This window comes from Notechis scutatus, chromosome Z (genome assembly GCF_049901735.1).
Source record: "Notechis scutatus isolate UNSWTSFEM ecotype Mainland chromosome Z, rNotScu1.2, whole genome shotgun sequence".
Taxonomy (NCBI): Eukaryota; Metazoa; Chordata; class Lepidosauria; order Squamata; family Elapidae; genus Notechis; species Notechis scutatus.
In genome coordinates, this window is record NC_142025.1 from 118,936,711 (window position 1) to 119,078,251 (window position 141,541).

Genomic DNA, 141,541 nt, shown 5'->3' on the forward strand with positions numbered 1-141,541 from the left:
CAAGCCTGGGACCCAGGACAGCCTACAAGGTTGCTCCTGCATGGCCCCATGGGAGTCTGGCAACCAATCAGAACACAAGCTCAAATTCAAATCCCAACAGTGGGCATAAAACCATGGCACTCTCAGCATTTCTTCCTTTTTTTTTCTTCTTCACCCAAGGCATGTGATCCTGTCCACCATTAAACAATCACCATGTTTCCATTCTTCCCCACTTGGAACTGAGTATCTAGAAGGATATTTCTTCCAACAGTTGCTTTTAAAAATTCTTTCAATTTAAAGCACTTAATTGTGTTACATAATTCAACACCAGAGTTTCACTTACCAACTGTGGCAAAAAAGGTCATAAAACGGTGCAAAATTCACGTCACTGTCTCGCTTAGCAACAAGTGTTGGGCTCAATTATGGTTGTAAGTCGAGGACTTGAGCAAGGGGGTTGGACTAGAAGACCTCCAAGGTCCCTTCCAACTCTATACAGGTAAGTCCTTAAATTTAGGATACAATTGAGCCCAGAATTTACATTAAGTGAGACATTTATTAAATGTGGCAAGAAAAGTTGTCATGGGGCAGTTGGAAGAAATATCCTTCCGAGTTCAGTTCCAAGTGGGGGAAAAGACGCTGGAAACATGGAGGCTGTTTGGTTTAATGGTGGACAGGACCACGTGCCTTGGAGCTCCGAAGTGAAAAGGACAGTCACGTGCTTCAAGGTGTTGGGTGAAGGAAAAGAAGGCCCAAGATGCTGAGAGACCCTTAGTTGTATACCCTTCTTTGGTGTTTCCTGTTCCTTGTAAGAAACGTATCCCATTGGCTGTCAGGCTTCCAGGGCCAGGGGCTCTTAGCTAACTTTGTAGGCTTTGTCTGGACCACCTGGCTTCACCTGAGTGCTGGCTGATGCAATCTTCCCAGGCCAGGTGATGAGATGGGGTAGAGGCCTTTGTTATGTAGAATACTCTGGCCCAGGCCTTAATGGCCCATCCATTGACGAAGGTGAGCTTCTGAGGTGACTTTCTGCTTCTGAGTTTCTACTTCTCTTTTTAGGGAAAATATTCTGCCTTTTTAGTATATCCTAAAATATTTCATTTTTCTAGGAGAAGTGTGGATTTTAACTTTCAACAGGGCAAAATTCACTTAAGTCAATCATCGCAGTTGTTAAATGAATAAGGTTACTTGAATCTAGCTTTCTCATTGACTTTGTTTGTCAGAGAGTCACAAAAGTAACTCTTGGATATTGCAACTGTCATAAATGTTGAGTCAGATACAATCCGAATGTGAACCATGTGAGCAGGGGGACGGTAAAACGGTCGTAAGTGTGAAAAACGGTCATAAATCACTATTTTCCGTCATGTAACTTTAAACGAACTGTCGTAAGTTGAGGACTACCTGTATTCTGTTATTAGCTGTATGTCAGAAAACCAAGTGATGGTCAATAATAAAAGATACTGGTTACATGTGAGAATTGAACAATAAAAAATATTGATCCCAGATAACATTCCAGCACAAGTGGCAAATTAAGGAGTTACTCCCACAATTGATGGCTGGGGAAGTTTGGGCATTGAAGTCCATACTTTTTTTTTTCTGTATCATTTTATTAAATGTTCAGTGCATTTGATAATATTGGAGCAAAGAAGTCAGAAGCACACAATCCTGCAAGGGGGGAAGAGAGGAGCAGAGGGAAAGAAAGAAGAAAGCACATTTTCAAGTTGTTTTAGGATTCTAAAATTGTAGTTCAAGACAAAGGAGGGTTTTTTTTTGCATTGGGTTCCATCGTATAATAGAAGCGTTTGTGTACGATAAAAGCAAACATTTGATGAATCTTCCACTCTTCCTATTTTTCAGTTATCCTTTCTCACAATTACTAGCCAAAAATGCAAGTATTTAAAAAAAATTCCCACAAAGAAAGCCGTATTTGCATGCAGCACCCAGTGAAAACAGAAGGAGTTGCAGACTTGATTCACACCCCAAACACTGAATTTAGAGCACAGGTTCTTCCATCTAGCCTTGATCAAGTTGGCAGCCAGTGCAGAGTTTTCAGGAAACTGCCAGGTATCAGGCAACATTTCAGCAGCTTCGGTCATCGAGTGATTTGCCAAGATGATGAACAAAACCAATTGCATTTTGAGCTGCTAGCTCCCGCCTCAAAAAAATCACAAAATCAAAAAAATCAAGACATAATCGGATTATCTAGCTCACCACATGGCACAATCAAGCAAGCCCCTTCATTACATCATCTAGCAAGGTTCAACCAAATTCGATTCGGACAAACATGACTCCACATGGGAGTCTAGCAACCAATAGGACACATGCCCTCGCCACAGGAACAGGAAGCTCAAGATCAAAGCCCAAGGTGAGGGTATAAATAACACTCACTCTCCACTCCACGTGGTCAACTGCCCAAGACTTCAAACCCCTGTTCACCATTAAAACATCCTTCCAAGCAGCCTCCATGTTTCCAGTGTCTTTCTCTCCACTTGGAACTGAACCCAGATGGACATTTCTTCCCACAAGCCACTACTGTGAGAGACCCAAAAGTGTGCTTTTTTCATCCAGGTCATGGTTGTCCCAAAGGTGCTTTTTTCAGGAGACAACTGGACTTTTTGGTTTTTCTTTGAAGACGTTTCGCTTCTCATCCAAGAAGCTTCTTCAGCTCTGACTAGAGGGTGGGGAATGGAAAGATTTATCTTCCGTGCAGACAGCTGGTCCTTTGCATCCTTTTACAGAGTCCCTGAGGCCACTTGAAGGTTTGTCTATGTCCTCAGGGTCACCTAAGTGGTGCAAATGACTCTAGTCTTATTTATATATATATATACAAAAAAATTTATTTCAATTTTCCACATTTTAAAAACATCTTTTTTTTTTAGTGAACAACATAATTCCAGGTTTTCACAACTCCATATAAATATGACTTTGATTACATATTCATCTTTCATATTTAGTTTCATATCTTACCATTACTTGACATATTTTCTATTATTTTTCTCAGATACTTTCCGCAAGCTTATTTTATAAATTTTCAATTCATTTCTTAACCTATTTCTTTTAACTTTAAATAATTCTCATATCTTCATATTCATTGTACTTTGTACTGTCATCTGTCAGGTTTGCAATTTCATCGCAAATTCTTGATTCACCATTTCAAAACTTTCATCTCAATTCAAATATTTCAAAAAAGTTTCCCCCACAATTACCAATTAGAGTGTGCCACCCCCTAGCCTTATATATCATTTAATTAGTTCCCCTTTAAATCTCAGTAATCATTTAACTTTTTAAGTATCACCTTAAAAAGTAATAACAATAATCTCCTAGCAACTACAAAACATATATACCTCTTACGTCAGATTCCGCATGGTACTTTCACCTTCAAATACATCAAAAATATTTATAGTTTTGAAAAGAAAAATTAATCTATTCAATTCATCATAAAAACTGATATTAATCTCATTACAACAGTCATAATTCATTTCAACTATATTCTATAAATTCATTAAACATAGTTAATAAACTTATCACAATTTCTCTTTTTTCACATTTGTTCCATTTATCTCTGTATATAGTGTAACAAAAAACATGTATTCCAATAACAAAACAGTATCAGTTCCGATCTTCAATTTTAATAATCTACATTTTCCTACTTTCCAAATAATTTGTTATTTCTAATACATCTATACTCATCACCTTGCAGAATCCCAAATGAGTATAGTCTTGATTGTAGTGTTTTCTGCCCTGTTTGACATAAATTTGTACATCATAGTGGGGTTCTTCGTCTTTTGCTGGGAAGCAGGAAGTAAATATCATTGTATCTGAATTTGTAGAAGCTGAATTTCTGTTCCATCCCCTTTTCCACTTCCAAGTTTGCTCTCCTCAAGAGGACATTTGATTTGTCACCTGAAACAAGACACTAATGAACCTCAGTCTCTTCTTGTCAGTTTGCCAATCCAGCTCATATTCCCAGATACGTTCAGCAATGACCCCACATTTTGGCCCTGACCCAAAATATGTCCACGGGGTATTTGTTACTGGACTACAGGTAGTCCTCGGCTTACAACAGTTCATGTAGTGACTGTTCAAAGTTACAACGGCCCCCTAAAAGAGGGGCTTAGGACTATTTTTCACAATTAGGACCGTTGCAGCTTCCCTCTGGTCACGTGATCAAAATTGTTTGGCAACTGGTTCACACTTATAATGGTTGCTGTGTCCCAAGATCATGTGGTCTCCTTTTGTAACCGTCTGAGAAATAGTCAATGGGGAAGCCTGTTCTGACCTTGGCTTCCCCCAAAAGCACTAAGCAGAATTTTTGTCCCAGCAAAACCACTTTTATTAAACAAAGGTGAATTTCTTGCATTCACCTTCAGCCAAAAGGCCTGGCAAACAGCCTTTCAAGGGTCTTAATGAGCAGCACAGACCTTATCTAGCTTGGAGAGCTGCCAAGCAAATATTTCCAAACGCAGTGCTGACAAGGAAGGGCTCGGCACGGAGGCCCTGAGACGCACAGGCAGATCTTCCCACTGCGGCAATGAACAAACGAATTGTTTCCTGCAAAAGCCCCCTCCCCTTTTGCTCCTCTTTTAATCCCTATGGGAGGGGCAATTCACTGTCCACCTGTGGCTTTATTCCCACGTCAACCCTGAGTTCTTAATTGTGCCTTCCTTTTGGCAGCTCTGCGCATGTGCAGCAATGGTGGGATTCAAATTTTTTTTACTACCGGTTCTGTGGGCGGGGTTTGGTGGGTGTGGCAGGGGAAGGGTACTCTAAAATCTCCAGTCAGAGGTGGTATCTGCCGGTTCTCTGAACTACTCAAAATTTTCGCTACCAGTTCTCCAGAACTGGTCACAACCTGCTGAATACACCGCTGATGTGCAGGCTGGGAACCGGTTCCAGAAGCTTCCCCGCCTCACTGCTGTCCGAACCTGAAGGCAGCTGATAACTGCCAGCCTGCCCTGGCCCCATCTCTGCCTCCGACGCAGAGCCCTCGTCCGAGCCTTCCTCAGCCTCCAGGAGTGGCCCATGTTCTTCCCCAACCTCCTCACTATTGTGCAACTCTGCTGCCAGCTCTGCTAGCTGCCAGCGGGCCATAACAAAGCTAGATGATTCATCGTTTAACTGTGACAAGAAATGTCATAAATGGGGCAAAACTCACTGAACAAATGCTTCACTTAACAACATTAATTTTGGGCTCAATTGTGCTCGTAAGTCAAAGACTACCTGTATTAGCTTTTGTGGGAAGCCCCCCCCCTTCCTAAAAGAATGAAATATTTTGAGAAATATTAAAAAGGTAGAACATTATATTTCCCTAAATGAGAAATGGAGAAACATGTTTTTTTAGGGGAAGGAAGCAGACTCCATCTCCCTGCCCCCAAGTAGAAGCTGAGGAGGCCACGCTTTAGAAATGCATATAAGTAAAGTGAAGAAGAAAATGTATATTTGATTATTCATGTATTAACTGCAGCTAGAATTGTGTTTGCACAGAATTGGAAAAGCAAAGTGATCCCTACGGATGAAAACATGATTAGGAAAATATTAGAATGTGCAGAAATGAATAGGTTAACACTTGCAGTTAAAGAAAGGGAACAAACCTTATATATTATATTATATTGTACCGATGGCTAAAGAGTAAATATGAAAGTCAGAAATAAAAGTAGATGAGCAAAATATAGAAAATATATTAATAGAATGAAATAAGTTAAGATGAAGATTGTTACAGTATTAGACGTATTATGTATATCAGCCTTAGGAGTAAATGTTAATTGTTATTGCAGAAGACACACTGTTTAATGGAAGATGGATTGTCTGGATTAAAATAAAATGAAAAATGAAAAAAAGAAAAAGAAATGCAGATTTGATAATCCATTCAAGACAGCATTAAAACCCCAAGGCAGCCAGCCTCTAGGACTAATTACATTTGTTGAACAAGAGGAAAAAATCCAAGGAAGCAAGGACTTTAGACTCATTGCCGGCCTTCTTCACCAGACAAACTACTTAAAATCAAATAACAAAATACACAAAACAAGCCTGCAAATTACAAAATGCTGTTCAACCCTCTTTCCAATCAGCCTCCATGTTGTTTCCAGGCTCTTTCTCTCAGCTTGGAACTTTGTACCACATGGATTTTCCTTCCAACCCTTTTTTTATGCACCAGCTCCTAGTGTAGGCAATGCCTTTTCTCTTCACCAACATGCTTAATCCCAGTGAAAGTAACTTTCAGAACAATTTAAAAGGCTAATTTGAGCTTAAATGAACTACCAGTAAATGAATTAAAAGTAATATAGTTAATTAAAAGTTAAATTAAGTGAAGTACCATTAAATGAAGCACCCTAATGCATTGAAGTAGCAGCCAGAAAACTTGTTTATTTGCTTATTTATTTTAAGGCGATCTTCATTTATTTGTTTACTTTCCTCTTTCCTTTCTTTCCTTCTTTTTCTTTCTTTCCTTCTTTCTTTCTCTCTCCCTCTTTGTTCCCTCCCTCCCTTCTTTTTCTCTTTCTTTCTTCTTTCTTTTTCTCCCCCTCCCTTCTTTCCTTTTTTCTCTTTCTTTCTTTCTCTCTCCCTCTCCTTTCTTTTTCTTTCCCTCCCTCCCTTCTTTTTTTTCCCTTTCTTTCTTTTTCTTCCTTTCTCTTTTTTCTTTCTTTCTGTCCCTCTCTCCCTCTTTCTATCTCCCTTTTTTCCTTTCCTTTCCTTTCTTTTTTTTTCTTCTTCTCTGGACCAAACCCCCCAAAACCAGCCTCAAAAATTATCAGACAAGTCACTCAAACGAGGCTTCCGATTGGAGGGAATAAAAACATACCGCGCGCCTGAACAAGTTCCCATTGGCTGAAACAACCACGGTTTTATTGGACGACCAACGCTCCCACGCGACCGCCACCCAATCAAAAAGGACCTCTGGAAACCCGAGGAGTAAATAAATAGGCGGGTTGGCGCTCTTGCTTGCCAGCATTTTGTTGAGTGCTTAAGAGTTGAACGATCATGTCTGGACGCGGCAAGCAAGGTGGCAAGACTCGGGCGAAGGCTAAGACTCGCTCTTCTCGCGCCGGATTGCAGTTCCCGGTGGGCCGCGTGCATCGGTTGCTTCGGAAGGGGAACTATGCGGAGCGGGTGGGCGCCGGCGCTCCGGTCTACCTGGCCGCCGTGCTGGAGTACCTGACGGCCGAGATCCTGGAGCTGGCGGGCAACGCGGCGCGGGACAACAAGAAGACGCGCATCATCCCGCGTCATTTGCAGCTGGCCGTCCGCAACGACGAGGAGCTGAACAAGCTGTTGGGCCGGGTCACTATCGCCCAGGGCGGCGTCCTGCCCAACATCCAGGCCGTCTTGCTGCCCAAGAAGACCGAGAGTCACAAAGTCAAGGCGAAATAATTTCCCGTCTCGGCTACAGATAATACGTTGGAAAGGCTCTTTTAAGAGCCACCCACAGCCTCACAAAAGAAGCTGATCTTTTTCTCTCAAGTCTTCTATTATTAGCTCGTTAGAGAAATATGGGGTGAAGCAATTGGGGGTGGTGATGTGAGATGATATTCCATGGGATGTGAAAATGTTGGGTTTAGAAGTTTCAAAATTATGCATATTCTGTAAATATCACAAGCATCTACGGGTGTGGGGTATGGAAAAGATTGGGGAAACTCGTGCATCCATCAAAGGTTGGGAAGTCGGAGGGGCTGCCTGTAAATTCAAAAGACACCCAAAATTTGGTATGGGGGCTAATAAATTGGTTCCCGGATCAGACAAATTTGCAAGAGGCTTTCACGCCTAAAATGATTAAGGATTTGGGGCAGAGGGTTGGACTAGAAGACCTCCAAAGGTTCCTTCTAGCCTTAGGCATTCTATAACTACATGTGAGTCTCAAATAATAGAAAATATTTGATTGTAGGTAACGTTCCATAAATGTATTGAGTTATACAGTATTAACTCTTTGCTGGCTGGGTTTGTGTTAAAACCTGTGTGTTCCAAGGATTTTCAGAATACACATAATAAATTCACACGTATTAAAGGTGTTATGTCATCCTATGGCTATCAAGGGACTCTTTGCCCACCAAGGTGACGGGCATCTTGGTTTAAATTTAGATTTTTAACTGAAAATTTAATGTATTTTTAAGGTTTGTGTTAAAACCTGTGTGTTCCAAGGATTTTCAGTTAGTTAGTTTGTTAGTTCCAAGGATTTTCAGTTAGTTTGTTTTTTTATCGTAAGCCACTAAATAAAAAATTTAAAAAGCTGTTACCATGAAAAGGCTCTCAACGCTGTCAGGTTAAAAATGCTACTATTATATAACTACATGTGAGTCTCAAATAATAGAAAATATTTGATTGTAGGTAACATTCCATAAATGTATTGAGTTATACAGTATTAACTCTTTGCTGGCTGGGTTTGTGTTAAAACCTGTGTGTTCCAAGGATTTTCAGTTAGTTAGTTAGTTCCAAGGATTTTCAGTTAGTTTGTTTTTTTTATCATAAGCCACTAAATAAACAATTTAAAAAGCTGTTACCATGAAAAGGCTCTCAACGCTGTCAGGTTAAAAATGCTAGTATTATAGCACTCAAATCCTAACTGTCAATGAATACTTCAGCTTCAACCATAACAACACAAGAGCACACAATAGATACAAACTCAAGGTTAACCGCACCAAACTTGATTGCATGAAATACGACTTCAGCAATAGAGTGGTCAATGTCTGGAATACTCTACCCGACTCTGTAGTTTCTTCCCCAAAGCCCAAAAACTTTAACCTTAGACTGTCTACTATTGACCTCACCCCTTTCCTAAGAGGTCTGTAGGGGGCATGCATAAGCGCACCAACGTGCCTACCGTCCCTGTCCTATTGTTTCTCTTATTCTTTTATTTTTCTTATATATACCCATTTCATGTATTCACAACTATGTATACACTTATACTTATTATCTTGTAAACAATTGGCAAATCAAATAAATAAATAAAATAAATAAATAAATAATATAAAAATGCTATAGTTATAGCAAGGGTGTTTTTTCAAAATACATCTGGATTGTTTTTCTTCTAGATTGAAGAATCACCATTTAGCTATAAAATGTTAAAGCCTACAAATTCCAGACAAGTCTCTAGAAAAAAGATCCAAGGAGAGAATATAAACCTTACTTACATAGCCATTACTCGACCACGTAGCTTTTTACCAAATATTGAGTTATTCCCATGAGGTAAAAATTATCTAGTAAGTTTTTATATACTACAACTCTTTTTCAGGAGTTGTGAGTGGCCCTGAAAAGGACCGTTTAGGTAACCAAACATGGTTACTAATATGAAATTGGCCAGCCCTTATTGCTTATCACCAGGCAGCATTGCTTCGGCATAGACTATATAAGCCTTTGCACATGATCTTTGGTGACAGTGTGGTGCCAGGCTGCAATAATGGACTCAATCAGCTCCTGCTTGGTCTTCGGATGCTTCTTGCTTATTTTGTAAACAATCTTGGCCCACAAGTTCTCAATGGGGTTCAAATCTGGTCTCTGAGCTGGCCAATCCAGGAGTCGAACACCATGCTTCTTCATCCTCTGCTGGACAGACTTGGCTAGATGACAAGGAGCCTTGTCTTCCTGGAAGTAAAAGTCATTCCCTACTTATGTATTTATTTGTCAATTGTTTACAAGATAATAAGTATAAGTGTATACATAGTTATGAATACATGAAATGGGTACATATAAGAAAAATATAAGAAAAATAAAAGAAACAATAGGACAGAGACGGTAGGCACATTGGTGCGCTTATGCACGCCCCCTACAGACCTCTTAGGAAAGGGGTGAGGTCAATAGTAGACAGTCTAAGGTTAAAGTTTTTGGGGTTTGGGGAAGAAACCAGAGTCAGGTGGAGTATTCCAGACTTTCCAAGTTGCTGAGCTGAAGGAAGCATGGTCTTTTCCAGGATTTCAACATACTGCTTGGAATTCATGATTCCCTGCGCAATTTGTATCTGACCAATACCAGAAGCAGCCCCAGATCTTCACATGCAATGGATGCTTCAGATAAGATTCAGACAGCATGGCCTAAATTCTTCAGCTGGAAATCTTCTGACCTACTTATTGCACTGATTCCCAGTCAAGTAGAAATTGATCTTGTCACTGAAGATGATCTTGGCCCGCTGTTCATTGGTCCACTTGGTATACTTATTGGCCCACGCATGTCGACAAGAGCGGTGAGCGTCTGTGAGCAAAGGTTTATTTTAAGCCCTGCAGCCTTTGAGGCCTCTGGCAAGCAGTCTGCTATGCACTGTGCTTGTGCACACTTTTACATCACGTTTCACCCCAAATTCTTGTAATCTGAGTTGAGGTGAGCTTCCTGTCAGCCATTGTAATGCATTGCAGAGCCCAATCTTGCCATTTTGTCAACTTTCTTGGTCTTCCAGAGCAGAGCCTGTCATCAACTGAACCAGTTATTTGGTATTTTTCAACCACTCTGCTCACTGTGGTGCGATGGCATTTCACTCTCTTGGCTATTTCTGTACAGGAGTAACCCTCTTCATGAAGCACAATGATGTGATGCTGCTGCTCAGCACTGGTAAAAGCAAAGGCCTTCATTCTTGCCTGCAGCCAGAGCTAAATTTCTGGATGCTTTTCATGCCTAGTCAGAGTATGACAACATTGATTGGCTCATAGATTTAGCCTCTGTGCATTTTCATTGGTCAGTCAAAGTTTGCTGCTGATTGGCTACTTTTGATCCTAACATTGTCGAAAATGCAAGTTGTGCTTGTTTTAGCACATAAACTCACTCAAAACATTAAAAAGACTGGTTATATTAATAAAAATTATGCATCTCAATCCAACTACAGAAATTTTCCTCAAGGTACTTATTTTGCATGGTTTCTACGAGTGAAAATTGATTAAACATGTAAATACAGCTTAAAACTGAAAACGTGCAGGACTTTTTCACACAGCTGTAGGTAACATTCCATAAATGTATTGAGTTATACAGTATTAACTCTTTGCTGGCACGGTTTGTGTTAAAACCTGTGTGTTCCAAGGATTTTCACAATACACATAATAAATTCACGCGTATTAAAGGTGTTATGTCATCCTATGGCTATCAAGGGACTCTGCCCACCAAGGTGACGGGCATTTTGGTTTAAATTTAGATTTTTAACTGAAAATTTAATGTATTTTTAAGGCTTTAGTTTATCGTAAGCCACTAAATAAAAAATCTAAATAAAAAGCTGTTACCATGAAAAGGCTCTCAAGGCTGTCAGGTTAAAAATGCTAGTATAGCACTCAATATATAAAAATGCTAGTTATAGCAAGGGCGCTTTTTCAAAATACATCTGGACTGTTTTTCTCCTAGAAAAACATTTAGTTATAAAATGTCAACAAAGCCTACAAATTCCAGACAAAACTGTAGAAAAAAAGATCCGAGGGAAGAGTATAAACTTTACTTACATAAGCATCGTATTCCCATGAGACAAAAATTACCTAATAAAGGTTTTTATATGCTACAACTCTTTTTCAGGAATTGTGGGTGGCCCTTAAAAGGGCCGTTGTTCTTTTTGTCTAGAAATTAGCCTCCAAAGCCGTACAAAGTGCGACCTTGGCGCTTCAGCGCGTACACCACGTCCATGGCTGTCACTGTCTTCCTCTTAGCATGCTCGGTGTAAGTCACAGCATCGCGGATCACGTTTTCCAGGAAAACCTTCAACACTCCACGCGTCTCTTCGTAGATCAAGCCAGAAATTCGCTTCACGCCACCGCGGCGAGCCAAACGGCGGATAGCTGGCTTCGTGATGCCTTGGATGTTATCCCGGAGCACCTTCCGATGTCTTTTCGCTCCCCCTTTTCCCAAGCCTTTTCCGCCTTTCCCGCGACCAGACATCCTCAACAACAAACAGCAAAAATTAACCTCGAGGGTCTGCTTAAGGATGGCTTATAAAGAAGAAGGGCCGACCAGAAAGAAAACTTAGCTACTAAGCACTTTCGTTCGCCTCTCAGGTTATGTCACCATTGTCCAATCAAATGCAACTTGTTTGAAATAGCTCAATCAAAGCCGAATCTAACAGAAGTTTAACCTGACCGCTCCTCCAGCCAATTGCAGCTCAGCCCTCGAAATTCAAACGTGCTAACGGATGTTTTTTTATGCTTCAGCCAATCAGGCTCTGTGAACTGCCTATAAATACCCTGAAGCGGAACGCCACAGTTTATTGCTTCTGTTGTGGTTTCGAAGATGGCTCGTACTAAGCAGACCGCTCGCAAGTCCACCGGCGGGAAAGCGCCTCGCAAGCAGCTGGCCACCAAGGCGGCGCGGAAGAGCGCTCCAGCCACCGGCGGCGTGAAGAAGCCTCACCGCTACCGCCCCGGCACCGTCGCCCTGAGGGAGATCCGCCGCTACCAGAAGTCGACGGAGCTGCTGATCCGCAAACTGCCCTTCCAGCGGCTGGTGCGCGAGATCGCGCAGGACTTCAAGACCGACCTGCGCTTCCAGAGCTCGGCCGTCATGGCTCTGCAAGAGGCGAGCGAGGCTTACCTGGTGGGGCTCTTCGAGGACACCAACCTGTGCGCCATCCACGCCAAGCGCGTCACCATCATGCCCAAGGACATCCAGCTGGCCCGCCGCATCCGTGGAGAGCGGGCGTAAAAAGTACTCCAGACAACGCCGCTGTTTCAGAAACCCAAAGGCTCTTTTAAGAGCCACCAAATTCTCCACATAAAGTGCTGGTCACGCATACTCTTTATTTACAATTATAGTCCAAATTACATATATATAAACATTCGAGAGACTGAATTGGCAGCAGATTGCCAGTAATTTCGGTCCACTTAAAATTGAAGATTAGAGTCATAATTAAGTATAGGTTGAACTAAATTTGGACACTTTACGTAGCAATATGAATTAACATTTTAACTACATTAGCAGCACTCAATAAAATATATTAAATATGACGATTCCCCAAAAGACAAAATGTATTTTATTGCTGGTTCGGCTTTTTTAGGCTTGTTAGCAAGGCATCCCTGCCTCTGAAAATGAAGAAATGACATTTTCTTTTTAGCCAAATTCCACTTTTTAAAAATATGCAAAAGTAGCCTTTTCAGCAACTAAACATATTCTTAAAAGGCCTCTCATTTGCAAAGTTGCAAGATTAAAACCCAGGAAGGAGAAATGTAACCGATACATTTTGAATTTATTCAACTGTCTAGTTTGATCGTTTTCTGACGTATGTGAATCGTTAGTAAAATACTCCACACTCTCCAATGTATTCATATACCACCTTTTATTTTTCTTTATAATGGGAGTTAGGCCGAGAATTATCGGCTCAAAGTGATCCAGGTTTTGGTAAGTGTTAAAACGTTTTCGTAAATGCTTTTTGCTTTTGCCCGAATTAAACAGCTCTTATTTACCCAGAGATTAAAATGGCGGCCGCGGCCCTTCCCTTCCAAACAGCAGCCCTGCAAGGTAGATTGCTATTGTTTTTAGTGGAAAACAGCACCTTTTAACGTTTTTGTGAGTGGCTCTTAAAAGAGCCTTTGGGGTTTTTGCAAGCAATGAGACTCGCACACGTGAGCAACAACTCACTTCTTCACGGCTTTCTTGGGCTTCGCCACTTTCGCTTTGGGAGTCTTGGGCTTCGCTTTCGGCTTCGCCGCCCTGGCCTTAGCAGGGCTTTTGACCGCTTTTTTAGCTTTAGCTGCCGCTGCTTTGGGCTTCTTGACAGCCTTGGGGGCTCTCTTGACCACCTTCTTGGCGGGTTTCTTCGCCCCGGCAGCCTTTTTCGCCTTCTTGGTGGCACCGGTGGGCTTCCTGGCGCTCTTGGTTCCCGCCGGCTGCTGCTTTTTGCGGGCCGCCTTGTCCTTGGCGTCGGCCTGCTTCTTGTTGAGCTTGAAGGAGCCCGAGGCGCCCGTGCCCTTCGTCTGGAGCAGCGTCCCCTTGGTCACCAGGCTCTTCAGGCCCAACTTGATGCGGCTGTTATTCTTCTCCACATCGTAGCCCGAAGCCGCCAAGGACTTCTTCAGCGCTGCCAAGGAGATGCCGCCACGCTCCTTGGACGCCGCCACTGCCTGCATCAGCAGCTCCGTCACACTGGGGCCGGCCGGCTTCCGCGCCTTCGCAGCGCCCGCCGCTCTCCTCGCCGCCGCTGCTGTCGCCTTCGAAGCTGGAGCCGCCGCCACGGGCGCTGCCGGTGCGACTTCTGCCATCCTTAACCACAATACTTCACTACTCCAACGCCGACCCTTAAATTGGCCGGAGGCGCGGCGGGCGCTGGTATTTATAGGAGAGGAGCTGAGCGCTGATTGGTCCGTTGCCAGCACGGTGCTTTGCTGGTCCAACTCTGTTCTTGATCGTTGCAATTTTTGTGTTTCTGAATCTGCACAAAATAGCCGATTAATAACAATCCCTCGGGTGGATCCCTTCCCTTCCCAGCGGGATCGAGAGGGGAGGATGTCTTGTTTCGGGCTCCCAGCCTCCCTTGGCTGGGGCAGCATAGAAATTGAGGGGAGAAGGTGGGGAGCACATCTTCTCCCGGCTTTTTCTGCCTTGACATGTGTAAACTTGTGGCTTTGTCCGAAGATGCTGAAGGGGTCTCTTAGGAAATCCCCGTGTAAACCCTTGGAAACAGCTCCCTGGCGGGTCTGTATCTTGACCCGCCTGCCAGGCAAGGATCTCGGCTGATGATTTCCCCGCAATCGCTTCTTTAATCCAGCTAAGTAACACATCGAATAGCCTACCGCGGATAAGACGTTCATTTTAGGTGGGGGCTTGAAAATGACAGACGCAAAAAAGTTGGGGAATTGGGTTGTAATTAAGGCCGGGGACAACTGAAGAGTGAAAAAAATTAGGGGGGTGATTTGATTTTTTTTTTTAAGCAGTCTGATTTATATGTATATTTTTTTTCCGGAAACTCAGTAACCTAGATTTAAAATACCTTTAGATATCTCTGTATAATAATCCATACATAATATTACTTCATAGCAGGAAGGGAACAAAAAAAAAGTGTTATGCGCAGCAAAGAAAGGGGAAAAGATATAATTTTGAAAAAGAAACCTAGCTAAACCCGCTTTGCACTGCTCACTAGATTAGGAATAGAATGGAATGGAATTAGAATAGGATATAGAATAGAACAGAATATAGAACAGAAATGAATATAGAACGCAAGGAAATATTGGCGACTGATACAGACATGGGTGGAGCAAATGGTGGGAGAACATATTCAATTTAAGCCAGAACTATTTCTCTTAGGAATAATGGCAGAAAGCTACAGCAAAGGTATAACATATCTAATAATACATGTATTATGGTGGCGAGATTGGTATATGCACAATACTGGACAAATGAAAATATACCACCAGAAAGAGAAATAATAAGGAAAATAATGGCTTGTGCAGAATCTGATAGACTAGAACTGAAAAATAAGGGGAAATCAGAATATTATGATATTTGGAATAAGTTTTATCACTGGTTGCAAAAAAGAAGAGAAAGTTGGAACAAAAATAACTAGGATGAATAGATGTAGAATATAAATACTGTATCAATAATATGAATGTTAATGGTTTGGTAATATTTTTGTATGTATGGCAGAGTAATGCCAAAATGGTTGCATAGTGTTTGATACTTATAGTTGTAAACAATAAAAAAATATTTTAAAAAAGAAATGAATGTAGAACAGAATATAGAATAGAATAAAAAATAGAATAGAATGGAATAGGAATAGAATAGGAATGGAATTAGAATTGAGTTAGAATAGAATATAGAACAATTAGAATAGAATATAGAATAGATTATAGAACAGAAATATAGAATAATAGCAGAGTTGAAAGGGACCTTGGAGGTCATCTAGTCCAATCCCCTGCTCAGGGAGGAAACCCTACACCATTTCAGACAAATGGCTGTCTAATCTCTTCTTAAAAACTTTTAGTTTTGCAGAATTCACAACTTCTGGAGACAAACTTAGTGCCATAGCCACGGAGGGCTTTATACCAGGGGTCACCAACTTTTTGGACTTCAGGGACCACCAAACTTGTAATTTTAAATTCCGCAGACCAGAGACCCTGGGAAAATCCCCACAAAATTCTGCAGGAAAATTCCCCATCCCGTTTTCCTACCGATCGATCATTCTTTATTTGGGATCGCAGGATACCGTCTCCAGTGATTCTGCGAGCAACTTAATCTGCCTGCCTGCTTTGCCTGCTTTTGGGTAAAAGTTGCTCTTTTTTTAAATAAAAAAATTCAATATTTACATACATGGTGTGTTGTGAGTTAATTTCGTGAGTTTGTGTGCTAGCAAATTTTATGAGTTTGCATACAAGTTGACATACAATATTTACATACAAGCCACACCCAGCCAGTCACGTGACCACCAAGCCACGTCCAGTCAGCAAGCCACACCCATAGAACCGGTTGTTAAGGAATTTGAATCCCACCCCTGATCCCATGGTCACATGATCAAACTTCAGACCCTTGGCAACCGACTCATATTTACGACGGTTGCAGTGTCCTGAGCCCCTTTTGCGACCTGGCAAAGTCCACGGGGGAGCCAAATTCATTTAACCACTGTGTTGCTCACTTAATGCCTTCAATGATCCACTTAACAGCTATGACAAAAAGGATTGTAACATCGGTCAAAACTCACTTAACAAATGTCTCGCTTAGCAGCAGAAACTTGTGGTCCTAAGTCGAGGACTACCTGTATTCATTGCCTTCCTAAAATCATTTGCCTTAGAATTTCTCCATCGTTATCCCTTCTTCTAATCCCTCATTCTAGTGAGGTATAAAATTTAAACTTCCTGCTCAATTTTTGTTCACCATTTTAAGGTAGTTTTGGACTCCGTCCCTCCCTCCCAATTTCCCTGTCAAACCCAGTTTTGACAGGCCAATTTTCAGACTCTTGCCATCCTTCGATATAATATCCCAAAAGTGCTTTTTTTTTTTTCCAAGAGTAAACTGGGCTTTCTTGTTTTTTTCTCTTCTCATCCAAGGAGCTTATTCTGCTCTGATAGGATAGTGGATAAATGATAGGATATATAAATCCTTCTGTTCCCGGTCCTCCAGTCAGAGCTGAAGAAGCTTCTTGGACGAGAAGAGAAACGTCTTCAGAGGGGAAAAAAACAGAAGTTTCCTCTTGAAAAAAAAAGACACCTTTTGGGGGGGGAGAGAGAGACAGAGAGAGGAAGCGGAAGAAGAAGGAGGAGGAAGGAAGGAAGGAAGGAAGGAAGGAAGGAAGGAAGGAGAAAAAAAGTCATAAAATGGAGCAAAATTGACTTCAGATCTGACTTGCTCAGCAACCGAAATATCAGGCTCAAATTATGTAAATCGAGGATTTGAGCAGGGGGGTGGACTAGAAGACCTCCAAGGTCCCTTCCAATTCTGTTGCACTGGAAAAGCAGACTAGGATAATAATCGTCTTGAAGCAAATGGAATATTCTTGGATCAAACTGGTAGGATCCAGCTGTCACTTCCCCCCCGCCACTCCCCAAAAATATGCCAGAGAAAGAAAAAAAAATCAAAACTTCATTTATTGGGTGACAGAATCCGTTTCACAGAAATTGCACCACAAGATCCAACCTGGTTCCTGCACATTCGCAAACACACACACACACACACACACACCAACACACACTCCCTCCACAACAGAGAAATGAAGAAAACAAACTTGTGGTTTTATACAAAAATAAAATAAAGAGTTTGATCCACGGAGGAAAATGTAGCAAAACCAGTTTTGCCTCACACACCCTTGTCGCCCACCCCCCATTATCCTGCAAAACATGGTGGCCTGAGGTATTTCTTCTCCCCTTTAACTAGACGGCTGGGGGCGAAAGAGACATTTTCAACCGGTTGCAAAAATGAAGATCCGAGGCTGCCACAGTTCGTCCTCGATTTACAGCCATGAGTTTGGTGCCCATTCAGAGTTGAAAAATTCAACTTACGGCCTGTTTTTCACACTGGCGACCGTCGCAGCATTTCCTGGGGGAGTGTCACATGATCCAAACTCAGACACTTGCCAATGGACTCGTATTTATGACGGTCGCAGGGTCCCCAGGTGTGTGTCAATTTTACGAACTTCTGACAGGGGAAGTCCACGAGGAAGCCAGATTCACTTAACAACCAGGTAACTATCAACGGCAGGGATTTACTTAACAACCATGGCAAGAAATGATGTAAAATGGAACCAAGCTCACTTAATAAACGTCTCGCTTAGCAGCAGAGATTTGGGGATCAGTTGTGGTCGTGAGTGGAAGACTATCCATATTTATTTTCCATCTTGATCCAAAAATGAGAATTGGGGTGGGGGGAGGCATGGTGGCTTATGAGAGAAGGAGAAAGAGACAGACAGACAGACAGACAGACAGACAGACAGACAGACAGACAGAGACAGAGAAAGGAGAGAGACAGAGAGAGAGAAGGAGAGAAAGAGAGACAGAGAGACAGAGAGAGAGGTGTGAGGGACAGACAGACAGAGGAGAGAGAGAGAGAGAGGAGAGACAGGAGAGGAGACACAGAGAAAGAGAGGAAAGAGACAGAAAGAGAAAGGGAGGAGAGACAGAAAGGAGAGATAGAGAGAGGAGAAAGACAGAGACAGAGTAAGAGGAGAAAGAGGAGAGAGACAGAAAGAGATGAGAAAGAGGAGAGACAGGAGAGGAGACACAGAGAAAGAGGAAAGAACAGAAAGAGAAAGGGAGGAGAGACAGAAAGGAGAAAGAGAGAGGAGAAAGACAGAGACAGAGAAAGAGGAGAGAGATGAGAGAGACAGAGAAAGAGGAGATGAGAAACAGGAGAGACAGGAGAGGAGAGACAGAGAAAGAGAGGAAAGAGACAAAGAGAAAGGGAGGAGAGACAGAAAGGAGAGATAGAGGAGAAAGAGGGAGAGGAGAGAGAGGAGAAAGACAGAGACAGAGAAAGAGGAGAGAGATGAGAGAGACAGAAAGAGGAGATGAGAAAGAGGAGAGACAGGAGAGGAGACACAGAGAAAGAGGAAAGAGACAAAGAGAAAGGGAGGAGAGACAGAAAGGAGAGATAGAGGAGAAAGAGGGAGAGGAGAGAGAGGAGAAAGACAGAGACAGAGAAAGAGGAGAGAGATGAGAGACACAGAGGTGAGAAAGAGATGAAAGAGATTAAAAAAGAGAGATGAGAGGGAAAAAAGAGAAAGGAGTAAAAATTAAAATAAATTCAAAATAAAATGCTCCAAATTATGAAAAGTCAGCTTTAAAAATAAAATGCATGAGCTGAAAGTGAAGTTTATGGGCATCCCTCCACTTTGGGTATTACATGCCAAATTTGCAGATAGTTTTCATTTATGACCATCACTGGACATGGAATTTTGGTCGTAAGCCAGCCAGGTGGAAGGCGTTAAATAGGTCCCTAAGTAAGCCGACTTGTTTTTACAACTGTTTTTAAGATGGTCGTCAAGGAAGCCATTACGGTCATTAAGTGAATCACATGATTTTTAAGCAAATCCAGCATATCCAATGGGTGGGTTTTTTGTTTTTTTCTGTTTTCTGGAAAACACCAAAAAACATCTTAAATTATCGTAAGTGTGAGAGCCAGTTGGCAATCACCAGAAATGCGGTCACAGGATGAAGACCGAACATTATTTTACAAAGGTCAGAAGTGATTTTACAGGCCATTGAGCACCCTTTCATGAGTCCCTCCATCCTAACTGCGAACCGTCCTTCAAGCGAACCGTCGTTAAGCGAAGCGCTACATGTCAATGCTCCCTCCCAAAGAAAGTGACAAAACCCAGCAGCTGATAAATGAATGTTATTTTGGAGGAAGTGTAGGAGTGCGATCGTTCCTCAACCGGCATTGAGATTCGATCGTACATTTGCAAGCGGTGTTTTAAAAAAAAAAAGTTTGTTAAAAGTTGGTGATTTGCAAGTCTGAAGCTCAGCCAGCTACTTCATCATCCTCACCGTGACACCCACAGCTCAAGGAAAAAAATAATTTATTTTCCCTAGTGACAGGAGTCGGCAACCTGCGGCTCTAGAGCCACATGTGGCTCTTTCATCCCACTGCTGCGGCTCCATTGCTCAAAATGTCACAACCGCCAATTTGCAACACCCCTCCAGCACACAATTTATGGAGCTTTTCACCCCACCTCCCCACCACCATCCCACCCACCCCTGTAGGTTTTCTGGCTCCTGGTGTTTTCTTTTATTTGGGAAATGGATTCAAATGGCTCTTTGAGTGTTTAAGGTTGCTGACCCCTGCTGTCATGCCCCTGTCAAGAGTCTGAATCTGAGGAAGAAGTCAGACAGCTGACAGGGAGTGGAAGTGTGGCTCCATTGGCCGTGGAGGAAACTGGGGAAGGGCAAAGTCCAGCTGGGCAGAGCAGGGGAGAGGTAGAACAAGGGAGAGGGAATTCAGAGGAGCTCTAACCAAGGAATCTCCCCCCACCCCACCCGCCCCAGGGAAAGATTTCTCTTTGGCACTTTGGGTCCCCAGTTCTGTTTTTAAGAAAAAGATGACTAGATCTGAAAAATGTCGCTTCTAAGTTAGGAAAAGCATTTGCAACAGGAATGTACGACATAGATCAACAGCAGTCATACATGAGCGGAGGAGCTGGGGGAGGAAAAATAGTAAAGTTGATTTGTTAGGCAAAAATAAACTAGATGGGAGAATATTTATAGCTCAGGGTTGCAATGCGGTTGTCCATAGTGGTCTCTGAGATCGGTTGTTTTCTTGCAGACGTTTCATTACCCAGCTAGGCAATATCATCAGTTCTACTAGAGAAGGGGGTTTACAAAGAGGACTGTGCGGTCCTTGCTGGCCCCTGAGCTTGGTGGTTTTCTTGCAGACGCTTCGTGATCTAACTAGGCCAGTGGTTCCCAAACTTTTTCAGTCCACCGTCCCCTTGGTGCTACGAACTCATCCTCGGTACCCCCCGCTCAGGGATGGGATTCAAATTTCTGTGGGTGTGGCCTAATTTGAGGGTGTGGCTTGCTGGTAACGTGACTGGATGGGCATGGCTTGCTGGTCACGTGGCTGGCTGGGCGTGGCTTTGTGGTCACATGACTGGGTAGGTGTGGTTTCGTGGGCATGTGACTGGGTGGGAGTGGCCAGGTGACTGGCAAACGAAATACAAGTGGTCCTCACTTAATGGCCGGTTGTTTAGCAAGTGTTCTAATTTATGACCTGTGAGCTACTTGACCTGTTTCTGGAGTTTTGACAGCCATGCACACACATACACACACACTCCCTTTTAACCCTGCTGGAGCAGGTCACTGGACTAGAATCGGCAAAGCATCTCTGATTAGATTCTAGTAGTGAATAGAATCTAATCAGAGATGCTTTGCCTATTCTTGATTTGTTTTATTTGTATCTCTTTATTTTATGTTGCTGTATTGCATTGACATGGGTGTCCCTTCTTGTGCACAGCCCAGAAGCTTTTGTGATTCTTTGCAGCAAATATTACTGACCTCCGGCTTTGCTCTACTTTTCAAACGCTCTGCCACTGCCACGTTCTCAGTGCCGGCCCCGCAGGTCCACCCCATTGAGCCCGCTTCACTGGAGGGACCTGCCCAAGAAAGTCCAAGCGGAGCAGTGCACCAAGTCAATGGGGTGAGCCTGAGAGAGGGAAAGAGAGAGAGAGAAAAGAGAAAGAGAGAAGGAAGAAAAGAAAGAGAAAAGGGAAAGAAAGAAAAAGGGACAAAGGGGGGGATGGAAGGAAAGGGACAGAAAGAAAAATAAATGAGGGAGGGAGGGAGGAGAAAGATAATGAGATATCTATTCTAGTCCAATCACCTGCTCCAGTAGGGTTAGAAGGGTCTGTGTGTGTGTGTGTGTGTGTGTGTTGTCCTAGTACTTTACCAATACATTTTGGTTTTGCCTTCTTCAGAATTGCCACTGTAATACATTAGGGAAAATTCATTTTTTAGGGTGGAGGTCTGGTCCAATGGATCCAGTTTAAAGCCTCAACAAAATGTGAGAGCTTCCTGATAGTCTTGACCATGTTTCGTCCACAAAACCTTTAACAGAAGCCAAAGATGTTTCAATGTGCTGGCAAAGATGCTGGCAAAGGTGTTTCAATGTGGAAAAGGGCCTCAGTCTAAACTAGGCCTCATTTCAATCTGATGCATCAGCTCTCTCTCTCTCTCTCTCTCTCTCTCTCTCTCACACACACACACACACACACACACACTCCCTCCCTCCCTCCCAGACTGGCTTTGCTCAACTTTCTTCATGTGCCTGTGGAGCTGGCGCCTCAAACATGGATGGATAGATGGATAGAGACAGAGGCAGAGACAGATAGGTAGGTAGGTAGATAGATATATTGATAGGTAGGTAGGTAGGCAGGCAAGCAGGCAGGAAGAGACAGACAGACCTTTTGGCTGGATGGATGGATGGATAGGTAGGTAGGTAGCTAGCTAGCTTGATGTATGTATGTACGGATGGATAGGTAGGTAGGTAGACAGACAGAAAGATCTTTTGGATGGATGGATGGATAGATTGGTAGATAGGTAGGAAGGCTTTGACCACGCGCCCAATATCCAGGATCCCTCTCAACCAAGCCCACCCCTCTTTGCAGTTTCCAAGTTCACAGGCTGCCCCTCCCACCAGGGATCAGCTTCCCAAGCACACACACACACACACACACACACACACACGGGGCACTCACGTCGTAGAGGGCGGTGCTGTTCCCTGCTTCCTAGAACCAGTACAGGGCAGGGTTGAGGAAGCCCAGGGCAGGCAGCAGTGTAGCGTTGGAAAAGCAGAGCAAAGCCGTGCCGACGCTGCTGTATTTGAAGCGCCGCCCCCGCAGGCACGTCGGGAAACATCCATTCCGGAGCCGGAGCCTCAATGGGTGAACCTGCAGGGCCAGCCGGCGCCTCGAATGCACCGCTGCCACCTCTTAGCGCCCCTCTGCCGGCCCCCTTAAGGCCGTTAAGAGGTGGCAGGGGGGGCACCGCGTAGAACGCAGCTGTGGCAGCACATAACATGCCACTGCTTCCGCATTGGAGGCGCCGGCTCCGGAGCGGTGCTAGTCAATGGGTGAACCTGCAAGGTCGGTACTTGAACACCCCCCTGCCACCTCTTAGCACCCCCCTGCCAGCCCCCTTGCCTCTTAGTGCCCCCCTAAGGCATCCCACTGCCCCCCCAGGGTGCGGTACGACCCACTTTGGGAACCACTAAACTAGGTAATATCATCAGTGCTGGAAGGGAAGGAGGTTTGAAGAAGAGGAGGAAGAGGACGGTGGTGGGGTACTTGGTGATCTGAGTTTGGTGGTTTTCTTGCAGACGTTTCATGATCCAACTAGGCCAGGGGTCCCCAACCACCAGTCCGCAGACTGGTACCGGTCCGCGGAACAACTCCTACCAGGCCGCTGGCTTGCTGGGCGCCGCCATCTTTTTGATGAAAAAGTGCTTCCGGTGAGCTTTTCCGGGTAGAAAGCTCACCGGAAGCACGTTTTCATCAAAAGAAGCGCCAGCGCTTCGGTGAGCTTTTCCGGGTAGAAAGCCATTTCTACCCGGAAAAGCTCACCGAGCATAGCGCCGCATCTTTTTGATGAAAAAGTGCTTCCGGTGAGGTCACCGGAAGCACTTTTCATCAAAAAAATGGCGGCGCCAGCTGATCCGTGCCGGGCCTGGCGTAAAAAGGTTGGGGATCACTGAACTAGGCAGTATCATTGGTGCCAGAATGGAGTGGAGTTTGCTGTTTATATACAAGTGGTTTGCCACCACCAACTCAGACAATAATCCACAGTAAACAAAAGCCCAATCAAGGAACCAACAAGAGGAAAACAACACTCCCATGGACTGGGCAGGCCGCTTCTACATAGAGAGCAAACTCCCTTCTAGCACTGATGACGTTACCTAGTTGGGTCACGAAACGTCTGCCAGGAAGCTGCCAAGCTCAGAAAGCATCAAGGACCCCCCTCCAAGAAAAGCTCTTCGGGAGGAAAACACTCCCTCCCCCAAGCGCATCTCAGATCTCAAGTTACGGCAAAGGGACACAAAAGGGGTGCGCGAACATCTTGGTCTGCAATTCAATTTTTCAAAAAAATTTTTTTAATTATCATCACCACTATTTTTAGCGCTGCGCACCGGCCCCTTTCTGGGACACGGCTGCAGATCAATTTTAAAAAAAAACACCAGTAAAACCAATGACAAAATTGTCAAAAAAAATACATAAAAACTCACCCTGCTCACCCAATCCCTACCCCACACCCCTGCCACCTCCAAAACGCCCGGGCTCTCGGAAGTCCACAACGCCGTCGAGAACGCCATGAGGATTAAAGCGGCCAGGTCCCGTCAAAGGAGAGGAAGGCATCAGCGAAAAGCGAGGGGAGGGGTGTACCCCTGCCTGGAGACCTGCCAGTCCGGAAGTTCCTGGTTAAACAAGGCCGACACAAGGCCTTGCATGGGGACGACGCCCGCCAGCTGCCTTGGTATCCGAGTCCTGCTGCTCAGCAGCTTGGCTCCTTGTCCGAGCGCCGTCTGAGGTGATTTGAAATCCCATCCAGGGTTTAGCTGGTCTGTTGAGCTTCTGCCCGGCGCAGCTGGTCCCGACTCTCTCCGGCCTCCTCATCCTCCATGGCCATTTCCAGCGGTAAGGAAGGCAACAAGACCACCTGTGCCCCAGTACCCTCCTCCATCGGCTCCAACATGCCGTTCAGGTCCATATCCTGGATCTCCACGTCGTAAAGGGGGCAGCCCGCGAGGCCGCGTTACTCTCGCACTCGACGCAAGCCTGAAGCGGGAAAGGAAGACATTGATAAGTTTAGGGTGGGTTTACCTCACGGTCCTCTCCAAATGGGGCAGCCCATATTCTACAGCAAGGGTGGTCAAACTCGATTTCATTGAGGGCATTGTGGTTGTCCTCCGGGGGTGGGGGCACGAGAGGGGCGTGGCCAGGGTGGCCGAATGGGAGTGGCCAGCTTGACACGTAGGTGATCACACCTGAAAGGCCGGTACGTGCGGCCATCTTGGAAACGGTAAGAGGCCGGCCTGCGTCACTTTGCTGTTTCCAAGATGGCCACGCAGGCCGGATCTCACCACATCGCAGGCTGGATCCGGCCCGCAGGCCTTGAGTTTGACAACCCTGTTCAACAGGAGTCATTGACTTACAACCGTTCATTTGGTAACCAAAGTTACAACGGCACTGAAAAAAAGGACCATATTTCACACTTAACGACCCTTGTGGCATCCCCTTTTGGTCACGAGATCAAAATTCAGATGCTCGGCAACTGGTTCGTCGTGCCCGAGTCATGCGATCCTTTTTTTGCGACCTTCGGACAAGCAAAGCCAACGGGGGAATCCGGATTCCCTTAACGAATGGGTGAGGGATGCAGGGATCCACTTACTAACGGCAGTAAGAAAGGTCGTAAAATGAGGCCAAACTCGCTTAACTGTCTCACTTAGCAGTGGAAATTCGGGGGTCAATTACAGTCATAAATGGAAGGCTACGGATTATGTCCCTAAAGACTCATAAACAGACAGTGGGAGAAACGTCGCCCCCTTACTCCAAGCAAATAAATCTCTTTGCTTGGAGTAAGGGCTAACAATGAGAAAAATGAAAGTAAATGAACACTTGTGCACTAAAGCAGGGGTCCCCAACCACCGGTCCGTGGACCGGTACCGGTCCGCGGGACAACTCCTACCAGGCGCGGCTTGCTGGCGCCGCCATCTTTTTCATGAAAAAGTGCTTCCGGTGAGCTTTTCGGGTAGAAAGCTCACCGGAAGCATGTTTTCAACAAAAAGATGGCGCGCATGCTTCGTGAGCTTTTCCGGGTAGAAAGCCATTTCTACCCGGAAAAGCTCATCGAACGCAAGCGCCGCCATCTTTTTGATGAAAACGTGCTTCGGTGAGTCACCGGGCACGTTTTCATCAAAAAGATGGCGGCGCCAGCTGATGCCGGTACCGGGCAGCGGCGTCAAAAGGTTGGGGATCACTGCACTAAAGGACAGGCAGGGGCGATTCTCCAAGATATAAAAATAGATTCTGAGACTCTGGAAAGGGTGCAGAGAAGAGAAACAAAGATGATTAGGGGATTGGAGGCTAAAACATAGGAAGAGCATTTGCTGGAACTGGGTATGTCTAGTTTAATGAAAAGAAGGACCAGGGGTGACATGTTGCAGTCTTCGAATTATTTGGAGGGGCTGCCCCAAAGAAGAGGGGGTGGTCCACCTGTTCTCCAAAGCCCCTGAAGGCAGGACAAGAAGCAATGGGTGGAAACTAACCAAAGAGAAAAACAACTTAGAAGCTTCCTAACAGTGAGAACAAATAACCAGTGGAGCAGCTCCATCGTTGAAGGTTTTTAAAGAGATGTCTGGACAGCCCTTTGTCAGGAATGGAATAGAACAGGGTGTCAAACTCAAGGCCTGAGGGACGGACCTGCCCTGCGAGGTGCTTAAATCCGGTCCATGGGGCCGGCCTAAAACTATCAAAGGACTGGCCCGCAGTGCCTCTGGCGGCTAAAACAGGCTACGTGCACACACACGCCTCATTTTCACCCTCCATGGCCTCCCGCAGCACTCTGCTGGCTGAAACTAGGCAAAAACAGGTTGAAAATGAACTGAAAAACAGACCAAAAACAAGCTGATAATGGGCCGAAAAAATGGACCGAAAGTAGGCCGAAAACAGCCAAAAACGGGCCTAAAAATGGACCCAAAACGGGCCACGTAGTCCATTTTCGGCCGGCAGTGTGCTGCGGGAGGCCACGAGGCGCAGGGGGGGGGAGGCTGTGCAGATTTCCCCATGCCCCGTTTTGGCCCGCAGGATGAAACAGGAGGCATCCGCCCTGCCCTAACACACACACCCTGCCACCGTCCATCCGCTGAGAACTACAATACCGATCCGGCCCTCAAAGAAATCCAGTTTGACACGCCTGGTATAGAATCCCCTGCTCAAACAGGGGGTTGGACTAGAAGGCCTTCAAGGTCCCTTTTCCAACCCTGCGGTTGTTTTTCCGGTGGCCCCTTGTTGCTCTCGACATCCCTCCCTCCCTCCCTCTCCCCCCCCCGGGCGCCGCCAGTGGCCTCCTCACCGTGATGTTAATGGCTCTGGGCAAGATCCCCTTCTGGACCCAGGAATGGACCTCGGCCAGCTCCTTCTTCTGCTCTTCTGTGAATCTGGGCTGTTGCTTCTGCAGCTGCTTCAGTTTCTCGCGATCGTCTTGCAGGACAGTCTCCATGTCCCTGAAGAAGACAAGTGGGTCAGAAATGCCAGTCAATCTCTCTCTCTTATGGGGCCAGAAGCGGCCCCGTGGCATTCGTTCCCCAAACTCCGACCAAAATTAAAGCCCAGCATCCCAGCATCCCCTTAACGATAACGAGAAAAGCAGTGTTGGTTTTCTTCTCTCTTGGGGAATCCTAAAAACCTCGATCCCAGGAGAATCGAGCGGGTCCAAAATCCCGACGTGGGAAAGGACTCACCTGGTGGGCAGCTGATAGGTCATCATGACCTTATCGTCGGTGTTGGCCATCAGCAACCAGATGGGATCCTGGAGGACGTATTTCATGAAGTGTTCGTTATCCTGTGCGGATCGCTTCTTGGCCCGTAAATCATTCTCGGACGAGTCAATGCTGCCGAAGTATTTGCTGGTGTTGCTACTCTTGCTGCTGGCTGCGGGAGAGGAAAAGAGGAAGCTGGTTGGATGCAGGAAAGTCCTCCCCGTACCGTGAACTGGACAAAGGCATCCAGTAAGCGAGGAACTGCTGGTGAAAATCTCCCGAAAGCGACCACAAAGCCATGATCTTCATGGCTTTCCTGCTAGGGCAAGGGTCGGCAACCTGTGGCTCTGGAGCCGCATGTGGCTCTTTCATCCATCTGTGTGGCTCCCTGTCGCCAGTCGGTTCTGCAACTAGGGGTTTCAGTTAGGACAAGTAGAGGAAAAGGGACGCCGGGCTAGGAGACTCTATGGTGAGGGAACCAGATTTCCCGTCGGCTCCAGGATTGAACGGGAGGGAGCGGGGTTCCAGTTAGGACCTTTGTGGCTCTTTTGAGTGTTTAAAGTTGCCGACCCCTGTGCTAATAACTGATAACAAAGTGTCGGCCACCTACCCAGATCCTCTCCCATGAAACCCAGTTGCTAGACTTACTGGTCCCGCTGGCAGACGTGCTCTCCCCGTTGGAGCCCGAGGCCATGGAGCCCGAGGCGGCTGACCCCGTGCCGGAGCGCGAATCTTCTTGAAGGAGGAGATCCAAGAGGTCACTGGAGCTGGACAAAGCGTCGTTGTTGGAGGAATCATGAGCTTCCACCTGGAAGGGGATGATGGCCCAAGGTTAGGACCAGGAAGGAGTATCCGCTCCAAGAACAAGCTCCTCTCTAGCAAACCCCGATGTCGCCCCTGTTCCTATGGCTGCTGTACCCCCTTCCCTGCGGCTCTCATCGCAACCTCGATCTCCTTGTCCAGCTCACATCGGAGGAAAACTCTCCTGTGAAGAACCTCACAAGGTTAAGTCCTGGATTTGAACGATGCAACTCCAAGAACAAAGGTGTCAAATTCAAGGGCCGCGGGCTGGATCCGGTCCGTTTTGAGGGCTTAGATCTGGCTCTCAGGCCGCTCTGGAAACCACAAGGACCGGCCGCAGTGCCTCTGCCAGTGAAAAAGGAGCCCGGGGGGCCTCTCCAAGCTCCGTTTCAAGTTCCGTTTCGGCTGGCAGAGGGCTGCAAGAGGATGTCGTGGGTGAATGTCGAGCTGGCCACGCCCACCCCGCGAGGCCAAACGCAACCCTAACGCGGCCCTCAATGAAATCGGGTCTGACACCCCTGTCCAAGGATTGGAGGCATCTTGGTCGCCGAAGGAAGGACAGGACACCCTACAGCTGCCAATTGCTGCCTTCCCTCCGGGTGATCAAAAATCTGAACTCATTCCCAGGAGGAGGACTCTGTCCAGAGAGCCCTTTAGCCCAGGGGCCGCTTACCATGCAGGCTTCCTTTGGCGGGCCGAGTTCATTCCCAGGCCCTGCCCGCCGGACACTCCAACCCAATCTGCTGAGGTGCCGGCTGGTCCCGCTTGACCGCTCAGGGCGGCTTCTTGGCGGTCACTCAGCTTGGGCAGCTCTTCCATCTGGAGCAGGTCCAGCTGCAAGGGGGAGCTGCAGCGCGACTCGAAGAGGGGGGATTCGGCCCGCTCGGGCTGGCTCATCGAGTGCGGGGTGGAAGAGCGGGAGGGGACCTGCAGGACGGCTTCGGGCCCAGGAGCCAGCGTGCCGCCAACCGGCGGCGGAGGCCCGAAGGGGAAAACGGGACTCCCAGGAAAGTATGCCTGGGGGAGGGGGTTGTTCATCTGGGGAAGACATAATTGGGCAGGACGAGGGCCACCATGGGGCCGACGAGAGGGGCGGGGAACTGAGGGGCCGGCAAGGGGTTGTGCGAAGCCTCGGTGGCCGGGGCGCGGTGGGGCGAGGGGAAAGACAGGGATGGGGTAGGTGGGCATAACGGTGGGGTAGGACATGTTTGGGAGGGAGGGCGGGGAAGGGCCGGAGGGGGCCCAAGAGGAGGCGGCTGGGGACAGGGCAGCTGTGGTGGGGAGCCAACGGAGGTCTGGGGGGAGCTGGTGCTGTCTGACGATTTGTTCTGCCGGATGCGTTTGGCCTTGGACTTCCGGCTGCGTCCCCGTCTGCCTGACCCGCGAGGGCCCTGGCACCGGCCTCTGGGTCCTGGGGAAGCAAAAGAAGAGAGGGTGAAGAGGGGGGAGGAAGAGGAGGAAAAAGCAAGAAAGATGATGAAGAGGAGGGAGAAGGAAGAGGGAGGAAGTGGAAGAGGGAGAAGGTGGAAGGAAGGTAGAGAAGGAGGAAAGAGAAGAGAAGCAGGGAGGAAGGAGAGGAGAATGAGGAAGGAATGAGACTAAAAGAAGATTCATTTAACCAGACCAATCTTAAAAGGCCTAAATTTATTTTATTTATTTATTTATTTTATTTATTTGATTTGCCAATTGTTTACAAGATAATAAGTATAAATGTATACATAGTTGTGAATACATGAAATGGTTACATATAAGAAAAATAAAAGAATAAGAGAAACAATAGGACAGGGACGGTAGGCACGTTGGTGCGCTTATGCACGCCCCTACAGACCTCTTAGGAAAGGGGTGAGGTCAATAGTAGACAGTCTAAGGTTAAAGTTTTTGGGGTTTGGGGAAGAAACTACAGAGTCGGGTAGAGTATTCCAGACATTGACCACTCTATTGCTGAAGTCGTATTTCCTGCAATCAAGTTTGGTGCGGTTTACTTTGAGTTTGTATCTATTGTGTGCTCTTGTGTTGTTATGGTTGAAGCTGAAGTATTCATTGACAGGACATTGCAATGCATGATTTTATATACCATGCTTAAGTCAGACCGAAGACGGCGTAGTTCAAGGTTTTCTAGTTCTAGAATTTCAAGTCTGGTGGCATAAGGTATTCTACAACGAGTAGAGGAGTGGAAAACTCTTCTTGTGAAATATTTCTGGACTTTCTCAATTGTGCTAATATCAGATATGTAATGTGGGTTCCAGACTGATGAACTGTATTCGAGTATTGGTCTAGCAAATGTTTTGTATGCTCTGGTTAGTAGTGTGATATTACCAGAGAAAACTTTACCCATAAACTTTAGTCCAGTGGCCATAATTTAGCCTTTTAAGAACAAGAAGAAGGGGGGAGTGCAGAGGAAGGAGGAAGCGGGAGGTAACATCGTCAGTGCCAGAAAGGTATAGGATTTTCAGAGAGGAGGAAGAAGAGAATTAGAAGGAAGAGGAAGAAAAAGATGAGAGAGAGGAGAAGGAGGAGGAGGAAAGAGAGGAGGAAGAAAGGAGGAAAAAGAAGAAAGGAGAAGAGGAAAAAGAGGAGGAGGAAGAAGAAAAGAGGAGGAAAAGTAGAGGAGAAAGAAAGGAGGAAAAAGAAGAAAGGAGAGGAAAAAGAGAGAGAGAGAGGAGGGAGGAGGAAGAGGAGGAGGAGGAGAAAGAAGAAGAAAGGAGGAGGAAGACTGTGGTGTCCTTGTTCTATGGGTTTAGGTCATTTTCTTGCAGATGTTTCGTGACCCAACTAGGGAACCTCATCAAAGCCAGGAGGGAGTGGGGCTTGGGAAGAGGAGGAGGAGGAAAAGAAGGAAGGAGGAAGAGAAGGGGAAAAAAATAGGGAGATCCACCCCATGCCTTCTCCCCTCCCTACTCACCTCGCTGGTTCTGGGCCCGGGGGTGGTGCAGCTCCTGCCAGCTGTGCCTGGAGGGGGAGTTGAAGACGTGCAGCTGGCTGAGGTCCTTGAAGCGGGTGAGGAAGGAGTGCTCCTCCTTCTGGGTGTGGATGGAGAGCACTTCCTTGCTCAGGCCCACCCGGCGGTACTGCGGCTCCCGTCCGGGAGTCCCGTTGAGTGCTGGGGCGGGCGGGGTGGTGCTGGGCACTGTCTCTTCCATCATGACGATGTCTGCGGGGGGAGTTTGTGGGGGAGGAGGAAGAGGAGAGGAGGAGGAGACACCAAAACAAGGGGAAGACAAAGACGTCAGCCTTTCCATCCTCCAGGAGGGGGAAATAAATCCTCCTGTTTACTGCTGGAAATAAGCGACTCCTTGATTTAACCCCAATTAAATCCTGAGTCTCGAGCCAGACTTCCAAAACTTCCAAAAATGGATTTACTGGGAGTTAACATGTCCAGCAGGTTTTTTTTTTTTCCCCTGCAGGTTTTTCACCAAGGAAGGAAAATCAGGGAGTCCGGTTAAACAGGAAATTTTCTCGACTTATAACAGCTCGCTTTGCGACCATTTGAAGTTGTGACAGACAACACACACACAACCCACCCACCCACCCCAAAAAAAGTTGCTTATGACACAACTCTGAACTTCCAAAAGTTAGCTCCTCCCGGTAGTCATGTGACCTGCATTTTGGGTGTTCCCCAATCTGCCCTCATTTATGTCCGTTTGAAACATCCCGGTGACTTCAATTTATGACGGTGTCCCGTCCCCCGTCCCCCGAAAAATCGGCATTTTATTTCTGGTTTCTGGCCCAAACCCGTACCCCCATAGCAAACGATGAGCTCTCCTCACAACCGTCACAAATAAAGAAACGGTCATAAAATAAAGTCGTTGGGATAAAGTCCACACCCATCTTAAATGTTGCCAAGAACGTTTAAGAAAACACCGAATTAGATGATTGTAGCATGTATGAGTTGGTCATCTAGACCAACCCCCCCTCCCCCTTCATTACAGGACCAATCATTTCCAATAGCTTCTAGTATTTTTATTTTAATATTTTTTATATTTTACTTTATCTAATATTTTTTATACTTTATTTTATCTTAATTGTTTTATCTAAAAAAATTTTTAATGATCTTTTTAACCTGTTTAAGCCACCCAGAGTCATTGGCAGGAAATAAAACACCAGAAATAAATAAAATAAATGGCCAACACACTGTACGTACAGTGGCAATGAGTCCCCAAAGCCAAACAGAGTAGGGGTACAGGTAAGAGACCACATAAAGAAAGGGCACTGTGGAAGGCCAAACAACTGACTGATCTTAATTCTTCCCAATATTAATATTTATAACATATTTATATCATATTGCAATTTTATACAACCATTATAATATAATAAATTATATTATTTATATAATATTTATTTATAAAAAGCAGCAGATGGTACACTTTTTTAGGATGAGCTGCTACAGGCAAAGAATACAGTTAGTCCTCGATTTACGACCACAACAGAGCCCACAATTTATGATGCTAAGCGAGACCAAGTGAGCTTTACTCCATTTTATGACCTTTCTTGCCACCGTGACAAATGGAATCTCTCTGCAGTTAAGTGAGCCACTGTGGTCGTTAAGTAAATCCGGCTCCCCCGTTGAAGGTCGCAAAAGGGAGTCGCGTGACCCCGGGGGCTGGGGGCAGGGACACGGACACCATCCTAAATGCGAGTCAGGCATCAAAAGCATTTACCAAGAAGGTAAATCCCGTCGCAAGCAAGTCGTTTAAAGTGTTTAAAAAATGATCCTAAGATCCCTTTTTGCCGTCGTAAGTTTGAATGGTCACTAAGGAACTGTTGCACGTCGGGGACTATCCCGCGTTGACTTAGCAACGGCAGTGCTTCACTTAACAACAGCAGCGAGGAAGGTCATACGATGGGACAAAGCCCGCTTCAACGGTCCTGGCTTAGAGCAGCGGAAAATTTGGGTGTCAACTCGTAAAACATTCCTATGCCTGTTTTTGAGTTGCCGTAAACCGGGGGAGGCAGTCATGAAATTCATTTATTGGAGAACGTGATTGTTGACACCCAGCCCGTGAACAGTGCTTCATTGGAGAATCTGATTTATGACACACCCAGAGGGGGAACAGGGTCACAGGTTATTTGTGAATTTCGTATGCCAGAGTTGGCTTCATTTAGGTTAATGCCGGCCTGTTGCTCCTAATAAACCTTTTGAGGTGTTTTTTTTAAAGCTTGGCCCGAGGCTCATGATTTAATGAGGGCGATCGCCGGAACCCTGACATCGGGGCTCAATTGTGCTCGTAAGCCGAGATTATCTGTACAGGTAATTATTGATATTTCATTTCTAATTTCCAATTTACCTCCCCGGGGCCGGACAGAGAAGTCCAAAGGGCCCGATGTGGCCCCCACAAAATACCGTCTCTCGTGAAGGTTCTTCCTCCCCCCTCCAGCTCCGTGTCCCCTACCTTCACAGCACGTCTCCCCCCTTCCTCGACCCCTCCCAGCTGTCCCGTCCTCCCCTTCTCCCTCCCTCCCACCCCGCCCCGCCCGCCCCGGCCTGGATGTTCTCAAAAATGGTGGGTGATCCACCTCCCCTACCCGACTCCAGGGGTTTCTTGTCTCCCACGTGGACGATGGTACTGCTGAAGCTGCAATGACTGGTCACGGACACCACGCTCTCAGCTGTGCTAGTGGGCAAGGCCAGCGGAGTGAGAGGGCTTCCCACCACGGCGGCGGCAGCAGCTGCCGCCGCCGCCCCAGTTTCTTCCCTCTGGCTCTCTGTGGCCGGCAGCCTCTCCTCGGGCACATCTGTCCAAAGAGAGGGCTGGATTAGAACTCAAGGCAGGGGGTGGGGGTGTCCCAGTACTCCTGAGACGTGCTGAACGGTAGGATGGACAGAGAGAGACCTGGCGATGCCCAAATTCCTCAGCCGAGGCAGCCGCAGCCAACACCATGGGGAGACCTCTTCCGAGGAAGCCACCAGCAACTCCGAGGGACCCGGGAAGGAGGAGAAGCAAAACCATGCATAAAGGAACGGGAGAGAATAGCGGAGAAGAGTGGGAGGAGTCGGATGGCAGAGAAGCCCGGGGGAATGAGGGGGCAGCAGCGGAGGATTTGGGGAGGGAGGTAGGGGGTCGGGGAGGGAAGGAAACCCACCTTTGTTCCGCGCGGCCACCTGTTGGCGCACTTTCCGCTTGTCGTCGTCTGAATTGGAGGAGGTGGTGTAGGAGGACGAACCACACTTGCGTTTCACGCGGCTGGGGATGTTACAGCTTTCCAGATATCTGTGGGGAGGGAAAGAGGGGAGAAGATTTGAAAAAGCAGGGCGTCAGGTGCAGAAGATTAGGTACGCACGTGACGGACGTGATTCAACTACTTTACTGCTGATAGCCTTTAAACAGGAATCTTCTAACTAAACTGCTTTGTTGGTGAAAGTATGTGCGGGAATCTTCTAACCAAATTGCTTTGTTGCTAAAAGCCTAAGTGGAGGAATCTTCTAACTAAGCTGCTTTATTGTTGAAAGACTACGTGCAGGAATCTTCACAAAAAAACTGCTTTGTTGATGAAAGAATGTGTGGGAATCTTCTAAGCAAATTGCTTTGTTGCTGAAAGCCTCTGCACAGGAATCTTCTAACTAAACTGCTTTATTGCTGAAAGCCTCTGCGCGGGAATCTTCTAACTAAATTGCTTTATTGATGAAAGAATGTGTGGGAATCTTCTAACCAAATTGCTTTGTTGCTGAAAGCCTCTGTGCAGGAATCTTCTAACTAAGCTGCTTTGTTGCTGAAAGCAAATGCGCAGGAATCTTCTAACTAAACTGCTTTATTGCTGAAAGCCTCTGTGCAGGAATCTTCTAACTAAATTGCTTTGTTGCTGAAAGCCTCTGCACAGGAATCTTCTAACTAAATTGCTTTGTTGCTGAAAGCCTCTGCACAGGAATCTTCTAACTAAACTGCTTTATTGCTGAAAGCCTCTGTGCAGGAATCTTCTAACTAAACTGCTTTATTGTTGAAAGCCTCCGTGCGGGAATCTTCTAACTAAACTGCTTTATTGCTGAAAGCCTCTGTGCAGGAATCTTCTAACTAAACTGCTTTATTGTTGAAAGCCTCTGTGCAGGAATCTTCTAACTAAACTGGCTTTATTGCTGAAAGCCTCTGCACAGGAATCTTCTAACTAAATTGCTTTGTTGCTGAAAGCCTCTGCACAGGAATCTTCTAACTAAACTGCTTTATTGCTGAAAGCCTCTGTGCAGGAATCTTCTAACTAAACTGCTTTATTGTTGAAAGCCTCTGTGCAGGAATCTTCTAACTAAACTGCTTTATTGCTGAAAGCCTCTGCACAGGAATCTTCTAACTAAACTGCTTTATTGCTGAAAGCCAACGTACAGGAATCTTCTAACTAAATTGCTTTATTGATGAAAGAATGTGTGGGAATCTTCTAACTAAATTGCTTTATTGATGAAAGAATGTGTGGGAATCTTCTAACCAAATTGCTTTGTTGCTGAAAGCCTCTGCACAGGAATCTTCTAACTAAACTGCTTTGTTGCTGAAAGCCTCTGTGCAGGAATCTTCTAACTAAACTGCTTTATTGCTGAAAGCCTCTGCACAGGAATCTTCTAACTAAACTGCTTTATTGCTGAAAGCCTCTGTGCAGGAATCTTCTAACTAAACTGCTTTATTGTTGAAAGCCTCTGCACAGGAATCTTCTAACTAAATTGCTTTGTTGCTGAAAGCCTCTGCACAGGAATCTTCTAACTAAACTGCTTTATTGCTGAAAGCCTCTGTGCAGGAATCTTCTAACTAAACTGCTTTATTGCTGAAAGCCTCTGTGCAGGAATCTTCTAACTAAACTGCTTTATTGTTGAAAGCCTCTGTGCAGGAATCTTCTAACTAAACTGCTTTATTGCTGAAAGCCTCTGCACAGGAATCTTCTAACTAAACTGCTTTATTGCTGAAAGCCAACGTACAGGAATCTTCTAACTAAATTGCTTTATTGATGAAAGAATGTGTGGGAATCTTCTAACCAAATTGCTTTGTTGCTGAAAGCCTCTGCACAGGAATCTTCTAACTAAACTGCTTTGTTGCTGAAAGCCTCTGCACAGGAATCTTCTAACTAAATTGCTTTATTGCTGAAAGCCTCTGTGCAGGAATCTTCTAACTAAACTGCTTTATTGCTGAAAGCCTCTGCGCGGGAATCTTCTAACTAAATTGCTTTATTGATGAAAGAATGTGTGGGAATCTTCTAACCAAATTGCTTTGTTGCTGAAAGCCTCTGCACAGGAATCTTCTAACTAAACTGCTTTATTGATGAAAGCCTCTGTGCAGGAATCTTCTAACTAAACTGCTTTATTGCTGAAAGCCAGTGAGCAGGAATCTTCTAACTAAGCTGCTTTATTGCTGAAAGCCAACATACAGGAATCTTCTAACTAAACTGCTTTATTGTTGAAAGCCTCTGTGCAGGAATCTTCTAACTAAACTGCTTTATTGCTGAAAGCCTCTGCACAGGAATCTTCTAACTAAACTGCTTTATTGCTGAAAGCCAGTGAGCAGGAATCTTCTAACTAAGCTGCTTTATTGCTGAAAGCCAACATACAGGAATCTTCTAACTAAACTGCTTTATTGCTGAAAGCCTCTGCACAGGAAGGGGCAGGTGGGGAAGAAAAGATCTCAGGCAGATCTCTCCAAAGATTGACTGCAAAACATCTGGCTGAAAATGAGAGCACCGGCCAAAGCCTTACCGGATAATGCCATCCAGGCAGTTGATCTGCTGGTAGGAGTAGTTGGAAGGCTCCTTCCGCACCGAGTCCTCGGAGGGGGCTGCCTTGCCCGACCACGTCTCCATGCCCCTCCTCAAGGTCTCCCTCGATTGCCCTGGGCGACTGACGGGTGGATCCAGAGCTAGGAAGGGAAAAGGCAGAGAGGAAGAACGACCATGAGCAGGGAAGGGAAGAGGCTTTTGCAAAAAAAAACAAAAAACGGCCAGGATGAAGGCACCGCAGTGGCTCATGGGTTTGTGTGTACAATGGGAGGAGGAGGGAGGGGAGGAAAAAGGAGGAGGAGGGATGGTGAAGCAGGAGGAGAAAGGAAAAACAATGGTGAGGAGGAGGAAGGGAAGGAGAAGAAGGGATGGAGAAAGGGGAAAGAGAAGGAGGGATGGAGGAGGAGGAAGGGGAAGGAGAAAAGGGAAAAGGGCAAGAAGGAGGCATGGAGGAGGAAGAGGAGGAGGATTAGTGGCTCCCTCTTACCTGGCCGAGAAGGCTTGATGGACAGAGGTTTGACCCGGGAATCGATGAAGACCTGCTGGCCCTGGTTCTTCACCATGTTGACATCCTTGCAGATTTCCTGGAAGGTCACCTGGGATCCAGAGAGAGGCGGAGTCAGAAGAGCCCCCTCCATTGGGAGAGGCTACACCCCAAAACCACTTTTCATATTTCGCAGAAGACTTTCCTCGACTCTCCCCAGGATGGGCCCTTCGGAGTCCCCCGAGGGAGGGGGCTGGGACTCAAGAGGAGCCGTCTTTAGGGGCTCCTTGGGCCAGGCCTCCCGCCACCCGGATAGAGGACCCCGCCCTGCCCTCCCCACGCTTACCGGCCGGAGGGCCTGGGCCTCCTCTGAGGGGAAGCCGTTGCTGTTGCTGGAAGAGGCGATGCTCGGGAACTGTTCGTGGGAGGCCGAGTTGCTGCAAAGGCCCGGGGCTCCACTGCTGTGCACCGGCTGCCCGGGGAGAGGAGGAGCAGCGTTAGAGCTGGGTGGAGGGAGGAAAGTGGGGGAAAGGAGGAAGGAAGAAAAGAGGCAAGGGTGGAAAAGGAAGGAAGGAAGGAAGGCAAGAAAGGAGGGAAGAAAGGAAGGGGGAGGAAGAAAGGTGGAAGAAAAAGGGAGGAGGAAGGGTGGCAGAGGAAGGAAGGAAAAGGAGAGAGGGAGTGAAGAAAGAAATAAAGGGAACAGAAGAGGAAGGAAGAAGGGAAGGAAGGAAGGAGGGAGGGGAGAAGGAAGGAAAGAAGGAATGGAGGGAGGAAAGAAAAGAGAAAGAGAAGAGAAAGAGAGAAGGGAAGAAAGAGAGAAGGGAAGAAAGAAAAAGAAAAAGAAAGAAAGAAAGAAAGAAAGAAAGAAAGAAAGAAAGAAAGAAAGAAAGAAAGAAAGAAAGAAAGAAAGAAAGAAGAGGCAGGCAGGCAGGAAGCAGGCAGAAGGAAGGAGGAGGGAAGGAAGAAGGAAGGAAGGAAGGAAGGAAGGAAGGAAGGAAGGAAGGAAGGAAGGAAGGAAGGAAGGGCTTACCTGCAGCAACAGCCGGTGAATCTGCTCGGACAGCTCCTGAATTTCCACCTCCAGGGCCTTGGACTTCAAGACTTTGGGGGCGGTGAAGACATCCTCGTTGAGGGGACCCCTGAGGTCAACCAGAGAGAGGAGATGAGAAGGAGCCCATCTCACACACACGCACGCACACACCCTTCCTGAAGCCCCACCCAATTCCGCTTCCTGTTCGGACACTAGGCACATTTCCAGCCACTCTTCTCTTCTCCTTCCTCTCTCTCATCCCCCCTTTCCCCCTCCCTCCCTTGGTCCTTGGCTCCCCAGCCAGCCTACTTGAAGGCGGCTGGACTTCAACTCCCAGGATTCCCCGGCCAGCATTGCAACTCTGCCTAGGGAATCCTGGGAATTGAAGTCCCCCTCGGTCTTCAAACCCGCCCAAGGTTGAGAAAGGCGGGCTCCGGCAGCCATTTTGGCCATCCAAATGACCTTCTCTGGCCCCATCTTGGAAGTCAACTAACCTCCCTCCCCGCCCCGCATGATAGGCTCCGCCCCTCACCCCCTCCCCAGCCAAGCTCCTCCCACTCTCCCAGAGGCAGAGCCATGCCCTCCCTCTCCTGCCGATCGGATCTCTAATCTCCCCAATGAAGATCACCCAGCCACACACCAGTGCGAATTCCCCCTCCCCCAGAGTGTGTTTCACACTTACGTCCGCACTTTGTGCCTGCCCATGATAAAGCGAGACTTTGCGACTCCAGGGGTTGACGAAGCTGGACCAGCTGGTGTCAATGGTGACATATTCCCCGTTGCGGGCACAGAAACGGATGGGCAAGTGGTCGAACGGCTGGCCGGCGTATTGCAGGACTGGAAAAGGGGAGGAGAGAGGAGGAAGAAGTGGGGGGGGGGGTCAGGTCAGCGACCACTTAGGCCAAACATCCTTGGTACGGATGGTCCTCGAATTACAACCCTTAATTGTATCCGAAATTTCCACTGCTGAACAAGGCGATCATTAAGTGAATCGCGCCTGATCTTCCAACCTTTTTCTTTTGGGGGGGGGGGGGCTGGTCATTAAACAGATCACTGCGTCTGGTAAGTGAACCAAGTGGTCATTAAGTGAATCCAGCTATCCTTATAATGTTGCAGGATGGGAAGGTTAGAAATGGCCATCCAAGGTGGCTACCGTTGTAACCTACCACGAGCCGTAATAGCTGTGGAGATGGCGCAATGGCTGCAACGGCGAGGACTGGCCGTAAACACATCCCCCCCGTATACTTACTTTTCTTGTGTATGGCCAGCATAAGAGGCCGGTCCTCAGGGTGCAAGTAGAAAAGGACAGGGTCCCAACCAGATCCTGGGGGAGGTAGCCAAGCAGGGGGCAGCTCTGAGGAGGAGACAAGAGGCCACTGTCAAGAGGGCTGGTCGGTATGCGAGTGATTGGCCCAAAGTTCACCCAGCTGGCTTTCCTGCCTAAGGCGAGATTAGAACTCCCCGTCTCCTAGTGATTGGCCCAAAGTTCACCCAGCTGGCTTTCCTGCCTAAGGCGAGATTAGAACTCCCCGTCTCCTAGTGATTGGCCCAAAGTTCACCCAGCTGGCTTTCCTGCCTAAGGCGAGACTAGAACTCCCCGTCTCTAGTGATTGGCCCAAAGTTCACCCAGCTGGCTTTCCTGCCTAAGGCGAGACTAGAACTCCCCGTCTCCTAGTGATTGGCCCAAAGTTCACCCAGCTGGCTTTCCTGCCTAAGGCGAGACTAGAACTCCCCGTCTCCTAGTGATTGGCCCAAAGTTCACCCAGCTGGCTTTCCTGCCTAAGGCGAGACTAGAACTCCCCGTCTCCTAGTAATTGGCCCAAAGTTCACCCAGCTGGCTTTCCTGCCTAAGGCGAGACTAGAACTCCCCGTCTCCTAGTGATTGGCCCAAAGTTCACCCAGCTGGCTTTCCTGCCTAAGGCGAGACTAGAACTCCCGTCTCCTAGTAATTGGCCCAAAGTTCACCCAGCTGGCTTTCCTGCCTAAGGCGAGACTAGAACTCCCCGTCTCCTAGTGATTGGCCCAAAGTTCACCCAGCTGGCTTTCCTGCCTAAGGCGAGATTAGAACTCCCCGTCTCCTAGTGATTGGCCCAAAGTTCACCCAGCTGGCTTTCCTGCCTAAGGCGAGATTAGAACTCCCCGTCTCCTAGTGATTGGCCCAAAGTTCACCCAGCTGGCTTTCCTGCCTAAGGCGAGACTAGAACTCCCCGTCTCCTAGTGATTGGCCCAAAGTTCACCCAGCTGGCTTTCCTGCCTAAGGTGAGATTAGAACTCCCCGTCTCCTAGTGATTGGCCCAAAGTTCACCCAGCTGGCTTTCCTGCCTAAGGCGAGACTAGAACTCCCCGTCTCCTAGTGATTGGCCCAAAGTTCACCCAGCTGGCTTTCCTGCCTAAGGCGAGACTAGAACTCACTGTCTCCTAGTGATTGGCCCAAAGTGACCCAGCTGGCTTTCCTGCCTAAGGCGAGACTAGAACTCCCCGTCTCCTAGTGATTGGCCCAAAGTGACCCAGCTGGCTTTCCTGCCTAAGGTGAGACTAGAACTCCCTGTCTCCTAGTTATTGGCCCAAAGTGACCCAGCTGGCTTTCCTGCCTAAGGCGAGACTAGAACTCCCCGTCTCCTAGTGATTGGCCCAAAGTGACCCAGCTGGCTTTCCTGCCTAAGGTGAGACTAGAACTCCCTGTCTCCTAGTTATTGGCCCAAAGTGACCCAGCTGGCTTTCCTGCCTAAGGTGAGACTAGAACTCCTGTCTCCTAGTTATTGGCCCAAAGTGACCCAGCTGGCTTTCCTGCCTAAGGCGAGACTAGAACTCCCCGTCTCCTAGTGATTGGCCCAAAGTGACCCAGCTGGCTTTCCTGCCTAAGGCGAGACTAGAACTCCCCGTCTCCTAGTGATTGGCCCAAAGTTCACCCAGCTGGCTTTCCTGCCTAAGGTGAGATTAGAACTCCCCGTCTCCTAGTGATTGGCCCAAAGTTCACCCAGCTGGCTTTCCTGCCTAAGGCGAGATTAGAACTCCCGTCTCTAGTGATTGGCCCAAAGTTCACCCAGCTGGCTTTCCTGCCTAAGGCGAGACTAGAACTCACTGTCTCCTAGTGATTGGCCCAAAGTGACCCAGCTGGCTTTCCTGCCTAAGGCGAGACTAGAACTCCCGTCTCCTAGTGATTGGCCCAAAGTGACCCAGCTGGCTTTCCTGCCTAAGGTGAGACTAGAACTCCCTGTCTCCTAGTTATTGGCCCAAAGTGACCCAGCTGGCTTTCCTGCCTAAGGCGAGACTAGAACTCACTGTCTCCTAGTGATTGGCCCAAAGTGACCCAGCTGGCTTTCCTGCCTAAGGCGAGACTAGAACTCCCTGTCTCCTAGTTATTGGCCCAAAGTGACCCAGCTGGCTTTCCCGCCTAAGGCGACACTAGAACTCACTGTCTCCTAGTGATTGGTCAAAGTTCACCCAGCTGGCTTTCCTGCCTAAGGTGAGATTAGAACTCCCCGTCTCCTAGTGATTGGCCCAAAGTTCACCCAGCTGGCTTTCCTGCCTAAGGCGACACTAGAACTCCCCGTCTCCTAGTGATTGGCCCAAAGTTCACCCAGCTGGCTTTCCTGCCTAAAGGCGAGACTAGAACTCACCGTCTCCTAGTGATTGGTCAAAGTTCACCTAGCTGGCTTTCCTGCCTAAGGCGAGACTAGAACTCCCTGTCTCCTAGTGATTGGCCCAAAGTGACCCAGCTGGCTTTCCTGCCTAAGGCAAGACTAGAACTCACCGTCTCCTAGTGATTGGTCAAAGTTCACCTAGCTGGCTTTCCTGCCTAAGGCGAGACTAGAACTCCCTGTCTCCTAGTGATTGGCCCAAAGTGACCCAGCTGGCTTTCCTGCCTAAGGCAAGACTAGAACTCACCGTCTCCTAGTGATTGGTCAAAGTTCACCTAGCTGGCTTTCCTGCCTAAGGCGAGACTAGAACTCCCTGTCTCCTAGTGATTGGCCCAAAGTGACCCAGCTGGCTTTCCTGCCTAAGGCGAGACTAGAACTCACTGTCTCCTAGTGATTGGCCCAAAGTGACCCAGCTGGCTTTCCTGCCTAAGGCGAGACTAGAACTCCCGTCTCCTAGTGATTGGCCCAAAGTGACCCAGTTGGCTTTCCTGCCTAAGGCGAGATTAGAACTCCCGTCTCCTAGTGATTGGCCCAAAGTTCACCCAGCTGGCTTTCCTGCCTAAGGCGAGATTAGAACTCCCGTCTCCTAGTGATTGGCCCAAAGTGACCCAGTTGGCTTTCCTGCCTAAGGCGAGACTAGAACTCCCCGTCTCCTAGTGATTGGCCCAAAGTGACCCAGTTGGCTTTCCTGCCTAAGGCGAGACTAGAACTCCCCGTCTCCTAGTGATTGGCCCAAAGTGACCCAGTTGGCTTTCCTGCCTAAGGCGAGATTAGAACTCCCGTCTCCTAGTGATTGGCCCAAAGTGACCCAGCTGGCTTTCCTGCCTAAGGCGAGACTAGAACTCCCCGTCTCCTAGTGATTGGCCCAAAGTGACCCAGTTGGCTTTCCTGCCTAAGGCGAGACTAGAACTCCCCGTCTCCTAGTGATTGGCCCAAAGTTCACCCAGCTGGCTTTCCTGCCTAAGGCGAGATTAGAACTCCCCGTCTCCTAGTGATTGGCCCAAAGTGACCCAGTTGGCTTTCCTGCCTAAGGCGAGACTAGAACTCCCCGTCTCCTAGTGATTGGCCCAAAGTGACCCAGCTGGCTTTCCTGCCTAAGGTGAGACTAGAACTCACTGTCTCCTAGTGATTGGTCAAAGTTCACCTAGCTGGCTTTCCTGCCTAAGGCGAGACTAGAACTCACAGTCTCCTAGTTATTGGCCCAAAGTGACCCAGCTGGCTTTCCTGCCTAAGGCGAGACTAGAACTCACAGTCTCCTAGTTATTGGCCCAAAGTGACCCAGCTGGCTTTCCTGCCTAAGGTGAGACTAGAACTCCCCGTCTCCTAGTGATTGGTCAAAGTTCACCTAGCTGGCTTTCCTGCCTAAGGCGAGACTAGAACTCACTGTCTCCTAGTTATTGGCCCAAAGTGACCCAGCTGGCTTTCCTGCCTAAGGCGAGACTAGAACTCACTGTCTCCTAGTGATTGGCCCAAAGTGACCCAGCTGGCTTTCCTGCCTAAGGCGACACTAGAACTCCCCGTCTCCTAGTGATTGGCCCAAAGTTCACCCAGCTGGCTTTCCTGTCTAAGGCGAGATTAGAACTCCCGTCTCTAGTGATTGGCCCAAAGTGACCCAGCTGGCTTTCCTGCCTAAGGCGAGACTAGAACTCCCCGTCTCCTAGTGATTGGTCAAAGTTCACCTAGCTGGCTTTCCTGCCTAAGGTGAGACTAGAACTCACTGTCTCCTAGTTATTGGCCCAAAGTGACCCAGCTGGCTTTCCTGCCTAAGGCGAGACTAGAACTCACCGTCTCCTAGTGATTGGTCAAAGTTCACCTAGCTGGCTTTCCTGCCTAAAGCGAGACTAGAACTCCCCGTCTCCCTAGTGATTGGTCCAAAGTGACCCAGCTGGCTTTCCTGCCTAAGGCGAGACTAGAACTCACCGTCTCCTAGTGATTGGTCAAAGTTCACCTAGCTGGCTTTCCTGCCTAAGGCGAGACTAGAACTCACAGTCTCCTAGTTATTGGCCCAAAGTGACCCAGCTGGCTTTCCTGCCTAAGGCGAGACTAGAACTCACAGTCTCCTAGTTATTGGCCCAAAGTGACCCAGCTGGCTTTCCTGCCTAAGGCGAGACTAGAACTCACTGTCTCCTAGTGATTGGCCCAAAGTGACCCAGCTGGCTTTCCTGCCTAAGGCGACACTAGAACTCCCGTCTCCTAGTGATTGGCCCAAAGTTCACCCAGCTGGCTTTCCTGCCTAAGGTGAGACTAGAACTCCCCGTCTCCTAGTGATTGGTCAAAGTTCACCTAGCTGGCTTTCCTGCCTAAGGCGAGACTAGAACTCACTGTCTCCTAGTTATTGGCCCAAAGTGACACAGCTGGCTTTTCTGCCTAAGGTGAGAGTAGAACTCCCGTCTCCTAGTGATTGGCCCAAAGTTCACCTAGCTGGCTTTCCTGCCTAAGGTGAGACTAGAACTCACTGTCTCCTAGTTATTGGCCCAAAGTGACCCAGCTGGCTTTCCTGCCTAAGGCGAAACTAGAACTCCCTGTCTCCTAGTTATTGGCCCAAAGTGACCCAGCTGGCTTTCCTGCCTAAGGCGAGACTAGAACTCCCTGTCTCCTAGTTATTGGCCCAAAGTGACCCAGCTGGCTTTCCTGCCTAAGGTGAGACTAGAACTCCCTGTCTCCTAGTTATTGGCCCAAAGTGACCCAGCTGGCTTTCCTGCCTAAGGTGAGACTAGAACTCACTGTCTCCTAGTTATTGGCCCAAAGTGACCCAGCTGGCTTTCCTGCCTAAGGCGAAACTAGAACTCCCTGTCTCCTAGTTATTGGCCCAAAGTGACCCAGCTGGCTTTCCTGCCTAAGGTGAGACTAGAACTCACTGTCTCCTAGTTATTGGCCCAAAGTGACCCAGCTGGCTTTCCTGCCTAAGGTGAGACTAGAACTCCCTGTCTCCTAGTTATTGGCCCAAAGTGACCCAGCTGGCTTTCCTGCCTAAGGTGAGACTAGAACTCACAGTCTCCTAGTGATTGGCCCAAAGTGACCCAGCTGGCTTTCCTGCCTAAGGCGAGATTAGAACTCCCGTCTCCCAGTGATTGGCCCAAAGTGACCCAGCTGGCTTTCCTGCCTAAGGCGAGACTAGAACTCCCCGTCTCCTAGTGATTGGTCAAAGTTCACCTAGCTGGCTTTCCTGCCTAAGGCGAGACTAGAACTCACAGTCTCCTAGTGATTGGCCCAAAGTTCACCCAGCTGGCTTTCCTGCCTAAGGTGAGACTAGAACTCACAGTCTCCTAGTGATTGGCCCAAAGTTCACCCAGTTGGCTTTCCTGCCTAAGGCGAGACTAGAACTCACTGTCTCCTAGTGATTGGCCCAAAGTTCACCCAGCTGGCTTTCCTGCCTAAGGCGAGACTAGAACTCCCCGTCTCCTAGTGATTGGTCAAAGTTCACCCAGCTGGCTTTCCTGCCTAAGGCGAGACTAGAACTCCCCGTCTCCTAGTGATTGGTCAAAGTTCACCCAGCTGGCTTTCCTGCCTAAGGCGAGACTAGAATTCCCCGTCTCCTAGTTATTGGCCAAAGTGACCCAGCTGGCTTTCCTGCCTAAGGCGAGACTAGAACTCACTGTCTCCTAGTGATTGGCCCAAAGTTCACCCAGCTGGCTTTCCTGCCTAAGGCGAGACTAGAACTCACAGTCTCCTAGTGATTGGCCCAAAGTTCACCCAGTTGGCTTTCCTGCCTAAGGCGAGACTAGAACTCACTGTCTCCTAGTGATTGGCCCAAAGTGACCCAGCTGGCTTTCCTGCCTAAGGCGAGATTAGAACTCCCCGTCTCCTAGTGATTGGCCCAAAGTGACCCAGCTGGCTTTCCTGCCTAAGGCGAGATTAGAACTCCCCGTCTCCTAGTGATTGGCCCAAAGTTCACCCAGCTGGCTTTCCTGCCTAAGGCGAGACTAGAACTCCCCGTCTCCTAGTAATTGGCCCAAAGTGACCCAGTTGGCTTTCCTGCCTAAGGTGAGACTAGAACTCACTGTCTCCTAGTGATTGGCCCAAAGTTCACCCAGCTGGCTTTCCTGCCTAAGGCGAGACTAGAACTCCCGTCTCCTAGTGATTGGTCAAAGTTCACCCAGCTGGCTTTCCTGCCTAAGGCGAGACTAGAACTCCCGTCTCCTAGTGATTGGTCAAAGTTCACCTAGCTGGCTTTCCTGCCTAAGGCGAGACTAGAACTCCCTGTCTCCTAGTTATTGGCCCAAAGTGACCCAGTTGGCTTTCCTGCCTAAGGTGAGACTAGAACTCACTGTCTCCTAGTGATTGGCCCAAAGTTCACCCAGCTGGCTTTCCTGCCTAAGGCGAGACTAGAACTCCCCGTCTCCTAGTGATTGGTCAAAGTTCACCTAGCTGGCTTTCCTGCCTAAGGCGAGACTAGAACTCCCCGTCTCCTAGTGATTGGCCCAAAGTGACCCAGTTGGCTTTCCTGCCTAAGGTGAGACTAGAACTCACTGTCTCCTAGTGATTGGCCCAAAGTTCACCCAGCTGGCTTTCCTGCCTAAGGCGAGACTAGAACTCCCCGTCTCCTAGTGATTGGTCAAAGTTCACCCAGCTGGCTTTCCTGCCTAAGGCGAGACTAGAACTCCCCGTCTCCTAGTGATTGGTCAAAGTTCACCCAGCTGGCTTTCCTGCCTAAGGCGAGACTAGAACTCCCCGTCTCCTAGTGATTGGTCAAAGTTCACCCAGCTGGCTTTCCTGCCTAAGGCGAGACTAGAACTCCCTGTCTCCTAGTTATTGGCCCAAAGTGACCCAGCTGGCTTTCCCGCCTAAGGCGACACTAGAACTCACTGTCTCCTAGTGATTGGTCAAAGTTCACCCAGCTGGCTTTCCTGCCTAAGGTGAGATTAGAACTCCCCGTCTCCTAGTGATTGGCCCAAAGTTCACCCAGCTGGCTTTCCTGCCTAAGGCGACACTAGAACTCCCCGTCTCCTAGTGATTGGCCCAAAGTTCACCCAGCTGGCTTTCCTGCCTAAGGCGAGACTAGAACTCACCGTCTCCTAGTGATTGGTCAAAGTTCACCTAGCTGGCTTTCCTGCCTAAGGCGAGACTAGAACTCACAGTCTCCTAGTTATTGGCCCAAAGTGACCCAGCTGGCTTTCCTGCCTAAGGCGAGACTAGAACTCCCCGTCTCCTAGTGATTGGTCAAAGTTCACCCAGCTGGCTTTCCTGCCTAAGGCGAGACTAGAACTCCCCGTCTCCTAGTGATTGGTCAAAGTTCACCCAGCTGGCTTTCCTGCCTAAGGCGAGACTAGAATTCCCCGTCTCCTAGTTATTGGCCAAAGTGACCCAGCTGGCTTTCCTGCCTAAGGCGAGACTAGAACTCCCCGTCTCCTAGTGATTGGCCCAAAGTTCACCCAGCTGGCTTTCCTGCCTAAGGCGAGACTAGAACTCACTGTCTCCTAGTTATTGGCCCAAAGTGACCCAGCTGGCTTTCCTGCCTAAGGCGAGACTAGAACTCACTGTCTCCTAGTTATTGGCCCAAAGTTCATCCAGCTGGCTTTCCTGCCTAAGGTGAGACTAGAACTCACTGTCTCCTAGTTATTGGCCAAAGTGACCCAGCTGGCTTTCCTGCCTAAGGCGAGACTAGAACTCACTGTCTCCTAGTTATTGGCCCAAAGTTCACCCAGCTGGCTTTCCTGCCTAAGGTGAGACTAGAACTCCCTGTCTCCTAGTTATTGGCCCAAAGTTCACCCAGCTGGCTTTCCTGCCTAAGGTGAGACTAGAACTCACTGTCTCCTAGTTATTGGCCAAAGTGACCCAGCTGGCTTTCCTGCCTAAGGTGAGACTAGAACTCACTGTCTCCTAGTTATTGGCCAAAGTGACCCAGCTGGCTTTCCTGCCTAAGGCGAGACTAGAACTCACTGTCTCCTAGTTATTGGCCAAAGTGACCCAGCTGGCTTTCCTGCCTAAGGTGAGACTAGAACTCCCTGTCTCCTAGTTATTGGCCCAAAGTTCACCCAGCTGGCTTTCCTGCCTAAGGTGAGACTAGAACTCACTGTCTCCTAGTTATTGGCCCAAAGTTCACCCAGCTGGCTTTCCTGCCTAAGGCGAGACTAGAACTCCCCGTCTCCTAGTGATTGGTCAAAGTTCACCCAGCTGGCTTTCCTGCCTAAGGCGAGACTAGAATTCCCTGTCTCCTAGTGATTGGCCCAAAGTTCACCCAGCTGGCTTTCCTGCCTAAGGCGAGACTAGAACTCCCCGTCTCCTAGTGATTGGCCCAAAGTTCACCCAGCTGGCTTTCCTGCCTAAGGTGAGACTAGAACTCCCTGTCTCCTAGTGATTGGCCCAAAGTTCACCCAGCTGGCTTTCCTGCCTAAGGCGAGACTAGAACTCCCCGTCTCCTAGTGATTGGTCAAAGTTCACCCAGCTGGCTTTCCTGCCTAAGGTGAGACTAGAATTCCCTGTCTCCTAGTTATTGGCCCAAAGTTCACCCAGCTGGCTTTCCTGCCTAAGGCGAGACTAGAACTCCCCGTCTCCTAGTGATTGGCCCAAAGTTCACCCAGCTGGCTTTCCTGCCTAAGGTGAGACTAGAACTCCCTGTCTCCTAGTGATTGGCCCAAAGTTCACCCAGCTGGCTTTCCTGCCTAAGGCGAGACTAGAACTCACTGTCTCCTAGTTATTGGCCCAAAGTTCACCCAGCTGGCTTTCCTGCCTAAGGCGAGACTAGAACTCCCGTCTCCTAGTTATTGGCCAAAGTGACCCAGCTGGCTTTCCTGCCTAAGGCGAGACTAGAACTCCCCGTCTCCTAGTGATTGGCCCAAAGTTCACCCAGCTGGCTTTCCTGCCTAAGGCGAGACTAGAACTCACTGTCTCCTAGTTATTGGCCCAAAGTGACCCAGCTGGCTTTCCTGCCTGGCGAGACTAGAACTCACTGTCTCCTAGTGATTGGCCCAAAGTTCACCCAGCTGGCTTTCCTGCCTAAGGCGAGACTAGAACTTCCAAAAACTTCCAACCGGGCAACCCCGGGGTCCTTACCGCTCATCCACGTCCTGAAACAAGCAGTTGGGGGTATGTCTGGTGGTGAAGATTCGTTTATCGGGAGGAATCCTGGGGGCTGGAAGTTGAAAAATCGAAGGCCCAGATGAAGTCAATTTGCTCCGGGCACCCACCCCAACTTCCTCCTAAAACATGCCAATTTCCCCCCGCAATTTTCCCTTTGCAGAAAAAAATGCTGGGCGTTTTTTCTATCCTACCCAATTTGGAAATGGCACTTTTTTTTTTAAAATTGCCTTTTAAAAAAAGAGAGAGAGATTTCCCTGCATGTTAAAAAGACAGCATGCCAGGGAGGTTTTTAACCCCTTTCTCTCAGACCTGCTGGGTTTGTTTTTTGTTTTTTGCAAGGAAAGATTAATAATCTGTCTAAATCAGGTACCTTTCACTTTGCGTATTTATTTATTTATTTTGTCAAAAGCTTACAATACAATAGAAATAAGAATGAACGTAAGTTTAAACATAAGAAATAGGAACTAATAACTGGGGACAATAGGACAGGGACGGTAGGCACGATGGTGCGCTTATGCACGCCCCTTACAGACCTCTTAGGAATGGGGTGAGGTCAATGGAGGTGAGTTTGAGGGTAAAGGAGTTGTACATATGCTTTGTCTCACAAGGGGTCCCCAAATTTGGCAACTTTTAAGACCTGTGGACTTCACCTCCCAGAATTCTGGGAGACGAAGTCTACAAGTCTTAAAGTTGCCAAGTTTGGAGCCCTCTGGCCTACACCAAAGCACCAGGGGTTACAGCTTTCCTGTCCTTCCTTACCCCCTTTTCTTCGCTCACTCCCTCTTCTTTTCCTTCCTTCCTCTTTTCCTCCCTCCTGTTCTCCTTTTTTTCTTCGCTCATTTACTTTTCTTTCCTTCCTCTTTTCCTCCCTCCCCTTCTCCTTCCTTCCATTTTCTTCGCTCACTCCCTTTTCCTTCCTTTCTCTTCTCCTCCCTTCCCTTCCCACCCTATCATAAATCATCCTGTTTTTCTTTCCTTCCTTCCTCTCCTCCTTCCCATTATCTTTCCATCCTGTTTTTCCCTTCCTTCCTTCTGTATGTAAAGCAACTCTGGGTGGCTTACAGGCGGTAAAAAAAAAATCCACCGGAAAGCAGTACAACGTTTAAAACTAGCCAAGTTTTTTTTTTTTTTTCTAAATTAAATTAAAAACCAGCTGAGTGAAAAGTTTCAAAACTAAGCCAAGCTTCGGATCTTTCCAACTTGGCAAGTTTAAGACTTGTGGACTTCCAACTCCCAGAATTCCTGAGCTAACCTGACTGGAGGAGGAATTCTGGGAGTTGAAGTCCACAAGCCTTTAAAGCTGTCAAGTTGGAAAGACCCAACTGCTCTCGTGAGATCTGGAAGCGTTCCTCCCAACTAGTAAAATGGAATTTCCCAGGAAGGAGAGAAAACCCAGCCAGGCCATCCGTGGGACCGGACTTCCGACGCCACCCCTGCCAGGTAGCCCAAATGGGGGGGAGGGGAGGTACCTCTCCTCCGTTACCCCCTCTGGGCTGCCCAAGGGAGACACACAGACCCCCTGGCTCTTACCTTCGTAGCCCGAATGGATGCGCTCGGCGATGAGCAGGCAGCAGGGCTGACCCTCGGCGCTGTCCGAATCCCGCACCTTGGTCAGGTAAGGGGTCAGCCGGAAGGGGTAGTAGCGAAGCTCCCGTCCTCCGGCATGGCCTCCACTGAGAAACAAATGCCTGCAATAAGGCCAAAGGCCAAAGGAGACCAGGACGAGCGACAGAGCAAGAAAAGGGAGGGAGGGAATTTGTCCAGCCCCTCCGCCATCTTTCCTAACCTCCTTCGCGCGGGAGGGGTGGGTGGGTGGGATGGTGGAAAGCCTCCATCTTCTCCCCACAGGGACCTCCCTTCCCTGGGGGGATTCTGGGATCCCTTTCTAAGTCTTTTCTGCGACCTTAAAAACACTCAAAAGAGCCATTTGGATCTGTTTCCCACAGAAAACACCGGGAGCCACAGAACCTGGGTGCGCGTGGCCAACTCAACGCCGCTTCCACCCAGTCACATGACAGACACCCTCGCCACGCCTACCCAGGTTTTGTGGCTCCCTTGGTGTTCTGTGGGAAATGCCCCCCCCCCCCGCTCTCTCCCTCCCTCGTTTCTGTTTTTGTGTGTGCGTGTTTTACCTTCTCAGGCCAGGCAAGGAATGACTGGGAGGGCAATGGGGCAGGGCCAGCCAATGGTAGGCAGACAGCCCTAAAAGAGCCGCATGTGGCTCTAGAGCCACAAGTTGCTGACACCCGAATGAGCCGTTAATGAGGCTCGTTTTTTTTAAGGCCAGGCCAGGCCAGCCTTTGGATGCAAAAGACAAATGGGGAGGGGGATTTTTCAGCCTTAGGAAGGGCCGAGTTCCAATCCTGCTCACCTGATGCGGCAAAAGATGGATTTCTCTTGGGTGTAGTCCATGGAGGCTGCAGTTTAAGAAAGGGAGAGAAAAAATTGCGGCCAGCGGTCAAACACCCTTTTGGGCTGAGAAACTGAAAAAAAATGGGGGCTATTTTCTTCACCCTGAATTCCTCGCTCAGACTTCAAGTCTCCTCCGACAAGCAGCTTTATTAAGGCAAAGAGTCTCAAGTCTGACATGATTTGAGAGTTTCAAACTATTAATATTGCCTTCATCACAGAGAGTCCTCGGCTTACGATCATGACTGAGCGCCCAAAATTTGTGTCGCTAAGGGAGATGTTTGTTATTTTTGCCCCCATTTTAATGACTCTTGCCACAGTGAATCGCCGTAGTCGTTGAGCGAGTCACATGGTCGTTAAATGAATCTGGCTTCCCCCATGGGACTTGGCTTGTCCGAAGCTCGCAAAAGGGGACCCTGTGACGCCAGGACATTACAACCGTCGTAAACAGGAAGTGTCTGAATTTGGATCACAAGACCCATCGGTCATTAAGTATGAAAAATGGCCGTAAGTCACTTTTTCCCAATGCAGTTGTAACTCAGTTGTTAACGGTCACTAAACGAACTGTTGTAAGACGAGGACTACCTGCATTTTAATAACTCAAAGACAATCAAATATACCAAATATTGCTTCCTCCTATTTGTCCTACATCAACAACAATCCTGTGAGGTAGGTTGGGCTGAAAAAAAGTGATCAGCCCAAGCTCACCTAACTGGCTTTCATGGCTAAGGTGGGACTAGAACTCTCCGTCTCCTGGTGACTGGCCCAAAGTCACCCAGCTGGCTTTCATGGCTAAGGTGGGACTAGAACTCTCCGTCTCCTGGTGACTGGCCCAGTCACCCAGCTGGCTTTCATGGCTAAGGTGGGACTAGAACTCACCGTCTCCTGGTGACTGGCCCAAAGTCACCCAGCTGGCTTTCATGGCTAAGGTGGGACTAGAACTCTCCGTCTCCTGGTGACTGGCCCAAAGTCACCCAGCTGGCTTTCATGCCTAAGGTGGGACTAGAACTCTCTGTCTCCTGGTGACTGGCCCAAAGTCACCCAGCTGGCTTTCATGGCTAAGGTGGGACTAGAACTCTCCGTCTCCTGGTGACTGGCCCAAAGTCACCCAGCTGGCTTTCATGCCTAAGGTGGGACTAGAACTCTCTGTCTCCTGGTGACTGGCCCAAAGTCACCCAGCTGGCTTTCATGGCTAAGGTGGGACTAGAACTCTCCCGTCTCCTGGTGACTGGCCCAGTCACCCAGCTGGCTTTCATGGCTAAGGTGGGACTAGAACTCACCGTCTCCTGGTGACTGGCCCAAAGTCACCCAGCTGGCTTTCATGGCTAAGGTGGGACTAGAACTCTCCGTCTCCTGGTGACTGGCCCAAAGTCACCCAGCTGGCTTTCATGCCTAAGGTGGGACTAGAACTCTCTGTCTCCTGGTGACTGGCCCAAAGTCACCCAGCTGGCTTTCATGGCTAAGGTGGGACTAGAACTCTCCGTCTCCTGGTGACTGGCCCAAAGTCACCCAGCTGGCTTTCATGCCTAAGGTGGGACTAGAACTCTCTGTCTCCTGGTGACTGGCCCAAAGTCACCCAGCTGGCTTTCATGGCTAAGGTGGGACTAGAACTCTCCGTCTCCTGGTGACTGGCCCAAAGTCACCCAGCTGGCTTTCATGCCTAAGGTGGGACTAGAACTCCCAGACTCCCGGTGACTGGCCCAAAGTCACCCAGCCAACTTTCGTGGTTAGGACGGAACTAGAACTCCCAGTTTCTTCCTTTCTCACCTGACCCTTAACCTCTAGTCCAACCCTCCTAGAGGTCTTAGATACTATCAAGGGAGGACTATCAAATCCACCCGCTGTATTGTCCCTCCGACCACTAGGCCTGTCTCGATAGCGATGCTTCAAAGGTGGGTGGAGTTCAAAAGCCCCCCCCCCCCTTCACAAGCTCGCCAGCCATCGCCCACTTACTGGCAATGGGGCAGGCGCCCCAGGAGGGCAGGTGGTACGGAGCTGTGGATCCATAGAAGATGCTGACGTCTTGCGGGGCCAAAAACTCTGCAAACTTCGCCCCCTTGAAGACCTCTCTCTTGCAACGCAGGATGAAGGCCGCCTGGTCGGAGATGTAGAGGATTTTCCCCGTGGTGAAAGACACGGCAACTGTAAAGGTGTCCTTTTTGGGGGGGGGCAAAGCAGAAGAAAACAGGAAGGTTGAGCTATGGAAGACATTCCCTAAAACAGGGGCCTCCAACCTTGGGCACTTTAAGACTCATGGACTTCAACCCCCAGAATTCCCCAGTTAGCCATGGAAGGTAACTTTCTTAATAGACGGTGGGTATGCAGTAAATGTAATATATCTTGACTTCAGCAAAGTGAAACAAAAGAACCGGCTGGGGAATTCTGGGAGTTGAAGTCCACGAGTCTTGAATCAGGGGGACTCCAACCTTGGGCACTTTAAGACTCATGGACTTCAACTCCCAGAATTCCCCAGCCAGCCATGGAGGTAACTTTCTTCATAGATGGTGGGTATGCAGTAAATGTAATATATCTTGACTTCAGCAAAGTGAAACAAAAGAACCGGCTGGGGAATTCTGGGAGTTGAAGTCCACGAGTCTTGAATCAGGGGTCTCCAACCTTGGGCACTTTAAGACTCGTGGACTTCAACTCCCAGAATTCCCCAGTCAGCCATGGAGGTAACTTTCTTAATAGACGGTGGGTATGCAGTAAATGTAATATATCTTGACTTCAGCAAAGTGAAACAAAAGAACCGGCTGGGGAATTCTGGGAGTTGAAGTCCACGAGTCTTGAATCAGAGGGTCTCCAACCTTGGGCACTTTAACACTCGTGGACTTCAACCCCCAGAATTCCCCAGTCAGCCATGGAAGGTAACTTTCTTAATAGACGGTGGGTATGCAGTAAATGTAATATATCTTGACTTCAGCAAAGTGAAACAAAAGAACCGGTTGGGGAATTCTGGGAGTTGAAGTCCACAAATCGTAAAATGGCCAAGTCTGCTGGTTGGGGAGGATGGGACTGGAGTCCAGCATATTTAGAGGCCACAAAATCAGTTAAAGATCAGCCCCAAACCTCGTGCCTTGCTTGGGATGCCTGATCTGAAGACATAGCAGTGGGAAACGGTCAAAAGTTGACCTCAAGAGGAAAAGAAACAAAAATGGGGGAGAACTCTAGATTGCCACAACACCATCCTGCCGTGAGTGGAAGTCCCCCAAGTTTTGGACTCACAACTCTGTTGTGGCGCCACACCCAACTCTCATCAAAGATGGTGGAATGGACAGGAACGAGTGATGAGAGGTTTCGGGGAAGGAGTTCCAGGGGAGGTTTGCCTCAAAGAGTCCTTGATTTATGGCCAGAATTAGGACCAGAACTTCTAGTCACTAAGAGACCTGTCATCCAGTAATGGGCTCCTGATTTCACCTTTTTGCTGTTGTTGCTGCGGTTGTGAAGGGAATCACCATGGTCGTTAAGCGAGCATGGCTTCCCTAAGGACTTTGGATTGTCACGACGGACGCAGAAGGGAATGCTGCAACCATCGTAACTATGAGTCCGTTTGCCCCAGAGATTGTGCAAAAAATGGGTCCCGAGTTGCTTCTCTCCCCCCCCCCCACCCCCGATGCCATTGCAACGGTCCCTAAGCCAGGACTGCGTGTCCTTGGGGAAGAAAGCCCAAGGCAGCCCTGACTCACAGGGTTTTTGAGGGTGTATTCAGACGTGATGTTCTCCAGCTCCTCAATGGTGTAGGTGGACATATCCAGGCTGCAGGTCTGGCTGTCGTCAATGCTCCACTGCTGGTAATAATCCTGGCTCGCTAAACGGCGAAAGAAGAACAGGAAGAGTAGATCAGCGTGAGGATATGCATTTATTAAATGGATAGGCTGCCCCATCTCGCTATCGGCCTTCGCCTGGGCCTCCATTTTCCAAGGAGAAAATAACCCATCCTCCACTCTGGGGAGCTCCCCCGATGCAGCATGACACATAAGGCCCTTGTGGTGTGAGGTTGCGGGTCACTTGGGAAAGGCTGGCGGTTCCCTATAAGTCACTAGGCCTCTCCTAGTGTTCCTCAACTAGGTGACTTGAAGGTGGGTGGACTCCAACTCCCAGAATCCCCCAGCCAGTGTGCTTTAAGATAAGGACTTCAACTCCTAGAATTCCTCAGCCAGCCTGCTTTAAAATGGATGGACTTCAAGCCTGAGAATTCCCTGGTCAAGTTTGATTTAAGATGGGTGGACTTCAATTCCCAGAATTCCTCAGCCAGCCTGCTTTAACATGAACTTCAACTCCCAGAACTCCCGAGTCAGCTTGATTTAAAATGGACGGGACTTCAATTCCCAGAACTCCCGAGTCAGCATGCTTTAAAATGGATGTACTTCAACTCCTATAATTTTCCAGCCAGGCTGCTTTAATACGAACGGTTGGACTTCGACACCCAGAATTCCCCAGCCAGTGTGCTTTAAACAGTATGGACTTCCCAGAGTTACGGCTGGGGAATTCTGGGAATTGAAGTCCCCATGTCCTTAAAAGCACCTCAGGTTGAAAATCACTTAAGACTTTGAAACGCTTTGCTCCATGCAAAGAGAAAACACAAGTCAGTTCAGGCTGTCCAATTCTTTCTAAAGCAGCCGGTCAAGCCGTCCCTCCCCGCTGGCAATGCCACACACCCCCCCTTGGCAAAGGACCCACCTTGGACCTGCTTCACGCAGGAGAGGGCATACTGGAGGGTGGCCAGAGTGCCTGATTTCCCCTTGCTGCGTTTCTCGGAGGGCAGACAAATCTTCATCTCTTTGAGGGCTTTCATCAGCTCCTTCTGCGTCTTCACGCGGGCCGACTGCTCACTGCTAGAGGGACAAAGGACGAGAGACCGGTCATCTACTACATCCTAACTAGACTGTGTTGTTTTCTCTGTGTCATGCAATCGTCCTTGTCATCTTTTAATGACCCTATAACCCCTTGCGGGGTGGAGTCTGGGCAACAAAATGGAGCTAACAGAGTGTTTTTTTTTTAAGGGCCGGATGCCTTTCATGTCACCAGTGCGGAGTTTTGTTCCGCATATATATTCTCAGGATGCCCAGAGAGAGAGAAAATATCTGCCTCTACCTAGGACTGAACTCACAGCCTCCGAATAGTGAGACGAGAAGTCCACCTCTAGACCATCGCACGACGGCTAAGCCGAGGATTAGCTGCAGTTTGTTGTTCCTTTTTTAATGTTAATGCTCTCGGTTTCAATATTTCTATTTTAATTGTCTATACTATTATTGAACCAAAAGTTACTTGCTTCTTTAATGGGTGGCAAATCCACCAATGAACTAAAAACAAAAAAAATTAATCTTGATCCAGTAGCTTGCAATAAATATCCCTTTTGCTCTGTTCCTTCATGCTGCTATATCATCTCGTCATTTAACATAGAATCATAGGGTTGGGACCCTAGAGATCTTCTAGTCCACCCCTTTGCTCAAGATAGAAGGTACCCTTATACAATCCCAGTCAAATGGTTCTCATATCATTACCCATCCTTTCCCCAATTATCTTTATATTCTTCTACAACAGGGGTAGGTACCTATGGCCCCTTTATGACCTCTGGGCTCCAACTCCTTTACTTGGAGTAAAGTCCATATTCTTATTTACTTCCTTGGAGTAAAGTCCATATTCTTATTTACTTCCTTGGAGTAAAAAAGTCCATATTTTTACTTACTTCCTTGGAGTAAAAAAGTCCATATTTTTACTTACTTCCTTGGAGTAAAGTCCATATTTTTACTTACTTCCTTGGAGTAAAAATGTCCATATTTTTACTTACTTCCTTGGAGTAAAAAAGTCCATATTTTTACTTACTTCCTTGGAGTAAAGTCCATATTTTTACTTACTTCCTTGGAGTAAAAATGTCCATATTTTTACTTACTTCCTTGGAGTAAAGTCCATATTCTTATTTACTTCCTTGGAGTAAAAAAGTCCATATTCTTATTTACTTCCTTAGAGAGGAAGCAAAGAGTTCCAAGAGGCAAGGAGATAACATTCAAGATTTTTTTTCCCCGCTTTGCTCTCTCTGCCTACTAAACGTTCCCGTGCCGTCCATTCTCCAGAGTTGCGTTGCACACCTGCAGGTGCGTTCTGCACACCTGGGGAGGCCTTACCTGCACATCCCAGCTTACCTGCAGCCGCTGGTGGAGGGGTTGTCCTGCTCTGAGCTAGCACTCAAAAGGCTGTAGGCGATGGAGCTGCTGGGAGGGGACGGACTCTGCGAATTGGAGCTGAGGAGAGAAGGGGGGGCTGGTTTAGATATTAGGGGAAAAAACCCAATCCTGTATACCAGAGTGTCAAACTCAAGGTCCAGTCCTCGACTTACGACAATTGGAAGCAGGGCTCCCGTTACTAAGCAAGCAGGTCGTTAAATGAGTCCTTACGCAGGACCGTGCCTGATTTTACAACTTTTTTTTTGCCGCGGTTGTTAAGCAAGTCACATGGTCGTTAAGTGAATCCAGATCTCCTCCACTGACTCGGCTTGTTGGACCCAGGCTGGGAAAGTCGCGATCCTCTGACCGCCGGTCACGTGCAAGGACAGGTTGTCAAGGCCCCTTTTCCAAGCACTGTCGCAACTTGCAACGGCGGCTAAACAAACGGTCGTAAGTTGAGGACTACATGTAACATCCAATTCTGGGATGACCCTGATGACCTTCTAATGACCCAAGGCTTTATAGGTAGCCCTAAACTTACAACCCCTCATTGAGTGACCGTCCAAGCTTACAAAAGCAGTGGGAAAAATTGATTTAACGACCAGTCTTCACACTTGTGACCATTTACAGCGTTCCCCAGTCATGTGATTAAAATGCGGGCACATTAAAAATTTGTTGCGGTGTCCTCTGGCCCCCTGACCGCCACTTGTGACATTCCCAGCCAGCTTCCATCAAGGGAGGAAGCCGGATTCATTTAATGACCGCATAATTCATTTAACAACCTCCGGGCTTCACTTAACGACCATGGCACAAAAAAAAAAAAAAAACCCCACAACCAAGGCCGTAAAATCGGGCGCAACTCACTTAAAAACCGCCTTGCTTAGCGACAGAAGTTCATTCTGGTTGTTAAGACGAGGATTAACCCCTTCCTACCTCTTGTTGCTCTCGGTGGTGTCCAGGAGAGCCGAGTCCTTCCCGTTGCCGCTGCTGTGTGAATCCCCGTGGGACTCATTGCCACTGGAGCCGTTGCTGTTGACGTCCATGTCGACGGTGGCCTGGCCCTGGGCGTCGCTCCCGCGAGGAGCCCGTGCCCTGCGGGGGGCACCGGAGCTGTCGCTGCTGTTCCCGCCCCCGCCGTTCTGGCTGGATTCACACCCGGTGCTCATGCCTGCTTCTAGAACACAGGCCTCGGCAGAAATAACACAGGCCTCGGCAGAAATAATAGCGCTAAAATGCTATAAATCCCAGGAGGGTGTAGGGGAGCTTGCGGTAACGGAACCTTTTTCGCAACGGCCGGGGCGAGTGGCCTCACTCAGGAGCAATCATTCCATACAAAAGGCCTACAAGGAAGAGGTAAAAAATAATTCACAAAGTTAGAATAAATAATAATAATCTCTCTATACAAAAGCGAAAGGCCCTCACACATCATCACAAAATCTCCAGAACTGTGAAGTCTACAAACTTGAAAGTTGGCACATTATGTTCCTCTCGGCTTCTAGGGGCTCGCTAAGAAAGGATTTTTCGAAATGACCATCAGAGCATTTAGAATATTTCCTCTATTATTATTTATTAACACGCTCTGATGCTAAGGATTTCTACTCCCCCTCCCCCACCTGAGAAGAAATATCGTCCAAATGCAAAAAAACACAAGCAGAGGAGAGGAGTTTCCGTTTCAGTTTCACAGCACCAAACAGCTTTAGTACAGAACAGTTGAGCTAAGCCATACCCAGGCTCCTTGCTGTCTCTTTGCTCACGCGGCAAATATTCTTTCAGTTTCCAAGCAGCCCCCAACTCTCTCACACACTGACAGGACACTAGCCAGATGAATACCGGTAGGCAGAGGCAGAATCCCCCCCCCTCTATTTTCCTCCCTAAAAACTACGCCCAACCACATAGTTTCTTAGCGAAGCACGGGTATCCAGCTAGTATAAAATAGAATGCAATAAATACTTGTGCAGAAAGATCACCGCTTGGTGCCCTTTCCCTTAACCGAATCCCCGACCAATAGGGTTCATTCCGTTGCTGAGGTCAAAGGTGAGCCCTTAGAACCTCTACATTGGCCATGCTGCTAAATCTGGTATCCACAGCACCGTTTTTGGAAACTTTAAGATGGGTGGACTTCAACTCCCAGCATTCCCCTCGCTGGGAAATGCTGGGAGTTAAGTCCAGTCATCTTAAATTGGCCACAATTGAAATAAAAACCTGCTTTAGTGTAATATATGCATTGAAACATCCTCTTTTTTCTCTCTCCTGAGTCCTTCAATTGATGTGAAGAGAAGAAAAAAATAAAGAGAATGAAAAAGAAAATGAAAATAGAATAAAATAAAGTAATATTAATATTAATAAAACAAAATAATAGATAATAAAATAAAATAATAAATAAAATAATGTAAGTTAAAGTCTACCTGGAAATAAATCAGCAAAATAAAATCGAAGGACCACCTGCCAAGGTGTGAGACAAAGATTCTGGCTCAATCTTCGAAAACTTGATGCTATGTTTAGGGGGTCTTCAAACTTGACAGCTTTAAGACTTGTGGACTTCAACTCCCAGAATTCCTCCTCCAGTCATGTCAGCTCAGGAATTCTGGGAGTTGAAGTCCACAAGTCTTAAACTTGCTAAGTTTGAAGACCCTTTGCTAGATGAAGCTGTACTTTTAAAAGAATTTATGGACACTTCAATAGGGGGATTGGTGGTGTCTGCAACTGTCATAACTCGGAAGACAGGTCATAAGCCACTTTTTCCAAGTCTGTCATAACTTTGAAACCATGTTAAACAAAGTTGTCAGTGAATGTTTAAAACCTATGTTCCTTCTCTGGGGTCTTAAGCAATATTTTGTCAACAAGGGTAATGTGGACTTCAACTCCCAGAATTTCCCATCCAGTTCAGCTGGCTGGGGAATTCTGGGAATTGAAGTCCACCTATCTTTAAATTACGAAAGTTGCATAACCATCATTTGCAAAGACTGTGAATATTTTATGATCAAAAGCCGGGTTTTTGAAGGGAAACTCCCATCCAACCTAGTCATTAGCAATGCAAACAAGCCAGGCCCTCTTCCTTTTGCTCTTCTCCAGCCAAAAAACTACACACACACAACCACAACTGCCAACTCACAAAGAAGCAACCTTATTTATCCCTGCCTCTTGAAGCCAAAACACCAGCAGAAACCCTTTTAAAGCTGCCAAGAAGCAACCAACCGGCCTGCAAACAGGAGCACTTAAGACCATCCTTCCCAGCAAGCGTTTCCATAGTGTCCTCTGGCTGGGGAGCATGGGTCCTGTTGTACCAGCCTACCAGATATATATATTTTTTTTGGGGGGGAAAGAACGCTGTGCCTAGTGATTATGTGTAGGTGGTGTCATTGTCAACTCCCATCCAAGTTGCAAAGATGTCACAAGAAACCTTATTAGCACAGGGTGTACTTATTCAGAACAGGAAATTCTATGAAAGGCGAGGGAATTTTTTTTATTTATTTATTTTAAATAACTTTAAAGCAGCAACAGCAGCATGATGGGTTAAAAGGAAACCATTTTGTTTTACAACCAACAACAACAACAAGAAGAAGTTGAGTTTGCTGGGCAAAAAAAATCTGTTTGCGCACCGAAAAGTGGGGACTCCCAAGAACGGAGACCTTTGATTTGAAAGCTGCATTGGCATTTTATTTGAATCTGATCGGTATTAATTACAGGTTCAAATCAATCAAATATTTTGCCAATGGGAAGCTGGACCTGAAGTGAGTTTTGGGAGTTCAGCTTGCCAGCCACCCCCCCCCCCCAAATCCCAACCAAAGAGTGGAGGGGGGAGTGGCAACCAGCGAATCCCACCCCTCAATGGGGAGATAAGACAGGTTCAGGATTTCTCAGCAAGGCAATGGACTTCAACTCCCAGTATCCTCTTGGGGTGGGGTGGGGAGATGGGGAGAAAGAGGGGGAGGGGAGGGAGGGAGGGAGGGAGAGAGAGATGCCTGGGGGATCCTGGGAATTGAAGTCCCCCTTTTTCTTCAAAGTGTACATTGACAAAGTTGGAAGGGGACCTTGGAGGTCATCTAGCCCAACCCCCTGCTCAAACAGGAGACCTTTATACCACTCGAGACAAATGTGACTCAGATTGGGGAAACCTGGACTTCGGAGGGGGAGGGTCATCTAAAGACACCCCTCGGATTCCCCCCCCACGCCAGGCTCACCCTTCCTTCCATAGAAATCCTAGGGCAGGGAGGGCCCTTTGAGGTCCTCTACTCTGCCCCGCCTTGCCCAAATAAACCAGTCCAAACCAACTGCTCTTCCCCCCCCCCTCCCTCTTTCCTTCCCAACCCCAAAGACAAGAGGTAGAAGTTAGAGGAAGAAAAAATGATGACTGTATGTATTTAAAAACCGAGGTAGTCTACTTTATATCTTACAACTAAAAATACGAAGAGTTAAGCATAAAAAAAAAAAAGAAATCTCTTTTAAAAATTTGGTGGGTTGTTTTTTTTTCTTGCTATATAGGAGTTCTCATAGTATCGTTAGAGCTATTAATATACGTGTTAGTATATCATCATCATCATTAAATGGGCTAACATCTATTCTAGAATTAGCTCTGGTTTTCTTTTGTTTCTTGTAAATGCTGCCTTCAAAAACGCTTCTGAATAAAATTATAAAAACGAAAACAAAAAATAGCAAAAGGGAAAGTTGGCATAAAAAGCAAGCTTACATGGCACCTCCTGCTGCTGCTCCCCCTCCCTCCCCCAGGCGGGGTCTCCTCGAGGCCAAGTAGACGGGCCCTTCCTTCCTCAGAGCCCCCTCTCCCCATCGTGATCCCGGCCAGGGTCTCTCTTTCTCCCACCCACCCACCCATCCTTCTTCGGCTTGCAATACGGGAGAAAAAGAGACGCTCCCTCCCTCCCTCCGTCCGCCTCGCTTCTCCCAGCCGCCCCGCCTGCAAGCACATGGCCGAGACGGGTGCTTTCGCAGCGCCTCCCCTCCCTCCCTCGGCCCAGATTACGAAAGCGCCTCGGCAGGAGAGAACATTCTGTCCCCAGCCCAGCCCACGTGAGGCCCGAGCCGGGGCTGCCGAGCCAGCCAGCCCGCCAGCCACGGCCGCCGCCACTCTGGAGCCACTACGGCGGGGTTCCCAGTTCTTTCCAGCCTGCCACCCAGATCCGGAACCTCCCCTTCCCCAAATTACACCCCGCTCCGCTTCTTGCACGCGCACTGTTTTTCTTTTTTGCACGCGCTTTTTAATTTTTTTTTGCACGCACTTTTTAATATATATATATATTTTGCACGCTCAATTTTTATTTTTATTTTTGCATGCGCACTTTCCCCCCCTTTTTTTTTAACTACTCACATGGGTGAAGAAGATCGAGTCCTTGGCTCGGTTCGAGCGGAGGAAACCCTGGCTTCTCTCTCTACCCGACGCAAGCCTGAGCCGGGGCGAACTGCTCGCCGGCTCCTCGCGACCAGTTGGCGGTGGTTCCCTCGCTGACCGCCGGCATTCTCGCTCGGGGATTGCGGGAGAGCGAGGGCGATCGGGGCGGTGCGGTGCGGAGAGCCGCAACGGAGGAGCAACGGAGGAGCAGCAGTAGCGGGCTCGCGTTGCCGGCTCAACTGCTTCTGGCTCCGGGCAGGGCGGCGCAAATTCTATAAGCCGAAAGCGAGGCGGAGCGGCAAAAAAAGCGACGGGTGGTGTCAGCCGGCCCTGCTCCCGTCCCCCCGCCCCCCCCGCTTTACACACCCCGCTCCGCACGTGTACCTTGGTGCTGCCACCAGACGGCGCCGCGGCCCGCTCATTGGCTGGACGGGCCGGCCAATCGGAAGGCGGTGTTATGACTGCATAATGAAGAGCCGGGGCGCGGTGCGGACTCAACTGTAGCCTGCGAGCGGTGGGAAAGGGAGGGTGGAACGTCAAGCGGCGCCCTCCCGTCCCAGAAGAACAGCGGTGGAGGTTTACAGATTCAACAGAGTTGGATGGGACCTTGGAGGTCATCTAGTCCGATCCCGCCCCCGCCCAAACAGGAGACCCTAAGGGGTAGAGTAGAATAACAAGAGTTGAAAGGGATCTTGAAGGTCATCTAGTCCAACCCCCTGCTCATGTAGGAGACCTTATACCAGAGACAAATGAGTTGTCCACTTTCTTCTTAAACTCCCCCAGCAGTGGGACTATCTACAACTTCTGGAGGCAAAACCTTTCCACTCTTTAATTAGTAGTAGTACTTTATTGTCGTCGCACCTCGTACAGCAAAATTAAATGCCATCCATAGTGTAGATTAACAGAATGACAGAGTTGGAAGGGACCTTGGAGGACATCTAGTCCAACCCCCTGCTCAAGCAGGAGATCATATACCATTTCACACAAATGGCAGTCCAATCTCTTGTTAAAAGCCTCCAGTGAGACCCTGCAACTTCTGGTGGCAAGTTATTCCACTTGATTAATTGTTCTGTCAGGAAATTTCCCTTTATTTCTAGGTTGAATCTCTCATTGTTCAGTCTCCACCCATTATTCCTTTTCTGGCCTTCTGGTGCTTTAGAAAATAGCTTCACCCTCTCCTCTCTGTGGCAGCCCCTCAAATATTGGAAGGCTGCTATCATATGTCTCCCCATCGTCCTTCTCTTCACTAGACTAGCCAGGCCCAGTTCCTGCAACCATTAAATGTTTTATCCTCCAGCCCCCTAATCATCCTGGTTGCTCTTCTCTGCACTCTTTCCAGAGTCTCAACCTCTTTTTATAGTGTGGTGACCAAAATTGGATGCAGTATTCCAACTGTGGTCTTCCAAGGCATTATAAAGCAGTTCTAACATTTCACATAAAATCATTTCCTAAATTTTTTCTCTCGTTTGCAATTCTTCTCTCTCTCTCTCTCTCTCTCTCTCACACACACACACACACACATATACACACACACAACAACAACAATTGTGACCTGGGCCTTCCCTTCTGAACGAATGCAGAACCTGCTGCTTCCTTTTGGCCCTCTAAAAGTGACCCAAATAGGACAGGTTAAAAAAATAAGGACAAAGAGCATCCAAACAGAAATGAGAAGCATTTCATAACACAACAGTCTCTTCTGAAAGTGCCCAAACCACCATCTAAATTTAGAAATGGGACACCACCTTCCACCGCACCCCAATTTTCCGGATTTTTGTCCTCGTACATTATGCTCTTTGGTTTAAAGTAGGTTTTGTTGATGATGGATGGTGTCTTAGTGCTTTTGTTGCCTCACAGCAATTTTCTCAGCCTGCTGAGACAATAGATTTGAGAATATTTGGAAACTGATACGCTGTTTCTCTGAAAATACGACTTACCCTGAAAGTAAGTCCTAGCTTGATTTTTACATATGTGCCCAATATAAGCCGTACTCCCCAAAATAAGCCCTAATTAAGATCCTATCCATAAAAATTAAGCTAGGGTGGGAATGGGGGAGGTGGAGCTGCCCTACTGCTTACCTTTGGATAGTTGTAGCCAGGCCTCACATACCCCAACACCTGCCTTGCCGGCCCATTTCTTTGGCAGCCAGCAAGGCTGGCAAGGCTTTCCTGAAGGCCTTTGGAGCGGATAAGAAAGTTCTGGAACGATCCGGAGCTCTGTTATTTGCTGCAGAGGCCTTCAGGAAAGCCTTGCTGGCCACAGAAGAAGTTCCTGAAGACCTCTGACAGCAAAAAGGAGGCCGGGGCGATGCGCAAAAGTGAGGTTAATCAGTGGATGACGTCCCCTGAAAATAAGACCTGGTGCATTTTTTGATGGCAAAAAAATATGAAACAGGGTCTTATTTTGGGGAAAATATGGTAGCTTTTAGGCGGCATACGAGACTGGAGTAAAGATTAAAGAAATGTACATTTTCCATCTACAGAAAGAAGAAATCTAGATATCTTTGTCACCGGCAGATGGAAAATATGGCTAAATAAAGATTATTTTGCAAAATCCTTATGGGATAAGACTCAGGATGTTTTGCCTTCGATGCTTTCCAATTTTAGAAACTGAGCAGGATTTTCAAACCCCAAGGAAGACCAGGGATGTGAAAGTAATGTGAACAAGAATTATAAGAGATATTGAGAGCCAATTTGGCCTAGAAACCAGGTGAGTTCTAGTCCTGCCTTAGGCATGAAAGCCGGTTGGGTGATTTTGGGCCAATCACTAGGAGATGGTAAGTTCTAGTCCCGCCTTAGCCATGAAAGCCAATTGGGTGACTTTGTGCCAGGCACAAGGAGACTGAGAGTTCTACTTCCATTTTAAGTATGAAAGCTGATTGGATGATTTTGGACTAATCACTAGGAGATGGTGAGTTCTGGTCCCACCTTAGGCATGGAAGTCCAGTGGGTGACGTTGTGCCAGGCACATGGGAGTTCTAGTCCCCATTTTAAGTATGAAAGCCGGTTGGGTGATTTTGGGCCAATCACTAGGAGATGGTAAATTCTAGTCCCGCCTTAGGCATGAAAGCTGGCTGAGTGTCTTTGTGCCAATCACCAGGAGACGGGGAGTTCTAGTTCCACTTTTGGCATGAAAGCCAGCTACCTACCTCACAGAGATGTTGCTATTGTGGGGAAAATAGGAGGGGGAAAGAATATTACATGCGTTCACCGCCTTGAGTTTCTTCCAAAGTAATAAAAATGGGACTTAAAAATATAATTTTAAAAAAAATGAGGAATTCTTTACATTTTGTTCCTTTGCTGACTGGAAGAATATTGTTTTTTTTAAAAAAAAAAAACACAGGTGAAAAAATAAGAAACACACACCCTCCTGTTGTATGATCCACCATGAACGCTACAAGGTTTTTTTTTTCCAGATCTGAGGGGTTTTAATAGAACAGTCTCTCCACACAGGCTCCGCCACAGGTGTCATCAGCTGGTTACCGCCTCACAGACTGGCGCCTTGCATCACATACTCACACACACACACACAGAGGCACCATAGGCAGGAAACAGGCCTTATATTATGTAACGGCTGATTCATTAGCGTTAATTTCATTGCCCTTCCAGCGTCTTCTCCTTGGTCAGACCAAAAGAAGAAGGGGAAAAAAAAAGACTGCTGTTGGAAGCGAGATAAAAAATATGTGGAAACGGCAAAGGAAGGGGGCGGGAAATAAATCAATTGCAAAACGAGAAGAATCCAAAGGACAAGACAGCTGAATTCATTTTGCAAGGAAGGAGCGATGCAGCCCCCCCCAAAAAAAATTGATTTTATTTTATTTTTATTTATTTTATTTTTAAAAAGGAACCTCAGTTCTAATGCCCCTTTGGCTAGAAATCAAGGAAGGGCTTCGTTTCTCAATACAGAATCTTTAAAAAGGAATTTTTCTCCATAATATACTTATATAAAAAAAATTATACATCCATCTCTCTCTCCCTCCCTCTCTCCCTCTCTCTCTCCCCCCTCTCTCTCTCCCTCTTCCCCCTCCCTCTCTATATATCCCCCGTTATTAACTCAACACCTACGCCAAGAAAGGCCGTAAAATGGTGCAAAGTTCCCTTAACAAGTGTCTCACTCTGCGACGTAAATTCTGGCCTCAATGGTGGCTGTTAAGTCGAGGACGACCTCTGTAGGGTCTCTCCTGCTTGAGCAAATGGTTGGACTAGAAGACCTCTGTGGTCCCTCCCAGCTCTGTTACACTGTATTTGGCGGACCGTGCTGTCAGCACCTCCAGAGGCGGCCTTGTCCATTCGTCCTCCTCAGGCCCTCCTGCGCCTCCGAATTAAACCCCGAAATAAGATCTGACCTTTTAATCTAAAGCTCTTGTCCGTGGGCATGCAAAGACAAGCCTGACCAGGTCTCCAGCTGCAATGCAGGAGATAAAAATGTCGTTTTTCCCCCCCTCCATCCTTTGTCTAACACGGTAAGGCGGTTTGCGTTGCATAGACACACCTGCTTTAGGTCGCTCTTCAAAGCGACCGGTTTGCCTCTAGAATACAAAGACAAGCGGAGCCACAACTTTTAACAAAAGCCCTTTTTATTTTATTTTTGTCATTTCATTTACTGAAACCTCCTTTATCAACCAGAACAGCGGGAGGGGGAACCCTAATAATTCTCCTATTCTTTCTTTCCTGTCATTGAAGACAATCACAGTCTTTGCATTTGGGTCCCGTCATTTCTCTCTCTCTCTCTCTGTCACACACACACACACACACACACACACACACACACACACACCTGAACATGTGTGGGTCCTTCTCTAGCGTGAATTTTCACTCACACAATGAAGAACTTCCGGTCCATTCATTCATTCATCCATCCATTCATTCAGAAGGCCGATCAATTGGGGAATACTACAAAAACAACGAGAGCGAAAAACCGCACGCAAGAGCGGGGTTATTGGCCTGACCCTTTCACTTTGCTGCCCCTCCCAAAGAAATCACAATTCCACGGGGCCAGAGGGCTAGTGGTTGTCTTTCTTTTAGCCTGGATAGGACGAGCAAAATTTGGCGCTTCATGCGGATAAAAGATAAAATAGAGAGAAAAATAGGGGAAGATATCCGAGCGCATGAATGGAAATATATTTCAAGTGGATGATCTGAGCCGGCATCCCAGAGAAACCAAAGGTAAGAAAAGCTGGCTCAGTCTATGACGCCAGTTTTCAGATGTCACAGAACGCTTTGCGAAGGGAATTTAGGACAGCTGTATCAGGTGTCCACAGGGCAGGCGAGAACAAAATTCTGACAATCATCCTTTTATTTCACAATATGGCCGTGTTTTTGTCAACTTGGACAGCGGACTTCAACTCCCAGAATTCCCCAGCCAGGATTGGGATCGTAAATGTGAAAAAATGGCCGTAAGTCACTTCGGATAGCCGGCCAGGGAATTCTGGGAACTGAAGTCCACCCTTTTTCAAGCTTGGCAAACACTCCTTTATGAACATCATTGGAAGCTTTCAAGAAGAGACTGGACTGCCATCTGTCAAAAATGTTGTATGGTCTGCTTGGGAACGGGGGGTTGGACGAGATGACCGACAAGGTCCCTTCCAACTCTGTTAATCTGTAAATTTAATTATGAGAGAGGGCAACAAGCAGTCCTCATATTTCAGATGGAAACTACCCTCATTAAAGAGAGAAAATTAAGCATCGTGATTACTGCATGTGCTTATAGCCATTGATCTTATCGCCAGATGGAATTAACTGCTCAGTTGTGTTGAAAAATACAACCAGCAAACATGCCAGTAAGGAAATGTCAAAAAAAAAATAAACTGGCAAATTGCAAAAGAAAATATTGAGCCTTCTATGTATTTTTTTCTCCAAGCTGTGAGCCTTACTCTTGCAAAAGATGACAGCAAACATCTTATTTATTTTTTATTTATTATAATATCATTTCAATTGTTAAATTTATATGCTGCTCATCTCACCAATATTCTTTCCTGGTGTTTTGTTCTATTCTTGATTCTATTCTATTGTGTTCTGTTCTATTTTCTTCTTCTATTCTATTCTATTCCATTCCATTCCATTTTATTCTATTCCTGTATTCTGTTCTATTCAGTTCTATTTTATTTTATTCTGTTCTTTATTCTCTATCCTGTTGTTATTTATTCTTCTATTCCATGTTCCGTATTCTATTCTATTCTGTTCTTTATTCTGAATTCTGTTCTTTATTCTTCTATACCATGTTCCGTATTCTGTTCTATTCTATTCTGCTCTATTCAAATCTGAATTTGAATTCTATCCGATCCTATTCTTTTTTTTTAAATAGTTTATTAATTTTTACAATTAAAACCAGTCACAATAGATACACAAATAAGCAAAAGAAAGAAAAAGAAAGAAGAGAGGAGAGGAAGAGAGGGAAAGAATTTTGAGAAAAGAAAGAAAAAGAAAGGGGGAAGAAAGAAAGAAAGAAAGAGGTTACAAGGTAAAAAGTATTCTTATTTTAACAGTTTGCAAGATCTTCTTTTCTTTTCATAACCTTAACTTGTGTCATATAACCACACCAGTTTTTAATTTATATCACTACCTCGTTATTATGGGTTGATACTTTTCTTTTATGCCTTATGATATATAATTTATCTTTGGTCAATCCAATTATACCAACAATTCCAGCTATCGTAGTATAGTGAAGTGTCTTTGTTTTTTAGCGCCAAAGTCAATTTATCCATTTCTGTGCATTTTGAGATTTTTTCAATAATCATTTCTTCTGATGGAATTTGATGTTGTTTCCAGTGTTGAGCGAAGGCTAATCTGGCCGCTGTTAAAATGTGTATCGTTATGTATTTGGCTTTTTTGGAAATTTGCTTATCAAAAATCCCTAGTAGGAAGGACTCTATTCTTATAGGTCTTCTACTTCAGCAGGGGTTGGAGTAGAAGACCTCCAATGTCCCTTCCCACCCTATTATTCTACGTCCGAATAAAGAGACTTATGAATTTATTCCCAAATACACAATGCCCGGATTCAGCCACTCTTTTGCAACATCAGTGAGAGTTTTACTACCTCTGCAGCACAGCCTGAACAGACGGGAAAAGAGAGATAATTTTTCTATGCCCAAATATTTCTAAAATCTGCCTCCTCCTGCACGTTCATCTACACACGAGGCAGGAACTTGGCAGACCTTCCCAGGCATCCAGAGATAAAACAGAACAGGCTAAATATAACCAGGCCATTCTCCTTTTAACTGCCACTTTTTCCAAAATTCAGCATTCTTCCTTCTTTGCCTGATTTTTTAATTTATTTATTTTTAAGGGATTTCTGCTGCTAAGGAAACACGAGGGTTGCTTCTTCCAACCTGAAATTCTGAAAACAAGAGGGGTCCAACACTATCTAGAATTGGTACCAGTAAATAATCAAAACCATCACTCCATCCTTCCTGTTTTCAGGCTTTGAAAGAACGTGAATTTCCTGTATATATTTATTTACATTTATACAGTATATATCCCGCAAAGGTGGGATTAGAACCCCCAGTCTCTTTAGTGATTGGCCCAAAGTCACTCAGCCAGCTCTCATTCCTAAGATCAAACTAGAACTCCCCGTCTCCCAGTTTCTAAGCTGATGTCCAAACTGGCTCTCAGATCCCTTCTGTGTCCCCTTCCGCAACAGTGCTACCCTGAAGACCCCCCACTTCCACACTGGATTTCCCCCAACTAATATCAAGAACTGCAAACCCAAAGGCTGTCACCCTCCCCGCCAATATTTGCGCCTCCGTGGCCCAGAGAAAGCGGCTGCAGCATTTCTCCCCCCAGCTCGCTCACACCCTTTTGTCATCCTGGTTCCTGGCCCAGCCCCAACTGTAAAGCAAGCTGGCAATGCCACCCTGCCCAAATTCCTGCATTAACCAGGTCATTGGGGCGCCCAGACGCAGCTCTTATATAATAGAAGGCTTCCGAGCCACCGCAGCTGAAAAGGCCAGCTGTCAACTGCCAGGGGGCGGGGACCATGAGCAGAAGCTCCGCCCCCTTGCCTGCCTGCCTGCCTGCCAAGCTGCTTGCAGCCTCACAAACTGGAGAAACAGGGCCACCAAAGTCAGTCAGACGGGAACATTTTGTCCTTTTTGGCTCTGCCTGCATGTATCAGAGGCTGGGCCAGTTCCCGCCTGCCTCCCCACCCGCCCAGGCATCGCTCCAGGCCCAAAGGGAGCAGCGCTGAGTCAGAAAAGGCAGCCAAGTCATCTTCCTTGGTTAGAAAGAAGGGAGAGTTGGATTCCCTGGCTATGGAAAAACAAATGAAAATTAAAATAATAAAACTAACATTAAAACTGAAATTAAAACGAAAGAAAAATAAATAAAGTAAAAAAAAAAAAAAAAAACACCAAATAAAATTGGCAATGTTCAATGCTGTTTTTACATTTTTAAACTTTACGCTTCAATTGTTCTATCTTTCATATTTTATGCTGCTGGTTAAATTGTACACTATTCAGAGCCCCTTGGTGAGAGAGAGATGGGGCGGTTAAAAAGGTTGATATGCTACATAATTGAAGAAATAAATACAAATAAAAATACAATATTGTATAGGTCAGAGAGGACCCCTCAAAATAGTAAAGTAAAAAAAAATATATGAAAATAGTATGAAAATAAAAACAGTAAAATAAAAATAAAAATCCCCAGCCAGCATGCTTTTAAGACGGGCAGACTTCAACTCCCATAATTCCCCAGCCAACATGGAGGTCAGCAACCTCAAGCAATTTGAAGGTGGGCGGCCTTCAACTCCAGCTGGGGAATTCTGGGAGTTGGTCCACATCTCTTAAAGGGACTAGCAGGTTAAGAAACTCATTTCTCAAGTAGGGAACCTTCAGATTTGCCTCCCCATCATCCTTAAGCAGACTTTTGGCCACTCTCCCTGTGGACTATGGGAGTCATAGTCCATGGAGCAGGAGACAACCATGCCAAGCAGATGCAGCTTGGAAATCAAATATGTTTTCCTCCCCAAGGCATAATCAACCACTCACTCTTCATCCTATTCCACAGCAAAGTTTTTGAGGGATGGTAAAAAGGTGCTGCCCCCTACTGGAAACACACAGCCTGCACACACAATACACACACAATACACACACCTCGGCTGCATGCCCTCACAGGAATGCCTCGCCCAAATTCAGATTCGCACACAGTACATCGTGTCTCGGATTTGTGGAACTGGGGCAGCACCTGGGAAGACAGGTAGCGCAGCGATGCTGGGAATTTTAGTGGTGCACGTGGCGGAACCAGTCCCCGGGCCCTTTCCCCTCCCCAAATAATTCACACCTAAGTAAGGTACTTACCTCGCCTTTGCCCTACTGTACCCCTGGCAAGGTCGGCATGTTTGCTGTACACATCTGATCCAGGGAAAACAGCAAACACGGAAGCTTCTGCCTTTTGCACCGTTTGGGACTTCTATCGCAGGTGCTCAAATTTAACTCGTCTCTGGCACAAATCGCCAGCCATTTTCGCTCGTCCTGCTCCTACCTACGACAGGAGCCCGGGTGGGGAGGGGGGAAGGATGGGTTTGCAAGAGGAATCCCGACAGCCAGCTTTGAAAAGACTTCAGCTCAATAGTTTTAATGCCATAGGTCACCATTTTATTAGCCGCCATGTACTTCTCAAGATGCCCATCAATTTATTTAGGAAATAAATCAATATTGAAATGCATGGACTCCTCCAGCCAGCATGCTTTGAGATGAGTGGACTTCAACTCCCAGAATTCCCCCAAGCGGCATGATTTAAGGTGGGTGGACTTCCAGAATTACCCCAGCAGCATGCTATTAAGATATGTGGACCTCAACCTCCCAGAATCCTCAGCCAATAGGCTTTAAAATGGGGGGACTTCAACTCCCAGTTAGCATGCTCTGAGTTCGGTGGACTTCAACTCCCATAATTCCCCAGCCAGTGTGCTATAAGATGTGAGGAATTCAACTCCCATAATTCCATAGCCAGCATGCTTTAAGATGGGTGAACTTCAACTCCCAGAATTCCCCAATCAGCATGTTATAAGATGGGTGGACTTCAATTCCCAGAATTCCCCAATCAGCATGTTATAAGATGGGTGAACTTCAACTCCCAGAATTCCCCAATCAGCATGTTATAAGATGGGTGGACTTCAATTCCCAGAATTCCCCAGCCAGCATGCTTTAATGTGAGGAATTCAACTCCCAGAATTCTCCAGCTTTAAGATGGATGGACTTCAACTCCCAGAATCTCCAGTTATCATGCTTTGAGTTGGGTGAACTTCAACTCCCAGAATTCCCCAGCCAGCCTGCTTTAATGTGAGGAATTCAACTCCCAGAATTCCCTAGTCAGCATGCAACGCTGGCTGGGGAATCCTGGGAATTGAAATCCATCCATCTTCAACCCCAACCAAAGTCGAGCCGGCCTGATTGAAAATCTGTCTGGACTTCAACTCCCAGAATTCCCCTGTCAGCCATCTTAACATCGGCAGCTCTGGAGAAAAACACAACCTTCCAAATAAATTTCTCGTGAAGTTTCCCTTCCTCTGCAGTCCTTCAGTTTACAAAGATTTCTCAACTTCAGTTCTTCCTGATATATTATAAATAAAAGCAGGCGGCCTACTTAGGGCTGAGTCATGTCATCAAGAGCTTAAAAAGACTCTAGGAACTCGGGAACTTTCATGTTAGTCATTGCCACCTTCCAAAACGCAGCCAACGAGGCTTAATCCCGGCCCCGCTAACATGGCTAATTATAAATGTCCCTGCAGAAGACACCTTGGGTGAGGATGGGACTTTGCAGCCTCCTGAGTCGTAATCCGACCGTTGCGTGGCTCTCTACAAACCCGCTGATCTCGGTCGTCAAGAATTTAAGCTTCTTTGGGGTTATTTTGAGGGGTTTCCCCCTCTGCCCCCCTTTTGTTGTTTTATTTTGTCTGTCGGGGGTTTCTGGGGGCGCATTTTTCGCCCTAACCACCCATGACAACTGGCAATTGCCCACTGCGTCCAGCCTGCTCTCCGGGGGCATCCGAAGGCGCATCCGAAGGCAGTGAAATTTATTTATTGGTGTATTTACATCCCTGCTTTATTATTCTGACAAATAACAAGCGGTGAATATGTACAACGTATCTTCCTCCTCCTCCTCTTTTCCCCCATGAGAGAAAAATGATAAGTTACTCTTTATAATGAACATTATATAGCCAGGTTAGAAAACTCTTTGGTTCATTTTGTATATGAAATAGACTAGAAGATTCTTTTCTTTCATTCCTTTCTGATATGCTTTTGCCAGCTTTCTCTGTCCTTGCATAAAAACCCCTCCCTTTTGTTGTTTCTATTAAAAGAAGTTATCACCCAAGCCAAAGAGGCGCCAACATCCTGGCCTGGTCATTCACATATAGACGATACATCCCACAAAGACATGACACATGGTTAGAAAAACAGGAAGATCTGACCAGGCTAGAGAGAGTAAATAAGATAAGGACATCCATCCAAGGTAAAGCTTGCCAGCCCAGCAAGATAAAACACTGAGGCCCAGGAAACAATGTCATGCCAACCCCAATTTGGTAGCTTAGCATATGGAAAATAAGGGGTTGTAAGGGCAGGGCTTTTTAGGTGTGGTGTGTATTGTTAAAGTAGTGAAATTTCCTCTCCTTGTACTCCATCCAATTGGGAAGGGTCTTGGAGGCCGCACTTGCAACCGCTTTTCTTTCCTACCATAAACCTTTGAAATTGTGAACCAGAGACTTGTCTTCGTGTTGTTGAGTATTTATATCATTATTTGGGAATTTTAAATCTCACAACAACAACCCTGTGAGGTGGGTTGGGCTGAGAGCGACTGGCTGAGGATCACCCAGCTATCATGGCTAAGGTGGGACTAAAACCGCCTGTCTCCTGGGGATTGGCCCAAAGTCACCCAGATAAGCTACAGGACTAGAATTCCCAGTCTCCTGGTCATTACCTAAATTGCTAATTGCCACCCAGCTGGCTTTCATGGCTACAGGGGGGAAATGACTAGATCTCCCAGTTTCTGGTGTTGGCCCAACGTCACCCAGCCAGTGTTCATGATTATTGGGGGTGGGGGTAAGACTAGAACTCCCAGTCACCTGGTGTTTGGCTCAAAAACACCCAGCTGCCTTTCTTTAACCTTTCTCAATTTCGGTAACAAAAAAATAAATAAATCAGGAATGTCTTTTCCTCTCACAAATTTTATTAAAAAGCAGAAGTTTTCCTGGTCTGCCCAATTCCTGTTTTCTATTTTTGCAATATCTGTTCTTTGTTTAATGGAAAAAATTATAATTGCCGCACAATAATCAGAAGCTGAGGTGATTTTCCAAAGAACGTTCCTCTTTTTTTTTTTTTTCTAATTCTGACTGACTCGTATTTATGACGGTCGCAGCGTCCCGGGGTCATGTGATCTCCTTTTGCGACCTTCTGACCCACCAAGTCCACAGGGAAGCCAGATTCGTTTAACAACTGTGTTATTCATTTAACAGCCACACTGATTCACTGAACGACAGCGGCAAGGAAGATCGTAAAATGGGACTTCACAACTGTCTCACTCAGCAACGGAGCTGTTGGGCTCCATCATGGTCGTAAGCAGTGGTGGGTTCCTGCCAGTTCAAACCAGTTCTAGCGAAGCAGTAGTTCCGGCAACCAGCTGGCACCCACACCTGCCCTATCCTGTCCTATTTTTCCCTGTTTTTGAATTCTGATTTACGCGGCACAGTGGATTGCCACGCCTCAGGTGTTTTACTCACCGGCGGTGCTCTAGCACAGGGGTCCCCAACCACTGGTCCGCGGACTGGTACTGGTCCACAGAACAAGTCCTACCGGGCCGCTGGCTTGCTGGGCGCCGCCATCTTTTTTGATGAAAAAGTGCTTCCGGTGAGCTTTTCCGGGTAGAAAGCTCACCGGAAGCACTTTTTCATCAAAAAAAGATGGCGGCGCCCAGCTGATGCCGGTACCGGGCCGCGGCGTAAAAAAGGTTGGGGATCACTGCTCTAGCAAGTAAGATTTAGAGACTAAAAATGGTGGTTTTCGAATGCTGCGCGAAGCGCACTCTCACGGAACTGGTTGTTAAACTGGTTGCAGCCCACCTTGACTGGTCGTAAGGGTCGAAGACCACCTGTCTCCTTCCTTTCGGGAAAAGAAAGGTCTGAGATGGATTTTCATTCTACCTTCTTGCTTAAATCACACACACACACACACACACACACAAAACCCCAAAACAAAAGTATCGGCATGCAAACCAGCATGTGAGTCAACAGCTAGCCATAACAGAGAGAAAAAAAGAAACACTAACACAGAGACACACACACACACAGATACACACAAAAGCACCCCAGGAAATAACTAAGTCAGAAAGAAAAGCGGCTTCATGGTGACGCACTTAGACGCAAGAAGCATTTACTGAAAGGGTCGGCAACCTGCGGCTCTGGAGCCGCATGTGGCTCTTTCATCCCTCTGCTGTGGCTCCCGATCGCCATCAGCTCCACAATTGATAGGGCTTTTGGTTAGGACAGGTAGAGGAAAAGGGACGCCGCGCTAGGAGGAGACTCCATGGTGGGGGAACCGGACTTCCAGTCAGCTCCAGAATTGAACGGGGGAGAGAGGGGTTCTGGTTAGGACCTTTGTGGCTCTTTGAGTGTTTAAGGTTGCCGACCCCTGACCTACATTGTGGGATGGGAGGAAATACAGCCCCCAGACTCAAAAGGTTTGTTGCAAACCAGGGTGGTCTTTCAGAGAACCACGGGGGGAATACAGCTAAAGCCTCGTGCATTTTAAGATCTATAGAGAGTCCTTGACTGATGGTCACAATAATGGAGGCCAATAGTTCGGTGGCTAAGTGAGACATTTCTTAAATGAGTTTTCCCTCCTTTAATGATCTTTCTTGCAACGGTTGTTAAGTGATTCACTGCGGTTGTTAAGTGAGTCGCCTGGTTGTTCAGCGAATCCGGGCTTCCCCGTTGAACTTTTGCTTGTCGCAAAAGGGGATCACATGACTCCAGGGATCGTTGTGACCATAGTTCATACGAGTCAATTGCCATGCATCTGATGTTGATCATTTGGGGGTGCTGCAGTGATTGTAAGTGTGAAAAGCGGCCCCAAGTCCCTTTTTTTTCAGTGCTGTTGTAGACTTCAAATGGTCACTAAATGGGCTGTTGTAAGTCAAGGCCTATCTTTCTAAGTACAAAACAGACACCAAAAGAAATTTTGCTTAGCTCGTTGGAAACTTCTGAGCTTTTAACCCTTGAATATGTGCTTGCAAAGAAATATCTCTGCTGTTATGTCGAATTACACACAGCTTCCTTGGATGCGAAAAATGATGCCATTCCCTAGTTGGGTCATGAAACATCTGCAAGAAAACCACCAAGCTCAGAGAGCACCAAGGACCCCACAATCCTCCTCCACTGATAATGTTCTTCCTCCTCCTCCTCCTCCGTGGAAACTCATTCCCTTCTAGCACTGATGTTGTTCCCTAGTTGTGTCATGAAACGTCTACAAGAAAACCACCACGCTCAGAGACCATCAAGGACCTCAATGTCTTCCTCCTCCTCCTCTTCCTTCCCACAAACCCCCACTCCCTCCGACACTGATAATGTTCCCTAGTTGGGTCACAAAACATCTGCAAGAAAATCAAACTCAGAGACCAAGGACTCCATAATCCAGCCCCGAGTTACAAATAACCTATCAGTACGTAACTAACGGCAAACTGAACGAAGCTTAAATTGCAGATTGGTGGAAGTTAGGAAATAGCTTTTGCTAAATGCTGATGTGATTAGCTTGAGTAGGTTTTAAAGTACTTAATCTAAGGCTCTATTTTGTTGGTAGGGTTGAGGTTACGCAGCAACAGGGTCTGTAGTCCTCCTCCTTCTGGATGATAGACGCTTCAGCTGCCCTCTAGATACCTCTGGGCCGTAGGTGTTACTGTTTGGGAATAGGATGGATGGATGGATGGATGGATGATAGGAGAGAAAGGGAGGTAACTAGACAGGTGATAAGATATACATAAATGATGGATGGATGGGATGGATAATAGAGAAAGAGAGATAATCAGACAGGTGATAGATATACATAAATGATGGATGGATGGATGGATGGATGGATGGGATGGATAATAGAAAGAGAAATAATCAGACAGGTGATAAGATATACATAAATGATGGATGGATGGATGGATGGATGGATGGATGGATGGATGGATGGATGGATGGATGGATGATAGGAGAGAAAGGGAGGTAACTAGACAGGTGATAGATATACATAAATGATGGTTGGATGGATGGATGGATGGATGGATGGGATGGATAATAGAAAGAGAAATAATCAGACAGGTGATAGATATACATAAATGATGGATGGATGGATGGATGGATGGATGGGATGGATAATAGAAAGAGAAATAATCAGACAGGTGATAGATATACATAAATGATGGATGGATGGGATGGGATGGATAATAGAAGAGAAAGAGAGATAATCAGACAGGTGATAGATATACATAAATGATGTATGGATGGATGGATGGATGGATGGATGGGATGGATAATAGAAAGAGAAATAATCAGACAGGTGATAAGATATACATAAATGATGGATGGATGGATGGGATGGATAATAGAGAAAGAGAGATAATCAGACAGGTGATAGATAGATATAAATGATGGACAGATGGATGGATGGATGGATGGATGGGATGAGTAATATAAGAGAAGGAGAAATAACTAGACAGGTGAATAGATATACATAAATGATGGATGGATGGATGGATGGATGGATGGATGGATGGATGGGATGGGATGGATAATAGAAAGAGAAATAATCAGACAGGTGATAGATATACATAAATGATGGATGGATGGGATGGGATGGATAATAGAAGAGAAAGAGAGATAATCAGACAGGTGATAGATATACATAAATGATGGATGGATGGATGGATGGATGGATGGATGGATGGGATGGATAATAGAAAGAGAAATAATCAGACAGGTGATAAGATATACATAAATGATGGATGGATGGATGGGATGGATAATAGAGAAAGAGAGATAATCAGACAGGTGATAGATATATATAAATGATGGACAGATGGATGGATGGATGGATGGGATGAGTAATATAAGAGAAGGAGAAATAACTAGACAGGTGAATAGATGTACATAAATGATGGATGGATGGATGGATGGGATGGATAATAGAAGAGAAAGAGAGATAACTAGACAGGTGATAGATATACATAAATGATGGGTGGTTGATAGAACACAGAGAAAGAAAACTAGATAGGTGATAAATATTCATACCAGTAGATTATAGATGATGGATGGATGGATGGATAGACGGATACATAGATAGAAAAATATACATAAAATATATATTAAAAAAACAAAAAAAAATAGAATGATTGCAGGAATTGGGTATAACTAGCCTAGGTAAAAAGGACTGGGGGGATATGATAGCAGTCTTCCAGTAGTTGAGGGGTTGCCACAAAGAAGAAGTGGGGTCAACTTATTCTCCAAAGCACCAAAAGGCAGGACAAGAAACAATGGATGGAAACTCATCAAAGAGAGAAGCAACCTGGAATTAAGGAGAAATTTCCTGATAGAATAATTCACCAGTGGAACTGCTTACCACCAGAAATTGTGGGTGCTCCAACTGGAGGTTTTTTAAGAAGAGATTAGACAGCCGTTTGTCTGAAAGGGTATAGCGTCTCCTGCTTGAGCAGGGGATTGGATTCCAGAAATTATACTCTACAGCAGTGATCCCCAACCTTTTTTACGCCGCGGCCCGGTATCCCCAACCTTTTTTATGGCGCGGCCCGGTACCGGCATTAGCTGGGCGCCGCCATCTTTTTGATGAAAAAGTGCTTCCGGTGACCTCACCGAAGCACTTTTCATCAAAAAAGATGGCGGCATGCTTCCAGTGAGCTTTTCCAGGTAGAAATGGCTTTCTACCGGAAAAGCTCACCAGCGCTGGCGCCGCCATCTTTGTTGATGAAACGTGCTTCCGGTGAGCTTTCTACCCGGAAAAGCTCACGGAAGCACTTTTTCATCAAAAAGATGGCGGCGCCCGCTAAGCCAGCGGCCTGGTAGGACTTGTTCCGCGGACGGTACCGGTCCGTGGACCGTGGTTGGGGACCCCTGCTCTACAGAGAAGAGCAACCAGGATGATGAGGGGACTGGAGGCTAAAACATACGATAGACGGTTGCAGGAACTGGACATGGCTAGTCTAGGGAAGAGAAGGACCAGGGGAGACAGGAGAGCAGTGCTCCAATATTTGAGGGGCAGCCACAGAGAGGAGGAAGGGGTCAAGCTATTTCCAAAGGCCAGATAGGGAATAATGGATGGAAACCGATCCAGGAGAGATTCAACCTGGAAACAAGGAGAAAACTTTCTGACCATGAGAACAATCAACCAATGGAACAGAAGTTGCCCTCAGAAGTTGTGGAAGTTTCATCCCTGGAGGTTTTCAAGAAGAGGCTGGACTGCCATCTGTCAGAAATGGTGTAGGGTCTCCCGCTTGGGCGTGGCAGTTGGACTAGATGACCTACAAAGTCCTTTCCAACTCTGATTATCTGTTATCTGTCCCTTCCAGCTCTGAATGTGTAACATATTTATCTCAAATGGATAAATTCCCCTGCCTGAGCAAGGGGTTGGACTAGAAGACCTCCGAGATCCCTTCCAGCTCTATTCTCTTCTAAGATAGATATAGATTAGATTAGACACATTGATAAATAGATGATAGACAGATAGATAAATTGATAGATGATAGATAAGATAAAAATGAAGACAAATGAGTGAAAAGAAATGATAAATGATAGACATCATCCATTCAATAAATCACCAGGAACTCTAAATGACGTCAAACTGGTTGCTCCGGTTGCTCTTTTCACTTGTACAGGGCTTGTGGCCCTGGTGTTACGTAATCACTGGTGTCTTTTGAACCGAGAAGCAGGCAGGCAGGCAGGCAGCTTAAAAAGCTGGCTTTTTTTCAGGGCTTTGGGGATTCAGAAAGAGCCTGCTGAGAGAGAGGGAAGGAGGGAGGGAGGGAGGGAGGGAAGGAGGAAGAGAGAGAGAGAGAGGGAGGGAGGGAGAAGGGAGGGAGGAAGAGGAGAGAGAGAGAGAGAGAGGGAGGGAGGGAGAAGGGAGGGAGGGAGGAAGAGAGAGAGAGAGAGAGAAGGAAGGAGGGAGGGAGGGAGGGAAGGAGGAAGAGAGAGAGAGAGAGGGAGGGAGGGAGAAGGGAGGGAGGAAGAGGAGAGAGAGAGAGAGGGAGGGGAGGGAGGGAGGGAGGGAGGAGAGAGAGAGAGAGAAGGAAGGAGGGAGGGAGGGAAGGAGGGAGAGAGAGAGAGAGGGAGGGAGGGAGGGAGAAGGGAGGGAGGAAGAGAGAGAGAGAGAGAAGGAGGGAAGGAGAAGGGAGGGAAGGAGGAAGAGAGAGGGGGAGGGAGGAGGGAGAAGGGAGGGAGGAAGAGAGAGAGAGAGAGAGAAGGAAGGAGGGAGGGAGGGAAGGAGGGAGAGAGAGGGGAGGGAGAAGGGAGGGAGAGAGGAAGAGAGAGAGAGAGAAGGAGGGAGGGAGGGAAGGAGGAAGAGAGAGAGAGAGGGAGGGAGGGAGGGAGGGAGGGAGAAGGGAGGGAGGGAAGGAGGGAGAGAGAGAGAGAGGGAGGGAGGGAGAAGGGAGGGAGGGAGGAAGAGAGAGAGAGAGGGAAGGAGGGATGGAGAAGGGAGGGAAGGAGGAAGAGGGAGGGGAGGAGGGAGGGAGGGAGGGAGAAGGGAGGGAGGAAGAGAGAGAGAGAGAAGGAAGGAGGGAGGGAAGGAGGAAGAGAGAGAGAGAGGGAGGGAGGGAGGGAGGGGGACAGAGAAAGAGACCCAAAAATACTTGGAATAGCCAATTGAGTTGAATAAAACTACCTACGAGTGCGGTTTGGTTGGGGAGGAATCCTATGTTCCTGGTAATCTGATCTCACTCTATGAATCCTTTTTAAAAAAAGTTTTTTATTTATTTATTTTTAACATGAACATCTTCCATTAAACAGTGTGTCGTCTGGGGTACAAATATCTCTGTGCCGTTACAATCGAAGTTTACAATATTCCTTACCTTGATAATAATTCTCTAATCTTACACAATATTAATAATCAGCATTATAATGATTGAGTCTGTCATCTGCACCTCTATAACGGTCTGGTTTGATTCTGCTACCCAACAAGACAGAAAGAAACTTTTGAGAATAATTAGGACCGCAGGAAAAAAAAAATTACCAACCTGCCTTCCATGGAAGACCTGTATACTGCATGAGTCAATAAAAGGGCTGTGAAAATATGTAGCCCCCTCACATCCCGGACATAAACTGTTTCAACTCCTACCCTCAAAATTAACCTGGAAATAAGGAGAAACTTTCTGACAGTGAGAACCATCAACCCATGGAACAGAAGTTGCCTTCGGAAGTTGTGGGAGCGCCATCACTTGAGACCTTCAAGAAGAGATTGGACTGCCATTTGTCAGAAAGGGTGTAGGGTCTCCCGCTTGGGCGGGGGGTTGGACTAGATGACCTACAAGTTCCCTTCCAACTCTGATTATGTGTTAACTACGCTACAGAGCACTGCACACTAGAACATCTAGACACAAGGAGTTTTTTCCCCAACCGCCATCACTCTGCTAAACTACTCATTCCCACAACACTGTCCAACTATTTAGTAAGACTGCATTACTATTACTGTTAATCCTCCCAGCCTTCCTTTCCCCCATCTCTTCCCACTAATGACTGTAACCTTGTTGCTTGTGTCCTAACAATTTTTATTGCTTCCTAGTATATTTGATTGCTTATTGTACCCTATGACTGTTATTAAGTGTTTTACTTAATGATTCTTGACTCTTAACGAATGGACCTTATGGTGGTCTCTCATGAATGAAGACACTGAGGCAGTCGTCTTGAAGCCAAATCGGGATGAGAGCCCAGGGCAAGCTCTGACACCCTCTTTTATTAGAAGCAATCTTTGTTAACGTTCGCAATTTTTTGTTAGTGTGTTGTTACAAACTCATTACATCACACAAAATACCATATGAGAATACAAAGCTGTAAAGTTTAAGTTTGCTACAATTCTGGGTAAGAAGTGGCAACATTTCGACCTTGTCCCTCGCCTCGTGTTACAAACAACTACCAGAAGGCCTGTTGTCCTTGCACGCGCGCGAGGAAACAGATAGCAATTCCCACATCTCCTCTGTTTTTCTTTTTTTAAAAGACAGGGAGTGTTTTAGTTCCAACAGCAGCCTTTGTTAGGCGCGTAGGCAAGAGTGCTGTGTATGCTGATGTTATCCATGGCGTTCGTGACTTCTTCGACCATCACAAACATCTTGTCCTCGTCTGGGTCATCACAGGTTGGCTCTCCCATTTCTTCTTTGGATGGTTCATATGTGTTAGTTATTTGGTGATAACTAACATATGTAGTGGTTCATATGTGTTAGTTATTTGGTGATTCCAGAGAGCCATTACCTGTGCAGTGGCTTTTTTCTCAGCCAAAAGGGATAAACTGTTAGAAATAGTGCGTACAAAGATAGGTAATACACAAGGCAATATAATACATCCCGCAGCAATCATACCAATAAGCGCTACAATAGCTTGCAAACCAGGTAATTTTGGGAACCAGGATCCAAACATGTCTCTAAAATCAAGACCATTCCATGTTTGTACAGGTACATGTGCAATCTTGATCATTCTATCAGTGATTTGTTGAATAACTTTTCCACTATCATCTATTTCAATACAACAATTACTAAGGTTAAATTTTCCACACACACTTCCTTCTTTGGCAAGAAGATAATCTAAAGCCAAACGATTTTGCATGATATATGTTCTAGACAATGCACTTTCTTTAGCTAATGTTTTCAAAGCAAGAGCAGTTTCATTGGTTATAATTTCTAATACAGCTTGCAACCTTATAATTCTATTGAGCATATATATGTGGGGGTATGGTACCCCCTTGTTTCAGGTAAGTGAGTGTACAAGCAAATAGGATTACATTTGTTAGTGGTACATGAAGTAGAGCTTGATTTAACAGTGATATTAATATTTTGAGGGCCTCTTACTTGAGCAGAGTCAATAGGTGGGGTGTATCAGTAGTTGTAAACAGTGGTGGCCCCCACATTAGTCCCGGACACCTTTTGGAAGAGATATTTCTTTTCCTGTAGATAAGATCTTTGCCAGCTGTGTGAGCCGCAGGTGACTCCTGCAGTGTCGTTAGGACCTTGGCCTTTGTTGATGGCAAAACAAGCATCAAAACACACAGAAGTGTTGGTAACCCCCCGAGTGACATTATGGGCAATGTACCCATTTTTTGCTTGACTGGTTGAGAACATTGAGGCAAGGTCAGAGCTGGATCCTCCTTTGTAGGCATAGACATACAGTGAGGCGGTGATGGGCCCCACAGCCTTTGGTTCGTAGCATTGGATACCTTGTTTGGTGTAGCATCGTGCATATTGAGTGTTGTTATGCAGACAAGGGGAGACCGCCGTGGAGTTGCATTCAGGTTTCAAAATATGATAGATCAGGGTGGACTGGGTCTTCGCCCGCTGCGAGTAGTTTTGATGCAGGCATCGCAGGAGGATGGGGTGGCTGTCGTATCAGCAGGAACGATGTGGAAACCCAGGAAGCAAATGATGAATGCAGCGGGCAGCTTCATGATGCTGATGTAGGCAAGGCTGGTTTGGGTAGAAAAGGCCTTACGTGTCGTCCAGGGACCCAGATGGTGTTGTTGTTGTCAGCGTACCCTCGTCCCCAGGTTATAAGTTCAGCAGGACCTTTCCACTGAGGATCTGGAAGCTGATACCGTTGGTCTGGGTTCAGGATGAGGCGAGGAAGCAAAATGACGTAATGCTGCTGTGCATGGGGGGGATCCGGACTCATTGAGGAAGTTAAGAGTAAACAAGCAAACATTCAATGCATTCTGGAGTCCTGGCAACCCTGTGACATTTTTAAATTTGAATTTAAACTGTCTGGCCAAGGCTTTTTTATTTTGATGAAAATAACTATGACTGTCCCAGAGTGTTTGTTGTGAAAGAATCATGCAAGAGATGGCGCTGTCTGAGGTTGCAGCTGCGGCTGCCGCATCAGCCATATCATTGCCTTCCTGGAGAATTTCTGGGAAGGGTTGGTGGCTGCGAATGTGTGCTACAAAGAGCGGGTGCTGGTGCTGTGCAACAAGGTGTTGCAATGTAACAAAAAGAGAGAGAAGATTTTTAGAGACAGAGACTGAAGTGAAGGATGGGCAGTAGTTGAAAGCATTTTATGCGTATGGAGTTAGTACTTCGATGAAATCAATCTGTGTTCTCTGGAAAGGCCAGCCCATCAGGGGTCGCCCTCCCATTTCTTTTTTCCTTGCTACTTTCTTGTTTACTTTCAAACATACTTTGCATTCACAGAAACCACCTTCACCCCTTCTCAGTTTTCCAACTCATCTTTCTCTTTTCCTCAGGTTTCCAATCCTAACAACTCACATTTCTGCACAGACCATGAAGGAAGGGAGGGAGCCCTTTTATGACCTCCCCTGCTCCTATCATGACTGCAAATCCTGATTTCCTCTTTCCTTCTTCAACCCTGCTTGACCCATCCACCTACTTGCAACAAACAATCATGGTCCTCAGTTCCCACGATTCTGCAAGCCTTTAGATAGTCCGAGAGGGAAGCCCCCCCTCGGGCAGTTAGAGGCTGCAGAATCCTCTTGCAATCCTCATTTGCATTTTCAACAACCAGTTTTAACAGACTAAGAGATTTTTTAGGAGTGTTGAGGAAGATGTATCCATTCTAAGATAAGGAGGTTGCTAGTGTGCTGAGACTTTTGGGTTAATACAGCAGTAGGTAAGGAGGGGGTGTATTGAGCAAGATTAAGGAAATAGGAGCATTGTTGTGACATCGGTTGACCCACCTTTTCTGCATAATGTGCTGTATGTCCTGGGTGATTTTTAATTGATGATCTGTAATGGTAATTTTATCCCCTGGAGTGGTTCCTTCCTTTAACACATCAAACAGGGGGTTGAGCATGTGTGTAGTAATGCCAAAATAGGGACGGGTCCAATTAATAGCCCCTAAATATTGTTGTAATTGTACGAGGGATGTCTACACAATGGCATCACGTGTGGATGGACTGAAACTTGTATATCAAAATTTAAAAAAGAAAAGCAAGAAGGGAAAGGTGTCCTAGGCACTCTTTTCCAATATTTTACAAGGAGAAGCAAGGGAGAAAGGAAGAGATGAGAGGCCTTAAGCAAAAGTTCTCCAGAGATAATAGACAAATTCCACTGAAAAAGGGATTTCAGAAAGGCACACAAGACCGCACTTCTACACCTGCATCCAGAAATAACCATAGAAAACTGGAAACAACATGCAATTCAAAATGTGACAAAACACTCAGTATAATCTAGTGAAACCTTTGCCAAGAAAAGGAGTACTGTAATGAAACAATGATTTAAGACATGGGATGTGGGGGGGAAACAATCCCGGAAAGCATAAGTGTTCCCACAAAGGCATGATATCTAACCGAAAGGGGTAAAATGTTCAAGACATAAATGATTGTCAACATCAATGATTAGACTATGTTATCCCAGCGAAACCTTTTGTGAAATGAGAGACCTGAAGTAGGAGAAGGGGGAACACTGCAATGAAATAATGATCAATAATATGTGATGTGGTTTAACTGAAAAGCAATGCACCAAATGTTCAAGACACAAATGAACATCAACACTAATGAATAACAATACTGCACAATTTCAGAATGCACCAGATAGAATCCCAGTGCAAATTATGTGTTCTATATTAAGTATTACAAATATAGGGGAAAGAGTTAAAGGCATCACACTCCATTCAGTGCACAGGAGAAGTTTTTCTTCAAAGAAGAAAGATAAATGGATAGCTGGAAATAGAACAAAGAATAACAAACTATGATTCGAATTGAGAGGAGATAAACAAAATAAAACCGAGAAACTTCAAAAGAGAGGAGAAGCTATGTAGAAAATTGAAAATGCCAATAAGATGCCAATGGTATGCAAAATGCCAATGGTATGCAAAATGCCAATGGTATGCAAAATGCCAATGGTATGCAAAATGAACATGAATCTGAATCTGTGTCTGTACCAAGAGTTTTGACCTGGGACTAAGCAACTTTCAGAAAAGAGATTTTTTATGCTTTTATGTTTTGTGTTTCTGTGTATCCATGTTCTGCATGTCTTTAAAAATTAACAAAGTTTGTTAAAAAAAAGAGAGAGAGAGGCTGAGAGTTTTGAGGAAGGATAGAGCAGATCGGGAACCACAGAGATTCCTTTGAGAAGGGCATGAGGGTGAGATTGTAAGAGCAGTTTTATCGGAGAAGAAGGAGGCAGAAGGAGGAAGCTGTGTGCTGACAGAGATGGGGAAAGGATATGAACACATCTTCTGCCATTGATAATTCATACACAGTGGATGGTATATGGGCAGCCTTGGGAGAGGGGCTAGCTGCCGGCCCCTCTACTGTCGAGCATCTCTGCTGGCGGAGGGCTTTGCTGCCCCCCCGCCGGGGGCTTGACATTGTGATTTAAAATGACCAGGCTTCCCACAATTGTAACAATTACCAGATGGTTTATTACCTCTGGTGATAGCTTCAGCCATCATTTCGGAAGTGTCTAAAGAGGCTTTACTGAGGGGTTTTTCAAGAGAGCTCCCTCTTTTAAAAAGGAAAAATTTCGTTTGGTTGATTCTCTTAGTTCCTCAATGTGCAATTTCTGGTCCCGAGAGAATCCTCCACCCATACTCACGAGGGATCCACGGCGATCGCCTGCGATCGAATCAGGGATGAGGTATACCAAGGCTATGCCAGCCGATGAGTATGGATGGTCCAAAGACGTACCACCTCGCAGATGATCACGTCGGGGTCACCAGTTATGGTGGTCTCTCATGAATGAAGACACTGAGGCAGTCGTCTTGAAGCCAAATCGGGATGAGAGCCCAGGGCAGGCTCTGACACCCTCTTTTATTAGAAGCAATCTTTGTTAACGTTTGCAATTTTTTGTTAGTGTGTTGTTACAAACTCATTACATCACACAAAATACCATATGAGAATACAAAGCTGTAAAGTTTAAGTTTGCTACAATTCTGGGTAAGAAGTGGCAACATTTCGACCTTGTCCTCGCCTCGTGTTACAAACAACTACCAGAAGGCCCGTTGTCCTTGCACGCGCGCGAGGAAACAGATAGCAATTCCCACAGACCTTTTCTTTTATGTGCACTGAGAGCATTTGCACCAAAGACAAATTCCTTGTGTCCAACCACACTTGGCCAATAAAGAATTCTATTCTATTCTATTCTATTCTATTCTATTCTATTCTATTCTATTCTATTCTAATTCTATTCTAATATTCTACTCTACTCTACTCTATTCTATTCCTATTCTAATTTATTCTATTCCAATCCATTATTGATTATTCTATTCTATTCTAGTTTCTATTTTATTATATTCTTATTTCCTGTTATTTCCTATTTCCTATTATATCCTCCTCTAGCCACTACCCTACTCTCTTCTTCCCTCTTCAACTCTATTCTACTCTACTCTATCCTATTCTACTCTATCCTATTCTAGTTTCTATTCTATTCTTATTTCCTATTATATTCTCCTCTATCCTCTTCTATTCTATTCTACCCTAGTTTCTATTCTACTCTCCATTCCATATTCTGTTCTATTCTATTCTATTCTATTCTATTCTATTCTATTCTATTCTACCTATTCTATCCTATTCTATCCTAGTTTCTATTCTACTCTATTCTATCCTCTTCTATTCCAACTCTGTTCATTTCTCCCTCTTAATAGTTCCATGAATCCTTGGAATTGACCCCCCCTCTCCTATCCACATTATGATTGCAATCCAAGGATCCAGCTCCAAGGATCTGGATCCACTGGGCTCTCTCCAAATCCAAACCTTTACAACCAGCAAAAACCAAAACCCGTTTCGTTTCCAGCAAAAGGCAAGAAGGAACTCATTCAGTCCACGAGCAGGTGGGGCTAGGAAGTCTGATTCTTAACAGGTTAACGGAGTTGGGAGGGACCTTGTTAGGTCATCTAGTAGTCCCTTTATGTTTGATTCACAGACGGTCCTCTGCTCATGACCACAACGGAGCCCCACATTTCATTTGCTCAGCGAGACCATCGGTCTAGCCAGGTGTTTTTTTTTTTGTCCCATATCTCTGATCTTTTTCTTCGTGCCATTGTTAAGTTGAATCGCTGGCGTTGTTAAGTGAAATCCGACTTCCCCACGAACAGAAGGTAGCAAAGGGGGGATCGTGTGATTTCCCCCCCCCCCCACAGTGACCCTCGTAAATATGAGTCGCTGGCCGAGCACCCAAATTCTGACCACCCGACCGCGGGGGATGCTCTGACAGCCATAAATGTCGAAAACTCACTTTTTTTCCTAGCACTGCTGTAACTTCGGATGGTCGCTAAATGAACGGTTGTAAGTTTGACTGTATTCAATTGACATGCTGCCCCTCTCGCTTAGGGGCCCCTGATACGGAGCTCGGAAAACAGCAAGCAAATATTTCCCCATAACACAACCCCAAAACAATTCCAGGTTTCACTGGCAGCTCCGAGAAGCCTCCAATCTCCGTCATTCCTGCAAAAGCAGGCAGAATGTTTCTATAAAGACAACTGAAGATGTTGCGATCTAATCTGATTTCCGTGACTCGGTTCAGTGAAACGAATGATTCCCAGGAGACGTTATTTCCCCCCCGGTCTCTGCTGGGCCTCTGAGCAACGCGGCTCCCGCCTGTGAATTAACCCAGTTTAAATTCAGTGTGTGAGAGCGCCCACGGGTCATTGGCAAGGGGATGGAAAACAGACCTGTCCATCCTGCCGCCATTCAGAAGCACAGCTAGGGCAAAACCTTCCAGGCTTAAATCAATTAATCAATTAATCAATCAATCAGAACAGAGCTGGAAGGGACCTCAGAGGTCATCTAGTCCAGCCCCCTGCTCAAGCAAGAAGACCCTTGTACTGTTCCAGACAAGTGACTCTGTCCAGTCTCTTCTTCTTTTTTTTTTTTTTTTTGGAAACAAATTTTATTAATTTTAAAGACAAACAAAGCATCATTAGACATTAAAGACATTAAACCTCTTTCCATTATAAATTTTTACAAGGCAGATAAAACATTGTTTTATACAATATAATTCTGATATATCCCATTTCCACTTAAATATCTTTTAGCAGATTTCTCATTATTTCTCTTTGCTCTTATTCAATTACATTTCTTCTATATTTATCCATTTTATACTCATCATATTCATATTTCCCTCTGTCTTGTTTACAATTATTCTCCTCTCGCTTTCCTCCAAGGTTTTATTAAATCTCAAACGGAGATACACACACAAAACACAAAAACATAAAACTTCTTTTTAAAAAAGTAGCTTGGCCCCGGATTACCTCTCTTTGTATGGACTTCAATTAAATTCATGTTCAACTTATATGCCATTACCTATCTTATTTACCCTTCTATATCTTCATTATAACTTCTCCCCGCTTTCCACTCTTCTTAATTCTATTTTATTTATTTCATCTTAATTTAAATCATTATATTTGTATCTTTTGTCCATTCTTTTCCAATTATCCATTTATCTCATTCCCTATAGTAGAAAAAAAAGATTTCTCCTGAAATCACTAATCGAAGTATGATGCCTTTCCATCACTCCCCTAAATTAACATTTAAGGTAACACCTAGTTCCCTATCTGATTCTGCTTAGTACATTCTACCTACTAAGTTTTTTAAAAAAGAAAAAAATTAGTAAATCCATAAAGTAATTAAATATATAATTAAACATTGAATCTCATAACATTCCAATTATCTATTTCAAAAACAAATACCACAATAAGTTCATACTAACATCCACACAATAGTCAATTAAACTCTATACTGAAACTAAATATTTTAAACATTCCCTTTAATATTTTATTAAATCTTAAAATCTATCATTATTAAACCTTTAATGTTTTAATCTTGTCTTATAAAATTCTAATTTTCTATTTCTAATACAAATACTACAATACTATCTTATGTACCTTGCAGAATCCTTTTGAAACAAAATTATGCATTACCCTTTATCCCTAAAAAAAAAAATTATTTTTCACATCTTGTTTCATACCTTTGTGGCTTTTCCCCCCCTTCTTCCTTCCTATCTTATCCCATCTGGTCTTTTTACCCACCTTAGCTTCCCCTCTCTGTTGTATTTCTCTTTTCTTTTGCTTTCTAACATTGTATTGATTTTGCATCTTATTTTTCTCTTTCTTGGATGTTTTTTTTAAGTCTTATGTCCTTTTTCCTTCCTCTCTTTCTCCTTCCTTTCTTAATCAACTTTGTAGACTCATTAAAGATGGCTGCTTCTTCTTCTTCTTCTTCTTCTTCTTCTTCTTCTTCTTCTTCTTCTTCTTCTTCTTCTTCTTCTTCTTCTTCTTCTTCTTCTTCTTCTTCTTCTTCTCCTCCTCCTCCTCCTCCTCCTCCTCCTCCTCCTCCTCCTCCTCCTCCTCCTCCATCAATTGTTGTGTTTGCTGATAAGTGGCAAGCGCCATTTCTAAAAAGCGAAAAATTTCTCTCACACCGTCTTTACCTTTTTTTATTTTACCATATTCCTCTCTCAGTTCATCAACAGATAAAGCCATTATAAACCTTTTCTTCTTCTTTTTTCTCTTCTTCTTCTTCTTAAAACAACCAAGATAATTCAAAGCTTGAAACAATTCCCCAAAGTCCTCCAATATTAAAGGATGCTGACTGGGGGATTCTGGGAGTTGAAGTCCACCCATCTTAAAGGATGCTGACTGGGGGATTCTGGGAGTTGAAGTCCACCCATCTTAAAGCAGGCTGACTGGGGGATTCTGGGAGTTGAAGTCCTCCAATCTTAAAGGATGCTGACTGGGGGATTCTGGGAGTGGAAGTCCACCCATCTTAAAGCAGACTGACTGGGGGATTCTGGGAGTGGAAGTCTACCCATCTTAAAGGATGCTGACTCTCACACCGTCTTTACCTTCTTTCTTTATTTTACCATATTCTTCTCTCAGTTCATCAACAGATAAAGCCATTATAAACCTTTTCTTCTTCTTTTTTCTCTTCTTCTTCTTCTTCTTAAAAGATCATTCAAAGCTTGGAACAATTCCCCAAAATCCCAAAGTCATCGAACAATCCAAACAGAGCACAAAGTTCTTCACACTTTTTCTTCCTGGGGTAATATCAATTGGAAAGGGAAAAAAAACCCAATCTGTATTTTAAAGTCTTATTGCGATTAACTTCCAATCTCAAAATCTTCCAGGCATCTCCTCCAACAAAATCTTAATATAAATTATTCTTTTGTCCTCTCCCTTCCCACTTGTAACAAAAAGCTTTAAATTTTTACCTTATATAAAATAGCAGGATTTTCAATGTCCATTTATTAATTCCGTATGGAAGGAGAGTAAACTTTCTCTTTCAGTACTTTCACTCGCCGCTTATAACTCTCTTCTGGAAACAAAGTATCTTTCAAAAAATCAGGATTTTCAGGATATTTAATGTATCTTATAGTCCCAGTTCAGCCAAAAAACTTTCGCTTCAAAACTTTCTCCTTCTTCCTCCAGCACAATCTTGTCCAGCTGCCGGCTTCTTTGTGGCGGCCATTGCTGACCGCCGCTCCACCGCCTTGAGAAAAGGGGGTTATGCCGGGTGGGTAAGGGGTCTGCGAAAACCCCAAACCCCTGTCCGGGTCCCCCCTATCTTCGGCTGCCTCTACGGGGCAGCCTTATCCTCCAGACCCATCGGGATCGGAGGCACCAAGACGGCTAGCTCAACAGGGATCGCGGAGATCGCGAAACCCCGCCGCCACCGAAGCCTGGCAAAACTGGAAGTCTCTGTCCAGTCTCTTCTTAAAAACCGCCAGTGATGGAGCACCCACAATTTCTTCCTACCATATATCATATATAATCTGTGTATTGTATATACCGAGGGTCTCCAACCTTGGCAACTTTAAGCCTGGCGGACTTCAACTCCCAGAATTCCCCAGCCAGCAAAGCAAAGGAAAGCTGGCTGGGGAACCTCTGGAAGTTAAAGTCCACCAGGCTTAAAGTTGCCAAAGTTGGAGACCCCTGGTATATGACATATCATAACATCTGCTATCACCAGCGTACACACACACATACACACACACACACACACCAGCTGTTCTACTGTGCCGGGATATTTAGATTAGCTAGGAAGCAGGAAATGGTTGGATTTCTTGCTTTCTAGCTAGTCTTTAGATCTTCGGCTCTGCTTTTAAGCACAGCCGAACCTCCCTTTAGGGCTGAAGGTTCTATTATTCAGTGAAGACTCACAGCAAGCAAATTTTATGTGACAGACTGAGCTAGCCGATGGCAGACAGATAGATCACTGAATGATTCTGTGAGCAACTCAATCCTGATTTGCCTGATTTGGGGTAAAAGTTGCTCTTTTTTAATAAAAAAATCAATATTTACATACATGGTTGTTGTGAGTTAATCTTGTGAGTTGACTTGCTAAGAAATTTTATGTGACAGACTGAGCTAGCTGATGGCAGATAGATAGATCTCTGAATGAATCTGTGATTCTGTGAGCAACTCAATTTTCCTGCCTGATTTGGGGTAAAAGTTGCTTTTTATAAAAAATTCAATATTTATATATTTATATTATTTACGTACAAGCCATGCCCAGCCAGTCACATGACCACCAAGCCACGCCCACAAATTAGGCCACGCCCACAGAACCCGTTCGTGGTCCCTGGGATTTAAAATTATGAGTTTGGTGGTCCCTGAGGTCCAAAAGATTGGCAACCTCTGGACTAGAGAATAGAATAGAAATAGAATTCTTTATTGGCCAACGTTGATTGGACACACAAGGAATTTGTCTTGGTGAAAATACTCTCAGTATACGTAACAGAAAAGATACATTCGTCAAGAATCAAGAATCATAAGGTACAACACTTAATGACAGTCGTAGGGTACAATAAGCAATCAAATCATACCAGGAAACAGTCCATATAAATCGTTAGGATACAAGCGATAAAGTTAGTAGTACAGTCACAAGTGGGAGGAGGAGATGGGTAAAAGGAAGAATGGGAGGATTAATAGTGATAGTAATGCAGACTTTGTCAATAGTTGGACAGTGTTGAGGGAATTATTTGTTTAGCAGAGTGATGGCTCCCAACTCAGTTTATTCTGTTAATCTCAACTCTGCCAACCCTTGCTGGCCTCTGCCAGATAGACCCAGGGGTGATCCACCAAGGAATCCCTTTTTGGCCAAACGTTTCTACGCAGAGCTGTGCAGTGTTGTTCTTGATGCTAAAAAATAAATAAAAAAAAGATCATTTGCTTTCTGGGATTCTTCCAGGATCCCGATTCAAACCCACACAAGCGGATCCATATAGACATCCTTCCTCCCCCCCGCATACATACTCCTTGGCTGGAGGAGTTTAAGAAGAAGAAATTGGACAACCCACTGGTCTCTGGCATAAGGTCTCCTACCTGAGCAGGGGGCTGGACTAGATGACCTCTGAGATCCCTTCCAAGTCTGTCATTCTGTTAATTAAAAAATCCTCGCCTCCCAATTCTCCCACCCTGTCTCCGCTCAGGTGGGGGCCTTCTCCTCCTATCTCTACCAGCCCCCTCTTTCCCGCCCACCCCCACCCGGGACAGCCAGGGGGTGGTCCCTGCTTGAAGACCCGATCCAGCAAGGCTGACGGCAGGTTCCACCACCACCACCCCGCAAACAAGCCCCCAACCCATAGCATCCCTCTCCCCTCCTCCTCTCTGGGTGCCCCACATCGGAAGCCCCTCGCCCTTCTTCCCCCGCCCCTTCAAGGGGGACCCCAGCCTTTTTTTCCCCTGTCACCCTCTTGTCCCCCTGTCCTCCCCGGGTCGGCTTCCGAACCCTCCAACCCAACCCACCCACCCACCCCTTGCAGGACTCAGATCCGCCTCCCAGCCTAGCGGGCCCCCAAAAAAACCCCCAACCTGCGGACCTCCGGGGACGACCCCCACCTCCCAAAATCGGATCCCCGGTTCGTGGTATATAAGGGTCTTCCTACTTGAGCAAGAGGCTGGACTAGAAGACCTCTGAGGTCCCTTCCAGCGCTATACTCATTGATTGATTGGATTGATTGATTGGATTGATTGATTGGATTGATTGATTGGATTGATTGATTGATTGAAACACCCCCCCTCCCCGGCCACTCCCAACCTGACCGGCTCCCAACCCTGTCCCCGGCCGGGATCCCTCAGGGCCCGATCCCCGCTCACCTCTCCGTCCGTCGACCCTTCCACTCCGTCCAGCAAGCACGATCAGATGGAAGCCTCTGTGGCCCGCAACCCATGCAGCGGTCCGCGTGCGGTGCTGCGCGGCGACACACCCCTCCGCAGCTAGCCAATGGCAACGCTACGTTCCACTCGCACCGCCCCCGCCCCCCGCCTGGGCGCTTTTCTATAAATAGGAGAGCGCCGGCTTCTGATTGGGCGGCCGGAGCCGCAACAGGCAAAAGAAGTTGCCCCAAGCCTGAGCCGAGCGGGCCCCGCCCTCTTTCTCCCCCCCACCCCGCTCCTATCAGGTCGCTCCGCCGCTGCATGCAGGAGTCCGCGTGCCTCGGCCACGCCTCCCTCCCCGCACATTGCCTGGCCCCGTCAAGGCCGCCTTCTTATTGGCTGGGGTAGAGCCAGCCCGCTGAGAATGAGAGGACACGTGCGGGGAGAGTCACGCTGCGCTGGCTTGCGGGAAGAGCAGCTGGCGAAGGGGGCGGGGCTGCTTGGGGGTGGGTGGGAGGGAGGGGTTGCAGAGGACAGACCCCTTAAATCCTTTTGCGAGGTCGGACAACAGGAAAGATCCTCCCCCCCCAACCCCAGGGCCGGATCCCTTGAATCTGCAGCTGGAATAAAGGGTTCAAGTGACACCAAACTAGCAGAAGGAGAAGGAGAGATTCAGAGAGCGTGGGTCTGTTGTGTGTCCACGTTTGGGCATGTGTGTCTTGCAACCTTCACGTTGTAGAAACGTTCTAATGTTGTAAACAAATTGCGCTGCTGGCATTTATTTCAGGGAGGGAGGGAGGGAGGAAGGAAAAGAGGAAGGAAGGAGGCTCAAGGGTGGAAGAAAAGGGAAAGGAAGGAAGGGATAAAGGAAGGGAAGGGAAGGAAAGGAAAAGCAGGAAGGAGGCAGAAGGTGGAAGAGGAAGGGAAGGAAAAAGAGAAAGGAAGGAGGTGGGAAGGAAGAGAAGGGAGGGAGGAACAGAGAAAAAAAAGAGGGAGGGAAGGAAAGAAAAAGGAAGGAATAAAGAAAGAGAAAAGGGAGGAAAGGAAAGAAGGGAAGGAAAAAGGAAGGGAAGGGAAGGAAAATAAATGAAAGGGAGGAATAAAGGGAGGGAAGGAAAATAAAAAGGAAGGAGATGGGAAGGAAGGGAGCAATAAAGAGAGGGAGGAACAAAGACAGAAAAGAGGGAAGGTAGGAAGGAAAAAGGAAGGAATAAAAGACTGAAAAAAGGGAAGGAAAGAAGGAATAGAAAAAAGGAAGGGAGGAATAAAAGGAAGGAAAAAGGGAGGGAAGAGAAGAAAAACCAGGAAGGTGGAAGAGGGAGGAAGGAAAAAGGAAGGGGGGGGGAGGAAAAGAAAGAAGGAAGGAGATGGGAAGGAGCAATAAAGGGAGGGAGGAAGAAAGACAGAAAAAGGGAGGGAAGGAAAGAAGGAAAAGAAAAGGGAGGAATAAAGGGGAGGGGAGGAAAGGAAAGGCAGGAAGGAGGCAGAAGGTGGAAGAGAAAGGAAGGGAAAGAAAAGTGGAAAAGAAAGAATGTGTGGTTTACAAATGTGTGTTCGTGCAAATCTCATGCTCACCGAATCGGTTAACACCAGTTGAATCCCGCCGCTGAAATGAACCATTGCAAGTCGAGGACTCCGATACCTGTACAGATTTCCATGCCTTTTCTAATTGGTTTCTCGGAGGCTCTTTTCTAACTGTGTCCTCTTGACACGTTACAGATAGTTTTGCTTCGAGAAGAAAACCACCCTTGTGCTCTTATTATGCCTTCCATCCTGGGTTCCGTGCGGCATAAATATTTAACCCAAGTTAAATACAAGGAGTGGGGTTCAAACATTTTAGCAACCGGTTCTGTGGCCCAGCCAGCCTCCTGCAACACAGCTGGGGGGCGGGGGCGGTGTTTTCGCCCTTTCTGGGCTCCGGAGGCTTTCCTCAAGTCTCCAGGAAGGTGAAAACGGGCTCCCCGGGGCTCCGGAGGCTCTGAGGAGGCCAGAAACAGGCCCATTTTAGGCCCTCCCGGAGCCTCAGCGCAGGCCCTCAACTTACCTGGGATCCAAAACGGACCACGTGGGGTGACTCCTGGGAGGGGAGTGGGGTGGCCATGTCCAGCCAGGAGTGGGATTTGCCTGTTCGCCGAACTAGCCATGAAACCAGCTGCCGGTTCGATCGCGGTTCGGTTGAACCGGGGCAAACCGGTTGCTTGTTTTAGCCTTTTCTAAGGAACCTTGATTGATGAGACACGCCCAGGTTTCCCGAAAGAATTCTGGATTTTGCGAAGGGGGGGACACTGATATGAGTTTTGTCCCATTTTACGAACCTTGTGTTAAGTGAATCCCTGCAGTGAAGGTCACATGGTCGTTAAGTGAATCCGGTTCTGTCCTCGACTTTGCTTGCCGGAAGGTCGCAAGAGGGGGAAATCACATTAGCCCAGGACATACGACCGTCATAAATAGGGAGTCCATTGCCAAGCATCTGAGTTTGGATAACATGTTTGCTGCCACGGTCCTAAGTGTGGGGAAAAAATGATTGTAAGCTGCATTTTCCTGCGCCGGTGTAACTTTGAACGGTCACTAAATGAACCATTGTAAATCGAGGATTACCTGTATTCACTGATGATCCAGATGAAGGCATTCCGTGCCTCCTAAGCTCCCTACCAGTTCCGCAGCCTTAATCGCCGATCATGTTGGTTTAATCGTTGACCATCTTGGTTTAATCGTCTCAAGCCAGATCCTGTGCATTTAACCGCCTTTCTACAGGCGATGTAACAAGCTTGTTAACTCTACCAACAGCAGCAGGAAGGCAGCCATGATTCCTCCTGTTGGGGAAAAATACAAGCTGCGCAACCATCTTGTCCTGGTTTCATTGGCAAAGGATATTCCCATATTGCTTTCCAGGCAATTAGCGCAATTAAAAAGGGTTTTAACGGTGGGCGTTTTTTTTTAATGCTTGCTTAATATTCTGCATATGTGTATCAACAGATAACACCGGAACGAAAACACGTTGTGGATACCACCTTGGGCCACCGAGAGACGGGCCGCGGAAGTAAAAGTTTGCAAAACGAAGTCGTGTATTAGGAAGGGGTTTGCAATTCTAAAGCATGAAATGCAATAGGAAGGTTTCAGGCGGTCCTTGATTTATGGCCGCTATGGAGCCCAAAATGTCTGTTGCTAAACAAAACAGTGGTTAAGTCGCTTATATGTACACTGAGAACTTATGCACTGCAGACAAATTCCTTATGTGTCCAATCACACTTGGCCAATAAAGAATTCTATTCTTTTCTTATTCCTATTCTATTCTATTCTATTTCTATTCTATTCTCTATTCTATTTCGATTCCTATTTCTATTCGATTCCATTCCATTCCATTCCTATTTTCTATTCTATTCCTATTTTCTATTCTATTATTCTATATTCTATTTCATATTATATTCTATTCTCTATTCTGTTGTTCTGTTCTCGATTCTCTTCTATTTCTATTCTGTTCCGTTCCTATTTTCTATTCTATTTCTATTTTCTAGTCTATTATTCTTATTCTATTCTATTCTTCTATATTCTATTCTATATCCTCTCCTCTTCTTATTCTATTCTATTCTTCTATTCTTATTCTATTCTTATTCTATTCTATTCTTCTATATTCTATTCTATATCCTCCCCTCTTCTTATTCTATTCTATTCTTCTATATTCTGTTCTATATCCTCTCCTCTTCTTATTCTATTCTTCTATTCTTATTCTATTCTATTCTTCTATATTCTATTTTATATCCTCTCCTTATTCTATTCTATTCTTCTATTCTTATTCTATTCTATTCTTCTATATTCTATTCTATATCCTCTCCTCTTCTTATTCTATTCTATTCTATTCCTCTATTCTTATTCTATTATATTCTTCTATATTCTATTTTATATCCTCTCCTTATTCTATTCTATTCTTCTATTCTTATTCTATTCTTATTCTATTCTATTCTTCTATATTCTATTCTATATCCTATCTTATCCTACTCTATCATTTCTTAAAAACTGGGCTTTTTTGAAAAGCAGGATTGGGTGAAGCTAGTAGACCACCAGGAACTCTACAAGTTCTAAAGGGAGCCATGAAATACATCCCAAAAGGAGGTCAAAACTTTCACACTTCTGCCAAAAATAGCATGAAGACGGAAATGCATAAAATCATCAGGTGCTCCGTCTGACTCAGGAAACCTGTGGCCTTTTTTCTTTTTCTTTAGCAAAAGCAGAAAATGCACGAAGGACTGGACTTCTTCCGTATAATTATGCCTATTATCAAGATATGTTTTCAATCGGTTTTCTCCCACCAGTGTCCCTTTTCACATTTTCTAGATGGTGGTGGTGTTTTTACTGTGGGGTCTTTAGTGCTCTCTGAGCTTTATTTCCTTGCAGACATTTCATAACCCAACTAGGTAACATCATCAGTGCTAGAAGGGAGTGGGATTCATGAAGTGGAGGGAGGGGGAGGAAGAGGACTTTGGGGTTCTTGGTGCTCTCTTGAGCTTTATTTTCTTGTAGATGTTCATAACTAAATTAGGTAACATCAGTGCTACAAGAGAATGGGATTTGCTGGGAGGAGGAAGAGGACGGGGAGGAGGAGGTGGTGGACGACGACTGTGGGGTCCTTGGTGCTCTGAGCTTGGATGTTTTCATGCTGACGTCTCATAACCCAACTAGGGAACACCATCCATGCTACAAGGGAGTGAGATTTGCAGAGAGGAAGATGGGAGTCCTCAGTGCTGTCTGAGCTTGGTTATTTCCTTGCAGACGTTTCCTGACCCAACTAGGTAACACCATCAGGGCCAGGAGGGAGCAGCGTGTGGCATCAGCCCATCTTAAAGCGGCTCATTTTGAGAAAACCCAATGATTCCATCATGCTCTGGAGCCTTGATTTCAATCCCTGAGCTCAAGGCCCAGATTTCTACAGGTCCCTGCCAGGGTCTCCTCTCCCACCCAGCTTCTTGGTCTCCATCCCCTCCGAACCTCCTTCCTGGGGAACGCTGAGTGCCACCCGGCCTCACCTGTCCCTAGAGGAGGCAGGTGTTGCTGGCCTTCACACCCACCCCTTGGCAACCTCACCCCCCAGGTGCCAACAAGCGGCTGAATCCTCTGCAGAGAAAGCTGGGTCAGGAGGTGAGAATACTTTGTTCCTGTCATTAAGAGGATCGGATTTATTAATAGCTCCAAGCTGCAGGGCCTGGCTGTTCCTCTCCCTCCCCAACTGGAAAAACAGCCTCTTTTCCTTCCTGCCTCCATGCCATCCCTTGGCTGAGGCTGTTTTGTTTTTGTTTTGAGCCAAGAAATAAAAGATTTTCTTTCATTTCTCCATAAATGCACCCAGGGAGGAGAGAAAAATATATTAAAAATAATAATAATTTAATGTGAGTTTTGAAACGAGAAGCAGACAAGCCACAAACGATTTTGAGCTTGCTTTGGCGAACCATAAAAACAAAGTTTTTTTTTTTTTAATAGGAGGAAGAAAGGGAGGTAAAGATAAAGGGAGGGAGGGCAGGAGGAAGGAAGGAAAAAGAAGTAAAGGTACAGGAGGGAGGAAAAAGGGAGAAGGGAAAGGAGAGAAGGTAAAGGTGGAGGAAGAAAGGAAGAGGAAGGAAGGAAAGAAGGGGAAAGACAGGTAGAGAAGGTGGGAAGAATGGAAGGAGAGAGGAAGGGAAGGAAGGAAGAGGTAAAGGAAGAGAAGGGGAAAAAGGGAAAAGGAAGAAAAGAGGGAGAAGGGAAAAGAAAGGAAGAGGTAAAGGTGGATGAAGAAGGGAAGAGGAAGGGGAAAGACAGGTAGAGGGTGGAAGGAAGAAGGGAAGGAGAGATGAAGAAGGGAAGGAAGAGGTGGTAAAGGAGGAAGAGGGAAAAAGCTAGGAAGAAAGGAAGAAGGGAGGGTGAAGGAAGGGGAAAGAGAAGTAAAGGTACAGGAGGAAGGGAAAAGGGAGAAAGAAGAAAGGAAGAAGAGATAAAGGAAGAGGAAGGAAAAAGAAGAGGAAAGATAGGTAGAGAATGGGAGGAAGAATGGAAGGAGAGAGGAAGAAGGGAAGGAAGGAGAAAGAGTAAAGGAAGAGGGGAAAAGGGAAAGTAGATACATAGATAGGAAAGAAAGAGAAGTAGAGGGAGGAACTTTATTCTGCGACAGTTATAACAATGGAAAACGTAAGGATAGCTTACAACTAACCCATCTCCCCCAAAATCATTTATTTCCAGAAGACCAAAATCAAAATCCATTTTCGGCCTGATCGGTCACTTGCCTCACCAACCCGCGGGAGGGAGGGGTTGGACTAGATGACCCATAAGGTCCCTTCCAACTGATTATCTGTTAACCCCTCGCAGTCACATCGCCCTGAGGCATTTGACAAATTTTACGCTTTTCAGGGAGAAAATCCCTCCCTCTCCCTTTCCATGGAAAAAAACCCAGCGAGGCAAAAGAAAAAAAGAAAGAAAGAGACGAGCATTCGGGCATTCTCCACAGGACATTTATTTATTGTAGGTTTTTGTCTTCCAAATATCAATATTCCATTTTTTTTGTTTGTTTCTTTTTCACAGCATAATCAAACCACTGCTTGTATCCCAAGATTGGATCTTACCTCCCCACCCATTCTCCCCCCTGCTGAGGGATCAGGGCTGGCTGGACAGTTTAACTCAAGGAAACTTCCTTCTCACCGATGATGATGTCTGTCTTGTCTGCTTCAATTTTGGGCTGGGATCCATTTTATCCTCTTTTTTTAAAATTCTCTTTGGGCAAGTGACACCTGATGGCCAACTGGAGAGGGGGCAGCCCCTTCTCTTCCTCCCTCCCCCCAACTCCCCTCAAAAACACCCCTGTACACCTCTCTCTATTCCGATATTTTCTCAACTTTAGCCACTTTAAAAAAGACAACGCGGGAACTTCAACTCCCAGAATCCCCCCAGCCAGCTCTGCGGGGTGTGTTCCTTTAACTCGCAGGCTTGTGGGGGAATTCTGGGAGTTGAAGTTCCCACGTCGCCTTAAAGTGACTTTTATCGATGACACGATCTGAGGATCTCAGGGGCCCCGTTTCAGACTAAAATCGTTTCATTCCAAAGTTTCTTTTTCAGCACAAATGACACCCCGAAAGGGTTGCAAAGCCCATCAAAGAAAGGTTCCCCCATGCAAGTTCTTCAACGCACAATTGCTGACGGATTCACAATCTGCACCTTGCTTCCCCTCGACCCACCTTCCCTTCCTCCCTCACGCACCCCCCCAAAATATCATCAGAGCCCCTCCACGCGCCCCCAAAAAGTCTGTCAAATCTGAATAAAAGCTGGTTTGAGAAGAGGCACGGGGTCCTCCTCCCATAGACTGCTCTTCTCCTTGAACAGGGTGTCTGCAACCTTAAAAAACACTCAAAAGAGCCACTTGGACCCGCTTCCCACAGAAAGCCATTGGGAGCCACAAAACCTGGGTGGGCGGTGGCCAACTCAAGGTCACTCCCACCCAGTCACATGACACACGTCCTAGCCACGCCTACCCAGGTTTTGTGGCTTCCGGTGTCTCCTTTTCTCAGGCCAGGCAAGGAGTGACTGGGAGGGGAGGACAAGGGGCGAGGCCAAGCCAGTGGTGGGACCACCCAACAGGGAGCCACAGCGGACGGCCCAAAGAGCCCCATGCGGCTCTAGAGCTGCAGTTGCCGACACCCGTCCTAGACTATATATGGAAGACGATGCGTCGAGGGACTTCCCTCCCTCCCCCATTCTAACCCTGTGGCTCCATTTTTTAAGATGTCCCCCCCCTCTTCTCCCCAGATTAACCCCCGCCCCCCCCCCAGGCCAGCTTTAGAAGGAGAGGATGGAAGTGAAATATCCTTGCTCCGTCATCCCTCCAAACTAAGGAGTTCTTCCCAAATTTCTCACTTTTTGCCCCATTCCTGATCTTTTCCCCAGCCAGGTCATCCTTGCCCTCCCACGCCAGCCCCCATCCATTTTTCTCTCCCCCGCCCCCAGCAGGGCATCTGGACTACAGGATTCTCCTGCCAAGACCCCCATCCATGCTTTGCTCCCCCCTCCCCAACAGTTTGCAGAGGTCCATCTTTCTTCTCTCCCTTTTTTCTTCTTCCAAAAATATTTCCTTTTGCCCCCAGGAAGAGCAATCGTTGTACACAGACAGGATATAGCTGTTTCCTCCTTTTTTTTGGGGGGGGGGGAGAGGAAGGGGAGAGGAAAGGCCGGGGTGGAGGGGAGAGAGAAAGAGGGGTGGGGGGAGTGGGTGTACCAAAAAAATAATAATACTTTTTTAAAAAAAAAACCTCACACGTAGCCAACATTATAAACAGGCCCAGAAACATGGCAGTTTGTACTGAAAACAGGGGGGAAGAGAAGGAAAGAGGTTTGTGGTCACTCGTCACAATTAATCACAACTACAACGTTTGCAAAGCTGAAAAATGGCCAGGCTTGGGGGACAGAGCCAACAAGGGGCCGGGGGCCGGGCGGGGGGAGGTTGCACAAAGAGGAAGTGGGAGGGGGGTTTCTCTATCCACAGCCATTCATACCCAGCTGTCTCTGTTTCACGCTTTAAACCGAGGGGGTGTCTCCAACCTTGGCCATTTTAAAGACTTGTAGACTTCAAATCCCAGAATTCCCCAGCCCGCTCTTTTATTTTCCGCTTTGCCGAAAAAGCCAAGATCTATTTACCGCTTACTGCATACCCACCATCTATTAAGAAAAGTTAACCCTACGTGGCTGGCTGGGGGAATTCTGGGAGTTGAAGTCCGCGAGTCTTAAAGTAGCCAAGGTTGGGAGACCCTCGCAAAGGTTAAACCGCCTCCAAACAGGACAGAACAAAATAAAATAAATAAATAAATAAAATAAAATAAATAAATAATACAATAAATTATAACTTCACCACAGGATTAAAACAACACGACAGCCCTCGTTTCGTTCACAGGATCGGGTCAGGAAGGGTCAACCCTAAGAAACCCCCACCCCCACCCGGAGACCAAGCCCCACCCACCCACCTCAAGTTTATGTCGTCAGATCTGCTGGTTGTTGTAAAGTTCAGCAAAAAAAAAAAGCCCACCCCCGTTGCGTCTTCTGCAAGGACACAAGCCGGAGTCCCCCTCCTCCTCTTTATCGTAGTCACACATACACACCCAAGGCATGCACCCACAAGCGCGCACACACACACAAACTCCTTAAAACAGGGTTAGGTAGGCAGTGATCGCAAGAAAAATACACCCAGGTCCTAAAAAGGGGAGGGGGTGGAAAAAACGTAGGTCCTTCTTTCTCCCCGTTAAAGAGAAGAATCGAGAGTGGAATGTCACGAATCGCAACCGTGCCGTTGTTCACAACTCCAAAAAAACAACAGTGGTTTCTACAACACGGGAAGTAATGGCAGTACAGTCGCCGTGGTTCGGAGGGAGGGAGGGAGGGAAAACGCCGCGGCCGGCGGGAGGATTCGCACGCAGGACCGACCGTCGGAAAGGAATGCATTGACTCCCCAACGCCAGGGGAGCCGCCCCGGAGACACTTAAGGGAGAAAACTGGCAGTACGAGTCGAATAAGTTAATAAGGTTTATAGAGGAAGATCACCAGGGTGGGAGGAGAGGGTGGCCGAAGACACTGAGGACTAGCAGCATGGCCAAGAAGACTTAAACGGGGGGAAGCGACTCCGAACAGGGAGAATTTCTCCCGACGAGCGAGCTGGGATCCTTTAAGATTCCAGCTCTTTGTGGGAAGAGAAAGGAAGGGGGGATAGGAATTGCCTTTTCGGGGGGAGGGGAGGGACAGGGGCGGGAAATGGGGGGCACTGGGTGGAGAAGGGGGAACCACGGAGGTGAGAATCGGGCGGGCGTGGCCTTGGTCCTTGAAGATTTGTCGCTAAAAATCAAGACACTGGAAAAAAAAAAAACAACCACGGAGAAAAAGGGGCCAATTCCGCAACACATAGAAAGTCTAGATAGAAATCTACAAACAGACAAAATATAATATAATATATATATATTTTATGTATATATATATATGTATATATATATATGTATATATGTATATGTATAAATAACAAATTGTGCTATTTACAAGACACCCACACGCAACGCCACGCTCACACGCACACACACACACGGGGAAGGGGGGTGAGGGAGGGGATGTAAGGTGGAGGGTCTGGGGTTGGGGGGCGTAACTGGCGCTGGAAGACTCGGCCCCGTGCGCCTCTCCCGGCCGCTGCTCCTGGTTGGGGAAATGTCTCGGAGAATTCCCACTAAGTACTGAAGTAAACTGCAAAGAAAGAGAGAGAAAAAGGATATTTTATAGGAGTCCTCATTATATGACCGACATAATGGAGAATGCCCATTAAATAGGTTGTTTCTATGACCAGCTCGGTTTTGCGAATTTTGTCAGGATTCCGGCAGTCACCCCCAATTAAGTCATGAGTCTCGAGCCAAACTTCCAAAAAGGATTTATTGGGAGTTAACATGTCCGGCACTGCCTGGGTGTAGCCGACTCTGAGACCCATCATTCCTTGTCACCTTTGACCCTGGTTTCCCCCCTGGTTGTATCATAATTCATATTCTCCAATGGGACACCTCCATAGCCCAGAGCCATCAATCATGTTTTCTCCCGTTGGAATTTTGCACGGCAGAAACTTCAGTCACTTAGTTACTATCTTTGAAAAGCTATGTATGGAATGCACTTTCGGTTTCCAAGTTGCCGCACTGCTCTTTCAAACCCCTTTCCTCCCCCTCCCTTTCTGTTGGCAACTCTAGAAAGACCATAGAAATATTTTATGAGTTGACAATTATTTTTTTTAGCGGCGGTCGTTAAGCGAACCCATGGTAGGTTATGTTCTTTTTACTGACAAGGCTGTTAAGTGTTTTTCATGAGACCGTCGTAAAATGGGACAATGCAGGCATATTGCTGGGTGTCCCAAGTTCGGTCACATGACCAGAGGGAGAGTTCGTAACTTCGAATCTGGGTTGTTGGTTGGTTTGTAACACCAAATGGTCTCGCTTAGCGACCGGTCATTAAGTCGAGGACTACCTCTAACAGTGCCAGTAGTTTACACAACCCGGTATAACTGCTCAGCCAGTGTGCTAAAGCTGTACTTTGCTTGCTACACAACTGGCCTCGTAAAACTTGCTACATATCGAGCCACCTCAAAGCAGTCCTCGACGTACGTCTATTCGCTTAATGTCCATTGGAAGATACAACAGCACTGGGGGAAAAAGGGGGGAGAAATTTCCTCTGGTCCTCACACTTATGACAATGTCACGAGATCACCATTTGCCATTCTGGCTGGCAAAATCAAGAGCCGGAAGCTTTTTTTAAAAAAAGCCACATTGTAACTTGGAACGGTCACTTAATGAGCAGTCGTAAGTCGAGGACTGCCTGTATAAAAGCTAATCCTTACTAAAGAATTACTAATCCATACTGTGGACAGTCGTAACTACCTTAAGAATAGCGAAAACGGAGAGGAAGGACACGAAAGAGTTTGCAGGAAGTGGAGTCCACCTATTGGCACCCAAACTCCAGATGTGACTCGCTCCACAGCAGGGGTGTCAAACTCAAGCCCCCCCACCCACCCACCCCCGGGCCCCGTTTTTTGCTGTCCACGGGCTATGAAAACGAAATGAGAAATATTTCCCCTTTTGCACCTGAGCACGCAAGAAAGGACGGGAAAGGAGAAAGAGGAAGGAAGGAAAAAGAAGTAAAGAGCGGAAGGGAGAAGAAAGGACAAGGAAGATGGAAGGAAAGAAGAAGAAAGGAAAGGAGGGTTTGAGGAGGGAGGGAGGGATTGAGGAAGGGAGGGACGGAAGGAAGGAAGGGATGAGGAAGGAAGGAATTGAGGAGAGAGGGAGGGATTGAGGAAGGAGGGACGGGGGAAGGAAGGAAGGAAGGAAGGAAGGAATTGAGGAAGGAAGGAATTGAGGAGAGAGGGAGGGATTGAGGAAGGAGGGACGGGGAAGGAAGAAGGGGTTGAGGAAGGAAGGAAGGAAGGAAGGAAGGAAGGAAGGAAGGAAGGAAGGAAGGAAGGAAGGAAGGAAGGAAGGAAGGAATTGAGGAAGGAAAGAATTGAGGAGAGAGGGAGGGATTGAGGAAGGAGGGACGGGGGAAGGAAGAAGGGATTGAGGAAGGAAGGAAGGAAGGGATTGAGGAAGAAAGGAATTGAGGAGAGAGGGAGGGATTGAGGAAGGAGGGACGGGGGAAGGAAGAAGGGATTGAGGAAGGAAGGAAGGAAGGAAGGAAGGGATTGAGGAAGGAAGGAATTGAGGAGAGAGGAGGGATTGAGGAAGGAGGGACGGGGAAGGAAGAAGGGATTGAGGAAGGAAGGAAGGAAGGAAGGGATTGAGGAAGGAAGGAATTGAGGAGAGAGGGAGGGATTGAGGAAGGAGGGACGGGGGAAGGAAGTAGGGATTGAGGAAGGAAGGAAGGAAGGAAGGAAGGAAGGAAGGAAGGAAGGAAGGAAGGAAGGTTGGTTATGATGAGGTAGGGAGAGACTTAGGGAAGCCCTGCCTTAGCACTTGGCCACCACAGGTGCCCGAATCCCACCCCCCACCATGGCCATGCCCCCCAGCCATGCCCCCCCTCCGCCCCTCCGAGGTCAAACACAACTCTTGATGCGTCCCTCCTTGAAACTGAGTTCGACCCCCACACACACACACCGCTCTAAAGCCACTGAAGGCGCTTTCCCCGTCCCCACTTTACGTCCCATCACCCCCGTTCTTTGCAAGGGTCACTCACCAATGATGATGATCAAGATAATGGCGCATATCACCCCCAGAATAATCATCATCTGTCACGGGAAAAGAAGAAGGAAAGAAGGCGCGTGTGAATGGTCGTGAAATCGGCCTTGTCTCCAAACAGGGCATCTCCTGGATTCGCCCGTCTGACACCATGGGAGATCCGTCTCCCGTCTAAAGCAAAACCTTTCCAGGTCCCCTGTGATCTGTTGTTCCTTTTGATCCCAAAGGAGCGTCGATTCAACTCCCAGAATTCCCCAGCCAGCGTGGGAAATTCGGCATGGATAGGACAAGAAAAACCGTCACGTTGTTTTTTGACTGGGTAACTTTCTTAATAGACGGTGGGAATGCGGCAGGCGTAATATATCTTGATTTCATCAAAAGGGAAAGAAAAAAATAACAACCCGCAAGAAGATTGAATTAATAAACGAGTTAAAAGGTGGGCTGGATACCAAGACAGGAAACTGATAGGCTGGCAGGGGAATTCTGGGAGTTGAAGTCCGCCCACCTTCAAGTTGCTCCAATAGAGAACGACTGCTACAGAAGCCAGAAGGCTGGCATTACATACATCCGGAAGACTACAAAGACCTGGTGGCTGGGCCTGCTTTCAAGAGGGATCTTCATCAAGTTCACCCTCCTCCCAAAACGCAGGTGATCTCCAAGAGGCCTGATGGATCACCTTAGCAACCAAGAGATCTTGCCGCCAAGAGATCCGGATCATCTCCGGTTGCAGAGAGATACAGATAATCACAGAGATCAGAGAGGGAGGTTAGCATTCCTGCCCAGAGCCAGCATCTCACTTTTCTTTTGGACCCAACCAGATCCTGGGATCTCTTTCCTCCACCACCCCTCCAAACCTTCTCTATGACATGTTCTCTCTGAATGCCTCAAGAGGTTTTTTTTTACAGAATTTTAAAAGAATCGAGTGGGGATTTATTTATTTTTCGTCTGATCCATCATCATGAGAACCCTGACAGGGAGAACAATTAACCGGTGAGACTGCTTGCCACTAGAAGTTGTGGGTGCTCCATTACTGGAGGTTTTAAAGAAGAGAATGGGCAGCCAATTGTCTGAAATGGTCTGGGACCTCCTGGTTGAGCAGGGGGGGTTGGGCTAGAAGACCTCCAAGGTCCCTTCCAGCTCTCTAATTCTGTTATTCCCTAGAGCAGGGGTTGGCATCCTGCTCCTCTGGAACCGCATGTGGCTCTTTCATCCCTCTGCGGCGGCTCCCTGTCATGAATTGTAAAAGGATGCCGCGCTAGGAAGAGACTCTATGGTGGGAGAACTGGACTTCCAGCGCTAGGAGACTCTATGGTGGGAGAACCAGATTTCCAGCGCTAGGAGACTCAATGGTGGGGGTAACCAGACTTCTAGCGCTAGGAGACTCTATGGTGGGAGAACCAGATTTCCAGCGCTAGGAGACTCAATGGTGGGAGAACTGGACTTCCAGCGCTAGGAGGAGAATCTATGGTGGGAGAACTGGACTTCCAGCGTTAGGAGACTCTTATGGTGGGAGAACCAGAATTCCAGCGCTAGGAGGAGACTCTATGGTGGGAGAACTGGATTTCCAGCGCTAGGAGGAGACTCTATGGTGGGAGAACTGGACTTCCAGCGCTAGGAGGAGACTCTATGGTGGGAGAACCAGATTTCCAGCGCTAGGAGACTCTATGGTGGGAGAACCAGAATTCCAGCGCTAGGAGGAGACTCTATGGTGGGAGAACTGGATTTCCAGCGCTAGGAGGAGACTCTATGGTGGGAGAACTGGACTTCCAGCGCTAGGAGGAGACTCTATGGTGGAAAACCAGATTTCCAGCGCTAGGAGACTCTATGGTGGGAGAACCAGACTTCCAATGCTAGAAGGAGACTCTATGGTGGGAGAACTGGACTTCCAACGCTAGGAGGAGACTCTATGGTGGGAGAACTCGACTTCCAGCGCTAGGAGGAGACTCTATGGTGGGAGAACTCGACTTCCAGCGCTTGGAGACTCTATGGTGGGAGAACCAGATTTCCAGCGCTAGGAGACTCTATGGTGGGAGAACCAGACTTCCAACGCTAGGAGGAGACTCTATGGTGGGAGAACTCGACTTCCAACGCTAGGAGGAGACTCTATGATGGGAGAACCAGATTTCCAGCGCTAGGAGACTCTATGGTGGGAGAACTTGACTTCCAGCGCTAGGAGGAGACTCTGGTGGGAGAACCGGACTTCCAACGCTAGGAGGAGACTCTATGGTGGGAGAACCGGACTTCCAACGCTAGGAGGAGACTCTATGGTGGGAGAACCAGATTTCCAGCACTAGGAGACTCAATGGTGGGGGGTAACCAGACTTCCAACGCTAGGAAGAGACTCAAAGGTGGGGGAACCGGACCTCCAGTGCTAGGAAGAAACTCTATGGTGGGAAAACCAGACTTCCAGTTCCGGCTCTTTGAGTGTTTAAGGTTGCTGATCCCTGCCCTGGAGAAATGATGCAAGATGGCATCTCTTTAATCTCAAGAGGTCTTCTCCGTGTAATGTTGGTTGGGCTTCCTGGGGAGAAAACAACAAGGTTCCTCAAAGTTAACATTTGGTGGATCCTTTGGAGAAAGGGAAGGAGGCCACCAGGTTTGTGGGCAAGGAGGAGGAAGAGGAGGAGGAGGAAGTCGTCCCCCGTCCTACCTTTAAGTTCTTCCACCAGTATTTGCGCTTAAGCTTGGCGGCGCTGGTTTCGAATTGAGACGCTCCGGCTTGAAGGGCATCGGCGCGGTCATCCAGCTCCGAAAGTTTCTGATCTCTCTCTAGGACCTTGTCCACGTTCACTCGCATGATATCCACGACCTGGAGGAAAGAAGCACCGTGGAGAAGGTGAGAATGGAGCAGGAGGCAACGAGAGCCACCGAGATCTGGAAACCGATAGAAGGGCACCCTTAACACCCAGAAGGAAACATCCGCAAAGAAAACCCCCACCAAGAATACCCAAAGGACTCCACAGCCCTCCTCCACCTCTCCTCATCCTTTCTGCAAATCCCCCGTCCTTTCTAGATCTGATGAGGTTCCCTAGTTGGGTCATGAAATGTCTGCAAGGAAACCACCAAGCTCAGAGAACACCAAGGGTCCCACAATCCTCCTCCTCCTCCTCCTCCTCCTCTTCTTCTTCTTCTTCTTCCTCTTCTTCTTCTTCTTCCTCCTCCTCCTCCTCCTCCCTGCAACCCCCCTCCCTTCTTGCACTGATGACATTATGTAAGTAGGTCATGAAACATCTACAAGACCACCAAGCTCAGAGAGCATCAATGACCCCACAGTCCTCCTTCTCAATCCCTTCCTCCCCTTCTCCTCCTCCCCTCTGCAAATCTCCCTTCCTTGTAGCACTGATGAGAGCACAAAGCCCTCCTCCTCTTCCTCTTCTTCCCCTTCCTCTTCTCTACTCTCCAAACCCCATTCCTTTCTAGATCTGATGATGTTCGCTAGTTGGGTCATGAAACGTCTGCAAGGAAACCCCCAAGCTCAGTGAATACCAAGGACCTCACAGTCCTCCTCCTCCTTTCTGTGAACAACACTCCCTTCTAGATCTGATGATGTTCCCTAGTCGGGTCATGAAACGTCTGCAAGGAAACCCCCAAGCTCAGAGGGCACCCAGGACCCCACAGAAGATCGATACGCGATGGTCACCCCCACCAAACCGAAGGATGCTGAGAAAGACTTACCTTGGGTGAAAGTCAACCCCTCTTAACCTCACCTGCAGCCAGCTAAGCGAAAAATTCAGGAACGTACAACTGACTAAGGAGGGTTAGATGTCCCATAGCCCTCATGTAGCCCCCCAAAAAAGCCTATGACCTCCCTAAACCCACCCATGTGTCAGGAGATTGAACTCAAGATCATTTTCGAACCAATAGTTTTATCGCAAAAGGAGGAATATCACATCAATAAAAAGCAACAGAGCGGTGACTTGATGAAGGAGTTATTACATTACTTTTGTTTGATTTGGGGGCCTTTTCGTGTCCCATCTTAATTTAAATTAAACCAGATTCAATTTCAGCCTTTTATAGCTTTGGAAGTGTGTTTGAGCCCCGGCACCCAGGACCTGTGGAGGCCTCATCCTTATTTAAACTGAAATCCCTTCTGCCAACGATTGCAATAGAGGTAGTCCTCAAATTGCAAGAGTTCAAAGTTACAACAGCATCGGAAAAAAAGTGACTTAGAACTGTTTTTCATAGTTACGACCTTGGCAGAATCCTCATGATCAAGAGGCACATTCTTTCCATAAACGTTAAGAATGCAATTTATTACTTATTGGGGGGAGCGCTTGGTGCCCTCTTTGCACCCCTGGGGAGGGAGGGAGGGAGGGAGGGAAGACAGATGAAAGAAAGAATGTTTGAAGGGAGGGAGGGAGGCTGAGGAAGAAAGGAAGGAGGGAGAAAGGGAGAGATGGCTAGGAGAGAGGAAGGAAGATTTAAAAAAAAGGTAACAGATAACAGATAATCAGAGTTGGAAGGGATCTTGTAGGTCATCTAGTCCAACCCCCTGCCCAAGCAGGAGACCCTACACCATTTCTGACAGAGGCCAGTCCAGTCTCTTCTTGAAAGCCTCCAGGGATGAAGCTCCCACAACTTCTGAGGGCAACTTCTGTTTCATTCGGTTGGTTGTTCTCACTGTCAGAAAGTTGCTCCTTATTTCCAGGTTGAATCTCTCCTTGATCAGTTTCCATCCATTGTTCCTTGTCTGGCCTTCAAAGGTGCTTTAGAAAATAGCTTGACCCCCTTCCTTCCTCGCTGGGGCAGCCCCTCAAATATTGGAAGGCTGCTATAATGTCTGTCTCCCCTGGTCTTTCTCTTCCCTAGATTAGCCAGGCCCAGTTCCTGCAACGGTTCATCGTATGTTTTATCCTCCAGTCCCCTCATCATCCTGGTTGCTCTTCTCTGCACTTTTTCTAGAGTCTCAACATCTTTTTTATAGCGTGGTGACCAAAACTGGATGCAGGACTCTAGGTGTGGCCTTACTAAGGCTTTATAGAGTGGTATTAGTACCTCCCTTGATCTCGATTGTATCCCTCTGTTAATGCAGTTTAGGATTGCATTGGCTTTTTTGGCGGCTGCTGCACACGGCTGGCTCCTATTTAGCTGGTTCTCGACTAAGACTCCAAGATCCCTCTCACAGTTCCTGCTATTGAGCCTGGTTTCACCTAGTCTGTATGTGTCCTTTGGGTTTTTCCTGCCTAAGTGTAGGACTTTCCTTTTCTCTACACTGAATTTCATTTTGTTAGATATGGAGGAAGGAAGATTAAAACAGAGGGAAGGAGGAAGATAGATGAAAGAAAGGTTTAAAGGGAGGGAGGGGAAAGGAGAGATGGTTAAAGGAAGAAGGAAGTACGATGAAAAAAAGGAGGGACGGAGGGAGGCAGGAAGAAAGATGGATGAAGGGAGAGGGAGGGAGGGAGGGAGGAAGAAAGGAAGGATGAAAGAAAGAGGGATGAAGGGAGAAAGGAAGGAGGAAGGATGAAAGAAAGAGGAAGGGAAAAAGGAAGGGAGGGAGGAAGGATGAAGGAAGGAGGGATGAAGGGAGAGGAAGGGAGGAAGGAAGGAAGGATGAAAGAAAGGGCTGGAGAAAGGAAGGAGGAAGGATGAAAGAAAGAAGGGAAAAAGGAAGGGAGGAAGGAAGGATGAAGGAAAGAGGGATGAAGGGAGAGAGGAAGGGAGGGAGGGAGGAAGGATGAAAGAAAGAGGAAGGGAGAAAGAAAGGATGAAGGAAAGAGGGATGAAGGGAGAGGAAGGGAGGGAGGGTGGGAGGAAGGAAGGATGAAAGAAAGGGATGGAGAAAGGAAGGAGGAAGGATGAAAGAAAGAAGGGAAAAGGAAGGGAGGAAGGAAGGATGAAGGAAAGATGGATGAAGGAGAGGGAGGGAGGGAGGGAGGAAGGAAGGATGAAAGAAAGAGGGATGGCAGGAGAAAGGAAGGAGGAAGGATGAAAGAAAGAGGAAGGGAGAAAGAAAGGATGAAGGAAAGAGGGATGAAGGGAGAGGAAGGGAGGGAGGGTGGGAGGAAGGAAGGATGAAAGAAAGGGATGGAGAAAGGAAGGAGGAAGGATGAAAGAAAGAAGGGAAAAAGGAAGGGAGGAAGGAAGGATGAAGGAAAGAGGGATGAAGGGAGAGAGGAAGGGAGGGAGGAAGGATGAAAGAAAGGGCTGGAGAAAGGAAGGAGGAAGGATGAAAGAAAGAGGAAGGGAGGAAGGAAGGGAGGAAGGAAGAAGGAAAGAGGGAGGAAGGGAAAGAGGAAGGGAGGGAGGAAGGATGAAGGAAAGAGGGAGGAAGGGAGAGAGGAAGGGAGGATGAAAGAAAGTGATGGAGAAAGGAAAGAGGAAGGCTGAAAGAAAGGGATGGAGAAAGGAAGGAGGAAGGATGAAAGAAAGAGGAAGGGAGAAAGGAAGGGAGGAAGGAAGGAGGGAGGAAAGAGGGAGGAAGGGAAAGAGGAAGGGAGGGAGGAAGGATGAAAGAAAGGGATGGAGAAAGGAAGGAGGAAGGATGAAAGAAAGAGGAAGGGAGGAAGGAAGGGAGGGAGGAAGGAGGAAGGAAAGAGGAAGGGAAAGAGGAAGGGAGGGAGGAAGGATGAAGGAAAGAGGGAGGAAGGGAGAGAGGAAGGGAGGAAGGGAGGATGAAAGAAAGTGATGGAGAAAGGAAAGAGGAAGGCTGAAAGAAAGGGATGGAGAAAGGAAGGGAGGAAGGATGAAAGAAAGAGGAAGGGAGAAAGGAAGGGAGGAAGGAAGGAGGGAGGAAAGAGGGAGGAAGGGAAAGAGGAAGGGAGGGAGGAAGGATGAAAGAAAGGGATGGAGAAAGGAAGGAGGAAGGATGAAAGAAAGAGGGATGAAGGAAGAGACGAAGGGAAGGAGGAAGGAAGATTTCCAATACTCCTTGTCAAACTCCCACAAAGAAACTCAGTGGGGGCATAACAGGCCCCCTCCGCTGCCCTCAAGTTCTCGGCCTCTGGAGCAGTGTTCCTCCACCCCCCACCCCCAGCATGGACTTCAACTCCCAGAATCCCCCACTTCTCACCTCATCCACTTGAGCCTGGGTTTGCTGGAGCCTCCGGTTACTGGTGAGATTGGGTGGGGCGGCGGGGGGACCCCCGGCCTCTCCTCCGGCAGCCGCAGGTGGGGCAGCAGCATTAGCCGACCTGAAAGAAGACAAGGGGGTTTGTGTGTGTGTGTGTGTGATTTTGTGTCTTGCACACGGCAGGTGTTTCTCAGTATCGAAAACTTGTTGATCTAAGTATAGTATATAAAATCATACATTGCAATGTCCTACTTGTCAATGAATACTTCAGCTTCAACCACAACAACACAAGAGCACACAATAGATACAAACTCCAGGTTAATCGCACCAAACTCGATTGCAGGAAATACGACTTCAGCAACCGAGGGGTCAATGTCTGGAATACTCTTTAAGATGGGTGAACTTCAATTCCCAGAATCCCCCAGACGTTATGCTTTAAGATGGGTAGGTGTCAACTAAGCTTCTTCAGCCCTGGCCTAGAGGTGGCACCCTCGCCTCACAATCAGGGGGCTGTAAGTTCGGTCCTAGGTAGAGGCGAATGTTTGGAATAGACTCTCCTGCTCAAGCAGGGGTTGGACTAGATGGCCTCCAAGGTCCCTTCCAACTCTGTTATTCTAAGTTCTAAGTTCCCTGAATTACCCAACCAGCATGCTTTAAGATGGGTGGACTTCAACTCCCAGAATCCCCCAGTCAGCATCCTTTAAGATGGGTGGACTTCAACTCCCAGAATCCCCCAGTCCGCCTGCTTTAAGATGGGTGGACTTCAACTCCCAGAATCCCCCAGTCCGCCTGCTTTAAGATGGGTGGACTTCAACTCCCAGAATCCCCCAGTCAGTGGACTTCAACTCCCAGAATCCCCCAGTCAGCATCCTTTAAGGTGGGAGGACTTCAACTCCCAGAATCCCCCAGTCAGTGGACTTCAACTCCCAGAATCCCCCAGTCAGCATCCTTTAAGATTGGAGGACTTCAACTCCCAGAATCCCCAGTCAGCCTGCTTTAAGATGGGAGGACTTCAACTCCCAGAATCCCCCAAGAATCCCCCAGTCAGTCTGCTTTAAGATGGATGGACTTCAACTCCCAGAATCCCCCAGTCAGTCTGCTTTAAGATGGATGGACTTCAACTCCCAGAATCCCCCAGTCAGCCTGCTTTAAGATGAGTGGACTTCAACTCCCAGAATTCCCTAGCCATCTCCCACCCCTTCCCCCAAGCCCCCATCTTTTTATGCTAATGATTTCAAAAAAACAACGTGGAATTTCTTCTCATTTTGGAAGCGCTTTAAATATATAACCATGGCTGAAGTTTCCGCTGTATCAAAAGGACACAGCTAGGGCAGGACAACAGGAGGAGCCGTGTAATGGAGGGAGGATATTAAGAGCTTTACGCTTAATTCCTGGGAAGGGATTAACAAGCCAAGATTAGTAGTACAGTAGTAGTACAGTAGTAGTAGTTAATAGCCATTTCTAAATTACCAAAAAGCAAATTTGAAATACCTTGTTAGGTGACGAGATGCCCCAAAGAGTTGGGTTTGATTTAAATCAAGTCGATTTAAATCACGATTTAAATCACTAGTAAAAAAGGCTCGATTTAAATCATATTTTTAAAGAGCAACGACCACCTCTGCTGTGAAATTGTGTGAATGCATCAGTGCAGTGTGCACGTTATCTCAACTTGCAGAGCTCGGATTCACTGAAATGCGTTTACCAGAAAATGTAAATATTGCAGAATGTTTACAGCTTTCTGCTACATTAACTAAGCTCCACTTCATGCTGAATAAACCAAATTATTAATGTATCTTAAGTAGAAAACTATCTTTTGATAGATTTTTCTTTTACTCCAAAAGCATTCTATTAAAATAAATTTGATAAAAATATAAAAAAATCTGATTTAAATTTTAAAAATCCAATTTGTTTTTTAAAAAATCATGTTTTTAAAAAATCAATTTCTATCCACCCTGCTTGTGTGCAACATACGTGCGTGTAACATGTATCAGTAGAAGACGGATGAATTGGGAGGGAGTCCTCGACTTACGACAAGGGACCAGAATTTCCACCGCTCAACAAGGCAATGGAAGTGAATCACGCACGTCGTTTCATGACTCCCTTTTTTTTGACTGAGTTGTTAAGTGAATCAACCATAGTGGTTGAGTCACACCGTCGTTAAGTGAACCCAGCCTCCCTCTCTTGACTTCGGGCTGTTGGGAATCCCTGGCTGGGAAGGTTGCAAATGGGGGATTGAGTGAGCCCAGAAGGCATCGTAAAATACACCCTGGGTTGGCAAGCTCTCCAAGTTTTATTCTACGACCTTGGGGAAGCTGCAATGGTCATAAGGGCGAGGACAAGTTGTTACCAGAGCTTTTCTGGTGGCCGTTGTGATTTCAAACACAGCTAAACAAACGGTCGTAAGTCCAGGGTGATACCTTCGGGAATGACGTGATCCAAAACCTCCCATTTGCCACAGGAAGGCCATTGTAGCTAGTTCTCGACTTATGACCACAACTGAGCCCCAAATGTATGTCGTTAAGCGAGACATTTGTTCAGTGAGCTTTGCTCCATTTTAAGACCTTCTTTGCCACAGCTGTTAAGCAAATGGTCAACTCATAAAATATTTCTAGGCCTGTTTTAGAGCTGCCATGAACAAGGGGGAGAAATTTGGAGAAGCAGTGCAGCAGTTTTAAAATCGAAAGTGCATTCCATTCATATCTTGCAAAGATTGTAACTAAGCTACCGGAAAAAAGCGCACCAAAACGTGCCTACCATCCCTGTCCTATTGTTTATTTATTTTTTCTTATTCGTATCTATTTCATGTATTTATAACCATGTTTATACTTATACCTGTTATCAAATAATTGCTTGACAAAATAAATAAATAAATCAATGAAATTTCTGCCCCAAAATTCATAATTGGAGAATGTGATTGATTAACTCAGCTATGAACTGTTGGAGAATATGAATTATGATACACCCAGAGGGGTGGGAGGGAAACCAGGGTCGTAGGTGATAGTGAATTACATGTCTCAGCATTAGCTTCATACAGGTCATGCCGACATGTTCGTTCCTAATAAATAGTTTGAAGTTTTTTAAGCTTGTTCAAGGCTCACGATTTAATTAGGGCGACTGCTGGAATCCTGCAGTTTTGTTAAGGTAGTCACGCGGTCCTTAAGTGAATCCGGCTTCCTCGTCGTCAGAAGGTCACAAAAGGGGAATCATGGGACACCCCCCCCCTGGGACGCTGCAACCGTCGTAAATACGAGTCATCTGCCAAGGGTGTGAATTTTGATCATGTGACTACAGGGATGCCATGGTCGCAAGCGTGAAACACTTCCTTCAGTGCCGCTGCAACTTTGAATGGTCACTAAATGAACTGTTGTAAATCGAGAACTACTGTCCTTTAAGAGGGCAGAGGCACATGTAGTCTTCAACATACAGCTGTTCGAAGTTACAACGGCCCTGGGGAAAAAAAGCGACTTAGGCTTTCCCAAGGTCCGTGATCAAAATCCACACACTTGGCAACTGAACTCATCTTTATGACAGTCGCAGAGTCACGGAAGGGGGGGGGGGAGTCATGATTCCCCTTTTTATGACCTTCTGAGTGGCCAACTCAGACGGATTCACTTACCGACCGCGTGACTAACTTAACAAAAAACAGCAGCGATTCCCAAGCATGGAAAGGAAAGTCGTAAAATGGAGCAAAACTCACTGAACCAATGCCTGGCTTAGCAACAGAAATTTGGGGCTCCATTACGATCGTAAGTTGAGGACCGTCTGCATTCTATAGTATGTTGTATTCAGACTCATCCCGTTTGCTCCCATTTTGAAAAAGGTAGCCAACATTTTAGCCGAATGTTTTTAAGATCGAAAACTTGGCTTAGAAATCCTTTATTTTCAGAAAGGATCGGTTGACGTAGACTCAAAGGGTCTCAAAGGTTGAATCGTGGCAAGTGGAGGACCAAAATTCGTTAATCTGAGCCAACACCCCAGAAGACCTCCAGAGTTCAAGGCCCAAAAGGATCTTGAACCAACGTGAACAATGGGCCCTCTCCAACAAAATGAATTTTAATGTGGAGAAAAGCCAAGTTTTACACGTTTAGGTTTTTAAAAATAATCAAAGATATAAAGTAGAGAGATGAGGTGAAACCTGGCTCAAAAACAGGAATGGTGAGGTGGACCTTGGAGTCCTACTGGAAGATCCTTTAAACCTGAGCCAGCCACGTTCAGCAGCAGCCAAAAAATGCTAATACGATCTTTGGTTGTATAAGCACAGGCATGGAATCAAAATCATGTGAAGGATTACTACTGCTTTGCAAAGCCTTAGTAAGGCCACACCTGGAATATTGCATCCAGTTTTGGTCACCACGTTACAAAAAAAAAGATGTTGGGACTTTGGAAAAAGTGCAAAGAAGAGCAACTAAGAGGATTAAAAGCCCGGAGACTAAAACATAACGAAGAACGGTTGCAGGATCTGGGGTTGGAGTCTGCCCCAAAGAAAAGGGGGTCAACATATTCTCCAAGGCAGGGGTCCCCAACCACCGGGCCGCGGACCGCTACCAGTCCGTGGAACATTTCCTACCAGGCCACCGGTTTGCTGGGCGCCGCCATCTTGTTTGACGAGAAAGTGCTTCCGGGTGAGCTTTTCCGGTTGGAAAGCGGCGTTTGGGTCCTGAAGGAATCCTCGCGCCTTAGTTTCATCGAAGGGGGGCTTCGAATGAAACTAAGGCGCGAGGATTCTTTCAGCACCCAAGGCAAGGCGAGCCGAGCGACCGTCCCGAAGCCGTCCCGAAGCCCATCGACAAAGGTACAAAGGAGGAGTTGAAGGTGGCGGGGAGAAGCGGGAGACGGCTGGCTGGCCGGTTGCTCGGCTTGCCTTGCCTTGTCATGCGTGCTGATGCCGGTACCGGGCCGCGGATCATTTTGTGATGGCGGTACCGGGCCGTGGCACAAAAAAGGTTGGGGGCCACTGCTCCAAGGCACCTGAAGGCAGGCCAAGAAGTAACAGATGGAAACTTACCAAGGAGAGAAGCAACCTGGAATTAAGGACAAACTTCTTAACGATGAGGACAATTAACCAGTGGAACAGTTTGCCACCAGAAGTTGTGGATGCTCCATCACTGGAGGTTTTTAAGTCACTTATCTGAAATGGTACAGATTCCCCTGTTTAAGCAGGGGACTGGACTAGAAGACCTCCAAGGTCCCTTTCAGTTCTATTCTATTCTAACTGCTATTTCGTTGCTCATCCAAGCAACTTCATCCATTTATATCTAAATATCTATATCTATCTATCTATCTATCTATCTATCTATCTATCTATCTATCTAATTATATCTAAATATCTAAATCAATCTATCTATCTATCTATCTATCTATCTATCTATCTATCTATCTATCTATCTATCTATCTATCATCTATCTACCTATCTACCTACCTACCTACCTACCTATCTATCTATGAATGATAGGCAGAGAGTCACTGGAATGTACCAACTCTTGCCAAACAGACTTCAGGGTTTCTCAAAACAAATTTGCAATAATGTTTTCAGAAAAGGCAAAAAGCATGAGAGCCATTTGAAGGGCTTCCACCAGGTTAAAATTCTGGTTTGCATTTCTAATTTCAGCCCCAATTCGGTAGGACAGACAAGGAAAAACAAATAAAGAACTCAAAATCACAACTATTTCTCAAAGAAAAGAAAACAAGTTGTCCATAGAGGTTTTTTGCTCCGCTTCTAAGAGCAAAATCTGTCCCTGGATCAGGGAATATCTTGCGTATTTGAAACCACCAGAATAATTTAATAAAGTAAAAATGAAATAAAAGATTAATCGAAGAACACAGCAATGGAATTAAAATAAAGCAGGAATGAAAGAAAGTAATACGATGAATAAAACAAAACGAAATAAAATGCAAAACAGAATTGAAACCTGCAAAGGAAAAAACAGCCATGAAATAAAACCAGAATAAAATAAAGATAAAATGAAATAAAAACAAAGTGAAATAAAATATTTTTTTTTAAAAAAACCCTCTAGATGAGTGGCATACAAACTTTATAAACACATTCAAAGTGAAGTGAAATAAAATTTAAAAAAGACATGAAATCAAATATAAAAATGAAATAGCATAACATAGAAATGAACTAAAGTTGAAATAAAAAGGAAATTAAATACGAGTCCTTGACTTACAACAATAGTTCATTTAGCATCTGTTCAAAGTTACAACAGCGCTGAGAAAAAGTAACTTACAGCTGTTTTTCACACAAAGATTGCAGTATCCCCATGGACACGTGTTCAGATGCACTTGGCAACTGACTCATATTTACGACAGTTGCAATGTCCTCTTTTTGCAACCTTCTGACGAGAGAAGCCGGATTCCCTTAATGACCATGTCGCTGACTTAAACCACCACAACATTCCCCAAAACATCGTACAGTGGAGCAGAACTGACTTTTAAACAAAGAGCTCCACTTAGCAACTGAAAGGTTGGGCTCGAGAGCGGCCGTAACTCGAAGACTACCTGTAAAACCACTCCTGCAACCAATCTTTTTCCATTTTTTTCCCCAAAACCTGAAACGGAACCGACGTAGTCTGAAAAGAAAGTGTCATGCGCCTGTCAAAGTCTGAATCTGAGGAGGAAGATGAATAGCTGACAGGGAGTGGGAGTAGGGCTCCGTTGGCTGTGGAAGAAACTGGGAAAAGGCAAAGTCCAGCTGGGCAGAGCAGAAGAGAGGTAGAACAAGGGAGAGTTCAGAGGAAGACCCAGGCCCAACCCCTCTTCAACCTAAGACACGGAGGGAGGAACAGAGAAGAGAGCAACGTGGGCTGCTTGGCTTATGGGGAGGAAAGAGCCCTGATTCATTTCGTTAGCCACACCTGGCTAATGTTAAAAGAGAGTTTAAAAGAGAGGCGAGCTGAGTGTGGCAGCTGCTGGGAACAAACGTGAGTTTATCTTGTGTTGACTTTGGTTATCTGCGTTCCTGGCATCCTCCCAATTGGGTTGAATTACTGCTGCTCCTTCATGTCTGGAATTCCTTCTCTTGCCCTGCCGGACTAATTACCTCATCTTGCCTTGATTGGACTTACAGTTACAGTTTTTGTTGACTATGTTTTGGACTTGATTCTCTGCAGCCAAAGGCTGTCCCTGGGAGAATTTTTCTCAAGCCAGAAGGTAATCAGGATATTGGGGGCAAAGTTGGAGCTAATAAAGGGACTCCTATTGATTATCTGTGATGCCTTTGTGCCACGCCCCGGGTCATCACAGAAAGATTCCAACTCTAATCCGCCTTTGTTGGGATCCATTCCCCCCCAATAATCTACTAAAAAAGGGGCCTTGCCCGCCCAAACCACCGAGATTCCCCCTTTGAATTTGCAGTCAACCTGCTGCAACTAACAGGATGACTCAGTCACGACTTCTGGGAAACATGGCAAGGATTTCAATGCATCCATTCAAGGATGACTAAGGAGGCACGGATTGGTGCACGAGGTTGCTGCTGTGACGTCACCGGCACCATTCGATCCTGAGACACGCACGCCATCACCCCGCGGGTGATCCACACGATCCCGCTGAACCCGAGAATTTAAACATTTGACTTGCTGCCAAAGCTCCCCTCTTTTTCTTTTTGTAAAGTTTTTTCTTTTTCTTTTTAAACATACATCAATATCATTTCAGCTAAGAGATACTGGACAAAAATATGCACACCAGGTTGGAAAAGATGAGAAAACAACATATAGACCTAAAAACCTGAAATATTTTTTATTAGGGATGATACCAGACGGTTATAGTAAAGAAAAGACATATTTAATTCTTTATGTATTAACTGCAGCTAAAATAGTATTTGCTCAAAACTGGAGAAGCTAAAAAAAGTCCGTTAGAAGAAAATGTGATTAGGAAAAGTATTAGACTGTACAAGAAATGAATAGGTTAACACTCGCAATTAAAGGAAAAGAACAAACTGAATATAATACGATCTGGGAATCATTTTATCTATGGTTGGATAGATAGATAGATAGATAGATAGATAGATAGATAGATAGATAGATAGATAGATAGATAGATAGATAGATAGAACATATATGAATACAGAGGGGAAGGAATCAAAAAGGACTTGGTTACAATGATAAGATATATTATGTATGCAAGTTGAAATAAGAATATAATTGTTTTTGCCATAAGGAAATTGTATTAACCACAAATAGTATGCACAATATATTTGTACCCAGATACACACTGTGCAAAGAAATAATTTTATTGTTAAATAAAATGTAAAAAAATATTTAAAAAAAATCATTTCATGTGTGGCAGTGTCATTCATTTTAATACAAAGGTAATGTGAATACACATGGAAATTACTACATTAATCAGACTTAGTGATCTAATGTTATTATACCTATCTGTATCAACACATAATCCTTCATTTTTCAATTAGTCAATATTTGCTACATCCTTCTAATAGCATTATTTTTTAACATACCTGATAACACCCTTTTTCAAAATCTGATCTTAACCTCTAACATTCACTTTAAATATGTTATGTAAGAATATATATAACAATCTTCTCCCTATTTCCTAATTTCTTAATTATTCTAATTTTTAATATAGCCAATCTTGTTTTTTTTTTTTAGAAAAAGAATCCTTCCTATCCATTTTCTCTCATCCTCTTGAAAGTTTCACTTCTTCTCTTTTTAACTTGCGTCCCATACTCCTCCCTTAGGTCCTTATCTACATCTTTCATATTCAACCCAACCATCATTTTCATCCCCACTATTTTTTGCTGCCAGTCGTCCCACAAATCTGCCTAATCCTTTTATCCAAAAATATTTTTCAATTTATTCATTTCCATTTCTCTACCTCCTAATATATATTCTCCCAACTTTATAATCTCCTCTTTTCTCCAAACTCAACCATCCTCCAAACCAAGGATGGTTGAATTTAATGCACCTGAATTCAATGCACCTGGTGCTTCAGGTGCATTGAATTCAACCATCCTCCTAGATTTGGAGACTGTGAGGACTAGTAACTTGAGCAGGAAAGAGGAAATCTTTGGAAAGCATCCGTTGTCAAATAAACTGGCTGTTTTCCCAGCCTGTGGAATAATATTCACAAAAATAACCCCCATTAGGAAATTACAATCAAATACATCTATATTTTTATATGGATAGGGAGCTCTGCATTGAAAATTGAAGTTGCAAAGCCAAGCCACAGATCTCCCATTTACAGCCACTCAAATTTTACTGAGGATGAGAGGACTAAATATATATTAAGATATAAATCAATTTACCCCCTGCTTGCTATTGAGTTAGACGGGCGTACAGAAAATAAAAATTCCTGCCATCCAACCCCACAAAACAGGAAGTAAAAGCTTTAAGCATGTTAAAATCCACATTTTAAATTCCACATTTTTAAAAAAAGAACAGCCTTGATGAGAACACAGCTGTCCATTTGCCAAGAAAATATTCGGTGTGTTTGCTGCCTCCAGTTATTTGTAAAAACAATAATAAAGGCAGGATACAAACAAACTCCGTTTTTATGACCTTGTAATCCTTTAATTCAGGATAGTAAAATATTCATTCATAAATATTTCCAGAGCAGGCATGGGTACCCAAAAATATTTCCTAAGGAAAAAAAAATGAATCTATATAAATGTAAATTCAGATATCACCAGTCTCCCACTTAACAAGGAACACAACTGCCAAGAAAGGAACACACAAATCCATGGTGGCAAGACAATCATCATCATCTGGATTTATCATTATTAGTGAGGAATAAACAGAAGAAGGAAAGGAGACCAAGAAGATTTGTCCAAGGTAAGTGGCTGAGTCTTGAGAGGCAAGCAAACCAAGCTAGATTTAGGAGCAATTATTGTTGTGTTGTTGTTGTTGTTATTTTGCAGTGTTTCTGAACCTGAGTGAGTTTAAGATGGTTGAAACTTCAACTCTTGAGAATTCCCCCAGCTATGCTGGCTGGGGAATTCTGGAAGTCCACCCATCTTAAAATTTGCAGAAATCGGGACGTACTGACCCAGTGGCTATTCTGTAAGGCTGAAGAATCAGCCTTGTGAGTGTGACACAACCCACAAAGAATGCAACTCTTTGTCTCCAAAGGCAGCAAACAATTGAGAAGCACCAGGCCGCAGCTCAACCGGCTTAGCACTCTGTGAACAAGAGGCTTTGTTCAGCCCTCACACGATTTCTCTCTGCAGATCAGATTTAAGGCAGATCCACCCATAGGAATTGTGAATTTGAATCCCACCTTGACAAAGGAATAATAATAATAATAATAATAAATAAAAAATCACATTATTCTGGCTTTCGCCCAGCTCGTATTTTCCTCCAGGAGAAAGGATTCTCCAGGGTTAGAAAGGATTGGGAAAAAAGAGAGAGTTTTGTGGGTTTTTGATTGAAAACCGACCTAACCTCAAAACTTCCTTTTTTCAATTGCAGGATCTGCAACTCAGGATTTTGCTGCCTTTTAATGATTTATTGATAAAGCTCTCTCAAATCAGAGCCTTGCAATCCAAAGTGGTGTCAATTCCTTTTTTTTTAAAAAAAAAGAAAGATGAAAATATGGATCATACAACAGGGAACAAAGCATTGAGAGAAAGGGGGAAAGATCCCCAGGATTTGGGGGGAATTGCAAATAGAAACACTTTACAAGGGGAAAAATTGAGATTTTAAAAGGAATGAAATACCTGCTTGCTCGCTATCAAAAATATATATATATGAAATTAGGGCATGGTGTTTCTTGATGGTGGGATGGACAGCAATTTAATAAATAAAATAAATCAAAGTTGACTTCAAAGGAGGAAATTGCAATAAGTTCACCAGGAAGAACAAACTGGATATTTCAGATTTATCTTTTTATTTTTATTTTGCAGGTGGTGATTCAGCACTGGCTGGAGGCTGGGTGTTTTTAGGCAGTCTTTCCATTCAATCCCCTTGTTAGATAATAATAATAATAATAATAATAATAATAATAATAATAATAATAATAATAATAATAATAATAATAATAATAATAATAATAATAGGTTTATCATGAAACTTTAAGAGATTGAGGCCCTAAATCCCACCGGATAATAAATCATTGATGTCAGATTTGCATTTCCCCCAGTTGCAATTGCGGAATAGGCATTTTGTATATATTTCCCACGAGACCTGTGGCTTTTTTTTCTTTTCTTTTTCCACCAGATTCTCCGAAAACAACACACACACAGCGGCATTCTGCACGATCCCAGGAGCATCTTTAGACATTGCTGGCTGGGGAATTCTGGGAGTTGAACTCCACCCATCTTAAAATTTGGTTTGAAGAACACCAATAAAATATGACATCTCCCACCTCCATTCCAATCGCCAATTCGGTGCCATTCAGATATTAAAATGTTGTCATTCCCAGCTAAAAAGCAAGCCGCATCAAATCACCCTGAAATGTCTCACCTCTGTATTTTGGATAGCTGCCACACACACCCTATTCCTTTTATGAACACCACCCCTCTACCCATATTCCACTCCCCAACCACCAACCATCAATGCATCTTCACCCCTTTGCAAATTCCATTTTTATTTTTTATTATTTTATTTTTGTAACTTTCCTAGAGCCCCCTGGGAGTTTTTCCCTACCACGCACCCACCTAGCCTGGGGGATTGGGAAGCCAAATCGGGGTGTTTCTTACCCTCTTCATCCACCCACCCAAAATCCAGGACAAAATAAAATACTGCAACAACCCCAAAAGTTACACAGAAAACCATAGAAGTGTCACAGCCTGGGGGGAGAAAAAAAACAGGGTTTAAAAAAAATATTTTTAGCATCCTCCATCTGCCCAGCTTGTCTTTGCAAAATCTAAAAATACTCAAATGGGGAAGAAAAGTGGATGCACCTGTCTTTTCAAGAGGCGGCACCCCCCCTCAAAAAAATCACTACCTCTTGGTGCCCCATCCTTTCCTTTCAAACCTTTTGTTCTGTCAGACAGCTTGCAAAAGGGGCGTTTTATTGCAAACCCTCTTCCCACCCGCCCAAATTTTCACTATTTGCAATTCTCAGGTGGGGGAAAAAAGAGGTGTTTATTTTTACAGCCCCTTTAATTTTTATTTTTGTCAATAACACCTCCCACCACCTGTATGCAAAACAGGGCGGGGAATGACTCTCTTTTCCAAAGTGCTTTTATTTATTTTTCCCCTTCTGTTTTGAATCCTTCTCTACCCTTTTTTATTTTTGGAGGGGGGGGGCTCAGTAGGTCCCAATGAGGCCCCCGTTAATTTGCACAGAGCCAGACTATACATACATACATACACATACATACATACAATGAATACATACATACAATGCAGATGGATGGATGGATGGATACATGATAGATAGATAGATAGATAGATAGATAGATAGATAGATAGATAGATAGATAGATAGATAGATAGATAGATAGATAGATAGATAGACAGACACATGTGTGCATTAAAATGGGAGGGCTGCAATTCAAATGCACGGCTCCATCTCCACCCTAGATGAATGGGGAGGGGGCTGTAAAAATATTAAAAGGCAAAAAGAAACGTTGCATTCAAAGGCAGCACCGCCACCCACCCACCGTCTCTTCTGCACGTTTGCAAAAGGGAAAGAGAAGCGTGCAAAGATGACCTCATTTATTCCTGGGAAAGGATTTAAATAAGAGGGAGGGGGAAAAAATAAACACAATATTACCGGTAGGGTTTTTATTTTCTCCTTTTCTTTCCTTCACCCCAGGCGGGTGGGGGGAGGGCGCAGGCGTTGGAGAGGGTCGTCTCCCGTTTTCGAGATTTTTTTGGGGAAGGAGGTTTTAAAAAAGGAGATTTTCATTCATTGGGGCACACGAGGTACGTGCCATACGGTGGGGGGGGGGGAGAGAGCGCTTAAAGCCAAGTCTTCCCCCTTTTTTATTTGGGGAGGGGGCGTCTGAAAGGCAGCAGCCCCCCCAGATCTGAAAGCCCCCGTCTTTTCATCAGAGCACCCTAGACTATTGGATGGGTCTGGGGGAGAAGATACCAAGAAGGAAGCATCAATTGCAGCAAAATAATATTTTTTTAAAAGGCAGAAAGGTTGCTTTATGTATTTTCTCTTTCCCTAGCCCTCTCCCTATTCACGCCCTTCACCAAAAGAGGGGCAGATTTGCCCCCCAGGCCAAGAAAAAGAAAAAATGCGTGGGAGGGAGAGTCGGTTTCCTATGCACCAAAACCAATGCAAGCCGCTCATCTCCTTGCAATGACCCTTCCCACCCGGGAGGTGGGGAATAAAAATAAAACGCGACGCCCCCTTCCATTACCGCAGGCGGCATCCGAGGCGTGGGCGGCCGAGGAGAAAAAAACCAAAACCCCGCTTTCTCGCGTGCACCTGTTTTAATGCAAAAAGAGGAGCATTGCACGCCGGTGCCCGCGTTGCATTGAGTGCTACTTACATCGCGGAGGACGCTGGCTGTGGCGGGCGGTCGGGTGGTCAGTGGTGGCGGCGGCGGCTGCGAGGCTCGCGCTCCCCGAATGAAGCTGCTCGCTTCGGCAGAGGCAACAAAATGGCGGACGAGCTGTCACATCCGGGCATTTCAGAGAGGGGAGGGGGGGGGAGGAGAGGAGGAGGAGGAGGAGTGAGAAGGAGTCCGCCATCTTGGTCGGCTTCCTTTTCAACCAAGTTGGTGAAGGAGAAGGGAAGGAAAAACCTCTAACATTTCAATAAAAATCGGTTCAAAACACGATATCAGCACCACCCGCAAGTGAAAACAAACAAACATTCAAATGTGAGGTTTTGAAGTCATAGCTTTCATCTTCTTTCTTTCCATAAGCCCTTGTGGGGTGGAATCTTGTGCAACTGAATGGAGCTCAGTGTTTTACTGGCCGATGCCCTTCCTATCGCCAGTACGGAGTTATATTCAACAGGTTGTGGACTATAAAATGCACTCCCCCAAAAAAAGTGGTGAAAATGTCTGTGCATCTTATAGAGCGAATATGGCCTGTTTTGGGCCTCCCAAACCCTCCGCACATCCTGTTTTTGCCCTCCCCAGCATCCAGAAGCACTCTGCAGGCCAAAACCGGTCCTCCAGAGGCCTCTGTGGATCCCAGTTTTTCCTCCCTGGCATTGGGGAGGCTGAAAACAGGACGCGCAGGGGGGTTGGGAGGCAAAAATGAATTAATTTTTGGTCTGCAGAGTGCTTCTGGGAGACAGGGAGGCCGAAAATGGGATGTACAGAGGCCTAAAACTATTTTTTTCCCTTGTTTTCCTTCTCTAAACTTGATAGAATAGAATAGAATAGAATAGAATAGAATAGAATAGAATAGAATAGAATACTTCATTGGCCAAGTGTGGTTGGACACACAAGGAATTTGCCTTGGTGCAAATGCTCTCAGTGCACATAAAAGAAAAGATACATCCGTCAAGAATCATAAGGTCCAAACCTTAATAATAGTCATAGGGTACAATAAGCAATCAAATCATAGTAGGAAACAGTCAATATAAATCGTAAGGATACAAGCGACAAAGTTACAGTCATACAGTCACAAGTGGGAGGAGTTGGTGATAAGGAGTGATGAGAAGATTTACAGTAATAGTAGTGCAGATTTTGTAAAGTTGGACAGTGTTGAGGGTGCAAGGTCCCAGAAGTTTCCCCAAGCCACGGAAATGCCAAAGAGGAGGCTTGCAAAAATAACTTTTTTATTCTTTGGCCAAAGCAAAAAGTCTGGGTGAGTACTATGTCCAAAACATACAGACAAAATGCATGTAAGGAATAGCCACACACTGTGAGAGTGGCTCAGAGTATTATATACATTTCACGTTGATAGAAACTAAGTTTATCCAATCAGAGACAAAGGTTCGTTATTAATGTGGGCAATGTCTTGCCCGTGCCCTCCCCTTCTTTATCCATGGAGCGTTCTTTGTCCGTTCTCAATCCATACTTTGTTATTTTACACAGTATCCCTTGTCCTTGTGGGTTCATGCTCCTGGATAGCTCCTTCCCACCTCCTCACCCCCATCTATGGAGCAGGACGTTCATGGGAATCGTCTCCAAGGATGTGTCTAGCTCTGAAGCAAATTGCAGAGGCGAGAAACCAGATAGAAAAGGATACATACAATTCTCTTACAGAATGAATTCCGAACAAATGATTTCCATCCTCACCAAATTGTACAAGCAACTTCTTTAACAGATGCAAAGAGCAGAGGTTAGATTGATTCATGTCAAAATGTCCTTTCAAGGGAATTATTTGTTTAGCAGAGTGATGGCTTTGGGGAAAAAACTGTCCTTGTGTCTCGTTGTTCTGATGTGCAGGGCTCTGTAGCATCGTTTTGAGGGTAGGAGTTGAAACAGTTTATGTCCAGGATGTGAGGGGTCTGTAAATATTTTCACAGCCCTCTTTTTAACTCATGCAGTATAACAGGTCCTCAATTGAAGGAAGGTGGGTAGTTGTTTTTTGTGCAGTCCTAATTATGCTCTGGTCTGTCCTGTTGGGTTGCAGAACCAAACCAGGCAGTTATAGAGGTGCAGATGATAGACTCAATAATTCCTCTGTAGAACTGGATCAGCAGCTCCTTGGGCGGTTTGAGCTTTCTGAGTTGTCGCAGAAAGAACATTCTTTGTTGTGCTTTTTTGATGATGTTTTTGATGTTAGGTGTCCATTTTAAGTCATGTGATATAATAGAACCTAGAAATTTGAAGGTCTCTACTGTTGATACTGTGTTGTCTAGTATTGTAAGAAGTGGTAGTATGGGAGGATTTCTCCTAAAGTCTACCACCATTTCTATGGTTTTGAGTGTGTTCAATTCCAGATTGTTCCTGTTACACCATGAGGCAAGTTGTACAACCTCCTGTCTGTATGCGGATTCGTCGTTGTCTCGAATGAGACCAATCACTGTTGTGTCATCTGTGAACTTCAGTATTTTAACAGATGGATCTTTTGAGATGTAATCATATAGGGAGAAGTGGAGAAAGCACACAGCCTTGGGGCGGCCCTGTGCTAATTGTACAGGTATCAGATATGGTTCTGCCTAGGTTCACCTGCCACTTCCTGTCTGTTAGGAAGCTTATGATCCACTTAGTGTTCAGGTACCGCTAGTTGGTTTAGTTTACTTAGAAGAGCATCTGGAATGATGGAATTGATTGCTGAACTGAAATCTACAAAGAGGACCCTTGCGTAGGTATTCAGAGATTCAAGGTGTTGTAGGATGTAGTGCAGAGCCCTATTAACAGCATCATCTGTCGATCTATTTGCTCGGTATGCAAACTGCATGGGATCTAACAGTGGATCCGTGATGGTTTTCAGGTGGGACAGCACAAGCCTTTCAAAGGTTTTAATAACTACAGATAGAGCAACTGATCTGTAGTCATTCAATTCCTTGATGGAGGGCTTCTTTGGCACTGGGATGATATTGAAGCAAGAAGGAACATAGCACATCTCTAGTGATCTATTGAAGATTTCGGTGAAATCTTTGCGGATGATATGATTTTTTTTTCATTGAAGAACCAATAGAAAGAGGACAAAAATTGATGAATGAATTAGAACAATTTGGAGCAGTAGCAGGACTTAAAATTAATAGGAAGAAAACAAAATTAATGACTAAAAATTTAACAGAAAAACAGAAAATAGAACTAGTAGTAGTTATGGGAATACAAGTGATACAGTTAAATACTTAGGAATATGGTTGACAGCACATTGTAAGACACTTAAGGAAAATAATTATGATAAATTGATGCAACAGGTAAAGAAGGATTTAGAAACATGAGGCAAGCTGCAACTTTCATTATTAGGCAGGATTGCTGCTATTACAATGAATATTCTTCCAAAATTCCTATATATATTTCAGACGATCCCAATCAAAGTACACACTTTTTTTTTTTGAAGAACTTAATAAAATAACTGTAAAATTTATCTGGTAAGGGAAAAAACCTAGAATAAATTTAAAGGCAATGCAGGATATGAAGAGCAGGGGAGGGCTGGCACTTCCAAATTGGGAGTTGTATTTCGTGCAGCCTCTTTAGTATGGTTGAAGGAATGGGTGAATTTAACCAATAAGAGAATATTATTCTTAGAAGGCCATGACTTGCAGAGGGGGGTGGCATGCTTTTTTATGGGATGTAGGGAAAACTAGCCAGAAATATTTTCACAGACACCTAATCAGAGACTCATTATTAACTAATTGGAAGAAAATACGGAAAAAACACTATTTAAAAATACCAATTTGGATTTCAACAATGGAGGCGATGATTCATCCAAATAATCTGGATATTACTAAAATGATTAAATATAAGGACCTATTGGATACGCAAGGAAATTTGAAATCGTGGCAAGAACTTTAAGAGCGGGGACTAAAAATTGACCAGTGGGCATATCTTCAAATTTAAAGTAGACATAAACAGGACAAGAATTTGGAATTAACAATAAACTCCAGCAATTAGATAAAATTTTATTAGGATCAGGCAAAAAAAATATAACAAAATTTTATAATTATTTATTAGAAGTAGAATTAGAAGAAATTGTAAAAGGGAACATGATAGCCTGGAGTAGGAATATAGGACGTAGCATCACCATAACAGAATGGGAAAAGGTCTGGGGTAGAAATAATAAAATTACAAAATCGGTAGCATACAAAGAAAATGCCTATAAAATGTTTTATAGATGGCACTTTCCTTCTTCGAGATTAGCGAAGATGCACCCCAATATGAGTCCGAATTGCTGGAAATGCAAAAAAAAAGAAGGAACTTTTTTCCATATGTGGTGGTCTTGTACAGAAGCTCAAAAATATTGGCAGAAAATTAGAAATTGGCTGGAAGAAATGACAAGAGAACAGATCGAATTCAAACCAGAGTCCTTTCTGTTAGGGATCTTTGATAAACAAATATAAAAAAAAAGTGAAATATATAATAATACACATTTTGACAGCGGCCAGATTGGCTTTTGCACAATGTTGGAAGCAGCCTCATGTTCCATCAGAGATGATCATTCAAAAAATTTCAGGTTGTGCAGAAATGGACAAATTAACTTCGGCATTAAAAAATAAAGACACTTCAATATACTACAACAGCTGGAACTGCTGGTACAAATGGATAGACCAAAGGTAGACTTCACACTAAAAGGCAAAAGAGGATAGGATAGATCCATAGTAGTGATATACAGATATATGTAAGGATTAGGTGTGTGTATATGGCATAAAATAAGGTCCTGTGTATCTTATAGTCCCCAAAACACAGTATATTCTCAACTTTGGCCCAGGGAGAAATGTCTGCCTCTACCTAGAATCAAACTCACAGCCCCAATTGTAACGGGAGAGCTCCCTCTAAACCACTGCATCACACTTGAAGTCATAACTTTGAAGACCCCAAATTAGGGCATTTTGATCCACCTGACTGGAATAAACAGGGTTGGGCCTGGCTTCGCACAAACCAGCTATCCTGGTTTGGGAGACCAGTCGGTTGGGGGGTTTAGTCCCAACTAAAATTCGACGAAACCTAAGTCCCAAGCTAAGCAGGATTGAAGGATGGGCAATGCCAAGTTGATGCCTGGGGGACTTCACACCCCATCATCCCCAGTCAGCTTTATGGGAAGGTTGGAGTGAACGGCACAAAGATGCCGGGTTGCAAAAAAGCAAATGTTAGGATGCTGCAACTATTCTGTGAAAAATTGTCATAAAGTCACTTTTTCCAGTGCCATTATAACTTTCAACAGTCACTAAACGAAAGATTGTAAATATAAGACTACAATATTTTACTGTAGTGTTGTAACTTCGAACAGTGTCTAAAGAAATGGCTGTAATTCCAATGATAGAACTAGGTAACTGGCAAAAACTCTGGGAAAGAAACTATAAATGGACGATGGCAACCACTTATAAAGAACATTTGTATTAAATGTTTTATAGGTGGCACTTACTACCGGTGAGATTAGCTATTTCTTTAAAAAAAATATGTCCACCAAATGTTGGAAATGTAATAAAAAAAAACGGGCACATACTACCATCTGTGGTGGACGTGCCCAAAAGCAAAAAAAAATTGGGCGAAAAGGCATATGCAGTTTAAAAAAATTTGAAGACCACATAAAGATTTTAAGCCAGAGCTATTTTTGTTAGGCATAATACCAGAAAAATATAACAAAGGGAATGTATATGTGATATTACATGTTTTAACAGCGGCAAGAATTGTATTTTGCACAACATTGGAAAAGAGAGGAAACACCTAAAGAAGATATAATTTTAAAAATATTGGACTGTGCAGAAATGGACAGATTAACACAGATAAAAGAAAAAGAAGACTGTCTCTGTGTGTGTGTTGTGTGTGTGTGTGTGTAATTTGAGAACTATTTGTAATTCCTATTTCTTGTTTTATCCCTTTCAACGGTTAATTGAAACATCATGCCAAGCCCCAATGCCAATCCAGCTATTTCCATTTTCACTGTTCTTGGAATAATCAGCACAACTTCCAGATATGCAGATATTAGGAGAAAAACCAATTTAAAAAAAAGGTCTGATTTGCCAAGTCTGAAATAAGTTTTATTGAAATTACTAACAGTTCTCTAGAGTATATATATATATATTAAGATGGGGCATACCGTTTTGGCTTATTCCTTGGGGAAAAAAAACAGATTTGCAAGAAGTTGCACACAGTGGCAGATCCGGGATGATCCCAAAGGAGGTCAGCCAAGATCAAAGCATCAAAGGGGGATTCCTATATCTAGACATAGCTGCCTGTCCAGGTGACGGTGGCCACCCACATTATTTTCCAAGCTCTCCGAAACAAGATCTCTGTCTGTATCTTGGGGTGCAAGGATGTTTCCAATCCAGAAAAGATGTCCCTCCCCAAAACCCTGAGATAGCACGCAAAAACCACAAAACAAAAACATAGCAGCCCCCATATATTGGGGACATCATTCATCTGGGTATCCAACGTTAGTTCGGGGATTCCGGGTTGAAGACCGGTGGTAGCACCCGCTTGGAGTGGGCTTTCACCCAAGGGTGATTCATTACGGCTTGTAGCGGGAGACGGTCGGATGGGTTGTGACGCAGCAGCTTCACAATCAAATCCCGAGCGCCTTCTGTCACAAAGGAGGGGAACCTGAGATCTACCTGTTAGGAAAGGAAATGGAGCCGAGTTGAGCACACAAACGCACCAGGGAGACATGGAGAAGTTAGCAAACACTTGCAAAACTTATTTTAGCCTAGCACAGGGGTCGGCAACCTGTGGCTCCGGAGCCGCATGTGACTTTTTTCATCTGAGGCTCCCTGTCAGCTCAAAATATGTGTCACAACCACCAATGTGCGACACCAGCCAGCACACTATTTATTGAGCTTTTCAACCTCCAGTAGGTTTTGTGGCTCCTGGTGGTTTTCTTTTCTGTGGGAAACGGATCCAAATGGCTTTCTGAGACTTTAAAGTTGCCAACCCTTGGCCCAGCAGGTGACTAGACTACAATCCCAGACATCGTGGCTGGTTCAAGAGCAGAAAACTGGGTTATCTGATCATAGGTTTCTTCTCTTTTGAGTGTACAGGTAAACCTTAACGTATGACCACAATTTCTGTTGCTAAGCGAGTCATTCGTGAACTGAGTTTTTTGCCATTTTACCTTTCCTGCCACCGTTGTTAAGCGAATCCCCGCAGATAACAGATAATCAGAGTTGGAAGGGACCTTGTAGGTCATCTAGTCCAACCCCCCGCCCAAGCGGGAGACCCTACACCATTTCTGACAAATGGCAGTCCAATCTCTTCTTGAAAGTCTCAAGTGATGGCACTCCCACAACTTCCAAGGTCAGGCTGTTCCATGGGTTGATTGTTCTCACTGTCAGAAAGTTTCTCCTTATTTCCAGGTTGAATCTCTCTCAAGAGGTTGAGCAAGCAACAGGGGCGTTAAGTGAATGTGGCTTTTGCTGGTCAGAAGTTGAAAAAGGGGGATCACGGGATGTATGTATGTATATATGCAAATAAATTTAAAGAGAGCCCGTTTGGTGTGATGGGAAAGATGCTGGCTTAAGAAACCAAGAGGCCATGAATTCCAATCCCACCTCGGGCAGGAAAGCCTCGCCTTGAATGTCCCAAAAGTGCTTTTTCAAGAGGCAACTGGACTGTCTGGGTTTTTTTCCTTGAAGACGTTTCACTTCTCATCCCAGAAGCTTCTTTAGCTCTGACTGGGTGGAAGGGAATGGAAGGATTTATGCTCCTTGCAGATAATTGGTCATTTGCGTCCTTTTAGAGGGTCGTTGAGGCCACTTGGAGGTTTACCTGTGTCCTCATAGCCACCCGATTAATGCAAAGGGGGTGTGGAGTCTTGGAGCTGCTGCTGAAAGGAGCTGGGTTGTGGAGCTGTGCTTTCTGCAGGGTGCTTTCTACCCTGTGTCATTTCACCGTTGAACCCAGGTGCAGACATCTCATCCCCACAGACAAACCTCCAAGTGGCCTCAACAACTCTGGCCCTCTGGGTGCTTAGATCCGGCCTGTGGGGCTGCCCTGGAAAAAAACAAAAGGACCAACCCGCAGTGCCTCGGCCAGCAAAAACCGAGCTCAGGAGGGCCATGTTCTCCTGCAGCTTTCTGCCAGAAAAAACGGGAGCCTGGGGAGGCCACACTTCCCCTCTCCCCCGGACTCCGTTTTTGCTGGCAGGGGACTAGCAAAACAAAATGAGAAATGTTTCCCTTCTTGCACTCAAGCACGCAAAGGGACATGAAAGGAGAAAAAAGAGAGGCGAAGAAAAAGAAGAAGAAGAAGAGATGGAAAGAGAGCAAGGGAGGAAAAATAAGGAAAGAGGGGAAGGAAGGAGAGAGAAGGAAGAGGGAAGGAAAGAAGAAGAAAAGGAAGGAACGGCAACAGCACTTATATACCGCTTCACGGTGCTTTTGCAGCCCCCTCTAAGCGGTGAACAGAGTCAGCCTCTCGGCCGCCAACAATCTGGGTCCTCATTTTACCCACCTCAAAAGGGCGGAAGGCTGAGTCAACCCGGAGCCAGTCAAATTGCAGGCAGCTGGCAGTACTGCACTCTAACTACTGCACCACTTCGGCTCATGAAGGAAGGAAGGAAGGAAGGAAGGAAGGAAGGAAGGAAGGAAAGGAAAGGAAAGAAGGAAAGGAAGGAAGGAAGGAAAGGAAGGAAAAAGGAAGCAAGGAAGGAAGGAAGGAAGGAAGGAAAGGAAGGACGGAAGGAAAGGAAGGACGGAAGGAAGGAAGGAAAGGAAGGAAGGAAGGAAGGAAAGGAAGGAAAGGAAGGAAGGAAGGAAGGAAGGAAGGAAGGAAGGAAAGGAAGGACGGAAGGAAAGGACAGAAGGAAGGAAGGAAAGGAAGGAAGGAAAGGAAGGAAAGGAAAGGAAGGAAGGAAAGGAAGGAAAGGAAGGAAGGAAAGGAAGGGAGGAAGGAAGGAAGGAAGGAAAGGAAGGGAGGAAGGGAAGGAGGGAGGGAGAGATTGAGAAGGGAGGAACAAAGGAAGGAAAAAGGGATTGAGGAAGGAAGGATGAATTGAGAAAGGGAAGGAGGGAGGAGGAAGAAGGAAGGGATTGAGGAAGGAAGGAGGGAGAAACGGGGAAGAAGGAAGGGATTGAGGAAGGCAGGAGGAATTGAGAAAGAGAAGTAGGGAGGGAGAAGGAAGGGATTAAAGAAAATTAAGGAAGGGTTATAATGGGAGGGAGGGTCTAAAGGAAGTCCTGCCTTAGCACTTGGCCTCCACAGGTGACCCCTCCCCCAACACGAGTGACAATGAGCTGGCCAGGCCCCCTCCCCTCAAGGTCAAACACAACCCCGATGCGTCCCTCAACGAAATCGAGTTTGACACCCCTGCTCTAAAAAGATGCAAATGACCAACTGCCTGCAAGAAATATAATTATACCTTTCCGTTCCCCACCTTTCAGTCACAGCTGAAGAAATTTCTGGGATTGAGAAGCTAAACGTCTTCAAAAGCAAAACGCAAGGAAGCCCAGTTGCTTCTCGGGAAAAAACCACCTTTGGGACAACACCCATGACCTGGGTGGGTGGCCGAGGAATCTCCGTCGACCTGGTCTGGAATTATACACTTAATCTCGGCCAGAAGGCCTTCTGTTCGTCCTGGCCAGGCTCACCGACACGATCCGCCGATAGGTCTCGGAGTGGCATTCGCTCTCGAAGGGCGGATTCCCCACCAAGAACTCGTAGCACAGGATCCCAATGCACCAGAGGTCCACTTTCTCGTTGTGGGCTTTGCCTTCGATCATCTCGGGGGCAGGTAATCCAGAGTGCCGCACATGGTCTTCCTCCTTGAAGAGCAATTTGCAAAACAAACAAAAAAACAGAAGATGGCGACCCCAAGGAAAGCCGTGAGGGAAGCTTTCCAATGCTCCAAATCACCCAAGCCGCCCACCCCAAAGTCAGTGTGTGTGTGTGTGGGGGGGGTCACCAACCAGGGGTGGGCTGTTACAGGGTTCGCCCAGGTTTGGTGTTGTGGTCTGTTGGCAGCCTGCGGAGACGGCAGCAGAGCCGGACAGTGGGGAGGACCATGGGCCAGTCTGGGGAGGACTCGGACGAGGGTCCTGTGTCCAATACAGAGATGGGGCCTGGGCCGTCTGGGAGTGGGGTGCTGCCTTCGGAGCCGGGCAGCAGCAAGGCAGAGGAACAAGGGGAGCCTGTTCCCAGCGTGCGTGGGCACAGAGCTGCCAGAAGGAAAGAGCAGCTAAGATAAAAGGGGCAACTTGAGAGTAAGGCTTGGAAATGATTGGCCCTCCCATATGACATAAACGAGGAGCAAAGGGACACGAGCCCTTGCAGGAAGCAACTTTGTTCACTCTGATCGGTTTTAAACTCTCCGGGTGGACTTTGTAGTCCGTTTGGCTTTTTATAGTTAATTTGGCACGTTAGTTGTTGGCAGCAATTCAAAGGAGAGAAAGGTGGGTGCTTATCTCGAGGGACTGTTTGGGACTCATTGCGGTCTGGGAATGCACGTAATTCCCAGCGTTGAAATAAAAAGAGGGTTGTTTGGACTAAGCGTGTGTGATTAATTGCAGCCTCAAGAAGCCTTGGGCAGAACATTCGGGCAGACCCATTGCTAACGTTACGGCTGATTCAACGAACCGCCAAATCCCATCCCTGGCAGGCCCCAGACACCCTGCCCTGCCCCTCCAACCCCTCTCCTCCCCACAGTCTCCGTGTGGCCTGTTTTGGATACCAGGTTAAGTGCAGGGCCCACACAGAGGCTTGGGGAGGAAGAAAAAACGGGCCTCCCAGAAGTTCCGGAAACGAGCCCGTTTCCGGCCTCCGGAGCCCGCGGGAAGCAGTTTTCGCCCTCCCAGAGGCTTGAGGGAAGCCTCCGGAGCCTGGGGAAGGCGAGAAACGGGCCTCCCGGAAGTCCCGGTAGGCCACGCCCACCCATCAACCGGGCAGAGAACCCGCGGCCAAAGCTTTTGAAGCCCGCCCCTGCGACCGACCCACCTGAGCGAGGGGGCGTGGACCGACCAGCCAAAGTCGGCAATCTTCAGCTCCCCTTTCAGGCCCATTAGTAGATTCTCAGGCTTGATGTCGCGATGGATCACTTTCTTATTGTGGCAGTACTGGAGGGCATCGGCCAGCTCTTCCATGAACTGTAGAGGCGGGCACAAAGGGGGCGGCTGTAGTGGCAATTGAGATCCTGTAGGTGATGCTAGTGGCACACCGCAGCGTCTTAGACCTATATGGGGCCTCTTGGCTATTGGCATGATCTAATTCCCTACATCTTGGTGAAGGTGGAAAGTCCCAGACTTTACAGACATATAGGCGACCTCATTTTACTAACTAGTCTTAAGGATTGTTTGGGAAGTTGTACCAATGTGGTTGGGGGGGGGGGTTCACCCATGTGGGATCTATTCTCCGATCCAGATCCTGTATCTATGTTGCCTTGGTCTTCTTGTAAAAACCCTATAAATGTAATAAAACACTGCCAGGCAGTCAGGCATCTTGGCACCCTGCACAGTGACTGGTCTTTGAAATCCATCAGGTGGGAGGTGGGTGGGTGTTGGTAATGCCAACCTCAGCGGGAGGCCCAAATCACCCCAAGTGCCCGTTTTGGTGCACGAAGGTAGGGGAGAGCCGGGCCCAAACCCACAGCCCTCAACGGAAAACCTGAACTTAAATTACTTGCGGGGTGGTGGCGGCTTTGGTGCTCTGAGCTGGATTGTTTTCTTGTAGACGTTTCATGGCCCAATTAGGTGATGCCATCAGTGCTAGAAGGGAATGGGGTTTGTGGAGTGGAGGAAGAGGGGGGTTGTTGCTTTCTGAACTTGATGATTTCCTTGCAGACGTTTCCCGACCCAACTAGGTAACATAGTCAGTGCTAGAAGGGAGTAGAGTTTGCCATCTCTTTACGGGAATGTCCTTGGTATTGCCTCGATTAGGCTGTTATTTAGTGATTGTGCATCAGTATTAATCTTGGTGTTAAATCTCTGCTTGTCTGGGTGTCGACGGCTGGCAAAGGTTTTCTGGTCTTTCGGCTTTTTCACCTGTCTGCTTTATGTGGTAGGTAGATGTTCTTTGCCTCTATGTGCCTGTTGATAGCTGATATGTCAGAAAGCCAGAGATCGTCTACAATTTGCCAGGAATTGTCAACAATTTTTGGCTTGGCCTATTGTGCCCCCAAGCTGAAACTATCCACGTGAAAGTAACAAATGCCTAATTAAGGCGCCCCCCAAGAACACTCCCCCCACACACAAAAAGGGCAGGGCAAGCTACTATACGGTATATAAACAGGGGAGAAACCCCACACTCCCCGACACGGATGATGTTATCTATTGGGGTTTCATGAAATGTCTCCAAGAAAACCACCCGCTCCCTCCTAACACTGATTCCGTTCCCTAGTCGGGTCGTGAGACGCCTGCAAGAAAACCACCAAGCCCAGAGTGCCCGAGGACGCCACAGTCCGATCCTGAGCTACAAAGATTCTCTCTTAAATAAACTATTAAAATAGACAAACCTTCAGGTCTGCTGCCCTCCATTAACCCGAAGTTGGACGGAAAGAGGAGACCTAAAACCACCCCACCCACCCCAAGTTTCCAGTCCTCAAAGAACGTGGCTGACCGTGGCCGTTCTCTGCTCATCAAAGCGCTGGTATTTCTGCAGCTCCTTGAAGAGCTCGCCGCGCGGGGCGTATTCCAGGATCAGGTAGACTCGTTTCTTGTCGTGGAAATAGTTGTAGAGGCGCAGAATGTTGGGGTGACTGCGGGGAGACACGTTAAATGGCAACCCCGATAATTTTAAAAAAAAACAAAAAACATTTTTTTTCCCCAGCTTGGCCCTCCCATCTTATTCTACAAAAACCCTGTAATCTCGGGCAGGGATTAACCTTCCTTCAAGCGCTCTGCGGGAGGAGTGCTTCACAGGTAGTCCTCAAGTTACGCCCATAAGGGAAGCATGCCCATCACCGCGATCGTCACAAAGACGCGCCATTTCAGCTGCGTCTTTTGTCTATCGACCGGGGGACACACACGCTGCAATGGCTGTATGGGTGGAAAAACGGCCGTTAAGTCACATGGTTCAGTGCCGTTCTTGCTTCAAACCGGTCACTAAATTGAACTGCTGTTACGGTGCGGTGGTCGACCCTAGCTGGAGGCTAATATTTCTCTGAGAAAACGACGAGAATGTATCGGCCGAACAAAAACTCGGCACTGGCGACAGGAAGGGCATCCGGCCAGTAAACCCTCGGCTCCATTTGTTTGCCCAGACTCCACCCCAGAAGGGATGATTGGGTCGTTAAAAGAGGACGGTGACAACTAAACGAACTGTTGCCAAGTAGAGGGACTACCTGTATATAGATTTATATATATGAAGATAAACAGGG

At 46.2% G+C, this 141,541-nt stretch overlaps 7 protein-coding genes across 10 annotated transcripts in view; 2 read left to right on the forward strand and 5 right to left on the reverse strand.

The window, feature by feature from the left end:
* Nucleotides 1–3,239: 3,239 nt before the first annotated feature.
* LOC113427316 (histone H4) lies at nt 3,240–11,843 on the reverse strand. Its single transcript, XM_087947742.1, has 2 exons — nt 11,379–11,843; nt 3,240–3,879 (listed from the first exon to the last, which is right to left on the reverse strand). The coding sequence occupies exon 1, from the start codon at nt 11,806–11,808 to the stop codon at nt 11,497–11,499; it is 312 nt and encodes a 103-aa protein (XP_087803868.1). The 5' UTR covers nt 11,809–11,843; the 3' UTR covers nt 3,240–3,879; nt 11,379–11,496.
* LOC113427314 (histone H2A.J) lies at nt 6,940–7,434 on the forward strand. Its single transcript, XM_026689800.2, has one exon. The coding sequence runs from the start codon at nt 6,955–6,957 to the stop codon at nt 7,342–7,344; it is 390 nt and encodes a 129-aa protein (XP_026545585.1). The 5' UTR covers nt 6,940–6,954; the 3' UTR covers nt 7,345–7,434.
* Nucleotides 11,844–12,145: 302 nt separating the features above from the next.
* On the forward strand, nt 12,146–12,656 carry LOC113427320 (histone H3). Its single transcript, XM_026689806.2, has one exon. It carries the CDS (start codon nt 12,157–12,159, stop codon nt 12,565–12,567), a length of 411 nt encoding a protein of 136 aa, XP_026545591.1. The 5' UTR covers nt 12,146–12,156; the 3' UTR covers nt 12,568–12,656.
* A 718-nt stretch (nt 12,657–13,374) lies between these two features.
* On the reverse strand, nt 13,375–14,143 carry LOC113427318 (histone H1.10-like). The gene has a single exon (XM_026689803.2). It carries the CDS (start codon nt 14,118–14,120, stop codon nt 13,497–13,499), a length of 624 nt encoding a protein of 207 aa, XP_026545588.1. The 5' UTR covers nt 14,121–14,143; the 3' UTR covers nt 13,375–13,496.
* A 9,761-nt stretch (nt 14,144–23,904) lies between these two features.
* Nucleotides 23,905–63,131, reverse strand: PER1 (period circadian regulator 1). Its single transcript, XM_087945777.1, is given in 30 exon segments — nt 23,905–24,568; nt 24,571–24,607; nt 26,904–27,054; nt 27,292–27,481; nt 27,958–28,117; nt 28,784–28,818; nt 28,821–29,150; nt 29,153–29,256; nt 29,258–29,366; nt 29,369–29,521; nt 31,013–31,261; nt 33,634–33,843; nt 34,192–34,319; nt 36,773–36,932; nt 37,280–37,388; nt 37,623–37,748; nt 38,307–38,415; nt 38,989–39,017; nt 39,019–39,143; nt 39,556–39,618; nt 39,621–39,658; nt 48,941–49,019; nt 50,498–50,640; nt 51,339–51,384; nt 53,330–53,531; nt 55,063–55,184; nt 56,057–56,211; nt 57,520–57,618; nt 58,474–58,880; nt 62,864–63,131. Coding segments are annotated over 29 exon segments (3,879 nt in total). The 5' UTR covers nt 58,707–58,880; nt 62,864–63,131; the 3' UTR covers nt 23,905–24,383.
* A 41,912-nt stretch (nt 63,132–105,043) lies between these two features.
* Nucleotides 105,044–128,336, reverse strand: VAMP2 (vesicle associated membrane protein 2). Of its 4 annotated transcripts, none has more exons than XM_026689802.2 (5): nt 128,215–128,335; nt 114,812–114,932; nt 110,450–110,608; nt 107,798–107,849; nt 105,044–105,334 (listed from the first exon to the last, which is right to left on the reverse strand). In XM_026689802.2, coding segments are annotated over exons 1-5 (351 nt in total). In that variant the 5' UTR covers nt 128,217–128,335; the 3' UTR covers nt 105,044–105,317. The 4 variants fall into 4 exon arrangements, 1 of the variants encoding a protein (XP_026545587.1); XR_015745694.1 differs by lacking the exons at nt 105,044–105,334; nt 107,798–107,849 and adding exons at nt 108,690–110,120; nt 110,163–110,320 and having other exon boundaries at nt 128,215–128,336; XR_015745695.1 differs by lacking the exons at nt 105,044–105,334; nt 107,798–107,849 and adding exons at nt 108,690–109,861; nt 110,142–110,320 and having other exon boundaries at nt 128,215–128,336.
* Nucleotides 128,337–134,545: 6,209 nt separating this feature from the next.
* Nucleotides 134,546–141,541, reverse strand: part of LOC113427319 (aurora kinase C-like) — a 12,325-nt gene continuing 5,329 nt past the window's right edge. Inside the window, 5 exon segments of the mRNA XM_026689805.2 lie at nt 134,546–134,852; nt 137,823–137,956; nt 137,959–137,996; nt 139,165–139,313; nt 140,782–140,920. Coding sequence (XP_026545590.2) covers nt 134,676–134,852; nt 137,823–137,956; nt 137,959–137,996; nt 139,165–139,313; nt 140,782–140,920 — 637 coding nt within the window. The 3' untranslated portion in view covers nt 134,546–134,675.

What these genes read in the sequence shown, in the direction of transcription:
- LOC113427314 (XM_026689800.2), top strand. Translation starts at nt 6,955, where the DNA reads ATGTCTGGACGCGGCAAGCAAGGTGGCAAGACTCGGGCGAAGGCTAAG.
- LOC113427316 (XM_087947742.1), bottom strand. Translation starts at nt 11,808, where the DNA reads ATGTCTGGTCGCGGGAAAGGCGGAAAAGGCTTGGGAAAAGGGGGAGCG.
- LOC113427320 (XM_026689806.2), top strand. Translation starts at nt 12,157, where the DNA reads ATGGCTCGTACTAAGCAGACCGCTCGCAAGTCCACCGGCGGGAAAGCG.
- LOC113427318 (XM_026689803.2), bottom strand. Translation starts at nt 14,120, where the DNA reads ATGGCAGAAGTCGCACCGGCAGCGCCCGTGGCGGCGGCTCCAGCTTCG.
- VAMP2 (XM_026689802.2), bottom strand. An exon ending in CCCAGGCTCAAGTGGATGAG is followed by an intron (nt 110,609 to 114,811) that starts GTGAGAAGTGGG and finishes TCTTTCCTCCAG; the next exon opens with GTCGTGGATATCATGCGAGT. An exon ending in ACTGGTGGAAGAACTTAAAG is followed by an intron (nt 107,850 to 110,449) that starts GTAGGACGGGGG and finishes TTCCCGTGACAG; the next exon opens with ATGATGATTATTCTGGGGGT.